General features: G+C 55.3%; 1 protein-coding gene and 1 non-coding gene across 16 annotated transcripts; both read right to left on the bottom strand.

Annotated features, from left to right (window-relative positions):
• Positions 1-2608: 2608 nt before the first annotated feature.
• LOC123851515 (U6 spliceosomal RNA) lies at positions 2609-2712 on the bottom strand. Its single transcript, XR_006792623.1, has one exon. It is a non-coding gene; the product is annotated as a U6 spliceosomal RNA (small nuclear RNA).
• A 14694-nt stretch (positions 2713-17406) lies between these two features.
• On the bottom strand, positions 17407-103431 carry BCOR (BCL6 corepressor). Of its 15 annotated transcripts, none has more exons than XM_064573924.1 (16): positions 103285-103431; positions 44446-44571; positions 43039-43117; positions 39242-42082; positions 38490-38543; positions 37824-38010; positions 31485-31745; positions 30763-31107; positions 29795-30120; positions 29179-29433; positions 24584-24750; positions 23263-23408; positions 22743-22820; positions 22384-22540; positions 20837-21124; positions 17407-18124 (listed from the first exon to the last, which is right to left on the bottom strand). In XM_064573924.1, the coding sequence occupies exons 2-16, from the start codon at positions 44529-44531 to the stop codon at positions 18052-18054; spliced, it is 5343 nt and encodes a 1780-aa protein (XP_064429994.1). In that variant the 5' UTR covers positions 44532-44571; positions 103285-103431; the 3' UTR covers positions 17407-18051. The 15 variants fall into 15 exon arrangements, with proteins under 15 accessions (XP_064429994.1, XP_064429996.1, XP_064429995.1 ...); XM_064573926.1 differs by having other exon boundaries at positions 103262-103400; XM_064573925.1 differs by lacking the exon at positions 103285-103431 and adding an exon at positions 65259-65386.
• Between the last annotated feature and the right edge of the window lie 37485 nt (positions 103432-140916).

Below are 140916 nucleotides of genomic sequence, written 5' to 3' on the forward strand. Positions count from 1 at the left end.
TGTTACAAGATGTTACCTAGACTTACAGTGGTTTCACAATATATACAAGTATGGCATCTTTGTGTTGTACGTCTGAAATGAACATAATGTTATTGTCGATTGCACCTCAACTAAAAAAAAAAAGGGACGCCTGGGTGGCTCAGTCGGTTAAGCGTCTGCCTTCGGCTCAGGTCATGATCCCAGGGTCCTGGGATCCAGCCCCGCATCGGGCTCCCTGCTCCGCGGGGAGCCTGCTTCTCCCTCTGCCTCTGTCTCTCATGAAATAAATAAATAAAATCTTAAAAAAAAAAAAAAAGTTCCAGAATGTCCCTTGGGCCATGTTCTATTGCTCAGGCAAATCTCTTTAAGGTCAGCCTGGTTACAGGCTCTCAATGAGGGAAGCATCAAAGAATTTGTGGTCACACTGACTATATCACAAATTTGTGGGGTTTGGGGGGTTTTTTTTAATCTATTTATTTATTTGAGAGAGAGAACGCAAGTGGGGGAAGGGGCAGAGAGAGAGGGTATCCAAGCAGACTTGTGCTGAGCACAGCCTGACACAGGGCTCCATCTCAGGAGCCGTGAGATCAGGACGTGAGCCGAAACCAGGAGTTGGATGCTTCACCAACTGAGCCAGCCAGGCGCCCCATGTCCCCTTTATTCTATTCACTAGAAGCCAGCTACCAGGTCTAGCCCACAGACAAGGAAAAGAGAATTTGTAGACATATTCTTTAAGCCATCACAATTACCTACATGTACCTAAAAGCACATATTTTTTAAATAATGTATCAGTTGAGATGGTTTTGCCTCTTCAACTGTCACAACCCAAAGCTCTCTTATTCAAACTTCCCACAAATCTTTGACGTTGGTGATTTCGTCTGCACTACACTGCACCCACGACCTGACGCAGCTTCCCAGAGCATGGAGCGCCCCCTGCCCAACTGGGTAGTTTGAGACCCTCCACGTTCTGTGCGGAAATTTTATCCAAAGTTACTAGTACTCATTGCCCGACCATTAGGCTTTGTCTTTCATGCTTTCTTTCTGTGTGCATTTGTGACCCCCACAATCGACCCCCGGACTGCTGCTTTCGAAAGCAAGCTTTAAAGGGCTTATTCACGACAACGTCCGATATTCGTACCTTAACCAGGAATAATGACTAAACCTTGGTTAACCTTCTTTGCCTCTGCAATGGACTAAATGTGTCTCCCTTCCGCCTCCTCCCGCAAATTCCTATGCTGAAACCTGACCCCCACGATGATGCCATTAGGAGCTGGGCCTTTGGGCAGCAATTAGGTCCTGAGGGTGGAGCCCTCTTGAAAGGGATTAGTGCCTTCTTCTTCTTCTTTTTTTTTTTTTTAATTTTTTATTTGACAAAAAGAGACAGCGGGAAAGGGAACACAAGCAGGGAGAGTGGGAGAGGGAGAAGCAGGCTCCCCGCTGAGCAGGGAGCCCGATGCGGGGCTCGATCCCAGGACCCTGGGATCATGACCTGAGCTGAAGGCAGACGCTTAATGACTGAGCCACCCAGGCGCCCTGGATTAGTGCCTTCTAAGAGAAGCCCCCGCGGCGCCCTGTTCCCTTCTGCCATTTGAGGTCGCAGTAAAAACATGACCACCGTCTATGAACCAGGAAGCAGGTTCTCACCAGACTCCGAGTCTGCCAGCACCTTGATCTTGGGCTTCCCAGCCTCCAGAACCGTGAGAAGTGTTTATAAGCCACCCAGGCTATGGTATTCTGTTAGAGCAGCCCGAGTGACTCAATGGGATCCGCCTTTACAAAGAGCTCTCAGGGGCGCCTGGGTGGCTCAGTTGGTTAAGCGACTGCCTTCGGCTCAGGTCATGATCCTGGAGTCCCGGGATCGAGTCCCGCATCGGGCTCCCTGCTCGGCGGGGAGTCTGCTTCTCCCTCTGGCCCTCCTCCCTCTCATGCTCTCTGTCTCTCATTCTCTCTCTCGCAAATAAATAAATAAAATCTTTAAAAAACAAAAAAAACAAAGAGCTCTCAGGAAGCAGGATGGATGGAGAAGGAAGGAAGGAGACGGAGGGAGGGGGGAGCCATACAGGTGGCCGGAGGAGACAGAGTGGGGGCGTTTAGGAGGGCAGGACAGTTGGCCATCAGTTGGACTGATTATTTGTGGGAGAGGACAACCCCCTGGTTTATGATGTGCACGGCTGGGAAGGTGGTGCTGCTCATCAGACAGGGAGCCCCGGCGGAGGAGCCCTCCAGAAGGTACTACCATGAGGTCGCTGTTGACCAGTTGAGAGTTTGAGTTACCTGTGACCATCCTAGCAAGCCTTACAGCAGCTGGCGTGCCTTTAGCACCGAATCCGTTCATCATGCTAAGCATTGTCCTAAGCCATTTACTTACAGGATCCCAATTAATCCTTCAGGCAACCCAGGGCATTATTCTCGTTCTAGTCTACAGAGAAGGCCATTGATTTGAACTCAGATCAGACCCGAGTTGAAATGCAGATTTGACCATATTCTCTTTGCCTTTTTTCCCGCTCCTATTCATTTCTTTTTTTTTTTTTTTTGAGTACTATAACAATGTTACTGTAGTTTCAGGTGTACAACAGTGATTCAACTTCTATATTATGTTACCCTCGCCGCAAGTGTAGCTTCCATGCAAAATAAAATGGGACACTTCACGAATTTGCGTCTCATCCTTGAGCAGGAAACATGCTAGTCTTTGTATTGTGCCAATTTTAGTCCATGTGCGGCCAAAGCGAGCACTCTGCTACTCATTCTTAAGGTAAACTGCTGTATCAGTTAGGATTAGGGTCGGTTATGTGGCACAGAAAGGCTATAATAATAGTTGCCTGATAAGAGAGATGCTTATTTCACATAATCCACGTCAAACTTTGAAAGTTTCCTTGCTTTCTTGTGTAAGATGTTCCAGACTCAGCTTGTATTTTCTGCCCCAGGTCTGGAATCAGTCAGTTCTCCAAAAAGCCCTGATTCTTTTCAGGTGGAAAATGGTATCTAGAGGCCACAGTTTAAGGACACCTGGCTGGCTCAGTCCGTAGAGCATGCGACTCTTGATCTCGAGGTCGTGAGTTCAAGTCCCATGTTGGGTGTAGAGACAACTCAAAAAAAAAAAAAAAAAAAGAATGGAGGCCACAGTTTGCACACTATGTTTTATTTTTTATTTATTTATTTTTTAAGATTTTATTTATTTATTTGAGACAGAATGAGAGAGAGACAGCACATGAGAGGGGGGAGGGTCAGAGGGAGAAGCAGACTCCCTGCCGAGCAGGGAGCCCGATGCGGGACTCGATCCCGGGACTCCAGGATCATGACCTGAGCCGAAGGCAGTCGCTTAACCAACTGAGCCACCCAGGCGCCCGGACACTATGTTTTCTAAAGAGGCACAGAATGCCCAGAATCAGGGCTGTATTTCCAGCCTCCCTTGCACCTAGCTATGAGTGTATGACTGAATTCTCATCCATGGCACATAAATGGAGCTGTTTGCGATGACTTCTGGGCGATATCTTACAAGAGGCAGGTGTGACTTGTCCCTTCCTTCTCCCTGCTATCTGGAATGTGGATATGATGGCCAGCACTCTGGCAGCTTCACAGAACCATGAGGTAAAAGCCGTGTGTGGAGAGAGACAGAGCAAAAGTTGGTATGGTGACACAGCACTTCTATTTTGCGGGCGCCTGGGTGGCTCAGTCGGTTAAGCGACTGCCTTCAGCTCAGGTCATGATCCCGGGGTCCTGGGATCGAGTCCTGCGTCAGGCTCCCTGCTCAACAGGGGGACTGTTTCTCCCTCTTCCTCTGCCGCTCCCATTGCTTGTGCTCTCCTGCTCTCTCTCTGTCAAATAAATAAATAAAATCTTTAAAAATAAATAAAAAATAAAAAAATAAAAATAAACTTATATTTTATTTAAGAAAAAAATACCTTCTACCTTATTTAAGCCACTATTATTTTATTCATGTGTTGTTTTTGTTCACCCTTTTGGTTTTGGCCCTCAAATCCAAAGCTGTTCTTTACTGGTAGAGCAGAATGTTGATTAAATACATCCTAGGACAGGGCGCCTGGGTGGCTCAGTTGGTTAAGCAACTGCCTTCGGCTCAGGTCATGATCCTGGAGTCCCGGGATCGAGTCCCACATCGGGCTCCCTGCTTGGCGGGGAGTCTGCTTCTCCCTCTGACCCCCCCCCATACTCTCTCTCTCTCAGTCTCTCTCTCTCTCAAATAAATAAATAAAATCTTAAAAAAATAAAAATAAAAATAAAAATAAATACATCCTAGGACAATAAAATACCATGTCAACCATCAAAAATATTGACAAAGTATAGTCATTCACATTGAAAGATGTTTGCCATATATTGCTTTAAAAGCTGCTTATAAAGCACATGAAAACAAAACAAAACAGAGAGATGCACAGAAAAAGAAAATTGAAAGCATAATCACCCAAACATTGCCTCCCCCTGTCCCCCCGACCCCGGCGCCATGGGCTTGCAGTTCATTTGTATAATAAAAAATTTAAAATTTTTAAATTAAAAGAATTTTTTAAACTCCTGCCATACACTGGATTCACTTATTTATTTATCAGGAAATTAACCAAGACCCCAGGCTCGCCGGCCTCACTGCACTGTTTCTCTGGGGAACATTTGAGCCAGAGGCTCTTGAAGTGGTCTCTTCGCCCCTACACAGGGGTTGAATCATCCAGACCCGGCACAATTCTGGAAATTCGTGTGCCGTATTTCTGTGCGAGTGAAAAAAATCTCCAGGCCATACACTGGAGTTTGCAAACTGGTGAGCCCCGGAGCCTAACCGGGGTGGTTTTATTTGGCCTACACAGCGTTTTTATCAAAGTCATGAACGGCTGTGAAGGCTCACATAAAACCCGGATTACTGGCTTCTCTTCTGGAAAGTCCGTTTCTGCAGGGCCCTGTTCCGACCGCAGGTCAGCCCAAGACAGGGCACGGATGGGCAGCGGGGCCCGAACTGCCCATGCGGGTTGCTCCGTGAAACATCACAGCCCTCCCCAGGCACTTCAGTGGGGTTCCTTGGTTTCCACGCACTCAAGGATTTCCCGCCTGTAGAGATTTGGAGCATGTGCGGGGCAGAGGAAGCATGATGGCTTTAAAACATGCCTCCAGGGGCGCCTGGGTGGCTCAGTCGGTTAAGTGTCTGCCTTCGGCTCAGGTCATGATCCCAGGGTACTGGGATCGAGCCCCGCATCGGGCTCCCTGCTCCGCGGGAAGCCGGTTTCTCCCTCTGCCTGCCACTTCCCCCGCTTGTGCTCTCTCTTTCTGTCAAATAAATAAATAAATAAATAAATAAATAAATAAATAAAACATGCCTCCAGATTCTTCGACGCTCTTCCCACACAAGATGGAACCTAAACCATCTCTTTTTGAATACAGGCCGGCCTCAGCTACTCGCTGGTAGCAAATAGAACGTGATGAGCAGTGGCATCGTGGGTCATGAAAGGAAACAACTTCTTTGTTTTGTTTTGTTTTTTTAAGATTTATTTATTTATTTGAGAGAGAAAGAGCACAACCAGGGGGAGGGGCAGAGGGAGAGGGACAAGGGGACTCCCCACTGAGGGCAGAACCCAACGTGGGGCTCAACGTGGGGCTCGATCCCGGGACCCTGGGATCATGACCTGAGCCGAAGGCAGACGCTTAACCGACTGAGCCACCCAGGCGCCCCAGGCAATCCCGCTTTTAAGGGATGCTTGCCTTTGGAACCCAGCCAAACCAGAAGTTCCTTTTTGACATCTTTATTGAAATATAATTCACATGCCATAAAATTCACTCACTCAAAGTGTATAATTCAAGGGTTTTAGTGTCATCACAGAGTTGTGCGACCATCACCGTGATCAATTTTAGAGTACTTTCATCACCCACCAAAAAAGCCCCATACTCCCCTCTCCCCACCCTCCCCCAGCCTCTGGCAACCATTAATCTACTTTCTGTCTCTGTAGACATGTCTATTGTGGACCTTTCATACAAATGGAATCGTACAATATATCGTACAATATTCGTACAATATATCATACAATAATCGTACAATAATATTTTGTAAAAACAAATCGCCTTGTGTGTCTGGCTTCTTCGCTCAGCATCATGTTTTCACCGTCCATCCGTGATGTAGCAGGTGCCACTCCTTCCTTCCTTTTAACGGCTGAATCATATTCCATTGTGTGGAGAGACCTCATTTTCACATTTATCCATTCATTAGTTGATGCGCATCTGGTTTCTATCTACTACTTGGCTCTTAGGAATCACACTGCTACGAATGTCTACAAGTTTTTCTCTGGACATATGTCTTCATATCTCTTGGGTACACATCTGGGAATGGAATTGCCAGGGCAGGCTTATGGGAAATTTTCTATTTAACAATTTTTTTTAAAGATGTTATTTATTTATTTGACAGAGAGAGAGAGCACATGCACAAGGGAGTGGCAGGTAGAGGGAGAGGGAGGGGGGAAAGACAGGCTCCCCCCCCCCAGCAGAGAGCCCAACGCGGGGCTCTATCCCAGGACCCCAGGACCATGACCTGAGCTGAAGGCAGATACTCAACCAATTGAGCCACCCAGGCGCCCCTCTATTTAACATTTTGAAGCGCTGCCAAACTGTTCTCCAAAGTGGCCACATCATTTTACATTCCCATCAGTGGTGCACAGTGTCCCAATTTATCCATATCCTCGCCAATACTTGTTATTGTCTGTCTTTTGATTACAGACAGCCATCTTAGTGGGTGTGAAGTGGTAACTCACTGTGGTTTTGATTTGCATCTCCCTGATGACTAATGATGTCGAACATATTTTCTTGTACTTATTGCCCACTTACATATCTTCTTTGCAGAAATGTCTATTCCAATCCCTTACTCATTTTTTTTTTAAGTTTTCATTTATTTGAGTAAGCTCTCTACCCAACATGGGGCTTAAACTTACGACCCCGAGATCGAGAGTCACACGCTCTTCCAACTGAGCCAACCAGGTGCCCCTCCTTTACCCATTTTTTAATTGGGTAATTTAATTCGTCTTTTTATTATTGAGTTGTAAGAGTTCTTTATATATTCTGGATATAAGTCCCTTATCAGACATACGATTTGTGAACATTTTCTCACAGTCTACGGGTTGTCTTTTCACTTTTTTTTTTTTTTTTTAGGATTTTATTTATTTATTCATGACAGAGAGAGAGAGAGAGGCAGAGGGAGAAGCAGGCTCCCCGCAGAGCAGGGAGCCCCATGCGGGACTCGATCCCGGGACCCTAGGATCATGACCTGAGCCAAAGGCAGACGCTTAACCATCTGAGCCACCCAGGCGCCCGTCTTTTCACTTTCTTGATGGTTATCATTTGTAGCACAAAAGTTTTTAATTTTGAAAAAGCTCAATTTCTTTTTTCTTGGATTGCTCGTGCTTTTGCTGTCATCTCTGAAAAAGCATTGCCTACCCAAGATTCACTCCTGTTTTCTCCTTAAAGTTTTACAGTTTTGGTTCTCACACTTAGGTCATTGCTCCATTTTGAGTTAATTTGGGGGTACAGTGTGAGGTAGGGGTCCAACTTCATTCTTTGTGCGTGGATTCAGTTTTCCCAGCATCATTTGTTAAAAAGAGTGTCCTTTCTCCCATTGTATAGTCTCGGCACCCTTGTCAAAAGTTGGTTCACTATCTATGTGAGGGTTTATTTCTGGGCTCTCTATTCTATACTCTTTCATTGTTCTATATGTCCTTATGCCAGTGTAAGCCATAACACTTGGGGGTGACTTTCGTTTTATTCAACCGGTCCCCGATTAAAGGTATGTGGGCTGCTTCCAATCTTTTGCTATTACAAAAACTTCTACAGGGGCACCCGGCATCCTAAAATCTTTAAAAAAAAAAAAAAAAACCTGCTACAAAGTATAGCTTTCTGCATCCATCTTCTCATATATTTTGCAGTAATATATTTGGGATCAATTCCTAGAAGTGTGATTGCCAGACCAAAGGGTAAATTTGCTCAATGTTGCCCAATTTCCCCCTATAATGGCTGTACCATTTTGTATTCCAACCAGCAAGGTATGAAAACGCCTGTTTCCACACCGCCTCCCCCACAGAGTATGTTGTCAAACTTTTGGGCTTATGTCCATGTGACAGGTAAGAAGGGGTAACATAGTAATTCACATTCTTCTTCTTCTTTTTTTTTTTTTTTAAAGATTCTATCTATTTACTTGAGGCAGAGAGAATGAGAGAGAGAGAGCACATGAGAGGGAGGAGGGTCAGAGGGAGAAGCAGACTCCGTGCTGAGCAGGGAGCCCGATGCGGGACTCGATCCCGGGACTCCAGGATCATGACCTGAGCCGAAGGCAGTCGCTTAACCAACTGAGCCACCCAGGCGCCCGCACATTCTTCTTCTTATTAGCAAGATTGAACATCTTTTCACATGTTTAAGGGCCATCTGCATTATTTTCTATGACCCTCCTAGTCACATCATGTATATTTTCCTATCAGGTTGTTGACCTTTTTCTACCCTGCTTTCCAAAAGAATGAGCTAACATTCTAAAGAAGGACAACAGGCACATCAACACAACAGGGAATTACAATTTCAATAAAATGTATTAAGATGGGGTGACTTTATGCAACTGTCACAACTGGAACAGGGGTCAGCAGGAAGGTGAGAATGGATAGAAGGAGTCAAATGAGGGGCGCCTGGCTGGCTCAGTCAGAAGCGCATGCGACTCTTGAACTTGGGGTCGTAAGTTCGAGCCCCACGTTGGGTGTGGAGCCTACTTGAGAAAAAATTTTTTAAAAATACAATATTAGAAGGAATCGAGTGAAAGTTGGGGAAAGACAAAGGCAGCTGAAGGAAGGAGTGCTAGGAACCTTCCTTGCTTCTTTTATTGGAGGATTGAAATCCCGCGGTGTAACACAGCCACCAGGCCAACTCAGAAAGGTCTCGCCCTTTTAGCCCAAAGCCTTTGGTTGGGAACGTTATTAGCACTTGTATAGACCTTGCAAATCCCGCAGAGTTGGGGGTCGCAGAGGCTGAGGCAAAAGTTAAGCCTTGGGCCAATCACCTAGCCTTAAAGTTGCCTCCAAAATGTATTCAGGTCATGCTCCCGCCCGCCAGCAAGATTAATCTGTAGAGAAAAGCCGGGCAGATAAGAGATCATTGCAAACTCTTAGGATTTTCCTTCTGGAACTGTAGACATAGGATGTGCCTGAAGACCAGAAACTGTTTACTTCTGTTATTTTTTTTTAAGATTTTATTTATTTATTTGACAGAGAGAGACAGCGAGAGAGGGAACACAAGCAGGGGGAGTGGGAGAGGGAGAAGCAGGCTTCCCGCCGAGCAGGGAGCCCGATGCGGGGCTCGATCCCAGGACCCTGGGACCACGACCCGAGCCGAAGGCAGACGCTTAACAACTAAGCCACCCAGGCGCCCCTACTTCTGTTATTTTAAGCATCACACAGGTTTCAGTCAGAAGAAACTTCTGCTTCCAAAGTTCATATCCTGAGCCTGCTCCCTTGCTTTCTTCTTTTTCTTTTCTTTTCTTTTTTCTTTTCCTTCTTTCTTTCTTTCTTTCTTTCTTTTTCTTTCTTCTTTCTTTCTTTCTTTCTTTCTTTCTTTCTTTCTTTCTTTCTTTCTTTCTTTCTTCCTTCCTTCCTTCCTTCCTTCCTTCCTTCCTTCCTTCCTTTCGTTTTTCTTTTTCCTTCCTTCCTCCCTCTCTCTCTCTCTCTCTCTCTCTCTTTTTCTTTCTTTCCTTTGTTCCTCTTGCTTGCTTGCTTGCTTGATTTCTCTTTTCTCCCTCCCTCCCTTCCTTTTGTCCTCCTCCTCCTTCCCCTCTTTACCCCCTCCCCCATCTGGTAACCATTTCCCTCCCTCTACTACCCCCCTAGGTGACAACTATCCTGAATTAGGTATGTATCACTCCTCTTCTTGTTTTTATATCTTTACTAACTAGTCAGAAACCCATTAAGACTATAACAGGGGATTGTGCCTGTTTGTAATGTTACATAAATGTGTCATGCCATGCACATTCTTCTGTAAATTACCTTCTAGTTTGATCAGTTACGTCTGGGACATGCATCTGCCTTGGTTGCTGGAGCTCGGGTCTGGTATCTCACTGGCTGACTGGAAGCCGATTCATTTATCCACTCGTCTGCTCCGACACCCCCTCCCCGGAGAGGCCTTCCCTGGCCTGCCCACTCATCTAGAGCCGGCCTTTTCATTCTTTTTCCCTCTCTTCCTCTCTAATATAAGCACACCGAGGAAAAACACCAGCTTCCAAAGCAGATCCGGCCCCTGCTAACCCTGCCCCCAGTCCTTTCTCACAGCACGCGAGGCCCAGGGAAAGCGTGTGCGTGTTTAGGTGTTTGGGTCGGCCAAGAGGCAGAGGCAAGCTGGAAGGGGACAGGAAAGCGAGTCTTGGGGGAGGAAGCAGGAAAAGCTGAAGGGGAGCCTTCACACCCTGGTCAGGTGGGCCACTTGCCAAAGGTGAGGGAAGGAAGGCGGGGTGTGTGGGACTCAGAGGGAGTGCATTCCAGTTCAGCCAGGCGCTTGGGTCCTAAGCCAGGCCGCCCATTGGAGGAGGCCCACGTCTTGCCAGAATGAGCCTGCCTCAGCACGGCTGCTACGCTCAGTCACCGGCTGGGAAGGGCCCACAGGAAGTGTGGCCTTGGCCTGAACGTGGGCCGGATCCAGGAGAGCAGGCGGCCTGGACCGTGGGTAGACTATGCCCCCCAGGGCAGGTGTGAGCCGTGCCTTCTCGTGGCCCGCTCTGGCCCGCGATTTGGCTTTGGCCGCCCGTCGGCAGGGACTTCACGGGGACCTCTCTGCTCGGGTGGAGACCTGGCGGCCCAATCCATCCTCAGAAATCTGTTTGTCTGAGCCAGGGGGCTCTGGGAAGGAGGGCGCTAGGAACTGAACGTGGGTGTCCCCCAGCCCCCACCTAAATTCACCTGTCGGAATCCTACCCCTGATGTGATGGTCTGAGGAGCTGGAGCCTTCGGGAGGTGACTAGGTCATGAGGGTGGAGCCCTCATGAACGGGGTTAGTACCCTTATAAAAGAGGCCATAGGGCTGGCTGGCTACTTTTCTACCCTACGAGGACCCGGTAAGAAAGCAGCCATCCGGGGCGCCTGGGTGGCTCGGTCGTTAAGCGTCTGCCTTTGGCTCAGGTCATGATCCCAGGGTCCTGAGATCGAGTCCCGCATCGGGCTCCCTGCTTAGCGGGGAGTCTGCTTCTCCCTCTCCCACTCCCCCTGCTCACGCTCGCGCTCACACACTCTCTCTCTCTCTAATAAATAAATAAATAAAATATTGAAAAAAAGAGAAATCTCCATTGTTTAGGAGCCACCCACTCTACGGTACTTTGTGATTATAGCAGCCTGAATGAATTAAGACAGGGGGTGACTTCAGCGTGAGAAGGAGAGACACCCCTCCCCCAAAGCCAGATCCACATCCAACCCCCCCAACCTCTGAACCTGGGCTTCAGGAGGGGCCTTGATGGAGAGGGGCACAAAACCTCTTGGGCCTTCTGTTTTTGGCAGCATCCTAATACCTTTTAGAAAAAAGGAGAAGAGTGACAAGGTAATAAATGTTTTAACCTGCCTCTGTCTCATCTTTCTCTCAGGAAACTGCTTTGAGAGGCATTGAAAAAAAGGCTGAGATGAAAATTACAATTTTTTTCCTTCTTTTCCCCTCAACTTATTATTTTGAAAAATTTCAAATCTATAGAAAACTTGAAAGAACAGTTTAATATACGCTTTACCTCGATACACAATTAGTAATATTTTGCCATGTTTTTGTTATCTGTGTGTGTGTGTACTTTTTGCTGAACCATTTGCAAGTAAATTACAGATGTCATGAAAATTCACCCTTAAACACCCTAGCGTACATCGCCCCAGAATAAGAACATTTTCTTACATAACCGCAATGCCATTATCACTAAGGAAATTTACATTTATTCAATAATACCCTCTAATTTATAGCCTTTATTTCTATTTCCCATTTAACTCTATAGTGAGAGAAACCACATCAGTGGTTGCCTGGGGTGAGGGAGTCATTGAAAGCAAAGAGGCACCAGGAAACTTTTGGGGGGGCGATGAACATGTTAGATGCTTGACTGGGAGTGGTGGTTACAGGGGTGTGAAATTGTCAAAACTCATAGAACTGTACATTGAAATGGGCGTCTTTTATTGTATGTAAATTATACCTCATTAAGATTGATTTTTAAAAATTTCTCCAGTAGTCCCCAAAGTGTTTTATTTATTTTTTAAAAGATTTTATTTATTTTTAGAGAGAGCAAGAGGGAGAGTGCAAGGAGCAGAGGGAGAGAGGGAGAGAATCCCAAGCAGACTCTGTGCTGAGTCTTCTCTCCCTAATCTCACGACCCTGAGGTCATGACCTGGGCCGAAACAAGAGTCCGACGCTTAACCGACTGAGCCACCCAGGCTCCCCCTCAAGAGTTTTATAGCGATTTTTTTTCTGTCCTAGAATTCTATCTAGGTTCATGTGTTACATTTGATTGCCTTGTCTCTTCTTCTCTAATATAGAACATTCCCTTCCGCTTTTGTTTTTCATGACATGGATTAAAAAATAAAAATAAAGGAAGGCCAGGCCAGTTGTCTTGCAGAATGTCCCACATTCTGGATTTAGCTGTCTCCTCATGATTGGATTCAGGTTACACATTTTTTTTTTAAATTTATTTATTTGACAGAGAGAGACACAGCGAGAGAGGGAACACAAGCGGCGGGGTGGGGGAGGGAGAAGCGGGCTTCCTGCTGAGCAGGGAGCCCGATGCGGGGCTCGATCCCGGGACCCTGGGATCATGACCCAAGCCAAAGGCAAACGCTTAACGACTGAGCCTCCCAGGCGCCCCTGGGTTACACATTTTTGACAAGAACACTACGGAGGTGATGCCGTGTCCTGACTCAGCCCATGTGCCAGTCTGTCCCTCCACAGGCAAGGCTCACTTTGTAGGCTCCTTGCTAGAGACTCGGGGTCAGCCATTTCTTCAAGCAGTCCCTGGTTCTTGATGGTGGAGAATGGTGTTTAGAAACCAAGAACTTGCTGCTAGATGTGCTCATTGTTACTGGAGTGTCAATGTTTTTTCAGCCTTTTTAGTGGACAGAACTTAAAAATCCACATTGTATTTGTTTTGTTTAAATCTTGAGTTGACAATTCAAATCGACATCACAGGGTACTTTCTCTTCCCTACATTCTATATTCATATTTCCCTTTTTACACGGTGGTTTCCAACATCACCAATATCTTTGCTTTGTCCTATGATGCACGTAAAACACATTCAGAATTATGATACAAATACCACTACAAGAGATCTGCTAAGTAGATTTCAAGATATCTCTGCAGTTATTTTTGTCCTTAGAATATATTCCATATAGTTAGGCTCCATGAACCTACTTAAAAAAAGAAAAAAAAAAGGGCACCTGGGTGGCTCAGTCAGAATATATTCCACTAAGGATGTGTACTCCATGTACTCTGCTTGAAACTTACTTCAGTTAACTTTTTTCTGTGGGGTGATGTTGTCAATGTGATACAAAGTTTAATTTTTCCTGTTGACATTCAAATTCAGCATTTGCCCTCATTCAGTTATTTTTATTTTTGGCTTTTGGATATTTAAACCACTTAAAACTATATATTCGGCATACCCAGGGAAGTCTGGCCCCTTCTGTGACCCCTCTAGCCTTTGCCTTGAGAACTAGCATCTGCCATGGTTTCTCTGCGTTTTCCCAGCAAACAGGTCATCTCACCAGATGGCTGAGATAAAAACACAAGTCTAGCTTGCAGAAATTTACAGATTGTGTGTGAAGGGGCAGGCTCATTTCAGGGTCTATTTTTTTAAAGTATATGACTTTTTAATTTAATTTTATTAATTTTATTTATTTTAAGATTTTGTTTAAAAGATTTTATTTATTTATTTGAGAGAGAGAGAGAGCGCGAGAGAAGACAGCGTGAGTGGGGTGAAGGGCAGAGGGAGAAGCAGACTCCCTGCTGAGCGGGAAACCCAACGCGGGGCTCCATCCCGGGACTCCTGGGATCGTGACCCTGAGCCGAAGGCAGACACTTAACCAACTGAGCCACCCAGGTGCCCCCAAATTTTTTTATTTTTTATTTTTTATTTTATTTTATTTTTATTTATTTATTTGACACAGAGAGACACAGTGAGAGAGGGAACACAAGCAGGGGAAGTGGGAGAGGGAGAAGCAGGCTTCCTGCCCAGCAGGGAGCCCGATGGGGGACTCAATCCCAGGACCCTGGGACCATGACCCGAGCCGAAGGCAGACACTTAATAACTGAGCCACCCAGGTGCCCCAAGATTTTTTTATTTTTAAGTAATCTCTACACCCAATGTGGGGCTCAAATTTAGAACCCCAAGATCAAGGTTCACATGTTTTACCAACTGAGCCAACCCCGGTACCCCAAGTGTTCAGCATTTTTAAACGAAGGAACATAAGCATTTATCTGGTGCCTACTGTCTATTGGGCCTGGTGCTTGGTGTTCTAAATATGTTATCTCATTTAATCCTCACAACAACTCTGAAAGATAGGTATCGATGGTCATTAAAAAAAATTTTTTTTTTAACTTTTTTTTTAAAGATTTTATTTATATGTCAGAGAGAGAGAGAGAGTACAAGCAGGGGGAGCGACAGGCAGAGGGAGAGAGAGAAGCAGGCTTCCCGTGGAGCAGGGAGCCCGATGCGGGGCTCGATCCCAGGACCCTGGGATCACGACCTGAGCCGAAGGCAGCCACTCAACTGACTGAGCCACCCAGGCGCCCCTTAACTTTTTTTTAAGTAGGCTCCACACCCAGGATGGGGCTCAGATTCACAACCGCAAGATCAAGAGTCACTTGTTCTACTGACTGAGCCAGCCAGACGCCCCACACAATTTTATTGTAGAAAATTTCAAATATAACCAAAATGAGAAAGAGTATAATGGAAATAACCCCCCATGTGCCCATCACCAGCTTCAACAATTACCGACCGATGATCAGCCTTGCTTCCTCTATACCTCTGCCTTACCCCTCCGGGATGACTTTGATGCAAATCCCAGATAGCTTGTTATTTCACTCATAAATATTTTAGCATGTATTACTAAAAGGACTCCACCAAAAAATGTTCAGTGCTCCTATTTCCCTGGTTTTCACAAACATATATTTTTTAAATTCTTTTTATTATTATTTTTTAAAGTTGGTTTTTTTTTTTTTTTTTGGACAGAGAGAGACACAGCGAGAGAGGGAACACAAGCAGGGGGAGTGGGAGAGGGAGAAGGAGGCTTCCTGCCGAGCAGGGAGCCTGATGCGGGGCTCGATCCCAGGACCCTGGGATCATGACCTGAGCCGAAGGCAGACACTTAACCAACTGAGCCACCCAGGCGCCCCTCACATTATATTTCTATTGGGGAGCACGGCTTGATCAGTCTTCAGGTTCAAATTTTTGGCAAGACAACTTCATAGGAGGTGAAGTGTTTTCCCATCAGGAGGCTCACAAAGCCTGGTTGTTCCTTTTTGTATTTTCCTTTATTTTTGGTAATGTTGGCATTCATAAACGATCATTGCCTAGATCCACTGGTTCCTGAAGGGTCGTAAACTGGTAACATTCTGGAATTTCTTCAGGTACTGGCTGGGATACTGTCGTAGAGCAAAACATTTCCTTTCATATAGGAAAGGCAGGGGAAATGTTCAATTCTTTCCCTTTGTTTGCTAAATTTTCAAATGATGAGGTTTTCCCCAACACTCCTCCAACGGGGGAATCAAGGGAATTTGGTTTTGCATGCCTTTAAATGAACTCACAATTTGAACATATTCATGCTTATTTATTCATTGCAGCTATCCTCACTGATGCTCAAAGCAGTCCATATTTATCCTATTGGAGGCTTCTCCAAGTTGGCTGCTATGTCTTTTTGACAAAGCCCCACCAGCTTATTGTGTCTGTCCATACTCCCCTCCGTCTCCCTCCCCAAACTGCAATCAACCATTTCTCGAAGGAAGCTCAATTCTTTGTAGTGGGGTAAGGTATTTAGAAACCACAGTGTGGGACCTAGTGGTGTCCATTTCTATAGGTCATTGTTTCTAGGCCTTTTCAGCAGTGGACAGAGCTATGAAATATATATATATATATTTAAAGATTTTATTTATTTGACAGAGAGAGACACAGTGAGAGAGGGAACACAAGCAGGGGGAGTGGGAGAGGGAGCAGAGGGCTTCCCGCTGAGCAGGGAGCCCGATGCGGGACTCGATCCCAGGACCCTGGGACCATGACCTGAGCCGAAGGCAGACGCTTAACGACTGAGCCACCCAGGCACCCCCGAAATATATTTTTAAAAGATTTTATTTTTAAGTAATCTCTGCACCCAACGTGGGGCTCGAACTTCCAACCCTGAGATCGAGAGGCGCGTCGTGCTCTGCTGACTGAGCCAGGCGCCCCGAAATATTTTTTTAAGATAAAATTCATGACTTCATAGTGATACTACTTCTAATTCAGTTTCAGGACTGCGTAATTGGTATTCAACCTCACCAGTCCTACATTTGCATCTCCTTTCTCCTGTGCTGAAAATCTCAGTTCCCAACAACAACAGATACTTTTTGCTTTATCTCACAACACAAACAGGACCGGCTCAGAATAACAATGCGGACACCATCACGAAGGATAGGATTACTGAAAACAAATTTGAAATGTTTTTTGCCCTTTTCTGTCCTCAGGGTAAATCCACAAAGGATTATATAATCAATTGATTGTGTTCTAAAGTCTCTTGAAATGTGTGGCGGTTCGACCAACTGGGTACAAGCCGAGTTTGCTTCATGTTGCTTTTTGATTTGTAGGCATTGCTTACAGTAGAAAACTATGGAAACTCTAAAGTCAAATCTATACAATAAGGAAATTCAGAGATGTATAGCTTCCACCCTCTTTCGATTGCAGCTAGTTCTATTTTCCCCAGATGTAAGCATTCATTCTTTCAAAGGTGTTTCATTTTTAAAATAAAGCAGATATGTGTCTACGCTTAACTCCCCATCCCCATCTTAAATAGCAGGAAACCGTGCGTACTTTTCTTCACCTTGTCTTTTCATTTAATGATCTACGCTGAAGAACATTCTAAAGCCATTCAGAGAGCAGGTCCCCAGTCCCTTGCACGGATGCACTGGTTCATTTACCCAGAACCCGGCTGACAGAGACTCAGATGTCTTCGGTCCTTTACTATGAACAACTAGTAGGCCAATTTGCCAAAAGAGAACAAGGCTAAAAGAGTACCATGCCCAAGTTCACACAGGTGGTAAGCATATGAAGATCAGATTTGGCTGGAGTAGTAGAAAAACTCAAAATTAACAGTGGCCTGCCTCGACATCACTTCCTAGTGTCCCACATAAAAGCCAGGCAGGGCGGGGCTGGGCGGGGGGCTCTGTCACACCAGGGCATCGGGGACCCAGGCCCCGCCCCCCCCCCCCCCCCCCCCGGGAGCGCGTTTCTCGGTCAAGGGCGGCTGCTCTGGCTCTGGGGGTCGCAACCACAGTTCAGCCATGGGAGGGAGGACAGGACACCTTCAGAGACACCTTCAGAAGTGGAAGGAACCGCACGCTGCCCTCCACCCAGGGTGAGCAGGGAGTGACTCACCCTCCCTGTGATCTCACTGCAGCCACGGGGGTCTCCGGGTCACACTGCGTCTTACATGGCATCTTCACGGTCTACACCCAGCGAGGTGTGCTTGACACCCACGTCCCCGCGATTCCCACAGGGGAGCTTCTACACCTGTCCCACCTCCTCTTTACCCGTGGTCAGTGCTTTGGCCCTTCTTCATCCATGTTTCCACACGTGCAATACATGCTCTTTATGCTCTATAACGCTCCTCCAGCTGCAGGAACCACGGCCTCCGATGTTTCCTGAACCAAGCTCATTACGCCCCCGTCCAGCCCGTAAACCTGGGGCTCCCACCTGTCTTCTTGGCTTAATTAATAGAAATGCCCTTCATCCGGGATGGAACCTCAGCTGGCCTCGGGCCCTCCGTTTGCCTCCAGCCCAAATACAAATACAACGAGCTCAACGCCCTGGTGTTCTTCTTCGCTTTATTTTGGGCCCAGGGGAGCCGAGTTTGAGCTCACCAGTTCTTTTTGCTTAAATTACTCCTGAGGGTCTGTGTGACAGGTCTTGCTATCTGCTTTTTCCTTTTTGCCACTCTCACTGTCGTTTTTCCTAAAAAACAAAAATTCAACAAATGATAAAACAGTCATTTTAATACCGGAGTGGGGGATGGGCGGAAAAGGTGGCTGGGGATGGAGAACAGGAACCTGTTATTTCTGAAATGTGTGGATTGTTTTTCCTTTCTTTTCTGGTCAAAACAACATTTATTTATTATCTTTTTAAAAAATTATTTATTTGAGAGAGAGCAAAAGTGGAGTGGGGAGGAGGGACAGAGGCAGAGGGAGAAGGAGGCTCCCTGCTGAGCAAGGAGCCGAAGCGGGACTCAATCCCGGGACTCTGAGATCATGACCTGAGCCGAAGGCAGACGCTTAATCGACTGAGCCACCCAGACGCCTCTACTTTTTTTTTTTTAAACAAAATAACTTTTGGGGGGGCCAGTTTTTTTTTTTTAATTATGTTCAGTTAGCCAACAGCGTGGATTATTTTCTTAACAATGAAAGTGGATTTCTTTTGGGGCGCCTGGGTGGCTCAGTCGGTTAAGTGTCTGCCTTCGGCTCAGGTCATGATCCCAGGGTCCTGGGATCGAGCCCCGCATCGGGCTCCCTGCTCGGCGGGGAGCCTGCTTCTCCCTCTCCCACTCCCCCTGCTTGTGTTCCCTCTCTGGCTGGGTCTCTGTCAAATAAATAAGTAAAATCTTAAAAAAAAAGAAAGAAAGAAAGAAAGAAAGTGGATTTCTTTCTAATTGGAAGAATTAATAGATCAAAACCACTTGTTGGCTGCCTTTTGTCTTCAGGACATATCCCAAATGTCATATGGTACTCCAAGTCTTCCCCAACAAGGGGCTCTGTCATTCCACACGCCAGATTATCCGGGGGTCCTGCATGTCCCCCTTCCCAGCTCCTGCGGAGGCTTGCCGACCCCACCCTTTGCACGCTTCAAGACCCCACCTGAGTACATCATTTCCATGGCCTCCTCCCTGCCCCCATCTGCTCTGCCTTCGTGTCCTCCACGTTCGATGCAGGCCTAGAAAGCACTCGGGGCATTCTGAGCACCAATGGATTTGATACAAGGAATCACATGCTTATAAAATCTTTGGGAGGGACCACTGGGTTCCAGAACAATCTGCCAGGGTTGTCATCCAGGCGTCAGAAAGCAGCCGCCACAGCCCCGACTGCTTCTGAAGACCCGATGTTGGAAGGCTGGTCTAGTCGCTCCAACGGGCCAACATGTCTTGATGAGCTCTCGTCGGCAGCTCCTAGAGCAAGAAGTTGCCTCTCCCTCACTCTGCCTTCCAAACGGAGCTAGTAGCTCTCAGCTTCCCAGGCTCCGCAGTGAAGGAAGGACGTGAAAGGACGTGGGAGAGAAACTGAGTGCTAACCGAGGGAACCCAGCATGGATACTGCTGGAAAAGGAAGATGGATACTGCTGGAAAAGGAAGAGCAGTAGAGTGGCAAGGTGGTCAAAACTACAGGCCTGGACCGTAAAAGGTAACAAAAAAACATGAGGTCTGGAGGGAGAATGGATGCGACCCCTCGGTTTCTGGAAGGATCGCTCCTTAAAGATGTAGGGTTGGCCATGATGGAGTTACCGTAGTCCGTCATGGCCAAAGACAACGTTAAGGGCGTACTTGGGCATCAAGAAAAAACTGGGAAGAGAAGGATCTGAGAGACATCAAGATGTATGCCCACATACTGAGCTTTTAGGATAGGACTCCAAACTGTGTTCGGAGTATCCTCGGTCCGCTTTGGTTTCCAGAGACTATAAATTCCTCTGAAGTCCTCTGTGGGGAACTGACCATCACCACTGCCTAAAAAGCATCTGTGACAACAGTAATGTTGTAGGAAAACATAGGACACAAGATACTTCGGTTTTCTCCTTTCCTCAACAGGTTTATTGCCTTTTAAGAAAATTTTTGTAAAATATAAATACAAAGGCAGAGAATTTACTTACAAAGTTAAAACACAGATTTCAAACATAAACACACAATTCAGAAAATTTTAGTTTTATGTACATTTTCAAGCAACCTCAACATATTATGTTAGTTTTCAATATTTTACAGGGTACAGAAAAAAATAGCTCAAAGTCTTCTTTAAATAAGAGCATAAAATGTTTAAACATATAAACAATCCGGTTTGATGCGTGAAAACTAATTTCACAGCTTTTAAATTAGGATATAAAAGTTTCATACAATTAGTTGTTGTGTGTGGATATGGTTTGAATTTATATTACACGCTACTGGATTACATCCAATAGCATTTACCTGGCCTGAGCAGGTACTCTGTAAACAAAACATAAAGTTACAACAATTACCAAGTGCCTTCACCCAATTCACGTCCCCAAACCAACCACGTGGTTCTGGCCACACTTGAAACAGTTTTGTGTGACACTGAGTCCAAGTGTGCAGCTCCTTTTGCTCATTTTTTTTTTTTTCCTTAAAAAAGAAGTGGAAAGAAACTAATGTTCCAAGTAAAAACGAACAGATCCCAAGGCAGGTGTGCATTTGAAAAGTAAAGAAACATTGGAACAACTTCATAAAGACGGGCTGAGAAGTTTGAAAAGGAAAAAAAAAACCAGAAGAAAAACAAAAACAGAAACAAAAAAACAACATGTTGCTAAGTCCTTCTGACTGGAGTCATTTCTCTTATATAAAGAAGAGATATTTCCATATGTAATAGTGTCCTTTCTTTACAGAAATAGTCGTATTATGACACATATGCACAAAGATTAACACTATGACACACTGTCCATGGCCGGCGAGCTCACCAGTAGTCATCCGATGCCATGTCGCTGGGGTGCAACCATTCCACGGACGAGCCCAGCAGAGTCTGCAGCTCGCTGGTGAACTCCACCAGATCTAAGAGCTCCTTGCTTTCGGGGTTGAAGGCCTCCAGGTCTTTGGAGCAGGAGAACAAGAGACTTGCCGACACTTGCCGGTACAACTCAGCCTCAGCGATGGTGACAATTTCCACGTTTGGGAAGTTGCAGCGGAAGATGCGGGAGGACATTTTCAGCTTCTTGAGCACATCCGAGAGCAGTAGCCAGTTTCGAGGCCTGCGAACGAGACGGGAGAGTGGCTCGAGTTTCTGGGCCAACCTGAAGGCGCTCGGGGCTAGGAACCCCCACGCCGACGGGCCGGCCGGGACGGGGCACGGACACGACACGGTCACTTCTGCTGGGACACCGCCGCCCCGCCCCCGGTTCTCGCCATCCCTAGAAGATCTACTTTCGGAGGCGAGAACGCGGGACGCGACCGGATTTGTTAAGCGACCACCGACAGAGGAGCGGCCGACCTCGGCGGGAGCAGGGACGGCACCTCGGAAGGGGCCTCACCTCGGGGTGCCACGGTGCCGCCCGAGGCTGACAGGCAAACACCTGCTCACTGGGCTCTGGCCACAGCTCGGGTCACCACTGTCCGAGGCGCTCGCCTCGCTACTGTCGCTGTGGGAAGCCTTCTGCGTCCCAGCCCCGGAGCCGCTCGCCGAGGCCCCTTGGGTCGCTCCTGTCCTCTCCCCCGACCCTCCCGAACGGAGCATCATCAACGCGGAAGGCCGGCTGGCTTGGCTTGCCTTCCCTTCCCCGCGCCTCCGCCCCCATCCCTCAGTGCTTTGGGGAGTGACGCCTTTGAGGGGGAAGGTGTTACATTCCTTCCGTACACCCTGCCACACTTTATGATTTCTATTACGCATAAAATGTCCCTGTAGCAGCAGACGTGTTTACAACTTCGGAGCCTGAGGAGGATGTTACTCATTAAGCACCTGTGTCAACCCACAGCCGAAGAGTCGTGCACACGCCCCCAAGGGATTGGTCATCTGCGGCCCAATGGCCCAGCCACGGGGGCAACACTGGGTCTAACCAAATCTGATGACACTCAAGATCCCAGGTACCATATAATGTTCTTTTCGGTCTTACACGAGAAAGGGGTCTATCACCAGAGGCCAATAGACCTAAAGTGCCTTGGAAGGTCCCTACGGTGGCCTGTCGTGGGGGGCTCCTAAAGAAGACCCCTTCCGAAAGAGTTCAGTGGCCTAAGGATCCAAGCTGCCCCAACTCTTCTGTGAAATTCCAGCCACTGAATTCAATGTCCTTTGGGCTTGGCGGGGGCGGTCCCTGATACGGGCAGTTAGATCATGCTGTACTACCCCCCTCCACACCTTATCTAGAAAGGATCTACTGCAGCATGGGGTTCGTGGGATTCATTCACCCACCCACCCTCATCTGCTGAAAGGGGTTTCTAACTCCTGCCCGCCACCCCCCCCCCCCCCCCCCGCAGCAGCCCAGCTCGTTCTCAAGCACGTGATGGCCATGCTCACCCCTGAGCGACGGACACTTGGATGTTATAACATGGTAAGAGGGGGCTCTCCGAAAACTCAAATTCAAACACATCGCTGTAGGCCTCATCGTCGTCATCCTGGTCCTCTGGTCCCGGGGGGTTCGCTAAAACATCATATCCACTTTCATCATCTGGTTCTAATGGAGGGCAAACAAGAGAGAAAGAAATCAGCAAGCTGCCGTGAGAGGTCAACTATCGTCAAGAGAGGACTCTTTAAAAATTCTTGCCCAACTCAGCCCTGCTTACGGCACCCACTGCCCGCCACCCCTCACCCACACCAGAGAGAAATGTTCTGTAACTCATTCACTTGCCACTGAACAAAAAAGGACAACTGCTCACCACACACAGAGCTGCCATAGAACTCCCAAGAGCCATTGGAGTCTTCGTCACTTCGACCCTGTAGGTCGTTTAAATAATCTGGAGAGAGAAAAACAAGATAAAGCCCGCTGGGGGGGATGAAACGCTGACCGCCGTAGGGGCATGTCCCTGTGAGGGCGGGCATGTCACTTCCTGTCTACCCCACAGCTGGGCGCGCTTCCAGTTCCCTGTTCTCAGCCACATGGGACCGGACCTACATACCCGTCCACCTGCCTTCCAGACAGACGGACCACCCTTACTGCCCCTGGCCCACCAAAAAGGCTAGACTGGCAAGCTAAGAATTTTCTCAGCCCTCACAAGACAGCACGTATCTCTGCTCTGAATTATGTATCCGTTCTTTGATAGACTAACTTTCCCCAGCAAGCGTCACTGGGGGCGAAGAAGGGTGGGCCCCGTGAGGGAGGGGTAGTCCCCGCACAGAAGTGTGTGAAGAAACCATCTGAATGGCTGGCCTAAGACTGTTTCTTGAACTTTGTCGTACCTGTTAAGAACTTTTCCATAAGTTCGCTGTGGGTCATTTTCATGATGGTTCTACCTGAGTACGTAGCCAAAGTGGGGTCAGCACCATAGGAGAGGAGCAAGCGGACAATTTCCAGGTGATCGTTCTCAACGGCATCATGAAGAGGTCTAGGAGAGACCCGTCGCAGGATTAAGCCTGTGCCAGCCTCTGACGTCGGGGGAAACCGGATGTGCGCGCGCCAAGCCTCCCAGGCACACCCCTCCCCAACGAGGTGTGCCACTGCCGATCCGGATAGGGAAACGGAGGCACGGCGAGGGGCCTGAGGTCAAGCCACGACTCACTCTACTGTTAGGTCTACACGTAACCCTTTCCAAGGTAGGTGCAAGGGACTATTTCAAGCCCAATTCTCAAATGCAAATCGATTTTAATCCAGGCCCCAAGGAGGAACTCAAGCTAAAAAGAAACCGTTTTCAATGAACTTAAGTAGTGACACAGACTGGGGGAAAAAAGAATTTATGGCGGGGGGGGGCCATAAACGGTGGCGGGAGAGAACCACACCATTGTGGAAGCCAAAAGATCAAGCAATTGTTCTACCGTTAAAAATAAATAAAATCCTACTCCTTTTTAAAAAAGAAACTAGGTACAAAAAAAGCAGAGCCTCTCCAGAAAGCCGCACGTCAGCAAGCTTAGAGATGAACAATCACGCCTCTGGCCCAGGAGCAGAGTCCCTGGGGTGAGGTCTCAGGAGGGTACAGAGTTCTCCGGCCCGTGTCCACTGGGGTCAGAAGACTGCCCGCAGTCCCATCCTGAGGGAATGCTATTTGGAAACCATGAGACACCAAATACCTTGCGGTCTGGCTAATTGTATGCCTGTCAGGAAAGCCCTATGCCCCGCCTCCCGGCTGCATCCCACACACAACCAGGAAAGACGCCTGGGCTGACTCCGACCTGGGCCTCTGACCCGAGGTCAAGGACAGGGTAAGGGACAGGCCCAGGGATGTGGGTGGACACGGCAGCTCCTACGGAGCCAGTGGCCGTTGGCCCTCTGTCTGTATTCCTGAGACTATCAATTCACATGTATTTTAAATACGCCCATTTCCTAGATGCTGACCAAGGGTGCAGGGGTTAAAAAGCAACACTCTCAGTTATTCACACAGGCTCCGACATCTTCAGGGCCTTCTGTCCGGGGGAGCCTTAGTAATTTTTAAAGTTCCATCTACGTTTGCCAGAAAGGTCTGTTCGATTCCATTCTAGAAGACTCCACCATCAATGTGCTTAGGTTATCACTCTCCACTTTTCCTTCTGGGGTTTTCCGCGTGCCCCGAGAACCACCGTCACTGACCTGGTTCCGTCCTGGGCACTGCAGTTGACGTCTGCGCCGTATTCGAGCAGGTGCCGCACGATGTTGAGCCAGCCCCTCGCACAAGCCTCATGCAGGGCGCAGTAACCCGCGTTATCTCGATGGTTCACGTCACAAATCTTGTTCTCCAGGCAGTACAAGACCACCTCCTGTGGGGGGGGCATGCCATCAGACCACTGCACCAGGAGCCCTGCAAGGGCGACCTCGCCATAGCCTGGCAGTGCCTGCTCTCAGAGGGCATGCACCCCCGGGGCCCAGAGCCCACGAGCAGCGTGGGCCGGCGGTGGGGGGGGGGGGCTGGGGGGGAGGCTGGCGTGCTGGTGAAGTGGCAAGAGCACGTGTGATGGAGTCAACGGGTCCATTCAGTAGGTGGTAGTGGAGAGAAACACAAGTCCAGATAAAAGCGTGGATGACCGATGCACAGAGATTAAATCAGCCGAGAACATTCCTTCACGTAGAGAGGGGAGGGATGGTGGGTTAGGTTAGCCGGGTCCTCCCACGCTCCTGCTTACAGGGTAAGTAGCGTACAAGACAGGCACTCTCTTTGCACCACATCGAACATCGAGAAAGGACACCAAGTGCTTCAGATAACCTCACCCTCTGTTTGACCTCGCGCCACCCCCCTGGGAACAGAATCAATATATAATATTTTCATAGTTACTTAAGTTAATGACAGGGATCCGAAAAACCACACGCTGCAACCTACACATCTCGAGAACTAAATAAAACAAGTTCACCGTTCCCCCCACCGTCTCAGAAGGTATTCTGTGTCAACGGTTTGCATTAGAGTCACTGTTATTAATCTGACTTCTTTGGCGTGTTAAAATATTAATATGAACCGCTCCCGGTAAGCAGAGCAGTAATTTATTCAATGTTTTATTACCTTGATTAAGAAAGTTTTCAAACACACAGAACAGCATTTGCCACCAAAAAACACATGACACTGTTTTCCCACCAGTCATGCCCAGCAGAGAGCTGTCAGGTTCCCAGAGCTGGGGGTAGGCGGGGCTGGCCTACACGCGGTCTACTTGCAGAGGGGGAGGTGGACGGGGTCAGAGCAGGCCTCCCTGTGACAACTTTGAAATAACTCATCTGTTAAACCCCAAACAGGGGTCATTCCAGCCACCCGCAGATGTAAGGTGGGCTCTGCAAACCTCCTGGGCCCTTCCTGGGCCCCATCAATCAAAAGTGACCAGTTAGTTGGGAGCTGACTAGAATGTTCCATATGCTCACCCTGTGAACCTAATGTTGCATGCTGGTAAGCCCGGCCACTGGTGTTCTGTTGCCTCAGGTCACCGCGGCAGCTCCCCTCCAAAACAGGAGGCGGAAGAAGGAAGGCATGCCCACACCACAGATGCGTTTCTTCGTTCGGAGCCCAACCTGCCAGAAAGCCCACAATCCTCCGGGCTCCCAGGCCACCTGCCCCGAGCCCTGGTATCCAGGATACCACATGAAGCTGCTGCTCTTTTCGCAGGCCCTCACTAGCCAGACTCGAGTGGACGGCTGCAAGCTAATGAGTTGTGTGCCCCAGCCAGGGAGAGGCCTCGTCACGTGGCTCTGGGAGCAGGTCTGAGCGCCACCGACTGCCGGGCGCAGATCAATTTCCCCGGGCCCCGGCGGCCTGCCTGGGGTCCCAAATAAACCCAGGGTTTATTTGCTCTGACAATTACGGCCTTCACCCGGAAGCCTGCGTCGCTACCGGGCTGCTTTGAGGGTACCTCGAAAGGAAAGGACAGCCAAGCTGGTGGGTGAGTTGACTCTCCTTTCCTGGAGGGCGGCAAGAAAGGCAGCAGGCCCCGGCCGCCCACGGGGCCGCCCTAACTGCCCTGTGCTGTTCATAGCACTTCTCAGTTTCCCCAGATGAGGATGTCGCCTGTTACCCCACAGTAACCTGCGGCACAGCAGGAAGGGAAGGTGGTACTGTTCTCATTCCACACTTGGGGACACTGAGGTCCAGAGAGGTTGAGCCCCAAGTTCAATGAACATTGAGTCCTAGACCTACAGCTCAAGTCTTCCGGCAGCCGGTCTGCGGGGAAGATTCAGAAGGCCCAAGGGGGCCCCTGTGAGAGGGACCAATCCAGCTGCAATGAGCATCCTGCGAGGCCCAGTCTGTTAGGGTCAAGCGGGCTGGCCAAGTACACCCTCCTCGCTGAGGGCCGGGGGGAAGGGGGCAGCGCCCTCTAGACCGGCCACTGCTGTCAGCCACAGAGACACTGGCGAAGGGGCTGGGCACATCTGTCTACCCACCACAGTTCGTGGCTTCTTCTCCACACTAGAAGTGGGAGTGTTTGAAGGGCAGCCCACCCATTTCCAAACAAAATTAAACTGTTTTCATTGGACAATTCTCTGTTAAGCGGCTATAAGCCGAATGCCATTAACCGCAAAATGTAACCATAAAGGCCATAAACCCGACATTGTTAATTAATTAAATGCCTCATTAACTTTTTTAAAAACATGATTTATTCAATTCATAGAAAATTTAACCATCACCACTAAACGCACAAGCATGTGGTTGCACACTGGCGTTTTAGCCTAAGAAACAGAAGCCTTTTTATCGGGAGGGAAAGCTTCGAGTGTCTCCAGCCACGCAGGTGGTCTATTTAACACAGAGGGTGTTTCTGAACCTTAAGGACCAGATAACCACAACACAAAGCTCGGACAGCCTTTTTATGACACACAGTATCTCTAGCTAAGCAGAAAATCACAGTGGTAAAGACTAACTTCTGGAAGACCCTCCCAAATCAGTTCTTTCGTAAAACATGCCTTTCCGGGGTTAAACAAATTGCCCTTCAACTTTCAAAGATTTAGACTTCAAATCTTTAGACTGCGAATCTAACTGACCATCATCCCAACAATTTAAAATTCTGCCCAACGAAATTCTAGAAAGTCGGGAGTTAAAAGTCACTAGTTAAATGTTCGCCGTCAAACCTGGCAATTATGCAACTTACATACTGAACTTCAGGCGTGAAGGGAACCCGCCCCCCGCCCCCCCAGCTGTCCTGACATAAACATGTCCAAGGCTTCAGGTGCCATCAAAGGCCTGGTACGTAGCTTAAAAATTCACGGATCGAGTAAGTGGTCCTTGGTCCAGGCCTCAGACCCACCGGTTCCACAAATCCACAAAAACCAAAATGGAAACTTCCTTAAAGGACCAACAAGCGTCTCCTGAGGTCTCCGGTGCCAAATGGATCAACTGTTGGAAATGCCAAGATCAGAGGCGAAGCAGGGAGCCCCGCCCTCCTGCTCTCCCGCCTCTCCTCCAGTGTTTGCCAGGAGCCCAGGCCCCTCTTCTCAACCACGACCAATCACGAGCGAAGGAGCGATCGCTGGGCACGCAGGGTCTAGCTCAGCAGCGGGTACGGTATCCGCCCCGTCATCCTAGGTGCTGCAGCTCTCAGCTCACGGGAGGCCAACTGGCTGCCATGTGGATTTCACCCCCCCTAACTAAAAATCATTCCAGAGAGTTCTCTCCAGGCAATCCAGAGATCTCCAGAAGAGGCACGTTGGTACAAGCAATAGCACATTTAACCGACCACCGAAACTACCCCCAAACTAAGAAATCGCTACTGCTCCGAACTTCCTATCCAGTCATGCCCGGGGAGGGAGATAATGGCGGGCGGGGGGGGGGGGGGGGGCGGCACCTGGGGGTCAAGGCGGTCACACCAGGAAGGGCTCCCCCACACAGCTGGCCAGGGTGTGGGGGCCGGGACCCCGGGCCAATCCCGTGAGCCCTCAGGCCAGCACAGGCCCTGCCCCGGCAGCCCTCGTCCACACCTCCATACTCAGCCTGCTGAGCCCCCTTTCATTTCCACCATTCAACTCCCAGAGGGCTGATGCCAGCATAAAAAATGCCTCTGCCCCGTGGGCTATTACCTCACAATTTCATCTGACAAGTGTGGTGGGGGAGCGGCGCAGGGCAGAGGGGGTAATCTATCTCTCAGAGGGCAACTCCAGCGAGAGCCGGTCTGGGAGAGGAGCAGGGTGGGGGAGGGGGCGGTGACTGTTAGGCACAGCCGGAGGCCCTCCTCTCCTCTCCTCCGCAGCCCTCAGGCTCCCCCCCTCCATGGCCCAGCCCTCTCAGAAAAAAAGACTCTTCGGGTCTGCCCCCCAAGCCCAAGCCCTACCCAGACATCTCCCGCCCGCTCCCAACAGGGGCACCGCTTTGCCCGAGAAACAGCACAAGCAACCCAAAATAGAGCTAATAACTTCTCTCCCCCTTGCTAATCAGAATCCAAAAGGGCTCATTAAAATTCCCCCAGTCGCCAAGCCCTGGGTTATGTCAGATTTTATATCAGAGATAAGTGAGCGAGACTGGAGGATGCCGAAGCAGCCTACCTGCCTGAACACGAAGTGAACATCAGAGAGGCCTTTCTTTTCACATGGCGACTGAACAAGCCAGCCAAGAGCTGGGAGCGGGGAGCGCGAGTGGGGCGAACACAAACATCCTGCTGGAACACCCAGCCCAGCCCCGGATAAGGAGGGGGGCTGCGCTCTGAGTCCCTGCCCGGACCCCCGCCGGATGGGGCGCCTCCACCCCCCCCAGCCCCGAGGAGCCAGGCCCCCGCAAAGCCCCTCACCTCATAGCCGAGCCTGGCGGCCCGCTGCAGAAGGGTCTCGCCTGCGTTCTTATTGACGATGAGTCTCCGGGCTTCTGGAGGCATCGGGCGCGACTGGGTGGTCTCTGGAGGGGAGCTTGAGCGTGGCAGCTGTGAGGACTGGGAAGCCGGCAGCAATTGTTGCAAACGGTCGAAGGGCTTCTGGTCCTGCTTGGCTGGTGACAGATCGTAGTCGGAGCTGGGCTCGGGCCGCTTCCGGAACCTCCGGACGGTCACCTATCACAAAACCGGGCGGCGCGCACGGTTAAGCCCGGCTTCCCACACCGGCTTCTCTGGCCCTCCTCCCCGAGTGACAGCCCTGAGCGGAGGAAGGAACTTTTCCCTTTGCTTTTGTTTTGGGGGAGAAGAGGGGGTGGTGCGGAGGGGCCCTGGGCGAGGGGGGAAAGGGGTTTCATTCTTACTAGTTTGAAACTTCATCGCCACCCTGGGGATTGCGGGGGGGGGGGGGGGCCCGAGAGTGACATCTGGGGGAGGCACGTGGGTAAAGGGAAGCTCTGTCCCCAGAAGCGAAGAGGCTGCAGGCAGACGGGGTGTGGTGTCCCACAGGCCCAGCGGGGAGCAGGGGGGCAAAAGGTACCTTGCCGTCCGTGTTCTCCACATAGTAGTCTCCCGTCAGCGACAAGCCCTGCCTGGGCTCCTGAGGGATCAGATGCTTGGTTTTGCACAGTCTCTTCCCGGATGGTTTCTCGCTGCTGTCGGTGTATTTCTGCAGCAGGGAGGCCGCCTGGCAATCCTCTTCTTCGTCTGTGCACGGCACATCTGTCTTCTGGCTTTCTTTAATTTTCTGCTGTTTGGCAGGCGGCCTCGAGGCTGGCGTGCAGCTTGGCTGAGTCTGCTTTTTGCCGCTTGCATTGGTGGATGAAAGGCTCTTCATGGGCGGAGAGCCGGAGAACACAGGCAAGCCTAAATCCGGAGGGGGTGGCGGGCGGGAAGGAGGGAGGGCGAGAAGAAGCGGGCGTTACACAGTTGTAGCCGGTGCGGAAAGAAAAGCCCATTGTTAGCACTGATCACTGGAGCGGCTTCAGTTTTTAAAGATATACCAATTATGTTTCCAAAGCATTAATATTTTAATTATCCCACATTCAAACCGGCAAATAGGTTAACCCACAAAACGCCAAACGGCCCCAAGTTTCCTCAAAGGACCGGGACAGGAGGGCAGGAGTCAGCCCTTCCACATCTCCCACCTCCATCCACGGGGTGGGTGGGTGGGTGGAGGTGGGGAGTGGGTGCTCAGGACCCGAGGGAGCGGACACAGGCTCAGGCTGGACCAGGGCGCTGGCCAGCCCCGCGGGGTCGCCCAGACATCCCCTTCCTGCCCAGCCCCGGGCCCCAGGGTGAGCCGGAGCCAGGAAGACAAGCTCCCTGCTGAGCCCCTCACTGTACATTCCCCAGGGCAGGGCAGAGGCTGGAAGGACCTCAAAGGAAAGCACCCCCTGCCTGCCACATCCTGGTCCGTCCATTTCTCTGGTGCTCGGCTCCTCCCGGGGCCCTTCCCCACGGAAGGTGGGTGACCCGCCCTCCAGGAGTGGGGTGGCCTCTGCATACCTTGGTCATTGTCATTGGATTTGAGGGACTCCTCCGACCAGCTTCGGTTGCCTTTGGCCTCAGCCCTTTTTCTGCCAGGTTTCTCTTCGGGGCTGTTAGTGCCCTGGGCGGTGACCTCAGGCTGAACCGCCTGGGTCACTTCCTTCCTGCCCTGGCGGCCAGCTTTGCTCTCTGCGGCCGACACCTGCTGTTCCCAGCGTTCTCTAAGATGCAGCAAGTGCCGTTGCTTTTTAGGATGGAGCCCTGTTAATTCAATGCACACCTTCAGGTTGGTCAGCTCACTATAATGTGGGTCTTCTAAGTGGTTAGAGGAACTGTTTGTCATTTCCCTCTCAGGCCAGTCATCTAATGGAGAAATAACTACAAATTAATCAAAAAGCCCCCTGGGGGGGGGAGAACAAATTGTCTTACGCATCGCTAATAGGGGTGGGGGAGGGGAGGGGGAGTGAGTGGTCCCTGCCTCTGCTTGAGCCGGTCACCAAGTCTCTCGGGAGGGGACTTATTCATCTTTGGCCATCTTTGGGCTCGAGCTCCTGCATCTGGCTTTGGGGACAGGGGAGGCGTGAGCGGCTTCCCCGGGGCTCCAGGGCAGGAACGGGGGACCTCCCCTGCTCCGCACGAGGGACTCCCCCTGGGCGTCCCCGCGGCTAGGGTGGGCAGCACAGCTCGGGTCTGGCCACCTCCGGCCGCATGCGCTGGCCACCGAAGCCGGCCGAGCTCACCTTTGGAGACCCGTCTCCGCTTGGCCTTCAGGAGAGGGTCCTCCGGCAGCTCTTCCACAGTGGTCTCAGTGTGGTTGCTGTCACCTGAGACTTTGCGCTTTCTGTCCAGCCGGAGCGGGGAGCTGTGTGGCATGTCCACGGCCGCCTGGTCAGCGGGTGGCTCGCTCATGGGTTGCCTGTCCATGAAGTATTTCTCCACAGGAAGATCTTTGTCCTCTGGAGCCTCAAAAGGGTCGTGTTTGTTGCCAGCACTGTATTCGCCTGGGGGGCGGGCGGGCGGGGGGGGAGACAGTAGTACAAGGAATGAAGGCCCAAAGGTCACTGTGAGAAGGCAGGACCTCTGTGCCCACGGTAATCTGCCACCAACAGACCCTTCTCTGGAAGACCGGGGGCCTCACACGTTGGAAGCACAAGGCCCGCCGAGACAGAAGGTCCCAGAGGAAGGGCAGCTGAAGAACATCAGCAAGTAAAGCAGAAAGTGGAGACGCCTACGAAGCTCAACTTTCTCCTTCTACCTTTTTGTAGTTGGGGCATGAGGAGAAATCGGAACATGAGGCATCGCCACCAGTTCGATGACACTTAGGTCTCTTCCGGGGCCCTTTCCCACAGGGGGCAGGTGACCCTGCGGCAAGAGCCAACCAAGCCAGGGCTGACCAAGAAATCGCTCGGGAAACATTTGCTGAGGGCGTTATTTTGAAATAAAAGGAAGGCCATGTAATAAAGAGAATAGCTCCTACATGTCATCTGCGGAAGGGACCGCATCCATGTCCCCTTGGGTCAACCGGGAGATAGTGAAGAAAGAGGGCTGGGGCGGGGTGTGTTGGCAGGCAGAGAAGCTGGGGGACCAAGGGCGACGGGAAGAGCACGGAAAAGCCAAAGGAGAGGCTTCCTGGCGTGCACACAAGGGTCGAGGGCAATTTCGAACTCAACCTGATTACCACGCATCCCCCTGTGTCTCACATCCGGGGAGGGGGAAAAAAAGCACACGTTAGCCCCCCAACACCTCGGTGACACCGTGCACACGCATGGGGACACCAGTTACCCCACCTGGCACTCCTTTCATGCCTTCCTTCACGCACAAGCATCCGAGGACATTCCACAACACCAGGCTCCGCCCCCTACGGTGTCAGGTGTGTCTCGTTGTGCTAGGTGGGCCCTTGCAGAGCTGCCCGCTCCAGGGCTCCCTAAGCCACGTGGGCTCCTCCCGCTCTATCTAGCATCGATTCGGGACCTTTCCTTAATCGCCTCAGCTCGACATCACGCGCTGCTGTTGTTCTAGCCCAAGAAATGGCCCATCGATGGTTCGGGTCACCTTCCTTCTAATACACAAGTTAACGCCACAGGCATCCCTGTGACGGTAAAGAGCGGGAGCCGGGTATCTGGGTAACTCTGAGCAGAACTGTGCGAGTCCATCTCGAGACGGAGTCAGAAACACACTCTTCATATGCCGACCCTATTCCTCCTCCGTTTCCCCACCACCACCACCACCCTCCTGGCCAGTTCAAGTATCACTCCCGCTCCTGACCGGCATAGCTGGTTCCCTGACCGGCTTTTTCTTGGGGGGGGCATCACCCCCATTTAGTGGTGGTCAGTTGGGTGTGTGTCTGGGGGCGGGGGTGGGATTTCTCCCTGGCCTTGGCTAGCCTGTGCTCTCAAGGGTGGAAGGACCCAACCATGTGGGTGTTCTGTCACGGCTGCGTCCCGACACAAAGCTCAGGGGCAGCCAGGATGCCCGCCGGCCCGCGGTGGGCCAGGGCAGGCACAGGGGGCAAGCCGTGACTGCTCTGTGACCCTCTTAACTGCGCTGGCAGTAACAGCGCTCCTTTACAGCTCGGCCCCCTTCAGCTGTAAAGCGGGACGATTACTGCAAGCTGCCTCCCGGGGGTGGGCTTCGTAAACACAAGCCGAGCCCAGCGAAGGGAAAGGCTGGGGAAATCACTTCAACGGACAGACGGACGCCAAGGCTGTCAGACTAGCTTGAATGTTAGCCCCACTGCATGCAATTTTAAGATGTGAGCCCTCCTAGTTAACACCATTTGGCGTCTCTGGTCGGCCTTCCCAGAAACCCCCGTGGGAGGCACTGGGGGTCCGTGTACAAATATTAAGAACCACCGTGTGCAATTTTAAAGTTAATGCAGTGTATGCGCCGTCCCCTCCCCCTCAGGTAGGAAAGAGGATCCAAAGCAGGTGATTTGAAAGCAGGGGTAACCGGGAGGTGATGGATGCCTTCTAGGGTCACAATCAGGCAGCAGCTTAGCCGGCGTGGGGCTCTGGCTATCTCTGCCCACACCTGAGATGCGCCCTGATCCATTTACACCTTTCTCCACCCCGATATTCCACTTCCACATTTTACACTTTAACTGCGCCTGGGTGGCTCAGTTGTTAAGCTTCTGCCTTCGGCTCACGTCATGATCCCAGATTCCTGGGATCGAGCCCCGCATCGGGCTCCCTGCTCCGCTGGAAGCCTGCTTCTCCCTCTCCCACTCCCCCTGCTTGTGTTCCCTCTCTCGCTGTGTCTCTCTCTGTCAAATAAATAAATAAAATCTTAAAAAATTAAAAATTAAATTAAGAGGCACGTCTTGCTCCGGGAGAAGGCTTTCCGTGCGTCTTCACCCTGGCTGCAAACGTCAGACCGTGCGGTTCATTTCGAGCCCGCCTGCCTGGCCTTTCGCTGCGTCCCCTCGCTGCACCACAGCACCCCAACAGAAAGACAAGAGCCCTTCCCTTCGGTCTCCTCATCCAGTAAAAGCTGCCCGAGGGCAGAGGGTATCCCCTCCTCACCCACCAAGATAGGGAGCAGAGACCCACACAGGTGCCCGCCGGTCCCGCTCAGCAGGGGAGGGCGCTCCTGGGCCTGACCTTCCAGACGGAGCCCTCCTGCCACCTGCCGCGTCCCCAGGGACCCCACGATGTGATGTCTGTGGCTCAGTACCAGGAACCCTTCCGCCGCTAAAGTCACGGGTCAGTGAAATCACCTGCCCACACAACATAGTTGAGCTGCCTTCTTCCCTGTTTTGCAAGAGGATCTTTCCCCACGCTAGGTGCCTCCCCATCCTTCCCACAACTCCCGAGCGTCTCAGGGCAAAGATCCCAATTTGACTCAGTGAAGGCCCGCCCCGGTCAGAATCCTCAAGAGCACCCACCGTGACTGCCTAAGAGACACATGGCCACCGGCTAAGCGACTCTGTTGTCACACACCTGATCCAGGGCTCAGCGATGAAGCTGTTCTAGCCACAGCTCCCGGGGTTACCCTTAAAAGCAGAGGAGGCAGAGAGCTAGACACACAAGGGTCCTAACCACCAGATCTACCATGGCTGCTACTTTCAGCCCTTCTACGAAGTGGGAAGGCATGTGCTCTCGGTCACTTGATGTAAGCAGATGTGAATGTGCCTGTGTTGTTCGGGGCTTAACACTTGCTCCCTGCAGCGTGGTCCCATGACTCACAATGCCTCCATCCCACGGTCATGGTCGTGCCATAGTGCCACCTCACAGAAACATCACCACAGCAATGTTTATGCCTCAGCAGGGCAGCAAAGCACCCTCCCCGCTGCAGGGGGCCAGCCCCCCTCCGGCCTCCCCCTCCCCCCGTGAGCCCTAAACAAGGCGGGAGGGTTCCCCATGATGGAAATTCCCTCCTCTGCACGTAACTATAGCGCCTTTAGCAAAGGCTAACCTTGTGGAAACTCATGCCCTCTACAAAAGGGGCACAGGGGAACCTCTGGTTCCAAACTCAACGTGGTTTACAAACATGCAGCTGCTTGGCCAGAGAGAAGTTTCCTGAAGTCCTTTGACTGAGGCTTCTTCCAGGTCCTGCCCAGGCACTGCCACGGAGTAGGTCCTGGGTCTGCCCCAGCCAAGTGGCTGCCAAGGGAGACCATCACTCCTGGTTCATGGGGGAAGGGACCGATGTCTCCTTGTCCCTCCCCACCTTCAAAATGCCACTGATGGTTCCTCTTTGGATAAACTTCCAAGTCCAAGAAGCCTCCTAAGGCATTCGTTGGACTTCTAAAATAAAAACTGAATCTGGCCACCCCGACTACCATAAAGAGCAGATGAAAACCCTGACTATTGTGCTTTCGACTTCATTCGCTCTTCTCAGGCCAGCCCCTCCCAACAAGGAGCACCCATGTCTGGGCAGCCCGAGGCCATGCAGGAAGCACCCGCCATCTTAGGAAGCTCCTGGAGTCTGCAGGAGGGGAGGGCTGCCCTGGAAGAGGGAAGGCATCTGGAAGGCATCCTGTATCCTCTTCACAGCCCCTGCCTACCCCCACCCCCACCCCAGCTCCCATGTGCTCACAGCTTGGCTCTCGGCCACATGGACCCCTGTGAGGAGAGAACCAATGTGGAGCAGGGCCCGAGCCCACGTGGGCTCAAGACTCCACGAGGGCCAAAAGGACAAGAAGACCCATTAATTTGCAGCCGAGTGGATCCAGCACCTGCTGTCCCCTAGATGAGGAGGTGACAGCAAGGACAACTGTTCCTCTAGGTTACCCCTCTTGACCAACCACAAACCACAAGCCCCCAGAAGACTGCGGGTGGTGACCCACCTCCTTCATTGCCCCCATCTTCAAAAGTGAGCCCCCACCCCCACTTTCCCCAATCCTTCTCCTGCCCTTGGTGATGACCTATGCCTTGCTGGGCCGTGTCCTGGGTCCTCCAGGAAAAGAGCCCATTGGTCTGAGCCTGAAGGGACTCAGGGGAGGGGAGAAAGGAGGCCTTTCTGAGTCATCTGGGCTCTGCTCTCCATTGACCAGACTGAGTGAGATGGACGAAGAGCAGCTACCTTGGGTCTGGCCATGTTACTGGAAACCCAAAGGGCAAGAAGACTCAAGGCTGGCTAACTTCATGCTCCCTTCCCTCCAGCCTACCTTACCCATTCCCTCTCCTCAGAGAGGCACCTACCCGTTAACTTGGCTTTGCCCACGTCGACCAGGTCTCTCTCAGAGGCTTCCCCAAGAGCTGGCACTATGGGCAAGTCAGAAAAAAGGGGCTGCCCACAGCGAGCATGAGCAAGGAAGAAAGCGTTCGTTGCTGCTTTACGCAAGAGCGGCTTGGACCCTCCATGTCCCCCTATCAATCCCCCTGAGGTGGAAGACAGGAAATCTTTACTCTAGGTACATCAGAGTCCCCTCCACTGACTAGCAACAAAAACTCCCTTCTTTCAAGACTAAAGTAAAACAAATTGGTCCTGGCGTGGCTTACCCAGAAACCTGGCCACAGGCCCTTGTCTGACCCCAAGGCTGGCGGGGGGGGCAGGGGACACGGAGGGAGGAGGGGTCTGTGCCCTAGGCAGCGAGAAGCCAGGACCACAGATTCTCCCAAACTCCATCAGGCGCCAATGAACACCAAACCCATGACGTCCAATAGCACAGAGCTCACAAATGCACCTCCCATCCCTGACTGTCCTGTGTCAGGAGGATTCCTCACCCACTGTCTCCTTGACATCCAGCCAGACGCCCAAATTCACCATCACCAGTGAGGTTTCCAAGGTCTAGAGCGGCTTCAGGTCCCCGAGCGTGCACATTTAAGAAACGCAGAAAAAGACCTTCTCCGCTTGCCACCCACACACCTTTATCGACCAGGATGTCTCGCGAGCAAATCCCACAGTCCACACCACAGTGGGGGACCAGCTGCTGGGCCCGAAGAGTGACTTGAGAAAAGCACTAGCTTTCTCTCCATTTTGCCTCCCCAACAGAATACAAACCCCCGTCTGGTGCGAAAAACCCCCTCTCGTTTATACCACGCCCCTGGATGGTGCTGTCAACATCTAACCACGACCAACAAACCCGCCACCGAAAATAATGATCTCATCTCTAGGGTGCCCTCATCAGCCTCCGTGCCATTTTAACAACACCTGTGCCTTTGGAGGGAGAATACGAGTACTCTCCGTTCCACGGGAGACTGTCACTGTGGTGGGTGGGCAGGTGCCTCTGGCTGGAAGTATCATTCCACTGGCACCAAAAAAGAAGGGCAGGGCAGGGCACCCTATCTGTACCCGCTACAAAACAGAACGCAGTGCACATGGCCACATTTCTGTCTCCTGCTGCCATTCTCCTGCTTAAATCGTATCAGACCGTTACTGACGACAGGACCGGTGTTTCTCTGGAAGAAGAGCGGTATCCCAGGAAATCATCTTTCACGGCTGCCTCATCCCGGGATGCCACCACGTTCGAACGGACGCTCGGCCCTTCCCCACTCGGCCGGCGAGAGCGGCCTGTTTCTCTGGGCTGCCCATGGGCCCTAGGGCCACAGCGGTGAACCGCTTGCCACCCCCTCCCCGAGCTCTGGGACCGGCGGCCCCCCCTGCTCACCACACATGAGCTGCCTGGGTTTACTTACATCTCTCATTGTCATTCTGGTCGGCAATGGCCTCTTCCAGGGCGACCGACTTTGGCTTTTTGTCCTGATTTCCTTTCAACCTGTCCCAGTCGGCGGGGCTGAATTTGCACACCTCGGAGTCTTTGGCTGTTGGGTGGCCACCTTCTCGCTCTTTCATCTCCAGCTCTGAGAAGCGCATCATTGCACGCTAGAAAGAGAATGGAGACGGGAAAAAAAAAAAAACACAACACCTTACCATAAAAGCTATTTCATTTGCCTTACCTTAAAGGAAAGTAGTTTCAAAGAAAAGTTTGCCCAAAACCAACCACAATTTATGATACAACTGAGATATTTTAAAACGTAATAGATAAAAACGTAAGAGTAGCTAAACGTAAGTAATCACACAGTCTTTACTCGTGAAGCCATACGTATATAGATATATATGCGCTGTGTATGCAAAGCCATGCATACACCATGGCACAGAGACAGTCTCTTTGGAAGGTAAGTAAAAACAAAACAAAAACACAACGCAAAGAAAACAAAACAAAAACACAACAGAAAAGAAAACAAAATGCACAATGAATAAAGACGACCATGGCCCACAAACTTCCCTTCGTATATTTGGAAATGAAATTTAACTCAAAAGGTTTATGTAAGATTCTAGTAATAAAAATTTGAAGAACTGACCTCACAGTAAGCAGCGGGTAGACATAAAATACTGTCCTCTTGTAATCCTTCCATCTATGTAATTAAAATGGGCACTCAATGGATCATTTAGATAACTTCATCCATTTTTATAAGCATAAACCAATTTTTTTCTTAACATTGCAACACAATTTGGCTTTATTTATCTTTTAATTAAAAGTAAAATATCTTAAGGAAATTCCTATACAACATCTATCATTCACTAGCAAATTAAATACATAACTCTATCCCTTTAAGCGAGCTCTCTCTCTCTCTTTTTTTTTTTTTGGTGGAAAAAAAAAAATTGCACGAATCCCACAGACATGCGGCTTCTACACACCTCCACCAAGTATCACATAAGGCATTCTAAGCGGCACTGCTAGGCATTATTCATTAACGTACAGTAATGGCAGAGAAATCAAAAGCAACTGATAGGTAAACGTCATGCAGTCTTTAGCTTATCCTTCGCCATCATTAATAGTTCTTTTAGCAGCATCTGCGTGGAGTTCTCTTAGTATCTACAGAATAACGGCAAGTATCCAGACACATGAATCTCCTAGGTGCTACCACTCACGTCCCCTTACTGGACACACGTCAATATATTTACGTGACCATAAGCTTCATTAACCAAATCTGCCCGGTGCCCTGCCCTACCATACTCCCCCAATCCTCTTTCCACATTAACAAAACAGAACTGACAACTGGTAAAGTCACTGAAACTCGGGGGGGCGGGGGGGGGCGGGGGGGCGGCTCACCTGCAAGGCGCGCTGCTCCCGGCTGAGCTGGCTGGAATCTGCGTACAGTTCGGTAGTGACACATTTGAATCGGTCACCCACGTAACCAGCGGAATTCGCGATTCTCTTGGCCAGCTTCGATGGCTTCGGTTTGAGAACTTTGCCATCAGTGGATTCCGCCTCATCGGCTCCATCTTTGGTATAGGTGGGGGTGACATCCACACTCGGTGGGGCACTGCCCACACAAAACGGTTTGGGATCCTCTTGGGTTTTACCAAAAGTTACAGCCGGGCCATCGCTCCCCAGAGTTGGTTCCAGGAAGGGAGTCGAGACTGGCAGCCCCAGGTTCTCCTTGTTGGTTCCGGCCGGAACGTTCTCCTTGCTTAAGCTGAAGACTGACTGGCCCGGGGCCTGTTTGAAAGCATAAGCTTCGTGGAAATCACTGATGCGCCCCAACTCCTCTCTCAGGGCGACGAAATCGCGGTGCGGCTGCAGGGCCGGGTCAGCCGGGGGCTTGGTGGGCTCGGCGCTCGGGCCCACGCTCTCGGCCGCGAAGCCCGGCTTGGCCGCGTTCGCGTCCGCTTTAGCATCTGGCTCCTCCCGGAGCAGGTCGACATAGACAAGCTTGTCGCTCTTGACGACAGTTTTCCCTTGATTCCAGCTGGGGCTGGGCTTTAGGTTCTTGTCGGAGGGGACTTCTGGGTGCAGCTTGGTGCTGCTGGCCTCCAGCATCTCGGAAAACCGGTTCCGGAGGGTTGGGTCCTCGTAGCGTCTCTCGTGGGAGCGGGACCTCCTCTCGGGTTTCTCCTCCTTAGTGATCTCTATGGGCGTGTGAGGTATCAACATGGGATGCACCATGCCCAACCCCAGCGCGTCCTGGTAGGTCACAAACTCCGGCCGGCCCGTGGGCAGCCCGTAGGGCAGTCCGGGCTTTGGGGCAAGGTGCCCAGGGAAGAGACTGCCGTTGGGCAGCAACACGGGGTGAGGGTAGACAGGTCCCTTGCCATGTAAGGAGAGGGGACTTATGGCGATGCCCTCGGGTGCCGGGTAAGGGAGGTAACTCCTGGGGTAGGGGATTGGTGGGGACCTAAACGCCTCGTTTGGAGACAGAAAGATGGAGCTTGGCGGGAGGCCGTTCTCGTTTGCTTTGAAGCTCGGCTCCGGGTTGCTGGCTTTGGCGCCCTTGCTGCTGGTGCTGCCGCCGTGCTTGGCAGGCGTGGCCGGAGGCTGGCCCACGTGCTGAATGACGGATGGCGTGGTGTCCATGGAGCTCCTGCTGGTCTTGCAGCCATCCGCGTTGGCATTGGGGGCCGGCGACGCGGAGGCCGGGCGGCCCGCGCTCGAGCCCGAGCCCGAGACGTTCGTGACCACGGCGTCCGTGCCGCCCATGCGGGGACACGATGAACTCCTCGGCTGCGGGATCGCCCAGTCCAAGGCCTTGTTTTTCAGCGGCAGGCTTTTGCCATTGTTCTCTTCGTTGGGGCTCGGCCCGGGCACCACCCAGGACGACGGAGCCGTGCTAATGATTTCAGATCTATAGATAGCACAGCCGTTTCCGGGAGGAGAGAGTGTTTCTTTCGGAATCTCACTTCCGGAGAGCACTAGGCCGCTGCCGGCCCGGCTGTGAACCAGGACCGTGGGAGCCATCTTTTTCATGTGGTCGGCTTTGGCCGCATCCACGTCCACCACTTTCGCAGACAAGTCCAGCGGCTTATCGGTGACATCTTTGGTGACCGTCTGCTTCTCCAACAGAGGAGGGGAGCCCCCGTCTTTTCTGTCTTGGCCCGCCGCTTTCCGGGCGTGCCCGGGAACCGGCGGGGCGCTCTCGGCCCCTTCCGGGCCCTTAGGGTACTTGCCGTTGGAGAGCCTGGCCGAGGGGAACTCACTGCTGACCGTCAGGTATGGCTTCGACAGGGTGACGGAGGGCGAGGTGGAGATCCTGGCGTAGTGCTTGTGAAATTCGGAGTAGGTGTCCGCGGCGGGCTGGGAGGGAAGGTGGACCCGGGGCGAAGGCCGAGGCGAAGGGGGCAGCAGGAGAGCCGTGTCGCCGGGCAGGCCACTGGTGACCGCCTTGGCAGAGGGCACCCTCGGCTGTTTACTGTTCTGGATGTGGGGATAGGCATGGGAGTCGACGGGGTTCCCGGGACTGACGCCCATCTTCCAGGGCAGGCTTTTGTCGGCGCAGTGGACCAGAGGTGGGATGGCCGGGGAGGCTGAAGGGGTCGAGAGCCTCATGGGCGAAGCCAGGGACGACGGGATGTGGGGACTGACGTAGTGAGGCGGCGGCAGGTAGAGAAAGCGCTCCCCATTGGTGCACACTGGAGAATACAGCGGCTGGGCCAAGCTGTAGGACTGCTGAGGTAGCAAGGCCTTGTACATGTTCAGTGAATACTTATTTGGCGAGTCGAGGAAAGGGTAGATGGCTGGCGTGGCGCCCTCCATGTAAGGATTGACCCAGGGCAGCCGCAGATAACTAGCACCATTGATGTTGAGAGGGCTCTGTTTGTCGCTGGCAGGCCTGTCCAAGCCCAGTGTTTCTGCTGTGGGTACAGCACTTTTTTGTATTCCGGGGGGTGTTTTGTAGATAGCACTGAAGCCATTTGGGGCTTTCCCGGAGACAGCGGAAGCCTCCACCGTCTCGGGGGTGTTCGGTTTGAACTGCATTTCTGGATTTCTCTCGGACGAGAACCCAAGACCACCTAGGGTGCTCGTGGCAGCCTCCCGACCTTTCTCCGAGCCCAGTCCACACAAGCTAGAATAGACGATGTTGCCGGGGACGCGCAGCCCTTCCCGGATCAGGCCAGTGCGGTCCATGCTCAGCGCAGCCAGGCCATCGATCCGATGGGCCGTAGTGGCATCCACCTTCGCAGAAGAAGAACATGGGCGTTACTCGCGGCGCTCCCTCAAAGTGGCAGGGCCCGTCCCGAGGAGAAACCGCCAACTAGTTCAATGTGACGTCAGCCTCAACATGTGAGCAGAAACGGTTAAAAAGAGAGGCTCCACAGGGTCCCCGGTCCCCTGCCCACTTATCCAAAAGCCTTTGCTGCCTGCCTTCTCACCTCGGTTCAACTAGTATCCTGAAAGCCTGTAAAAGGTTGATCCCTTTAGACTTGGGGCCCATACATTAAATTCAGCCATCTATTAACTCTGGAAAATTCACCTTCTCAGCAAAAATTCTCTGCCGCAACAGAGAGGACACCAGCTCTGCTACTCTCAGCACCACTCTCATGGGGTACCGACCTGAACGACCTGGACCTGAACCTCCCAGGCCCTTTAGGTTGGGGGGCGGGGTGGTGCTCACTGGGTTGGTTGGTTGGTTTGTTTTTCCTAGAGGTAGGGGAGCATGCTTATTTAACATAACAAGAAACAATCTTTGGTGGGATGGCAGGGAAGGAGGACTTTAGCGGTCTCATTTCTAAATCAATAAAGAAGGCCATGGGTCAAACTGTGGCTGTGTCTTTTGACTTCCTCTCCCTGCTGTCTGTTTCATATTTTACTGAAAAACGAAACCCTAAAGGTCTACTTGGAGGCTGGAAATTTATCCAGCTCCAGGGAGCATGGAGGTGGCGCGTGGCTTATCAAAGAAAAGGAGGCACCAGTCGCTACGGGACTCGGACATAAATGGCCAACGTGTCAAAAGGAGCGCGGGGGCCAAGGAAAGCTCGGGTGAGGGCCAGGTCCTGCAGAAGAAGCATCCCACTCAGCCCCACCCCGCCACACCCCTGCCCCACCCCCAAAAGGCCCTTTGGTGGCATGCAAATTAATGCACGATGGATTACAGACCATTGATGTTCAGACAGAAGTCATGAGTCTCTTACCACGTTGTGGTTCAAGGGATTTTCTTCCCTCAGTTCCAGTCTGGCCTTTGAAGCGTCACCATCATTTACAGGAATTTTCCTATTTAAAAAGGACACACCAAACTTCGTGAAAGCATTCCCCACTTAATCCATCTTTCACAGATCGCCCCAGAACAAACCAGTTTCTAATAACTCCCATTTCTCAAACCGCCCTCACCAAACCGTTCCTCCCCAATGGCCCCGAGTGAAAGCTGTCCCCAAGCGGTGCTTCAGCTGGGCTGGGAGAAAACAGAGGAAAGGCAGGCCGCCACGGGGACGGGAAATCCCAGATAGGGCCCCAAGCTGGCCGATGCAGGAACGAAGATCCTGCGCCGTTGTTTTCTCTAGAGAGGCCAATCTGAGCTCTGCCGTCCTAGCAGGCCCTCCGAAAGCTCTATGTGAGGACAGACATCAGGGAGGACGATGGCCAAAGGCCGAAGCGGAGACACAAGGCTGGCGTCTCGGCGCCAGCTGCACCAGTCACTTCCGCGCTCCTCACGAGGGCAGGCTTTCAAAACTTTTCCCCAAACAAAGTTAGGTCCCGTGTTCTACAAAACTGGTTTCCATGGTGATGATGAAGCCATATTGGAGTGCCTTTATCAGAATGACGGGGGACACACACGCACACGATACAAAGGTCAGCTGCTCCAGGCTGCAGAGCGAGCCGCACATCTGTGCTGCGCTGCTGCGGCCGCCCTGGGACTCGTTATCAGACAGCACCATAGAGAAAGCGCTCGGTGCCAACTTCCAAATCCCCAGGATCAGGTCGCTGACAAGCAGCGGCGGATACCCCGAAGAGCCGCTTCCATCATCTACTGCTCAGCTGCCACTACCCAACACTCCAAAATTACTGATTAGGGGGCCCGGCGGGGCTGTCGGGGGACTGAAACCGGGAGCCGATGGCCTCGCCCAAGAGGCCGCAGAGGACAGCGAGAAACCCGGGGCTTAAATGAAGTAAGGGGTGGCCATCTCCCCATTTATTACTGAGCAAACTATTTGTTTTAAAAGCACATCGAATGCCGATCCACCTGGGCCCACACTCCTGACATTTAGAGTTAAAGCAGCATATAGACTGGGATTAATTCTCCTTCATAAATATGAAATAATAAATTAAGGACGAAAGTGCACCGAAAGGCCGCTTTAGGGGCTAATCTTTTAAAGGGCGGCAATGCTTCGCTGAGCCGGGTTGCCTGTTAAAACTGTAAATCAAGGGCCGCCAGCTAGGCGGGAGATCGTTCTCCCCCACCCCTTTTGGGCCCACTGTGGCGGTGAGAAGATGAGGGGGGCTTCAGCACGGGCTCTGCTCCGGAGCATGCGGGGGGGGGGGGGGGGCGGGGGGTCAGCACCCACCCTTCGCTCCCCAGGCCTCAGCCAGACAGGCACATTCACCTGTCTTCGTTGATCCCACACATGCGGACCCTCTCGCTGTTCATCCAGCTGTGAACGTTCCCATACAGGGGGGTTGCTGAAAGCATGTCGTCTTCTTGGATGGCAGCTTTTCTTCAAGCGTCTAGTCTGTTTAAAAAAAAAAAAAAAAAAAAATCCCAGGAGGTTGAATAAAGAAGAGCCAAACAGGGAATCAGAGAGGCCCTCTTTCTAGGCAATGCATACAGAATGCAGAGTCCGGAAGGCAGGTTGTGCTCCATGTCCAGGAGTGAGGGAACACACCTGACCCGAAGTGTACAGGGGTGCCCCGCAACTTCCCAGCGGGCGGGGAGGTGGGGGGGGGGTCAAAGGGCCACATGCCACACCATCCACCATCCGAAGTAACCGCACACATCACCACCACCTCTCCTTTCTCAGCCTTTGGGGAACACACTTGGCAGCGTACGGTGCTGCAATCTTGGGGAGCCACGCGCTGATTCTTCTGGGGTCTAAGAGGACCAGGGCTGGTGGAAGGCACAAGAGTCCGGTGTGGCAACCCAAACTACCAGGTGTCCCCGGGGCTGTGGTGTGGGCTTCTTAACAGACGGAGGGTTACAAAGAGTCGGTGGGCTGGTGAGCCACCCCACCCAGCCCGCGATCAGATGAGGCACCGAACCCCGGGTGGTTTGGCCTGGGAGCTGCAGAGGGAGGCGGGTGAGTAATTCCATGACGCCTGCTCGCTGGGGACAAGAAATCATTAGTGAGTGCAGAAGTCTCAGCAGCCCAGGCTGCTGGGCTCCGAGCCACTGGCACGCTGGGAGCGGGCAAAAGCCACCCATTCTCCACCTACGGGGAGGGGGAGGCTGCCAGGGGCAGAGGAGGGGAGAGCACCCCTCCCCGCCCTTCCTTACCTTCTCTGCCCACCACCCCCACCCACATCACATTCTAGTTTGCTGCATGAGTGAAGGGTCAGGACAAGCTGCATTTTATTAACAGGATTATCACGGCGCGTGATTTATCCTCGTGCAGGATTTTAATTGCTCTTTGGAGGTTGAGCCGTTTCTTTTGACTGCGCTTCAGCCCATATCCTGCTGTTAAATGCTGGGTTAATAAGTAGGGGAGCCTTTAATGCCTGGGACCGATGGCCCTGGCCAATTCCCCGCGCACAAACACGTTGTCATTTCCCTGGGCCGGGCCTGGGCCGGGCTGGGCTCTCTTTACACGGGACGCAAGGCAGAGTGTGAAATCAGTGGTGTGCAGATCGTCGGGGGAACTTTTCTTTCTCCTCCCTCACACACCCACCCACACAGTTTCCGAAAGCCCAAATGTTCCCTAAGTCGACACATTTCCTTTGTTAGCAGGGAAAAATATGCAAATGCTTGCTTTTACACTTGAGCACAAGGAGCAGACTGCCAGGTCGGTGGGGCTGGAGGCACCAGGTCCGGGGACTCTTTCTGGGAGTAACTGAGGGTGGGGGTGGGGGAGCACCTGAATCCCAAAGCCAGGCTGGTCTATCCTTCTGCAGTTCTTTGTCCTAACTAGGCCTTTTGTCCACCAGTATCCCCGTCGGCCCCTATACATAGAACACCGTCTGTTAATCAAGAGCCACACACACAGACACGCGGCGCGGAGTTAGAGCCCAACAATGAAGCTGCTGGAGGAGGAGGAGGAGGAGGAGGAGGAGGAGGAGGAGGAGGAGGAGGAGGCAGAAATCTGCAGTTGCAGCAGGCCTGGTGCGATTCCGAGGGAGCGCCTTCTCCAGGAAGCGCCTCCTCCTCTTTCCAATGGGCTAGCCATGGTGCCCCGCAAAGACCAATTGGGGTCTTGAAGAAGGTTCCGTGGGGGCTCACGGGCTTCTCTTCCAAACCTACGAATTGAGTTGGGCGGGGGGAGGCCACCACTAGCAAGGGACAACCACAAGGCACATTCAAGGGACTGTCCCTTCCTTAACTCCTGCTGCCCCTTCTAACAAAGGGAAGACATTCTGGGTGGCCTGACGTGGAAGGTGGGGCAACATTCATTGGTGCAGGCGACCTGGTCATCAGCTTCGGCAGTGGAACTGGGGACCCACCGCACCAGGCCATCCCCGCGCTGCGCGCCATGAGGAAATGCAGAAATCACACCGGGAGCAGAAACGGTCACTCAATCAAATCCCTAAGAAAAGGATGAGGGAAGGAAAAAGTGTGTGTGTGTGCCTCTGAGACCTCAAGCTTCTGCTGTCCCCAAAGTGGCCTCCCCTTCAACAAGCTGCCACCTCCCCACCTCCTTTAGTAGCGGCCTTGTGACAAGGACCTGTGAGCACCTAAGAAACAGGAAGGGTGCGGTCTCCATCATCCTACTTTGCTCCCCCCGCCGCCGCAAAAAGGGCTTTTCTTGAGAAGGGGCAGCCTGGACTTGGAGGAAAGGGGAATGTGATGTAGGGATATCTGGGAGCACTGGGTGCTTTCAAAGCTCTCCCCCCACCCCACCTCTCCAGGGCCCTTCCTGTGGATTTTTCAACATTAATGCCACACACTTAGATGACACCCAGCATCAGAATGAAGTGGCTTGGCATGCGCGGGGGTCAGATGGAGTGTTGGGGAGGGGGCAGAGGGAGGAGGCTGTACACGAAGAAACAAGGGAGGAGGTACATTGTTGGATCCTGCTGACTACACACACACACACACACACACACACAATCTTTAGCTGCCCCATGAACTTTTTGTGAACTGTTTAAAAGTGGAGGTCTGTTGAACAAACAGCGGCGCCACCGCCAGCCATAATTTCATTGCAACAAGCTAAAGACTTTTAACTCTTCAGGTTCCTGGCCAAAGATGGGAGCTGAGCGGGAAGGGCCAGTGAGCCATGGCCCCGCCTGGCAGGAGGCCCTTCTCCAGGGTGACGGCCTGCTCGGGAGGAGGCCGGATGCCCGGGAGGAACCCCCAGCAGGAACATCCTGGGCGGCAGCAGAGGCCCTCTGCCAGGAGGCCCCGAGGACCTGCCCCCCCGCGCCACCCCCCCGGGATGTGGAGCTAAGGGGACACTGGGGTGAGAAACACAAAGAGGCTGAGAGGCGGAGATACAGAGATGCTCATCCCACTCTGCTTCTAGAAGGGGCTGTTGAAACAGTTGGGGTCCTTTTTTTTTTTTTTTAACTAAGAGAAAGTGTTTCAAAACTGACTTCGCTGACCCTGGGGCCGCGGTGGAGAGGACAAATAATGTGATTTAGATGACAAACAGAACAGGCACTTTGCCGCTACGAGAGGCTTGTTTGCCCTTATTTTCCGCGTGCACCAACCTCCCCCTCCCCGCCCCGCCCCGCTCTTCCACATGCAGGCTAGAAGTGCCAAGATGTGTGAAGTCACTCAAGAAAAGCACTTTACAAGCACCAACCTGTTTCCATGTGAGCTGCTAAGCTACATCCTGGCTACGGGGTTTTAACCCTTTTTCCAGTAGTGGACAGAAGGGGGCCAAGGAGGCAGGACAGGGATGGAGGGAAGGGGAAGGTGGCTGAGAGAAGAGGTCAGACGGGGAGACTGAGGAGTGTCTGGTCGCTAAAGAACAGACCAGGAATTGGAGCGGTTGCCCTCTGGAACACCCAGTTCTGGGGAGAGACCTGGCTTACAAAATGCACCCACCCACCCCCACCCCCGGCCCCCAGAGTAGACTCTGGCTCTCGGACTGGCAGTAACCGAAAGCATAAGAGAGCTTGGGTCTCCCTCAACAGACGTGGGCAGTTATCTGCTCTGGAAGCCAAGGGTTATGCTTAGAGTACTAGGCTTGGCTTGGACACCGGCGAAAGGGCCTGACTGGCAGATAGAGGTCAGAGGGACCAAAATTAGGAGCTGTCATCCCTGAGAAGAGGCACTGCCAAGCCTCTGACGGGACAGGAGGGGCACACAGGCCCCCGAGCAGCACCCGCCACCACCATTCCACGAGGACACCATTGTGCACTGAGGCAAAGGAGAGAGCTGTCTGGTTTTTCTTTTAAAGGCGATCTACCCTGGCCGACAACAAACAGCAGGTTGAAAAGGGAAGCGGCAGTGACTGAGAGGCTGGGATGAGCCAGGGGAGCGGAGGCAGCACCAGACCACGCTTGGCACCCCTCCTTTCTCTCCACTGGGCTCCTCCTGGCACCAGGCCACTTTGACTGCCTCTGCCCTTCAGGTGGTGCTCAGTTCAAGTCTGCACATCACACTTGTCAAGTTCACCGACAAAATGGAAAGCACCGCCATCGAACCATCCCAACTCCCACCCACACGCCACGCAAGCAAGAATGGTGCCCCTTCCTAGGGTCTCTCTGACCTGGCGCCCCTTGCGCCCCCATCAGGCGGTTATCCAGTCAGCGGCCAAGAAGGCCTGGGCAGGTGTGGGGGCGGGGGGAGCTTCCGGCTCAGAAGGCTGAGCTGCCATCGGGGAGACCAGACAGTCTGCATGCAGGGCGGGCTGGGGAAGGGGCCCCCCTCACTGCAGAGCTGGCGTGAACATGGTCACCACCACAGCCTCCCAGCTCCCACCCTCATCCACGGCGTGTCTCCGGGCAGGTGGCCGAACCTCGTCAACCTTGGTCCCCTCATCTGTAAATATTTGGCACCGCGTTTTCCAGAGGATTAAACTGCACTACGGACTTGAGTTTTGCTAGCACCCGCCACGCTGAACCCCATTAAACAGCATCTGACTCCACCAAGCATGTTGTGCGACAACCCCAGGTCGCCGCATAGCTTTTGTGTGGCAGTGGGAAGGCTGAGGCAGGGACACAGAGGGGGACAGGCCAGGGAGGAGTGACCTTCAGCAGAGCTGCGCGGATTTCATCAAAGCCCAACGCGAAGCCGGCGGGAGCCCTTCCCGGGGCTGCCCCAAGAGCAGACTGAGTCGCACAGCAGCACTTCTCTCCCGGTGTCAAGGAAGGGAGGGGTGAAGAAGTTCCTATTTTAGGATGGGGGGGAAGGGGAGCTGCGTGGGGGTAGAAGATGCCAGGAAAACGCTCTCCCGGATGTGCACGGTTGGGGGAGGGCCCTCCTGGGCTGCTTCCCCCGGGGTGTGTAGCTGCAGGGCACAGGGCGAGGTGGACCCCAAGACTGCCCCCCAACGGGACAGGGTCATAGGCTTCCAGGGGTGTGGCTGAGGTTGGTGGCTGGCTTGGTCTACCAGCCCTCCAAGGGTGTTGGGGGGGGAGGGTTGGGGAGGAGTGATCCAGCCTGCCCAGGCGCTGTCTCTTGGCACACTCCAAGCCAGGGCCATTGCCTCCGGGGGCGTCCCCACCCACGCCCCAAGTTTTGCATTAGTAACAGACTGAGCTGCGGGGCAGGAGGGGAGAGGGAGCGAGGAGGATGGGAAACTCGCGCGGCCCTGACCTTTCGAGCAACCAGAACCTTCCCTGCCTCCTCCCAGGGCGCCTGGGTCAGAGCAGAGAGCCACTCGGGTCGGTCGGGGGGTGAACTTGGCCCTAGGCGGCCGCGGTGAGGGCGAGCGGAGGAAGGGTGCCCCCTCCCCCGCCTCAGCCCCGAGCGCGATCGGTCGGCAACAAAGGGATTTTCTCTCCCACCACACACACCCGTGCCGCTCCGGGCTCGCCCGCCCCTCCTCGCGGCTCCCCCACACCGAGGTCCCCCGCGGGGCCGCGCCACGGCACACGCCCACACCCTCGCGACGCGCCCCCGCCCGGCCTTCCAAGAACTCGGGCTCTCTCCGGAAGGCGGCCCGACCTCCCTCCCCCCGCAATCCCTAGTCTCCCGACCCCAGTTAACCCCTCGGGCCCTGTGGCCCGCGCGCTCCTCTGGGGTTCCCCCTTCCCGAGCCCCCGCCGCTGAATCTCTGACAAAAAGGAACTTTGGGTGCCCGCACGCAGACCCCTCCTGGCCATCATCCTGGGATCCTTCCGAGTAGACTGGAGTGTTATTCTCCATAGACGTGCCCCCCCCCCGCCCCCCCGCCCCGCAGCAAGCCAAGTGCAGCCAACTGTAAAGTGGGGAGGGATTCAGGGAGGGGAGGCCCCTGCAAGGATCCACGGGGAGAGTGGCTGCCAAACCGGGGTCGTCTGTTGGACCAACATGGGACACTTCCCCTTCTCCCCTGACACCAATGCAAGCCACCGCCTCAGGTTTTTGTTCCTTTCACTTTCTTTCACGGTGGTGCCACACACCACCACGTGGGCGAGAGAGGGCCCATTTGGAGGCTGGTGTCCCTCAACAGGAGGCAGCCCAGGACAGGGAAACCTAGATGGAATGCAATTAATCACCCTTACTCCCCCCCGCCCCCCCCAAACCCCACACCCCCTTGAGGCTAATCCCGACAGAGCGGGGTTGCCACTTGGGAGTCTGCGAAGCCTGGGGGCAAATCCAGAATAAACCATCCATATCACAACTGCAGAGGGGGTGTCCATGCACTGCGATCTCCACCAGGATTTTGTAGGAATAAAAGGCACTTCATGCCCCCCACCTCCCACCCCCGCAACGGAACAAGCTATACCATAAGGCTATTAACATCGGCTATCGGGCGTACACGGGAGGCACAAAGGAACTTTTTACGCATAAAAGATGCATAACACACGGGGTCCTGTGATCTGCACCCAGGTTCCTTGGCTGGGTGTGTGTGCTGTCTGGGAGTTCTGGGAGGGCTGGGGGTGAGGGTCAGAGGAGGAGAGGGGCTCCCACTTTCTTGACGAGGAACAAAAGAAACCCTGTGTCTGCTACTCAATCTTGGAACTCGGAACACCCCAAACAAAGCTGCGGAACAACTACTGTATAGATGGGGGCCCATGAATTTTTGTAGCTGTTCAGAGCTTAATTACTCCTCCTTGATCCGTGGGACTAGACACGACACCGCCAAGGTTAAAATGCCCCGAACAGCGCCGAGCAGATGTGAGCGAGCTGGCAGACGCGCAAATGAGGCCTGCCTCGAAGCACGATAACAAGTGACTAATACATTGCATATCGTTGAAAGAAAATTATTTTTCTCTAATTTGCATTTGCTTGGGGGAAAAAAAAAAAAAGCCAACCAGAGTCCCTCTTACAAGCCCGAGTCTAATCCTGGAAATACAGCCCGGCTGCTTTAAGAGAGCTGGAAGGAGGAGAAAGACTGCCAGTGTTTTGGCGTTGCAGGCTTGTTTATCTTTCCGCCTTTCCTCCAAGGCGAAACTCGTTTTGCAAGCAACATTCCTACAGAAAATGGCACACGTCATAAAAAGAGACCAATTTATAGAACTGGCACCGAAGTTCATGTATCACTCCAGAAGCATCTCCCAGCTCCCCACTGGGGAACCCAACTGGATATAGAAGTCCACGTTAAAACTCCGAGAGGGTAGACCTGGGAGGCTGGGGGCAATGAACTCAATTTGCAGATATCCTGGAGGCTGTACACCCAGGGACCAAAGTCACAGAGAAGGACAAGATACAGAATTAAATCAGCTCTAAATGATCCTCCAAACCGGGGGGGGGGGGGGGGGGGGGGCGCAGCGCAGGGCTGTGAAGGCTCCAGTCTTGGGAGGGGGAGGGGAGCAACTCTGACACCCTTTTGGCCCCAGGACAGCCCAGAAGCAGGCCCAACGTGTCTGGCCATCCTGGCCATCCTGAACCCACCTGCTTGGGCCAGCCCTACATCTCCAGGGCTGGGGGTGGGGTGGGGGGGTGACTGCCGCCACCAACTGCTCTCCCTCCCGCCCTGGCACCTCCCCCCAGTGCCTGGCCGGCGACCAGGACCTCAGAGAAGGCCTGTGGCTGTGGGCATCTAGCTGATCTAAGTCACAGAGTGGGTGGTGCCGTGGGCACACCTCAGGGCCGCACCTTTGCGTCCTACAGCTGAAGGCGAATGTGCTCTTGGAAATGGGAAGGCTTGCCAGGGAAGGTTAAGGGGTGTGGGTAATCAAAAGCCAAAGTGCACCCCTTCGCTCCCCGCCCCCCTTTGGGTCCTGAGCCTACACACCTGTGTTTCCAGCCCGGGGAAAGAGTGGTGAGTGCACAGAACACAGCGCCCGCCTGTCTCTCTAACTTGTCTCAGTAACAGAGCCACTTCAGAGGGGCAACGAGGGCCACCAGAGCCTCTGCGACTTCCAGACAGCCTTCGGTTAATAACACAGTTTCCAACAAGCTTGCTCAGGGCTGCAAGTTACGTTCCCAAATCTTAAAAACCGTGCCTCTGAGCACCTGAGGACCCAGGTGCAGCGATCCTGGCCAAGCCCCTCTGGACAGTGACACGCGGGACCCCGTGGGCCCTCTCCCACCACGTCTGCAGGACTAGACGACACACCACACACCATCCTGCACCTCCGTGCCGATTCTGGGAGCCGCAAAGGTGTGTGTTGGGGCGGGGGGCGGTGCGACGCGCGGCTGACTTTTCCTCTCCTCGGAGGACGAGGACGCCGTGGCCAGAAAGCGGCGGCCACCTCTGCGGCTCTCCGCGGGCCTGCACAGTGCACGCTTTGTGTAAGCGCGGCGCTGCTCGTGCACCAACAGCTGTCACATTATTTGCACTCGCTGTAAACAGCCTTCACATTCCCCCCTTACCACACAGTTAAAGCCAGACTAACAATCCCCAGTTCGAGATCAAACCAACAACAGCAGCATTGTGTCTGCCTCCGCTGCCTTCGCACCAAGCCCAGCAGCTGGCAGGTTTCTCCGGAACAAGGGGACCCCCCCTCCCCCCACCCCCTGCCCCCCGCCCCCCAGGCTCCAGCCAAGGCTAGCCAAGGCAGCGTGCAGTTTGTCGCGGCTGATTGTAAAAGCGAAAGAGCACAGCCCTGTCGCCGGGATTTCTGTGCGGTTTATCAGCCCTCTCCCCGAGTTTGCCCCTCCTGGTGGCTGGGGGGAGGCACCCCTCCCCCACTCCCTCGGCTGGGAAGAGAGGTGGTTCACACTCCCGGGGTCGCTTTCTCTGCTCGGCAAAGCCCCCGGGGCCGGGCATGGGCTTGGGGCTTGGGGTCGGGGCAGGGAGGCCCGCCGCTCCCGGAGCCCTGGGGCGCAGAGGCCAGGCGGCTCCGCACTTTCCGCCGCCCGCCGCCTCTGGCGCCTCGAAAATGGTCCGACTCCCTGAATACTTACTGGCCGCCCCACTGATCAAAATGTCTCCTTTATGATTTTTGGTTAAGTCGAACATTTCCATAATCGTCATTATTAGCGCAAATTACACGCCTAATCGGTCCTTAAATAGATTTTAATTAAATAATCATACAAGGCTCATTTTATGACTTAAGAAAGGCATTACTTTTCGTTACAAACTTTCCACCAGGATACAGACTCAGGACAGCAGACAAATACTTATTCTGTGAAAATTGCCAATAACGGATGGGCAGAGAGGATCCTGAAATGATACTGTTTAAACTTCTGGAATCCCAGCAGAGACCAGACATAACCACATCTGTGCAACTTTCCTCTTGAGAAGGGAGAGGGGATTCTCTTCCTCCAAAGGCTCACTTGCGCTGTCTTCTCTTTCGGGCCAGTAGAAAGAAGCCCCAAATGCTACTTTTCCTTACCCATCTGCAGAGACTCCTCCAGCTAGCCGTCTCCTTTAGAGACCACTCCTCCCCACTGCCATCCATCCAGTTTCCCCCCCTGGTCGGCCGAGAGACGGGGCGCAAAGCAGGCAGGGCTCTGCTTGTTAACTGCTGTGTAAAATGCTGTTAATAAAATAATAAATACAAAGGATGGAGGCTGCTGGTTCCATGGCTGTTTTGACTGGAAATGCCTTGGCACTTGTCATGTGTTTATGGGAGGGCAGACAACTCCAGGATTTGCATAGTTTGGACATTTCTGTACTTCATTTATTCTGTCCTAAATGACGTAGGCCTAGAGCTATTTCAAGTTTGCATTTGTACAGAACTGTTGAGTGCCTAAGAGCTTCTCCAATTAGACCAAGTTTTAAATCAGACCCAAAGCTGGACCGTCCCTTCTCCCTGACTCGGCCCCTTCTCCACCCTCTGCCTCTGTTGCTGGAGAAAAACAAACAGACCCTCAACGACGACCCCCTGTCCTTGCTCTCCCCACCTTCACCCCCTCTGGAGGCATCTGGGGCAAAGGTTAAGGTGTCTTCAGATTACAGGCAAGGCCCTGGCTCCACGGTGTGGAAATCACGGCAGTTAGGCGCATCCTGGCCATACTCTACCTCTAAAATAGTGAGCTAAGATGCGGGGAAAACTGCTGGCCTGGTAAAACCCACTGTTCACAAAACAATGTCAGCAAAGGCTGGGAGGCATTCTTTAGAGAGGGACCAGGGATTCGTGCCTACTGAAGCTCTTTCAGCACAAAGGCTTTTAGGGGAAGAAGGGAAAAAGAGGGAGGAGGAGGGGAGAGAGGAGGAGAGAAAGGGAGGGCTCCTGTTTCAGAGCAGGCATCCCCTGAGAGTCAAGAACCAAGTGTAGCTTCAATCAAACGCTGACTTCCCCTCTGGGAGTCGAGTAGGAAACCTGATCACAGTAGCTTACTACCGGCCTGGATCCATACAGGTCTGGTTTTCTTCTCATGCTGGTAATTTTTTAAAATACATATCGATATAAAAAAAGAAGCAATCCCTGGCAGACTTTATTGAAAACCACACTGAGACCTCGTAACATCCGGACTTAATCCCTATCAAACAAACCACAGCACCTCTGGCCTCTGCAGCAGGCCACCCCCTCACCTCTTCCAACCAGGTCTCACCCCTCCAGCCACTAGGTTCCTCTCTCCCCTGAAAGAAGGACGGGGAGGCTTGCCAAAGAGCACCTAGATGCCCAGTTCTGGAATCAATTCCTAGCCAAATAATGACCCCACTTAGGGGGGGAAAAATCCAAGCCCTTTCATATGGAACCCTTTAGAGCGCAGAATGCAAAGAACTGCAACAAAACAAAGAGGAGCCCACGAAGGCAGACCAGAGAAAGATCGTCGGAGGCGAATTTAACCTGCGTCGCTCCCGGGACACTGGCCTAGGCAGGTCTCAGGAGGGCGGGGGGGGGGGGGGCAGTGGGGAACGGAGGCGCACCTATAGGAACCTGATTAGTTATTCAAAGCAATCCCTAAATCCTCAGGGCCTACTATGTGCCAAGTAGTCTTCTTTGATCCTAAAGGTGGATAATTATTCCCAGTCTTACAAATGAAGAAACTTACTGAGGCTCAGAGGCCATAAATAACTTGCCCCCAAGGTCACACAGCTAGTAAAAATGGGCCACGGTCAAACTCAGTCCTGGAGTTGCGGAGAGGAGCCAATTATTGGTCTAATTGTGCCATCTGAAATCCCCAAGAATTTCGGAAAGCTTCCTTAGCCCTTGTCTTCGGAGACAGGCTAAGAGGAAAGAGTTGATGTAACGTATAACTTAGTCAACAAGGAGACCAGAACCCAGTTTCTCCTACACCCAGTAACCTTAGTCCACGTGAAGTCTTTCCCAATTTCCCGAGACTTCCTACACATCTCCCTACCCTAGAATACCCTGGTGTGAGGTCAGGGCTTCCAACAAAGCTCCACTTTCCCCTCCTTCAGGAGTCCAAAATAGGCAGGGGGTTGGTGGGTCGCTACTCTCAGGGCCCTGTAATAAAGTGCTGACTCCTGGTACTGGGGCTGGGCCTGCCACCCTAGTTTTGCCACATAAAACAATAAATCAAATTACCTAGATAGAGCAAAAGCCCTTTGGAAAGAGTGCGCCTACTCCTTTCGTAGGGTTTTAAAGAAAAACCCCAAGGACCAAAATGGGGTGGGGGAGGAGATTATGAGGGAAGTGGCTCGTAAGACGCCAGGCCCTACTGGACTCGCCCACCCCGGGGAAGGGGTGTCCCCACAAAAGGCCAAGCCTTCTGAGACAAGCTAGGGACTGGATTATCTTTCATTTCTCCAACTTCTCATCCCAGAAGCGCGGGTCGGGGCCTAATATCGCCACCCCGCCCCATCCCCAATTTCCAGATCTGCCCCAGGCTTTCGGATGCTCCGGGAACTCTCCCCACCCGACGACCCAGGCTGCACAGGGCCATCTCCCGCTCGGCTCGGTGGCGACCGGGAAGGGCAGGGGCTCCGGACAGTCGGCTGCCCCTGCGGGCTTCCCGGGGCCGAGCCCGTGGCTCCTCCAAGAGGCGGGGGCTCCGGATGTGCGAAATGGCTCCAGGAGCGACTGGGCCGGCAAGGGCCTCGGCAGCGGGAGGGATCGAGGCAATGGCGGCGCCGGGTCCTCACCCGACTAGCCAGCCGAACACGCCCCCGCCGCCCGGCCGCCCCTGGCTCCCGGCCAGTGCCTTTCTCTCTCTTTTTTAAACTTTCCGGCGTTGGCGATCGGGGCAGGGTTTCCAGCCTCCGCCCGCCCCCGCCGCCCCCGCCCCCCCCCCGCCCCTAGCTCCGAGCAGGCCCTTCCAAACCTCCGGGGAGGCGACCCCCGCCCCGACACCGCGAGACAGCGGGCCCGGCAGACCCCCCCACACACACCTTGAGCCACCTGGAACCACCTGGAGCGGGCGGCTCCCCGAAGCGATCGGCGTCCGGCCGAGCGTGGGGCTGCTGCGTCCGGGGAGGAACTCCGGCAGGCGCCCAACGGTCCCCGCCTGCCCGCGGCGCGCGTGCAGTGCGCCTCACACTCGCGCGCGCTCCTTAAGAACTTACGCAGGGGGGAGGGGTGGGAGTGGGGCGGGCAGGGCCGCGGGCTTTTTTTTTTAAAACTCTTTAGTTGTAAGAGTTTTGGGTGTCCCTGGCACGATTGCGAGCGCTCGGGTAGAACAATAGAAATAGGGGCTTGCCGGAAATGGTGCAGGAAGACCCCTATAACCCTATAAACCTCTCCTCCCCCTCGCCAGTTACTATTAGCATTAAAAGACCCCAGTGCCTTCAATGCAATGGTGCCTGTTTATAACTTTTTCCCGCTGAGTCCCCATACCCTAAACAAGTCCCCCTCCTCACATTATGAAATCACAAGGGCAAAGATCGCTCCCAAATCTGTGACCTCTGGAAGCTCTCTGGGACTTTCACCTGCTCTGGCCCTGGCACCCCGACCTGACTCACCCCCTCCCCCAGTAGTTTCTCTGGTTTGCACCTAGACAATAAATTTAGTTTAATTTAGCTTCCGGTCTTTAATTTTAGCAGGTCTCCTTTTTGCATGCAAATCAATATGGCAATTACCATCTAAAAGCTCGCCCAGCCCCGGGTCAATGTAAATTGATCATTGTCCGCCTTCCACAAAATAACACCGGGAGTCTGTGGTGCATAATGAGATTATACTGGAAACTGTCTTTTAGATCACAAATTATATTTTATGCTGTCAGGATCTTCTAGCGGACTTCCCCGTTAGTCTAATCACAGGGAGCCGAGCCTGTAGGTGCTGGGGGGGGGGGGGGATGGATGGCTTGGGGAGACATAGCTCTAAAAATTAACCAAGTGAGGGACCCCCATTTCCGAGACCCTCGACTGAAGACAGGCACAGATGAGCCTGTGCTGGGAAAGGGGACCTTCTACAGAAATACCGCAGAAAAGCATCGTTCCTTCATTCCCATCCAACACAAAGTCAGATATCCCTCCCAGAGGAACACGTTGGGGGTAACTAGCAAAAAGCCGTCGGGCTGGGCTGGTGGTCGGCGGAAGTCTCGGGCCAAGTGCTCGCGACGAAGGCGGCTGGGCTACCACCCGGGCGGCCCGAGGAGGCTGTCCACTTCTGCCCCAGCAGCTTCTCAACCCCGCCGCCGCCGCCACCTAGGCCCCAGCAGTGCAGCCTGCTTTGCAAACAGACGGAATCCTGTGGGCCATACACACTGGCAAAGCAGCTGGGGCGGGCCTTGGCCGGCCTCGGCCTCCCCTCCCCGAACCGTGTGAGCGGGCGGCTGAGGCCTCCGAGCAAGGATAAGGTCCTTTCTCGCCGAGAGCACCGCTCTCCCGCCCCTCTGCGGCCCCCAGGGCACGGGTGTGACCCTGGGGCCTAACAAAGGGCCTTCTGAGCTCCTTTCGGCCTCGGGCTGGCGGGGGGAGGGGTGGGGCCAGCGGGAGGGAGGGGTTGGGCTCGGAGGCCGAAGTGGACCCTCGAGGTCCCCCACCCCGCCCCGCCGCGCCTGGCTAGCTCGGCCGGGCCCGGTGCCCTCGAGGAAACCACCGAGGTGGTATCGTCAGGGCTGCCTTGCGCTCCTGAGGACCGTCCCGGAGTTCGGGCGGCACTGCGGCCTGCAAGCCTCCCGCCCAGACCGCGCGGCCCAGCCCTGCCCCGCCCGACCCTGCGCGGGCTCCACCCGAGTGCGGTCTTCCCAATAAAAGCTGGAATTCCCGGCTGGGCTCAGACAAAGAGGGACCGCGGCAAATCGACGCCGCGGGCAAACCAAACCCTAGCCTAGTTTACGTGAGCGTCTGGGGTCGCACAGGCGCCTACCAATCCACCCTACACAGACCGTCCCCGCAAGGTCTCCTCCAGAAAAGAAAAAGAAAAAAAAAATTAAAGCATACCAAAATGAAAGCATACCTCCCCTTTATTGCTCCCGGAGGCCGAACTTCGCACTTCTTTCGGTTCTATCTTTATCAGTCCACCAGGCTGACAGCCACATCAGCAAACAGGACTTCAGAGGAGGGCCACCATCTATCTATTCCTCCTGACCTACTCTTCTTTTTCCTCCACCATCCATCCACTCAAGGTCAAGAACTCAGAATCTCTTAGAGATCCTCCTACCAGCTCCACACATACCCTCTCCCCTGCCCCAGAAGGGAAGAAATTATAACCAGAAGTACTACTGGTGAGCGAGGGCCATTCGCCCTTAGCTAGGCCGCTTTGCCCTCAGTTTCCTTCCAGCCTACGACACAGTTTTTCCCTGCCAGTGAGTGCACAAAGGTGGTTAGGCGGCCCACACTTCCGTGCCCACATTGCTCTCCCCCGGCAGGAAAGTCTTCGTCGGCCAAGGAGGAGTTTTTGTCATTCAGCCAGTGTATCTAAGCATGGATGTATGCATATGAATGCTTTTTGTGTTTCCAAGTGACCCTCTTCACACCTTTAAATGGGCTTTTGTCTCTGGAACGCACTTACAGAAATTCTGCCCCAGTTTCCAGCTCAACAAAGTCTGGGATTTTTCTCTTAGAATATCACTATAGGTCCCTGTATTTGCACACCCGTGTTTACATTCTCCTCGGCCAGTTCTTTATCTCTTATGTATCTCTTGTTCCATGTGGGCATCGGAGACCAAGTGTCTTGATTTGTTTCAGCACATGTCATCCAGGCGCACATCTTAATCTGAACATTCCTGTCTAGCTCCTACACCTCCCCCCTACTTACATTCTTGCTTTGCCCGTAATATGTGGCCCATTCCCAGGCTAGACCAACATGGGTTTGCAGTTTAAATATAACTAGAGAATCCCCTGAACCACAAACCCTAAAAGGAAGAGGATGGGGAAGGAGACAGAGGTGTGTTCACTAATGACTTATTTATATATAGGGTAACCCACCCACCAATTTCAACCTCTAGAAAGAACTAGACCACTCTCTGTGAGGTTATGTTTAAATTTTTGGACGGGCTCAATGTCGACCCCACGTTTGTGCATACGGATGCTCGACCTTGTACACATCCCTAACCAACTCCTGTTTAGAGGCTGTCTCCTTGCACATATCTGATTCTAACTCCCCACAAGTTCATGGTTAAAAGTGCCGTCTGTTTATACAGACAACTCAAGGACCTCTTTGCTGTCTCCAACGCATACCTGTACACATTGGCCTGGCATTTCAGTCTCAGGTCTTCCGTCTGCAGCAGTCTTGGTCAGAGGCCCCACCCCACCACAGCTCTGAGCCGACCTTCCCATTACTAGGATCGTCTGCACGAATTCTCTCTGGGAGGTCTAGATCTGCATCTCCTAAACCCGGTTCCTTAAGTGAGGGTGCCTACTGTGTGTTCACGCCTCCCTCCCGTTGAGAGGTCCTGGGTCAAACTAGACCATCTAGCAGCTGCGTTTGGTTTGTCGAAGAATCGAGTCCAATGCATCAGGATGTGAGCGTGCAAGCACAGAAGAGAAAGGAAAACCCTAGGCCCAGACTCCCGCCCCGCCCCCCTCCCTCCGGGGGGGCTACTCTGCCTCCAGGAATTTCTACAAGGATCTTTGCCCCCACTACCGCATCGCACTCCCCCATTGCCTTTAAAGGGTTAAGAGAAATCCTCACAGCCTTCCCTCCACCCTGCTCGCAGGGCCCGCAGGCTTGTTCGCTCACTCGCTGCTCACGGGAGTCTGCCGCCGCCTCCGCGGCCCGCCCCCCCCCCTTTCCCGTCCTTCAGCCGGGAGGGAGCCTGCATGCCTGTCTAGACCGATCTATCACAGGCACACCAACAACACCCGCGAGAGCGCGGAGACCCTGCCCAGGTCCCCCTGTTCGCACGGTTCCCGGCGGACAGAACCCGTGGAGCGTGACCGCGCCTGCAGGGTGGGGGTGGGAGCCTACGGGCGCGGGCCGCCCCGAGCGCACGGCGGGTTCTCGCCGGCCCTGGCCCCGGCCCCCGGCGCTCCCGCCAGCCCGGCTGCCGGGGCAGTCACAGCTCTGCGCGCTGGGCAGTCCTATTTTTATCTTGTCTAATCCCAAACTGGGCGGGGAGCACAGGCGTCGTGCTTAGAGAACAAGAGATAGGCGAGGGAGGCGGGGAGGAGTCGCCAGGCAGCGACGCGAGCAGGAGCGAGTTAAAGACACAGTCGAGGCGACCGAGAGCAGGAAGAAAGAGCGGGTTGCGCGGGCCTCGCGGCGCCACACGCAACGCGCAGCCCGGCGAAGTTACACTCGCCTCTCCACCGCCCCTTGCTGCCGGTCCCTCCCCACTTCCCAGCCGCGCTCTCCGAAGCCCCGGCCGCGGGGCCCCGGCCTGTGTGGGAGGCAGAGGCCCGGCCGGCCCTGCAAAGGGCTGGGGAGAATCGCTAATGAGCTGTGCGGCCCATTGATCCGGAGAACACTTCCTAATTAACTCTCAGTCACCTACTGGTGACAGCGCCTCAAAGGACAGCGCTGGGGCCGTACGAGCCCCAGCCCCAACCTGCCTGCCGAGCGCCTGGCGCCCGAACCCCGCGCGCTCCCCCAACTACCCCAGGCAATCCTGGCGAGGGGCGGCGGATACCCGCACACTGAAGGCCAGCCTCGCATTAAACCTGGACGGCATATTAATCACCGCCAGCTCCCCCGCCCCCCGCCAACGTCCCTCCACGCGGTGAAATCGTGCCCAAAATAAACACGAGAACCAACACTGCAAAGCCCAGACCAGATAACAGGTCGGGGGTGGAGTGGGAAGGGTCGAGAAGAAAACGTATTCTCCAAGTGCCCACGTACAGAAGTCTCCGAGACCGACAATTAAAATGCCTTCCACACAAGCAATTCCGCTGGCAAACCCGAATCCAACACCTCGTAAGGATTGATTTCGGCCCGCGGTGTCCGTTTCCAGTGCCACAGGAAGTGTCAGATGGCTAGAAATACCCAACTCTGTCTGCGTTCGCCACCCACTACCTTCTGGGGTGGGCCATTTCCTCCCTGTTTTCACTTCCAGGCCATTTTTAAGGATTTTTCGACAAGAGGCTACCCCTTGCACCAAATACCACTACCCCTCCCTTCGCCTTCTCCCTCTCAAAAAAAAAAAAAAAAGAAAAGAAAAAAGAAAAAGGAAAGAAAAAAATAAAAAACCAGCTAAAACCCTGAGCTGTCTGGTCTAGACACAGAGAGGCTGTGAGAATACCTATTTGAAGCGCGCTGGTTTCTTTTTAAGGTTTGTTTTTAAATACACATAACCCTCCCCCCTCCTTCCTTCGCTCTTCAATTCCCCCACCCCCACCCTTCAGACGCCGGCGGCGCGCGCCCTCACGCGCAGGCACTCACAGCCTCTAGCTGGAGATCGCGGACTTTCTGGAAAAGATTCATTAACAGCAAATTAAGCCTCGCCCGGCCTCGGCCTAGACGCGGCCAGACTCCGCCGTCTCAGGGACCCAGGGAAGTGCCCACTCGAAAGTGCGAGCGGCGGAAAGCCCGCCGGGACCACGCGTGCCTTGAGCGCCCTGCTCCGCACACGGCGCCCCAGGGCTCGCTTGGTAAACAGCAGGCGCACGTCGCCGCCGCCGTGAGCCCCCGAGTTGGCGGAGGCTCTGCGGCGCCGCGGCCCGCCTGCTCCGAGCGCGGGCCCCGCGGCGCAGCGGCGCCTCGCCCTCCCCGCCTTGGCCGAGGATCGCGCCCGGGTGCGCAAGTTCCTCTTCGCCCTCAGCCTCTGCGCCGCACGCCCTCCGAGTGAGACCAACTTCCTCCGGCCACAGACACGCACACGCCCAAACAGCTTCCCCACCAGACTCCCCGCTGCCCAGTGGAGGGCCCAGGTCTCGCGCCCCCCCCCCGGCGCCCGCGCCCTCCCTTCCCGCCGCCGCCCCCGCCCCCGCACATTCTCCCCCCGCCCCCGGGGGCTCACAACTTAGAACCTACCCCGCAACGTCGGGGAGGGCGTGGGGGGTGGGAGGGAGTCTCGGATTATAATTTCAGAAGAACATTTAAAAAACAAAGCGTCTGACCTGGCTGGCGGGCGGGCGGGCCGAGTCGGAACCCCTCGCTCGGCTCGATTTCCTAGTAGTTTCTTTTCTTTCTTTCTTTTTTTTTTTTTAAATCCACGTGATTCGCGCTTTGGGGCAAGCCAAGAAAAAACCCGGGACTCCCCTCCCGAGTTGCGCGGCGGCAGGTCGAGCTCGGCTCGGCCCGGGGCGCCCGCCACACACCCTCGCGCACGCACACGCCGTCGTTCCACTAGGAGGAACGACCGGCCCCTGGAGAGGCGAGACGAGGCGGCGGCGGCTGGGGGTTTTTACAGTTCTTTCCCGAGTCGAAAAAGAAAGCAGACGGGAACCCGCCGCCCTCCCCTTCCTGCTCGCGAGCTAACGCCGAGCCGAGCTTCCCAGCTTCCAGCCCAGCCGCCCCCCCTCCCCCCGCGCCCGACTCGCGGCGCTCAGCGGCGACCGCGCTCCCGCGCACAGACACACACAGGCTGCAAACTTCCACTCCGCGAACTCCCTGCTCTCCTCCCAGCCCCCGGGGAGGCGGCAGGCCCCTCGCCGCGTCCCTCCCTCCCCGGTGCCCACGCGGGGCCGCTTAGGCTGGCTGCATTTTTAATAACTTACAGCTAGGAGATAAAAACGAAAGCGAGCCAAGCAGCCAAAGGGAAGCGCGAGGCGAAACCTTCGAGCTCCACGGGGTACGCGAGAGACTCGGAGGAGCAACCCGCTGCGGGAGGGGGCCCCGAGGGAGGGGGCCGGCTGCAGCCCGCGACGCGCCCGCCCGCCGCCCGCCGCCCGCCGCCCGCGCGGCCTCCCCGGGGAAAGGTGTTCCGAGCACTGACCTGAAATCCCCGGCCGGGGAGTAAGCAGGGAGCCTGCGATCCGGCGCTTTGAAGTTTTCCTCTCCCCCCCCAACCCCCGAGCAGAGTCGAGGCGGCGAGGAGGAGCGAGGGGCGGATGGCTGGGTGGGGAGAGGTGTGCGGGGTTGGAGGAAAGTGGGGTGGCGACGTTAGCGAGCGGAGAAGGAGCCGGGCCGGGGAAGCGCGGCGAGCAGCAAAGTTTGCCGTCCCCGGCTGCCCGCAGCCCGCTCGCGGTGCCGCGCTCGCTCGTCTCCCTCGCCGTCTGCTGCCAGCCGGCTGCCCTCGGGGTCGGCCCCGCGGAGGGGTGGGCTCTGGGCCGGGTGGGGGCGGGGCGGGGCGGGCTCAAAGCCTCCGGGCAGGTGGCGACGGCCCCGCGCGATCCTCCGGGCTCCCGGGGTTGGGCCGGGCTCGGCCGGGCTCAGCAGCTCCCGCGCCGCCGCTGCTGCCGCCCGCGCTCGGGCAGGAGCCCCAGCGCCATGTTGACGGATCGCCGCGAGCGCCCGCTCGGGCTGGGTGTATGTGAGTGTGTGTGTGTGTGTGTGTGCGCGCGCGCGCGTGTGTGTGAGTGAGTGTGTTGGCCAAGTCGTCCCTGCGCGGCGACAGCGCGGCTTGGGCTCCCCGCCCGGCGGCTCGCGGGCTCCCCCTCCGCCGCCGCCCGCCTCGCTCCCGCTCTCGGTCGCGGTCTGGGCTCCGGCGCGTCTCCCCCGCAGCCGCCGAGCTCGGCCCGCGTTCAACGAGGAGCGTAGCTCTTCCTCACCTTGCCGCTGGGAGCCCGGGCTCCGTCTGCCGCCGCACGCCGCGATCCCAACGCGTCCCCCTCCCCGGTTCCCTCCTCTTCCTCCTCCCCCTCCCTCCGCCCGCCCGCCCTCCCTCCCTCCCTCCCTCCCTCCCAGCAGCCGCCTCCCCTCCCCCCGCAGGCGCTGCGCTCGGGCGACAGCCGCCCGCCCGCCGCCGCCGCCTCCAGCTCTCGCAAGTTTGAGCTCCCCCAGCCTCCGCTCACCCTCCGCTGCGGCGCCTCGGCGGTGGGGTTGCGGAGGGGTGATTCCCCAAGAAAGGTTTGCCCGAGTTTCCCCAGCCGTCATCGATTCCCGGCCGGGCGCGTTTCACCTCTCTGGGTCCGGAGCCCGGACCACTTGGGTGGCTCCCCCCACTCGCCCCTTGCCCTCCCCTCCCCCGCTCGGACCGAGTTGGCTGCGCACACCCGGCCCGGGCGCGCGTCCTGGTTGAGCCAGAGACCGGCTCGGGCGGCGGCGGCGGCGGCGGCTCGGGCGGCCGGCTGATCCCGAGCCGAGGGGATGGGGGGCGGCGGGGGCGGCGGGGGCGGCTCTCCCAGCCGCGCGCCGAGACTCCCCTCGCTACCCAGAAGGCCAGTGGAGGACCGCAATTACCATAAAGCGCCTCGCACTCCGCGCAGCCAAAGCTGTCAAACCCCAGCGGCAGGCGCCGCTGCCTCCTCTCGCCACCAGCGCTGCGCTCTCCCGCTCGCGCGTCCCCTCCGAGACCCGGCAGAGCCTGGCGAGTGCGCGTCGGCGCCCACCCTCGCCCTGCGTCGCCCCTTCCTCCGGGAGGAGCCCTGGCCCATTCTGGTGCCCAGAGAGCTACCTGCAAACACCACGCCTGGCCCCGGTGGCCGTTCCGCCCGAACTCCGCACCCGAGTTCCCCGGACGTTTCGATTGTGTGGGAATTGTTTGGAGAGGCGGGGGCGTGGGGGTGAGGTGGGGAAGGCAGTCAGTGGGGCACAAGGAAGCGGGGGTGGGGGCGGCAGGGGAGCGGAGATCCGCCAGAATTTCTCCCCGTTTACGGGCATTTCGTAGTCTGCACCTCAGACGGTTGGAGGCTCTGTCCTGGCCCCTCGGCCCCCGGCCTCGGGAGATTATCTCCCGCGTTTTATTTTCCTTGGCAGGGAGCAACTTTTGGCTTACACCGTTCGCCCCATAAATTTCCACTCGGTAACGTCGTGCTGATCGGTGCTCGGCGGCGGCGTACAGCCTGCGCCCGCAGCAGTTCAATTCAATTGACACGTATTGAGCTTCTCCAGCGCACCCCGCGCGGTACTGGCCGCGGGGGGAGGGCGGGGGCCGGCGGGCGGGAGGGGGAGGCGGAGAGGCGAGGTTCCGGCCTCCCCGGAGCGCAGAGCCTCTAGGGCGAGCCGTGAAGCCCCAGTTCGTGAAGCTGGCGGGAAGGGGTGGGAGTGGGGGAGGGGTATTCCGGCCTAGCCGCACCCAGACCGCGGGCCCGGACCTCGCCGCAAAAGGTGATCCTACTGGGCTCTTCGCTAGTCTTTTTATGCTGGGGGTGGGGGAAGTCTCTTTCTGCCTTAAGGACAAGATGGTGCAGGCTCGATGAGAACATCAATCCGAAATGGAGGTAGCTTGTAAATCCACACGGAAAGTTTTAAAATATCCTGGAGTGTCTCCATGCCAAAAATAATCAAAAGCATCTCAAGTTGATTACGAAGTCAAGGTCAAGGCCAAAATCAGCTCTAGCTAGCAGAGCCCTTTTAAAAATTAGACTCAATACTGACTGCCGGACTGGTGTTAGGTGCGATGTTATTTATTCTGTTTTAGTTCTCAGTACATAGTTATAAAAAGAGCCCTTTTCAAAGCAGAAGTGAAACATCTCTACCGTTTGAAACCCGAAACTTCTGGCAGAATTAAATCTTCAGGCTCCAGAGCTGCTTATAACAACTGATGTAAAAGACAGGCAGGCAAGTGCCCCCCCCCCCCCCCCCCCCCCGCCTCCCCCGAGAACAGTGCCCAGCCCTGCTGGGCCGTCACCACTTCCAGGACCCGCGCCTGCATAATGGAATGCACGCCTTTTTCTTCCCGGTCTTTCTGGAGGTGGATGTCTCTGAAAGCAAACCCACACATTTTTTTAATCTCCGGTAACAAGCAGAAAGACACCTGGACTATTACGCTGTAAAGCTATTTTTTATAAAGACATTTTAGGGCCAGACATTAAAAGTTATTAGACTGAACGCATGCGAGTTACAGACACAGCTGGAGAAAAGGCCTCTGGTTGTGTGTTGTAGCAACATTTCTTTCTGAAGCGACTCCTTTTATTCAAAACAAGTCTAAAATAACCAGGAAGGCTGAAGTTGGGTATTTGTGGGGAAACTCTCTGAACGTGGTTCCAGGCAAGGAGGCCGCCGTGCCACTGTGGGCCGCGCAGGAGAGCTGGCCTGGCTGAGTGTGGAGCCGTGCCAGGCTCTTCCGGCTCGGTTAGGCCGCCGCAGAGACCCTGGCACCATGCCCGGCCACCTTCTCTCCCCTTCCCATGCCTCCCCAACTCTTCCCCCCAGGCACAGGCTTTTCCCGGAGTTAAGAGTTGCATGTAACCGTCCAGAACTTTTGGAAAATCCAGGAACTAAGCGAGACAGGGAGCCTGCTGCCTCTCAGAATCCTGTGGCCTCCTGGGGCTGCTGACAAAGGGGCCTGTTTGTCTAACTTTAAAAGTCCTAGAGTTAAAATGAATGGGGGGGGGGTGCGGTGCTGTAAATGCGAGGGGGCCGCGAGGAGGGCTGACTGTGGGAGAAATTTGATGCTGGAGACAAACAGGCCAGTAAATTCGCCTTTGACGTAATTTGCAGCATTCACCACCACCACCCCCCCGACTTTTTTAAGGAGCCGGGCCTCCATGGTATCCCCGTGCGGGCTGGTGGGATTAAAGGGTTTCGCTTCCATCTCTGAGGGATACATTTTCCAACTCTGTGGGATTTTAAAAATATCTTATTAAGGGAGTCCTAAGAGGCATGAGTGTGTGTGTGGGGAGGGTGGTTCGTGACTCACTGGGAATTAAAATGTGAGATTTTCCGGAGGTGCTTTAAGGCAGGGGAGGGTTGGGAGTTTACACCTATTGGCCCGGTTAGTTGGAATTGTTCCAGGGAGGAGGAGGAGAAAGCTCACGCAGGGCAGTCCCATTCCGTGTCCCCATTCAGGAAGGGACTCCGGGAGCTGGGGACACCTCGGAGCCTGCAGAGCGTTCATGCAGCCATGGCCTTCCTGGGCTCCCTCCTCCCCTGCCCTCCCAGGAGTCCCCGGGGGGCGGGGGGGGGGGTCAGGCTGCTATACCCAACACTCAGCAAGGGGAGTATTTCAATGAAAGCAGGGGAGGAGGCAGAGAGAGGCAGTGGATGAGCGCAGGGGAGGGGGGCAGCACAGGCAGTGGAGAAAGAAAGAAAGGGGCTCAGAAAGGAGAGGTGCGGGGCCACACCTCTCCCACCCACCTCTTGTCCCCTTGGAAAGGTCTCTCGGTTAGAACATATGGCTGGACCTCAGGCTCTCAGGCACTCTTCTGCTGCAGATTCTATCCCAGCCCCGCAACTAACTAGGCAAGCAGGTTGGTACCTCAGGGAGCAGGCCTGGAGCCTGGCCACACTTTTTGGCCCAGGCTGATGGTGCAAGACCTGCCAGGGCCCCTTCCACACCTTCAACCACCACCCAAGTCTGGGGGAAAGGCCACGCATCCCGTGGTGAGGTCCTTACCTGGTATTTGGTGGACCCTGGGGTTCCAACATTGTGGGTGCAGTTCATTTGTAACGTATGTGTATGATCTAAAGCATAAAGCTCTGTAGGTCCCTGGTGACGCTCTTCAGAGGCTATTCTCACATTTATGCTGCTGATTATTGTGATAGGTGGGATCTGGGTGATCACAGATAGTGTATTTTTACTTCATATGGTATGAGGTAGCCTCTTAATGGTAACTATTTTAAACAACACATACTAACAGTCTTCCCTGGTTACTGCGTAAAAGAACTCTGGGCTTACCTAGTGGCCCGGAAAAGATTTACTAGCCTACCCCCTCCAAGCACGGGGCATCCTTGTTCCTGGGATTTCGGTCATCCGGAAACATCTAAAGGTACCTGCTTTCCACGGCAGAAGTCTCCTAGACTTAGGGGTCGCCAGGTTGAAGATGGCGGCTCTTTCTGTCTGGCCTTTGAGGGGTTATTGGGCGTTTGGAGGAGGAGGAGGGTCCGAGAGGCAGGCCCAACGTGATAGCACCGACTGCCTCTTGGAATTTCTGGTCTGGGCTCTATGAGTGTCAGGCTCTGAGCTCCTCCAACCCAGGCACCCGTGAGTGAGCTGCCCTTTGGTTTACACTGAGGGGCTCGCTGGGTAGATGGGTGTCAGCGTAAAGAGTATAAAAAGGGGGCGGCTTCCAGGAGGCCTTGTCTTGTGCTCCACCTGGCCGCGGCTTAAGAGCCCTGGAAGCTGCCGCGCTGGGCCGGATGCTCCTGCAGATAAACCCGGACGCCACGACCCGCCCTGGCTGCTTACTTAGCAAGGGGCCTCCTATTTTACCCGGCTGGGGGCAGCGAGTGGGAACCACGGGGTGAGGGGGCGGAGAAGCACCAACTCCTCGCTTGCGGACCTGGCCGGCTGGCTTTCCTCCCCAGCCATTTTGTATCCAGCTTCCTTCCTCCACTCCCCGGGGGAGCCCTGCGGATAGCATCACCCGGAGCCCGAGCCCCTTCGCGGGCACCACCCGGGGACTGGAGGGATCTGGAAGGCTCCACCAGCCCCTCCCTCAGGGCAGAAAGGGAGTACGGCCCAGCAGAGGGAAGTGCGGGGCTGATCTGTCTCTAAAAGCCTCTGAGGCCCCCGCAAAGTCGGGCGTAGGCGTGAGTGGCGCCGGGTGGTGGCCTCGGGAAGGTCAGCCGGGAGCAAAGCTTGGGGCCAGCGCCAGGCTGGGGATTCCACACGGCCTAATCCACGGCACTTTTTACCTGCTCCCAGGGTCCCTCAGGCCCACTCTGCTCTGCCTTCGCCCCTAGGGGCCCCCTCCCCATCCCTGCGACCCCGTTGCGTTAGCAGCCGCGCAGGCCCTGGCTGCGAGTGCGGGGGGGGTGGGGGGTGGGGAGGGGGGCTCAGGGTGGTTTGTGTTGCGAGGCCTGACAGAACCTTCTGTGTGCGGCGGAGGGAGGAGGCTAATGCATAATGCACAGCGCCTGGAAGCCCGGCCATTAGCGGCCTGTCGGTGACACAGACAAACGACTGAGAGAGAGGGAGGAGATCCAGCTCGCTCTGGAGTTTAAATATACCAGCGTGGAGGGGAAACGCCATGATTTAAAAGTGTGTGTTTGCAGACACTCGCATATATTTTAATGATTTCCAGCAAGCCATGCGTCCCAGTCTTGCATCCCCCTCCCCAAAAGGGGTATGTGTATGGGGAGGAGGAATGAAAGCAGAGTGAGAGGCCTCATCCCGAGACCCACCACCAGCTTTTGAGACAAGAAGGGAAGGAGAGGTTGGTTATCGCAGCACAGAGAAAACAAGACCTAGGGAAAGCCACACGACCCAAGGCCATCGCCAGAATTTTTTTTCTTTTTTTTTTTTTTTAAATCTGGCCATCGAAGCTTTCCATCCTGGACTGGACCCTCTAGTTGTACTAGAAAGGCCTGGAAGAATAAATCCCGCCACCCTTGCTCCCACACCCCTCCCCCGCCCACATTTTGAATCTTGCTTTTCCACTGACAATCCAGAGACCTCCTTCCTCCCCGTTTAACACACCAGTGTTTTTTAGCAATTAAGGCGAGAAGGGGGTGGGGATAAAGATAAGCCAATTTTTTTTCCGCCATGCAAGTGTGAAAGATAAGATAACGCTAAGCTGGGGCAAAGCGGCTGCTTACAACCTCCCCTCAGCGATTTTGATCGGTCACTTCTTATCTCGCAAAAATGCTCCTTTCGAAAACTGCATCAAAAAAAGGGAAAAGGCCGAAGGAAAGCATTTTCATTTGGAAGTGACATTTAAAACCCACCTCCTCTACACCAGCAACCCCCGTCCCATCCGCGGGGCTCCCCAGGAAAAGTCGCACCTCGACTCCAGGGTTTCAGGCTTTCTTGTGGGGAGGGGAGGTAGGATTACTAGTGTAATTAGGCTGAATAAAACCAGGGATGCGCGATGAGGATTTATCCTGCATCCAACCTCAGGCTCGCAGCCGGGTTTTCTTCTCTTAGTTACTGACCAGTGTTTGTGCTTCTCCATCGCGCTCGCGTGTTGAAACTAAACAGGTAGTTATATTTGGGAGGGTCATAGAACTATGTCAACACGAAGTGGTTGTTAATGCGACATAATAAGAAACTCTGCTGGGTTTTGCAGGCCCCTGCCAAGGAAGGAAAAGGTATCGTGCACCCTAGAACCCGAGAAGTCTCAGCCGAACCGGGCTCTCGGGGAGTTTTGTAAAATCCTCCCCACCCCAACCCACCCCCGCACAAATATTTCACGAAGGGGTTTCCGGAAGACTTTGTATTTGTTTAGGGAGGTTTCGGTATTGAACTCAAGGCCCGCAGGGCGGCCTGTAAACTCCCCCCGGCCCAGGCGCTGGCTCCAGATCGCAAACAACAAGGCTGGCGCCCCAGGCCGAGCTGCTGAGCCACAGTGCCCACCTCCGGCTTAGAGCTCCGAGACGCCCACCACCTCGGCCCGCCGCCCCCCCCCATCCCGGGCTCGAGCCTCGGCGCCGCCGGACGCGCACCGATTCTGCCCCCTCCGGGCCAGGCTGCGCGACCTACAGCCCGGGGCCAGCGCGGCCGGATTGTCCCCCGGGGAGCCGAAACCGCCGAGCGGGGAAACCCCTCCTCTCGCCCTTCCCCGAAAAGCCTGGCCGCGGCGTAGGCGCCGAGCGAGCGGGCATCCGCTGACAGCCGGGCCTCACGTAAGGCCTACACGCGTCCCATTAGTCAGCCTGAGTTCCCCTCGGGCGAGCCGTCTGGCGCGGCCCCAAGGCCGGGCGCGGGCGGGGAGGGGTGCGGGGCCGCAGCGAGCGGGGAGCGGGGCGGGGGCGCGGGCTCTGCGGGACCCGGCCGGGCTCGGTTCCGCGTTCCTGGGTCCGCGGGTAAGCTGAGCCGCGGGGGCTGGCCGGCGCCGAGGCGCCGAGCTGCGCTTCACGTGCCCGCCATATCAGCGGCCGCGGCGGCGGCGGCGGCGGCGAGGAGAGGGGGCAGGGAGGCGCGCCGCAGCTCCCGCGGGGTCTCCGGCTCCCCGCCTCCCCCCTCCGCGCTGGGGGCTGGGCCGGGACCACCCCGCAGCCCCCTCGTCCCCGCTCCAGCCGAGAGCGGCGCTGCCAGACGCCGGGAGGCTCCTACGGCGCTGCTCCGAAAGCTGCGCGGAGGCAACAGCCAGGGGAGGGTGCTCCTCGCGGCCGCCCCGGGAACTTCCCAGCCGCCCCGCCGCCGCCGCCGCCGCCGCCGCCGCAGTCACCGGGACCGGAAGCCCTCGCGCCTCCCCGAACGGCCTCTGCTGGCCCCCAGGGTTGTTCCAGACGAGGGCTGGCCGCGCGTCACTCTCCATCCCTCCTGGCCCCAGGCGGCCGCCCTCGCCCCGGGGCATCCCCCAATTAAGCCCGGAGGACCCTTCTCGCGGTCCAGTGAGACCTCCTTCGTGACCGCCATAAGAGCCCCCACCCCACCCCTCCCCGCCCGCCAGTCCCAGCCCCGCAGCTGGGACGGGAGGGGCTCGGAGCCGCCACTCCGGCCGGGCAGGAACACCTGCTCCCGGGGCCCTGCAGCTGGGCTCGTGGTGCCGGGAGAGGCTGCCTACTGTTGTGTGCGGAGATCGCGGAGGAGAGCACGGGGCTCCGAAGCCCTGGGCCAGGCGCAGCCGCGTCTCGGCCGCCCCCACCTCCCACCCCTTCTGTGCGATCACGCTCGAAGCCTGGGGATTCGGGTCTCCTGGGGGATCGAAGGGCCGCCACCCCTGGGATCCGACTTCTGTCCTTAAGAGGTCGTTCGCAAGACAGATGGGGCAAAACCTGTTTTGGGAGCCTTCCCGGTGTCCGCCCCCGCTCTCCCAAGCAGACACACTCATCTCCCCTCGGCCCCGACTCTAGCCTCTGGCGGGGGACGAGAGTAGGTCATGGCGGCACCGGCACCTCCTCCCCCTCCCCCGAAGGGGCTGGTATGGGGTTCGGACTTTGCCACTCAGCGTGGGGAGGGCGGATGGACCCTCCGCTTCTTCTCCGTGCCCTGAGGAGATCGGGCGGCGGAGATGACCTGCGCTGCTTGCCCTGCCTCACCGCCCCCTCCCCCGTTCCGCCCTCCCCGGCGCTCCTGGCCCAGGGCCCGGCCGGGGAAGGCGTTGTTTTGCCAGCGGGGGCCGAGCGAGTGCGCAGAGAAAAGCCTCCCTGCTCTAATGAGAGTGCACACAGCGCTGCAGCGAGGAGGATGATTACCCGGCGGGCGGGGGGGGGAGGCGCGCAGGCCCGGGCCGCGGGCGGCGTGTGCGGCGGCCCCGCGGACCCGAAGTCCCCGCCTGTCTGGCTGCTAATCGCACGCTTTCTGCTGTTACGGAGGCAGGCGGGAGCCGGCGGCCGAGCCCAGCGCCGGCGACTCGGCGGGTGACACGGAAACATGGCGCAGCGCCCCTCCCCCGCCCGCCTTCCCCGCGCTCCCGCCTCCTGCCTCGCACTTCCTCCCGCCCGCGCGGCTTTTGCAGTTCTAATGCTCTGCTGTCGGCCCGGCACCATTACGCTAGCAGCCGCTTCTCGGCGGCCCCGCGCGTCTCTTTCCCCTTTGTTTTCCCGGTCTATAGAAAACGTTTGCTTTTGTCCCGAGCTCTCGTTAAACCAAACTTGTGGTGGCAACGGAAGGCGGTGCGGGCGGGGAGGGGCCCGGGGATTTTGGCAGCAGCCGACCAGAGCGTGGTGGAAACTTCTCTCGCTGGGTTCCCCGCCACCCCGCCTTTCCCCCCCGTCCCCCCTCCCCTCACACACACAGGCCAGCCGGCCTGCCGACGCTTCCCCCTTCTCCCCCGAGAGGCCTCAGCGCTCCAGGAAGGAGGTCTGGGCCAGAGGGACTGTGACCAGGGGTGAAGAGTCTAGGGTGCGTGTCTGCGAACCCCGAGTTTTGGGGCACTCGGTAACCTCGATCCTTGCAGCCCTGACTGGCCTCTCCCTCCCTTTGGTCATTCGGGGCTTTGTATCAGCCGGTGGAGAAGGAAGGGGAGGGAAGAGAAGAAAGTGGTTTGTGTGTGTGGCTTTTCTATTACGGGTTTGTTGGAATCTCTCACCCCCAACTGTACAGCCTCCTTTATAGGATCTAGGGCGAGAAGGGGGAGGGGGAACGGGGGCTCCACGGGGGGAAGGGTCAGAAACCTAGGCCTGGGAGCTGGATCGTTCTCTACTGGCCGACTCAGCCACATGGCCCGCATGAAGGGTGGGGCGACCCTGCAGAGTCGCGGACGGGAGGGCCAGGTCCCTGGATCCAGGAAACGCCAGACCTCCCTCCCCTGGGCAAGAGCGCAGGTCCCCCCTAGCGCGCTCCCCAGCCCAGCGCGCACGCCTTGGCTGTCCGCACCGGAGCTGCTCAGGCGGCAATTTTTTAAGCCTGCAATTAAGCGAGGCGTCGCCGTGTCCTCTGCTAGTGTCGATCCTGTCAGTCGCACATGGCCTTGGTGCTCCGGTCCGAGGCCCCGCGATTAGTCACAGGCTCGCTTCGCTCCTTCCCTAATCCGCCTCTGCAGGCAGCCTGGGGACGCGGCCGACTTGGCGGCGCTGGCAGGGAGCCACCGCGCGCGGGGCGGGCCGCCTGGCCACTACCAGCCCCGCTGCGCCCGAGCCGGCGCGGGCCCCAGGGTGCGGGCTTGGGACTCCCTCCCCCTTCGCAGCCCCCAGGCTGGGGCGGCGGCGCCCCTCCTCCTCTCGCCCCACTCCCGGGCCTGCGAGATCTATTTGTGTGGTGTCATTTGCATAAAAATAGGACAAGTGTTTCAGTGCGTTCGAACGCGGGAGGCGAAATCCTTATTGATGTGTCTGTGTGGAGCCCTCGGTTGTCGGAGCGGTTTGATTTAGGGTGTTTGTGTTGCCTTCTGCGAGAAATGAGAGGAAATCCTGCGCAACGCCTTCGGCGGCCCAGGCCCCCCAGAGCATCATCCCTCCTCTGCGCGGCCCAGAACGGCCCACCGCCTGGACCCCAGCGCGCCGAGTCCACAGCGAGCAGGTTGAGGGCCAGGCGGGCGGCCCAGTATGACTCATAAAACCGGGCGGCCTAATCACCAGCTGCCAACCCGTTTACGTGGGGCGCTTCCCAATGCTCCCTTCGCCTGGCCGGGGCCTCCAGCGGGCTCGCCCCGGACACGGATAGAGCCGCTCAGTAGGGTCTAATCAAGTGGCCGCTCCTTCCCGGCGGCAGCGCGGCTTCCCATCCCCGGCGACCCCCGCTCGCCCGGCCTTCGCGCCGCTCGCCAGCAACTCCTCAGCTTGGACAAATAGCTGGGAGGGCGCCGGCCGCGCGGAGCCAGTAAATCAATCATTAACTCCCCGGCGAGGCCTGGCCAGCGGAGGGAGGGAGCAGGGGACAGAGCCGAGTGCGCGGGGCGAGCGCAAGGCCCCCCACCCCGGGCTGGGAGCCGTCCACGCGCCGGCGAGCAGGGTGCGTGAAGGCGGGTCTCCCCCACCTCCCGGAGGGGGCCTCTCGGTCCCCTCCAGAAGCCTCCGCCTGCCCGGCCTCTCACGCCCGCACCTTGCCTCGCCCGGCAGGTCGGGTTACTGTGCGGCCCCGGGGCGGGCTTGAACATTAACGAGGCGCCCGGGGCCTCGCGGCCTGCTCTCCCCAAGAGAGCCTGCCGCGCTTGGGCGAGCTCCTCAAATCCGGTTGGGCTCCTCCACACTCGGACTTGCCAAACCAAACTGATCGCCCCCGTGCCGCGCAGCCTCCCCGCGGCGCCCTCCCCACGGAGGCCACGGTGGGGCGGCACGCAGGGGGTTAAAAGCTCCGGTTCGCCCTGGCTCCTCGGCGGCGCTGAGGAAACGCTGATCAAAGTGCTTACGGGGAAGGAAACACACGCACACTCGCGCCTGGGTCGAAGAAGGCCGACTGGAGAGACGGCTCGGAGCCGCCCGCCTCGACCCGCTTCCCACACTCTCGGGAACGCAGTGGCGGCGGCGGCGGCGGCGCTGGCCCGCGCGATCCTCCTGGCGGAGCTCGACGCGGCGGGGCCGGGCGGACGGCGGCGGCGGGGGGGGGGGGGGCGGGACGAGGGAGCGGGAGGCGAGCCCGGGCTGCGCGCCAAGAGGCCCGGAGCCGCAGATTAGTCACCGCTCGGCTCGGCACTCACGGGTGCGCCCGGGAACCGGGAGGGCAGGCGTCGGCCCCGCTGAGCGGGGCTCCCGGGGCCCTCGGCGCCACGGCGCGGGTGCCCCCGCCCCCACCCCCGAGCGCGCCCGGCGCGGCTGGATGGACTCTCGGGGGCTGGCGCTGCCGAGATCCACTTGTCAGTTCAAGGGCAGGACAGAAACTCTGCAAGCGGAGTCTTGCGAACAGGAAATTTCTCATTGACAAGGTGCTGCCCCTCCCCCACGCCCGGCTTCAAAACAAAACAAAAACCCGGCGCGAGCGGCCGACTTTGCCCGCCGCGGCCTGCACCCCTCTGCCGCCTTGGCGACCCACCCACCCCCACTTCTCGGCCCCGGCCCGGGAAGCGGAGAGCTCGCCGAGCCCCAGGCCCCGAGCGCAGGCGGCGGCCAACAAACAGGCCCAGCGGGCGGCTTCGGCTCGGGCCCCGCCGAGGGCGCCCAGCTGCCACCTTCCGGGGCTCGGGCAGGGGCGGGCCGGGGGCGCTGAGCCCGGGAGGCTCCGCGCCTTCTCGGGTTCTGAAGCCGGCGGAGCGGTTCCGCGGGGCTGGAGACGGCCGGGGCAGCGGCTCCCCGAGGGCGTGGGGGGCGGGGAGGCGGCGCCGCCGACAGAGCGAATCCCGCGGCGGGGACCCGGGAGGGCCGCGAGCTCGGCCTGGCAAAGTTCCTGCTCAAACTCCATGTTTAGAAACTCCAGCGGCGTTGCGGGAGGAGGGGGGAGAGCCAGGGCGCGCGGAGCGTGCGGGGGCGGCCGGCACCCGCCTTTCACTCCCGGGCACGGGTGGGGGGGAAATCCGCGCTCCCCGCTCCCCCCCCCGCCTCCGGCCGAATGGGAAGTCTGTCGGGTCCCCGGGCTCATTCTTTTGTGTATGCCCCTCTCCTTCCTACACACACTAAAGGAAATTTCTAAACCCTTGTCATTTATTGAATTCAGCCAGGAGAGGAAGCCCTTTTTAGGGACCCTGATATTCAGGATAATTTCGTATTTGACACATGTAAATACTTAGTACTCTCAGGTAAGGTCAAATTATTTATCATCTTAATTTATATTTCAATAGGCCTACAATTTGGAGGCGCGAAATGCCTCCTTATGAATCATTATGGTCTATTAGGGGAGGTAATGTATAAACAGCACTATTTGGGAGGGAATCACTTATGTTGACATTTAAATGGCTCTTCAATAGTTAAAAAAAGACATTCGAGTGCCTTTGATTAAATATACAATTTACAAGACCATCAGCAAAGCCATCAGGAATATAAATTCTTGGGATTTTTATTTATTTATTTCTGATTTTTTTTTTTTTTTTAAGCCTTCCAGGGCACGCATGCCATTTAATCCCTATGGGAAAATCTACAAATTTCACGCAAAGTATCATTCTCCTCTCCCCAGCTAATGTCTTATCGGGAACCCAGGGAACCACCGGAAATGTGAGCAAACTCCACCAGCAGGCACCCCAGTGGGAAGTTTGTAGATCTTTGTACCTCGCAAACAGAATCAACCACTTGCTAACAATATTGCAACTGATTTGTGAAACATACTAGCTTCCCTGCTGGAGTAGTTTCCCTTCCTTAAGGCCTGTGTCGGTCTGTCCATCCATCCGTCCTGGTGCTTCCACAGCACCCAGGACGAGGACTCATACCATTTTAAGTCATCCTTCTACACCTGCTAAAATATCACAACAGAGGCTCTTCCTGACTGTCCCCTCCCCCAACCCTATGCACTCTTTATTGAATTACCCTGTTGTATTCATTCCCTCGAAGCATCTCCCATCTCCAGAATGCCCTTCCTTGACCCCACATCTCCTTCCCCGGCTCCCTATTTATCTGTTCCCTTGCACAGCTGTACTTCTTGAAAGAGGTGTCTACAGCCAGGTGGCATTTCTATTTCCCTTACCTCCGGTGCACTCAAGATCAGCTAGTTTTGAAGCCATTCTATGATTTGGGGGAAATTGTAGCTTTGTTAGTAATAGTGTTAGATTAGAAACAACCTAAGTGTCCAGTGATGACATTGAGGGTACTCAATTATTCTACTCAAATATTCTGTGACTATTTTAAAAATTAAGCTCCACTCTGTGGACTGATGCAGAATGACCCCTAAGGTCTATTGTTAAGAGAAAAACATAAGGTGGCAGAAGGAAGTGATGTGTATAGTATGTTACAATTTGGGTATGTTACAGTGTATAAAAACAAAGTAGGGGGGAATATAGACATACCTCTATGTGCAGGAAACATCTTCGACACTGCTGGGAGCACCCCCACCACCACTTTCTTTGTACATACGCATGTCCTCCTCCGTTTTATTTTTAGAAATGTGTATACATCGCACAAACTGTTTTGTATCTTACCTATGAAACTTATCACTACATCTTACAGATCATTTTCTACCAGCACAGGGAGATGGGCCTTGTCTGTCCAAGGTTCCCGGAGTTTCACTGTATGTAGGTACATCATTTATCACATTCGTCAACCTACACCTCACCCTACACCAGCTTTCCTGGCCATTCTGCAGAGAGCACTCAAGATCACTGTTGCCAGTGATGACTTCCTTGTTGCCAGGAGTGGGGGGCATTTTCCCAGTCCTTCCTTTGGCCTTGGAAGCACTGAACACCCCTGACTACACCCCATCGAACTGCTCTTAGCCTCCCAGATGCCATACACGCACACACACATAGTTTTCATCCTCCCTCTGAGCCTCTTTCTAGGTTCCTCTCTCTGCTTTAACTAGTTGCTTTGGGCCTGGATCCTCTCCCCCTCCCCCCCTCCCCCAATCTCATTCTGGGACCTGGCTTTAAATACCACCTATTAGCTGATGATTCTTACACCACCGCTGCCGCCCCCCACACCCTTCCACACCACTATATCAAGCTGCAGACCTGACTTCTCAACTTGGCAATCTCTGCCCGGTTTAATAATGACAATAGCTAACATTTGCATAGTGCGGACAGCACTCTCGGAAGCACTTTATGTAAATTGACTATTAATCCTTATCCACATTTTGCAGATGCGGAAACTGAGAGGGGCCATAGAACATTCCCAAGGTCACTCAGAAAATGCTGGAGGTAGGATTCAAACCCATGCAGTTCTATCTCCAGAGCCATCCTGCCTCACTTGCCTCCTAGCATGCCTAGAACTGAATTCTTAAAATCACGAATTAATCTACAGATACGTGGGGGTAGTTACTAAATTCCAGGCCCTGTGACTGGGTGCTGGGGAAAGAGTGGTAGGCTGGACAAACTCCCTTAAAAAAGGGAATGTGCTCTTTGCTTGGAACCTGCCCTTCGTCCCAGTTCCCTCCCCTGTTGCAGAAAATGTCTCAGCCACCCAAGTACTTAAAGCAGAATCCTGGGGGGTGGGGTGTGGGGGGGAGAGGCAGTCATTCTTGACCTATCTCCCACTTCACCTTCCCGTGGCAGGGCTGTTTCTACTTCCCAATGTCCTGTCCAATAAGCCTACTTCCCATTCTCCCACATCCACCTTAGGCCAGGCCACCGTCTTCACTTGCCTGGATAATAACCAAGGATTATGGGGCACCTGGCTGGCTCAGTCGGTAGAGCTTGGACTCTTGATCTCGGGGTTGTGAGTTCAAGCCCCACGCTGGGTGTAAAGATTACTTACAAATAACATCTTAAAGGAAAAAATAACCAAAGATTTGGGGCGCCTGGGTGGCTCAGTTGGTTAAGTGACTGCCTTCGGCTCAGGTCGTGATCCTGGAGTCCCGGGATCGAGTCCCACATCGGGCTCCCTGCTCAGCGGGGGGTCTGCTTCTCCCTCTGACCCGCTTCCCTCTCGTGCTCTCTGTCTCTCATTCTCTCTCAAATAAATAAATAAAATCTTTAAAAAAAAATAAAATAAAAAAATAAAAATAACCAAAGATTATTATTCCAGCTGGTCTCTGTGCTGCCACTCTCAGCCCCCCTTCTGACCCAGCCTCCATAGCAAGACGGTATTGAGTCAATATTCTATATCACAGCAAAAGAAGAAACCAAGTTTAAGAGAGCAAGATAACTGTGGGTGTGTGCTAAAGGAAAAGGGGGGTGCCTGGGCTTGCAGGGAGTGGCTCTGTAGTTACGGTGAGGATTGAGGCCAAAGAATTTGAGAAAGGGCAGGATGAACCCAGAGGAGTCATTATCGTCTGGGGAGGTCCAAGGGAGGCCCATGGGAGCACGGGATACAGGGATGCACGGATACAGGTCTTTGTCAGAGAAGCCAAGGTTCCTGGGTGGGCCCATTGGGGGAAAGGCCTTGGACATCCTTAGTATCCTTGCTAAGTGCCACAGAATATCATCCTCAGGAGATAAGCGAGAGACAGCCAAGAGCAAGCCAGAAACCCAGAGCCCAAACCAGAACCTCTTTAGAGTACCTTGCCCATTGCCAATCATTTGGTCCTTACTTGGTGGCAAAAGATTGCGACTGTCTATCTTGAGACCCTCAGAGACCTTAAGAGTGGGCTCTGGCCACACTTGACCTTAGGCAACTGGAGTTCTTCTCAATTCCATGCCATTTGACTTTTAATAGTAACTGTTCCACGACGATGCATTTGGTAGCAAAGCAAGTCTTTTTTAACGATGAATAATTCCTACATGCTAAAAATAGCTACTGTTTATTGAGGGCCTTTGCTCTTTGCAGTTACTTTTTTAGGTGCATTTCCAATATGTTTGTTTATGTACCTCCCATGAGCCCCCCAAATAACCCAATGGGTAAGGTATTACTATTCACATTTTATAGTTGAGGAAACAGAAGTTCTTACAATTGCCCTCCAAAAATACATAGCTAATCTAGCCGAGTTTGGCTTCAGGGATTCTACCTGACTCCAAATCTGGGCTCTTTCCAGCGAAGTATACTGTTCGCTACCCACACACAGGCACTATTCCCCCAAACCTTAAACTATTTCTGGGATCAGATCCTACATAGCTTCTCTAATCGTGTCCTTCTGGGGTCGTCCTGGCAACTCGCCAACTGCAGTAACTATCACAAAAGGAGTTTGTTTCTTTCTGGAATCAGCAGGTCTCAGTTGTTCTGTTGTGCTCACCATGGGAACCTAAGAGTTTATCATCTGAATGAAGAGTTGCCTTCTTCCCAGCTAAGCTTTGAAAAAGTGTGGGACCAAGTTCAAGGGAAGGCCTTCCTCCCCAGAACAAGCAGATTCTCTAGCTCTGTTTGGAAAGCTTCTGCCCTCCACCAATACTAAATTATGGCTCAGCGTTCGTCCAGATTATAAACCACCTTGCCCTTTCATACTTCTGGGCAACGTGTTTTTTTGTTGTTTTTTGTTTTTTTGTTTTCCCTCCTGCTTTGAGCTTTGATAAACATTACTCTGCTCTTAGCATGGGGAGAGCTAGAGCAGGGGAAAAGATGATCCAGAAAGAACCCACCACACAGCCCTTCTGAAGCTGGACAGCTCTTGAGATTTGGGGGAGAAGAGGGTCACTGGTTTTTCCAGCTCTTAGAAAAACGATAGCTAGGATTTATTAAGACCTTAGTGTCCGCCAGGCACAGTTCTAAACACTTTATATGCATTAGTAATCTCATTTCATATAGAAAACCACCCTATAATAAAGGTGCTATTATTATCCCCATTTCACAGATGAAGAAACGGAGACTTTAGAGGATAATTAACTAGCCTGCTTGCCTGGACACTCATCGCCTGATTCCTAGAGCCCAAACTTCTATCCACGCAGTCTTTCAGACTTTCCAGGCCCCTGTGGTCAGCTTCATTACTGTGTGAATTGCTCAGGTTCATCATAATTGGGTGCTTTATGCAGATCCGTGCAGAAATGGCCTTCACTGCATCCTGGCATGCCAACGATGTCCCCTGAGGACATGACGGCCGTGAATTTGTCCCGCAGGTCCCTTTGAGGTAGGTGCCTCTTCTCTTCCGTAGCTTTCCAAGCCAAGACCCCGTTCAGGGCGAGCGGAAGCTCTGGTGGGACCCCCACGACGGAGCATGGTCATCCCCGCCCTGCTCTTTGACAAAGCACACCGGTCAGTCCGTGGGAGCCCTGGCCGGTTCAATACCAGCAGCTGTGCGGGGACCTTTCTGACCTGCTTGCTGGCACAGGGAGCGCAGAGGAGGGAAGATCAATCTCCAAGATAATTTAGGTTCTGTCTTTGCTCGATCCAGCCTCTGTCCTCTGCTCTAGGGCTGACGACTATGATTAATGTGCCACCAAGTATTTCCTCTCTTCGGCTTCTTCCCTGCTTTGGGGTTTATTTTATAGCCATTGCCAGAGTTTCTCCTCTGAAGAGAGTAAATACTCAGAGACTGGAGCACAGCCCTTGGTGTTACTCGGAGAGCGTCGCAGGCGGCAGGTAGCATCGGGCCACTTCTGGAGTAGGTGACGTGACTGTTTGGGGTTCAGTGCGACGTGACTGTTTGGGGTTCAGTGCTAACCCACTACCTCCACTGATGTTAGCCTAATCTTTTAATTATTCCAAAAATACCAAGAATAAGGATTGCAGGGAAGGCAATTAATAGGATCACACAGCCTATTCCTCATTTGTAATTATATATTATTATTTTTCGCCCTACTTTGTTCCAATAACGATTTAAGGCTGCTTCCAAAGACACACAAAACCCAGCAAAGATAAATAGAAGAAGTGGGACATGAATTATAATGTCATGCCTGCTCCCAGCATCTTTGCCCCGGTCCACAAAATAGAACTGAATTCATAACGCCTTTCGAAAATGAGGTAATTCAGCTCTTTTGGTGGCAACACTAGGCTCTTTGTAAAGTGAGGGGGTGGTACGCAGGAATGGAAAGAACCATGGAGGGGACAAGAGATCTGGTTTCTAAAGTTGGCTCCCTTGGTGTGTGACCTTGGGCGAGTCACTCGCTCTCTCTGGACTTTGGATTCTGGGCTTCTCAAGTGTCTCTGCCAATCTCAATCTCTGGGGCGCCCTCCTCCCTCTGTCTTGCCTCTTACCCCTGCCATCGTCATGCAGGTGGAAGCCAGCACTGCCCATCTGGCAGGAGGCCCCCTAGGAATGAAGCACGCTTTCTCTCTCTCTCTCTCTCACACACACACACAAAATGAAAAATCTTCGCAGACACTGTGACAATGAAACTTCAATTGTCTCTTCCCTCAAGGCAAGGACCCCACCTCCTCCTAATCTTTAGCTAAAAGAGAGACTCCCAGGAGAGCCCGGGTAGCCTGGAGGACATCCTTTAGGGAGGCAGGAGTCACGCGGGTCCAGACCTTCGGTCTCTCCCTCCTTCGGGGTGGGCATGAGCTACTTTCTTTTCTCCTTTCACTGTGCAAGACCCTCTTACGTATAACCTGGCCCAGTCACATCTTCCCTTCGTTCCCTCCTGATCCCGTCTTCCACTCTGTCACCCCTTGCAGCACCTAACACAACGCTTAGCATATTATTTGTGCCAAACATCCATGTAGTCCTCTCTCTCCCCCACCTCGCGTCTCCGTGGGCCCCTCTACTGCCTCTACTCGGGATTCTCCAAGATTTACTCGAAAGATTCCACAGGGCCGAGGGATCTCTGCAAACTCAGCCTTCATGACCTGCCTCAAGCGGGAGGCTGCCTGGGAAGATTCCTTTTACAAAGCAGACGTGGGCAACGGGGACGAACCCCATGAAAGAAATGCTGCCCGCTAGGATTCCGTGTTCGTCAAGTTTTCAAGGGGGGCGGGGGGCGAAGCCAATCGAACGTGGAAGCCGATCTAAGGTGTCAGAGAAGTCAGCGGAAGGGCTATCGTGGAGGGGACGAGCACGGGGACTTCCGGGCGGGGGGCGCGCAGGGACTACTCTGCACCTCGATCTGGAGGCTGGCCACACGGGTGTGTTCGGCTTGTAAAAAATTCATCAAGCTGTACGCTTAGGATGGCTACACTCTTCTGTCGGGGCGCTGCCCTTCAATGAAATGTTCACAAAATTAGCAAAAAAATACAATAAAGCAAAACGCACGGAAACAAACTGGGGAAGAATAAGGCTCGTAATGGTCCTGGAGCTCTGGGCGGGAGACCCGGCTGCAGGAGGGTGGGGACGGCGGGGCCGCTCCGGCTGCGAGGGCAGGGCAGGAGGTTGTTCTCGAGGCGGCCAGGAGGCACAGGGCAAAATCACATGACCAGAAGCAAACTTTCAGGCGGAAAGTAGGCCGCGCTGGCCGCTGGCCAGGCCCCCACCCTGGCTTTCCTCTTATCTTCCTCTCCTCTACAGGAACTTCCTTCCACTCCAGCCAAGTTGGACTTGTCACTACCCCCCCATACAGGCACAGCTGCTCCCCACGGTTGCACACGCGCGGCCCCCCTCAGCGAGCCCCCTTCTCCCACCCTTCCTCCTGCTCTGCTTCCCTTCGGCCGGGCCCGCTCACCACCTGCTCACGACATGCCGTGAGGCATGAACTGGGGTCCCGGCACCTGGGAGTCCCCTTTGCCCATGAAACGTCTCTGGACCTGAGCCAAACCCCTGGCTTTGCAGATGCAGAAACGCAGGGCCGGAGGAAGGCCGGTGTATCCTGGGCTCCCTGGCAGGCCACCAGCTGCCAGGCCACAGATCCACCCATCTGGCTGTGGGAAGCCACGGCGGGCTCTCTCCTTTGCACGAGGAACCTCCTGTCCCCTCTGTATGGTTGTCCTTGCTTTTATCTGGAACATCCAGTGGGTCCCTGTGGGAGGTCAATGTCCTCCCTCCTCAGAGGATATATTCCTTGAGGGCAGGGTGGGCTTATTGGTGGGGGTTTTTTGTGTGTGTGTTTTTCTTTTACTTTATTCTTTACTTCCGTGCCTGCATACTCCCAGTTGAGGGCTTCCAAGAGCACCGGCTGCCCAGTAAGCTCCTAGCTCCCATGCCTGGAGGGCCACGGAAGCTGCGGGGCATTAACTGCCTGTGGTCAGATCTGTGGCTGGATATTCTTAGCAGCCTTCGCCTGCTGGTCGGGAGAATTTCAGCTTCCCTGTCACCAGGGCTTAGATCCCTCACCACCCAGGCAGAGATGTTTTCCAAGCAGGCAATTCAGAGTAGAGAGCGAAGCAGAACCTGCTGGTTTAAAAAGGCCCAGAGTTTGGGGCCAAGCCCAGCGTCACGCTTAGCCTGTTGCTACCCACGGCTGCCCCAAGCCTGACCGACCAGCCAGACTGTTTGGAAAACACATTCTGTGGCGCGGCGGGAGCTTTGGGCCACAGCATGGCGGTTAGCACGTCTGACCTCGTTCCTGGGCCCTGGGGCAACTCTCAGGCCTGGGAGTCTCAGACACTTGCAGACCTGCCTTTTAGAGGTTTCAAGACCTCCACTGTGGGTCAAACAGCGACTTTTACAAAATGGGCCACAGGGACCAGAAATCCCCGTTCTGCCTCTTTCCTGAAATCCCTGCGTGAATTCCTCTTCTGGATGCACATGCTTCTCCCCCTCTCAAGGGGATGTCACATTTGGCCTGCCACCAAGCTGTGCGTGCAGCAGTGGGGCGGGACGGGGGTTGCGAAAGGGTCTCAGGGACCCTCCACCAGAGCACTGTGGGCCTGGGAGGGCTGTGTCGGGTCAGGAGGGATGCTGCGGTCACTTACGCATGTTTTTTGGTGAAGCCTTCTGCAAATTCACCATCAGCTCACGACGGTGTTCATCACGGACAGAACTAAAATCCTCTGCCCCTACTGAGCTGCAGCTCTGGCAACCAGTGTGGGCCCTGTGGGCCTTCTCTGTTAGGTGCCCCCATCCCTGTGTCTCTGAGCTGCACTGTGCACCCATCAGGGCTGCAAGTAATATGGCACTTGACCTCCCCCAACTGCATACCATTTTTTCTCCTTGTCTTTTTCCCCATGTTCTCATGTCTCTCGGCCTGGCTGCATCCGTAGCTGTGTGTCACTTTCCTTCATTGATCTTGCTCTGGAAATGCAGGGGAGCAGCATGGGAGGAGATATAGCCTGGGGTGCAGGATAGCTCCCCAAGGGTGTGTGTGTGTGTGTGTGCATGAGTGTGTAAGGAGGTTCGGGGGAGCAGAAATGCTTCCTCTCTCCCTGCACCACTGTCCTATCAATCCACAGCATGTACAAGTCAGGTTCAATGTCAAACCCCGCATCTTCGGAAGGTGCACCCCGGTGAGGATGGGCAGACGTGGAACGGGTTCCGGTAAGGGGCAGGAGGGGAGGAATGAGCATCAGAGAAGCTGTGATCGAAGAAACCTGCCCAAGTCCCACTGGGTTCTTTGCGACTTTGGGATTTGAGCTAGGGCCTTAAGGGGACCATGAAGACTCTGAAATCAATCCTAGTCTACAAATGCTTACTAAACACCCCCTATGTATAAGTCAGGTGCTGTGGGAATGAGTCTCCGTGCTCTCAAGGGAGAATGCCCTGGAAAAGACACTCCAGGCACCCTGGGGGAGGCGACCAGTCAGGCGTAGGGTGGAGGGGTATGTTGGGGGGAGGGCGTGGGGGTGATAAAGGCTGTTGGGGCCAGCCCGGCTTGTCCACTCAAGGCCAGCTGAGCGAGTGGGAAGATTGGTGGCCAAGACGGCTGAGGTCCCTGCAGCCTGCTGTCAGGAGTTAGGGGCAGCCACCCTGGGGAAGGCGTGTGATTGCGGGAGACGGTGAGTCGGGGGGTTTCGGGCCTCTGGTGGAAGGCCTCACTGACCTCACAATGCAAAGGTAATAAAATACTAATACTAGCAGCTGGTGTGCATGAGCATTTGCTACGGCTGGGTACTATATAATCTCCCGTCATAGATTACACATGGCCACCACTCTCTGTAGCTCCTCCCACCAAGGGGTTGCGTCAGGGGCTGAACTGTGTCCCCCCAAATCCACATGCTGAAGTCTTAACCCCTAGTACCTCAGAATAAGGCTATATTTGGAATTAGGGTCTTTAAAGAGGAAATTAAATTAAAATGTGGTCATGAGGGTAGGCCCAAATCCAATTTGACTGGGGTCCTGATAAAAAGAAGAAATATGGACACAGCCCCACCCAGAGGGAAGATCATGTGAGGACTTGGCGAGAAGGGGGCCGTCTACAAGCCCAGGAGAGAGGCCTCAGAAGCCAACCCTGCCGACACCTTGATCTAGGACTTCTAGCTTCCAGAACGGTGAGGCGGTACATTTCTGTCATTTCAGCCCCCCCGGCGTGTGGTACTTTGTTACGGCGGCCCGGGCAAACTAAGACAGGGTGGAATCTACGTCCCCTCCCCTAGAATCTGGCCTGGCCTGGAGACTTGCTCTAGCCAAACAGGACGCAGCGGAAATGATGCTGTCTGACTTCAGAAGCAAGGTCTTGAGAGACCTTGCACCCATCTGCTTCACTCTCTCAGGCAGTTCTGAAAAACGCCCTGGAAAGAAGCGAGTCTCGGGTACCAAAGGATGTGAGGTGACAGGGAGGAGAGCCACTTTTCACGCGAAGCGGGAGCCGGTGCCAACCACCAGACTGTGCAGGAGGCCACGGTGTCCTCTGGCCGACTGCCCCAGTGCACCTGTTCCAGCAAACAGCTGTGTGCAGGAGCTGCCCAAGAGTGAGGAAGAATACATTGTGGTTTTCAGCCACTCCGTATTAGGGTACTTTGTTACACAGCAACAACCAACTGATACATCGCATTGAAACAGTAGAGTCCAAAAGTTTTGGAAGAAGGTATGTTTCATGTATATTGGGCAGAGCCCTCAAGGAAATGAGAAAATCCTTTATCCAGAACTGTTTCTTCCCTCAGAGTTTCCCAGCTCCCTCTGGGTTGCCCCCCACCCCACCCCACTGCGTCTGTACCCGCTGTTTCCAATCCTGGGGAATAATAGCACAGGGTACCTCTCAGGAGGTGAAGGAGCAGACAGGTAAAGGGGTGCTCTCCCTGAAGCATCAAGAGAGGAGGACCTCCGTTTCTTTATCCACCCTCTAACAATAAGTGGCCCCCTATGCCAGTCAAATCCCTGAACGTGGATGAATCAAACACCTTCTGGATACACAGTCATAACACCATTATGAAAAGAGCCGCCATTTATTAAGCATCTACTAAGTACCAGGCGCATAGTGACAGCCTTCCCCTATTTAATCCTCATGGGAGTACGGTCAAAACCAGTCTGTAGTCACAATTATTATCCTTTTTTGTAGATGAGGAAACCGACTCAGAGAGGTTAAGTAGCTCTCCCGAGGTCACAAAGCTGCTGGGCCCTCACTCCCAAATGGATGGTCTTTCCTCTCCCTCAAGGCCTGACGCTTAAGGAGAATGGGGATTTGGGCCCGGGGAGCGGAAACAAGAGGAGCAGGTCGTCTACTGGGGTAGGGAGGGGCAGGCCTCAGTGGTGGGGCTGGGGCCAGGCCAGGTCTGCCAGGAGGCAGAAGGGTGGGTGGAGCCGCCGGGAAATGCCTCAGGGAGAAGGTGAACCCGTCTGGAGGGAGGGAAGGAGGAGCTGAGAGGCCCTGGGGAGCTGGGGGTAGGGGTGGGGGCAGAAGTTCCTCCACTGTCCTTATGTGGAGGCAGGAACCGAGAGCAGCATACCCGGTCTCGGCTCCATACCGAGCCCACCCCGGGACCAGACTGCCCTCCATCGCCCTCGGGCCTCGGGCTGGCTTCTCCATCTCAACGACCCCGCCATCCCTCACTACCCCTCCCTTCTTCCCCGGCTCCTGCTGAGGCAAATCCCTACCTGAAGCCCAACCCGATTAAGAGCTGACAGTGCTTAGCCTGCACTTCTCTGCATGCCCACATTTCAGCCTCATGACACTTGAGCTAGGCACCTCATGACCCCATTTCACAGACGGGGCACCTGAGGCACGAAGCTGCGAGCGGATGGCGAGCCTGCAGCATGGCCTAGCCGACTTACTCTGTGCGGGGGGGGGGGGGGGGTCCCCTCCAGGCCTCCTCAGTCCTCCGAGCCCTTCCGCGCCCACCATTGTTTCCTGAGGTGCTTATGTGTGTATCACCCCCTGGGGCAAGTGGTGTGTACTCATCAGCCAGCGTCCTGGAGGCCTGGGGACCATGTCTTGCCCTCAGCTCAGTGTGTGTGTGTAGAAAGGGCCCAACAACGTGAGCTCCAGTGGTTAAACTGTCGCGTCACGGTGTAGTTCCGAGCATCACACGCCCCCTGCTCTGAACGACAGTCGGCCGACGTGAGGCTAGTGGTGGTGATGGGGGGAGGGGAAGGAGCCCCAGAAGGACAAGCAGGAGGACCCCACAGAGCAGCTTCCTCACGCTGCCAAACACAGGCTCCATTGCCTTTTTCCAGAATAAGAGTGTGAGCCAGAGGGGTGAACGGGACCCTTCCTCAGCGACGGCTCTCAACCAGCCCCTGCCCAAATGACAGCAGATTGTAGCCCACACATAATGGCTTTCCCTCCTCTGTCCTGCCGTCCCAGTCTCCCTTTTAATGCTGCCTCATCCGGAGTTACCCTGGAAGGCAGCTCCAGAAGGCAGTCCATCGCCCACCTCCCTCTGGGAGCCTGCGAGCTGGCCCAAATGGTCTCCCGTTGACTTCCTCAGCTCCCCGACTCTCTCCAGACCTGGGGTGAGGAAAGCAAAGCCAGGGAAGGGACCCATTCTTGAACATGAGGTACAGGAACCATGCCCACAAAAGCTTCTCTCCAGCTGCCACTCAGTTCTCCATCCCAACACACGTGGGCCTCCTGCGGGCCCCACACCAGGGTGTCTGTCCTGAAGACATGGTGTCCTCAGCCCGCGCTCCCATTTGGAGCCCGAGAAGCTTCTAGTTGAGACCAGGCACATGGGCAGGGCCGATATGGGGTCACAGGGAACCGCGGGACACCTCATGCAGCCAGTAACCCCCATCAGGGAATCAGAAGGTGCCCCACTGCTGCTCTGTACCAACTCTCCAAAGGGACTGGAAATGACTAGAACCCAAGAACAACTGTCCCATCACCCGGTCCCTACAGCCCAGTAGATATGGACAACTGCAACTGTGAACCTGGCCCCCGGCACTGACATTGACCCGTGAGCTCCCGGGCCTCAGTCTAGAAGGGGAATCCACCCGGGCCCAGCACTTCAAAGAGATCGCCTCATTTTATCTTGAAAACAATGCCACAAGATACCCGGCTGCAAGTTATTGACACTCTTCCCACCGGGGAGTCGATGCCCCCAGTCCCAGAAATCTGGGTGGGCTCATGACTGCTTTGAACACAACAGAAGTGATGCCGTGAGACTTGTTAGGCTAGGTCTGAAAAATAGCTATGCAGCTTCCTCCTGGCTCTTTTGGGGCACCCACTCCGGGAGAAGTCAGAAGGAAGTCGACCACCATGCTGGGGAGTCACAGGTAGGTGCCGCAGTCGACAGCCCCACCAAACGTCCAGACAATGGACCCCATCAATTAGTTGCCATGTGAGCGCACCATCTTGGACGTCTTCCAGATGGCTGCCGCCCCCGTTGATATCTGACTACAACCTCACAAGATACCCCAGGTGAGAGCCACCCAGGGAATCCCCTTCCTGGAAATCCTCTTGGCAAATTACCAACAAATCCCGGGGAACTCGTTGCACTGAAACAGCCCCATGGTGTTTGTTCCCACTTCCCAGAAGAGAAAACTGAGGCTCAGAGGGGTTGAGGAACTTGCCCGTGGTCACACCTGTGGGAAGCGGAAGAGACGAGACTCAAACACCATCTCTCTAAGCCCAAAACCTTCCATCACAGCCCCTTCTCCCCACACCCTCTGACATTTTCTCGTTTTCTAGAAGAGACCATTCTTTTTTTTTTTTTTAAGATTTTATTTATTTATTTGACAGAGAGATAGCGAGAGCAGGAACACAAGCAGGGGGAGTGGGAGAGGGAGAAGCAGACTCCCCGCCGAGCAGGGAGCCGGATGCGGGGCTCGATCCCAGGACCTGGGATCATGGCCTGAGCCGAAGGCAGACGCCCAACGACTGAGCCACCCAGGCGCCCTAGAAGAGAACATTCTTTTCAGACTCAACTAGTTTTGAGTCAACCTGGCTGTGGTCAGCTGCGGTGAGTGTTAAAGGGAGAGAACGTCAGGGGCGCCTGGGTGGCTCCATCCGTTAAGCGTCCGACTATTGGTTTCGGCTCAGGTCCTGAGATCGAGTCCCATGTCAGGCTCCATGCTCAGCGGGGCGTCTGCTTGGGATTCTTCTCCTTCCCTCTCCTTCTGCCCCTCCCCCATTCTCTCTCTCTCAAATAAAACTAAATAAATCTTAAAAAAAAAAAAAAAAAAAAAAAGTAGAGAATGCCAGGCCCCCTACCCCAGGCTTACTCAGTCCGACTTTTCAGGCACGGGGCCAGGACTCTGGAGTCTATGCTGACAGCCGAGGTGACACGGAAGCGGAGTGTGAACCAGCCCGTGAGCTCTGAAGCTCAGCCAGGCTATTATAGACAATCAGAGGAGACGACAAGCTTTTCCGCAAAATACACCCGGTGTTAGGAAATCACTCATGATATGTGCTCATGTGATTATATTCAGACTTTCTGGACCCTAATGTCACGGACAACTCGTGTGTGCTGGTCCCTGCCCTCTGTGGTCCCTGACAACTGAATCAAGGAGCTAAAGATATAACAGAGAGGCCAGATGACGAGTTTTGTGGCTGAGACAATGAGCACAAGGACACCTGGGGCGATCAAACTGAAGCCAGTAGTTTGCGCGGGGCTCTGTGGAGGAGGTACGGCTGGAACCGGGCGTCACGGAGAGGAGGGAGATCGCTCCGGCCGGGGGCCCAGGAGCTGAGGCTCCCTCGAAGGGCAGAGCAGGCAGAAGGGCGTGGGTGGGCACGGGGAAGCCTCGGGCCGCCTGGTAGAGGGGGGCCAGACTGGGGAGGGGGCCCAGGAGCTGGAAGTTTGATCCAGATTTTTTATTTTCTCTGTTTCCAAAAGCTACCGTCTTTAAAGATCAAGGACCACATTGCAGATTTTCCTGAAAAGTACAAGAAAACCACAGGCGCTTATGTCCCAGGGCATCAGCTAACATTTTCCCCATGATGGTTTTATGGGCGACGCTCGGGAGAATTTTCAAGAAAGGAAATTACTTTGAAATCTAATCGGGTCCACCGGAATGCCTAAAAGGAAAAAGAGAAAATCCCAAGTGCTGGCAAGGAGGACTCTCATACTCGGTTGTAGGAGTATGGATCGGCATGAGTGCTTTGGAAAACTCTGGCACTGTCAAAGCTGAACGGAGGCCCACGTTATAGCCCGGCAAGACAACTTGTGGGTATACAGCCCGCAGAAACGTGTCCATCTCTTCACCAGAAAGCAGGTGCACAACCATTCATGGTGGCACGATTAGCAAAAGCTCCAAAGCAGAGCTGCACAGATGCCCATCAACGATGGGACAGGAGACAAATAACGAAAATGCGGTGGGTCTTCACACAGTGGGATGCTACACAACATAGACAATGAACGAACCGCACTAGACACACTATGGATGGAATTCACAAGCGTAATGTGGAACAGAAGACACAGGACACAAAAAGTTCACGTTGTAGATTCTGTTTCTATCAAGTACCAAATCAGACAACGCTAATCAATGCTGTTAGAAGTTAGGACAGGGCGCCTGGGTGGCTCAGTTGGTTAAGCGACTGCCTTCGGCTCAGGTCATGATCCTGGAGTCCCAAGATCGAGTCCCGCATTGGGCTTCCTGCTCGGCAGGGAGTCTGCTTCTCCCTCTGACCCTCCCCCCTCTCATGCTCTCTCTCTCATTCTCTCTCTCAAATAAATAAATAAAATCTTTAAAAAAAAAAAAAAAAAAAAAAAAGAAGTTAGGACAACAGGAGCGCCCGGCTGGCCCAGTCCGTGGAGCATGCGACTCTTGGAACGTGCGACTCTTGATCTCGGGGTTGTGAGTTCGAGCCCCACGTTGGGGGTAGAGATTACTTTAAAAAAAAAAACAAAATAGTAAAAAAAAAAAAAAGAAGAAGTTAGGACAACAGTTATCTTTGGGGCCACAGTACCTGGAAGGGGGCACGAACTGATTTCTGGGGTGCTGGTGATGTTCTGCTTCCTGATCTGGGTGCTCGTTAAATGGTATGCGTGCTTTTCCGTGTAGCTAGTTTGCTTCAACGAAAAGTGAAGCATCACCATCGTCATTATCATCAGCTAATGGGGAATGAAGGCTGAAAGCACAGAAGGGCCTCTGGGATAGAGTTGCAGAGAGATTAACACTGAGAGTGACAAAGAAACAAAGCCAAGGGAGCTTCAGACACGGATAAGTCCAAGATAGACCCAGTTAAATCGAGCAACGTTGCCAGTGGAATCGGAGACCGAGCTGTAGGGTCAGGAATGGCCAGCTCACTCCACAATGGCGGCGGGTCTGAGAGGTGATTACATCCAGCTGGTCCCCCTCCCAGTTCTAGGCTAGGATTAGTTACAGAAGATGGATCACCTCGCACACCTTTGGAGACAGGAGCCAGAATTCTCCCAAATAAGAATGGTCTGAATCCCTATGGGGCCCCACCATTAAACATCTGCCTCTGGGCTCCATTATCCTTGCTTACGAGATGTAAATCTTGAGGTGGTTTATTATGGGACCAGAGGCTTCTGGGTCATGGCCACAGACCTATAAAAATTCCACCTGGAATTTTTATACAGTGGATTCCTTTGATTGGAATCACTTTGGCCAAAGGCGATTAGATTCCATTAGCCATCGGAATCAATTGAACAGCAAGCTTTCCTTCCTAAAGGGAAGGGCCAGGTTCCAGTACTTGGCTGACTGCAGAGCCCTGGAGGAATTCATCGAAGAGAGGCCCGATTTTAAAGATCATCACTTTCTGGGGCGCCTGGGTGGCTCAGTCGGTTAAGCAACTGCCTTCGGCTCAGGTCATGATCCTGGAGTCCCGGGATCAAGTCCCACATCGGGCTCCCTGCTCAGCAGGGAGTCTGCTTCTTCCTCTGACCCTCTTCCCTCTCGTGCTCTCTGTCTCTCATTCTCTCTCTCGCAAATAAATAAAATCTTTAAAAAAATAAAATAAATAAATAAAGATCATCACTTTCTGAAGAGACACTTAGGGATCCCTTTCACATTATTCAAGGATGGCATGAGAAAGGGAAGACCGGGCTAGGAGGAAAGGAGCCGCAAGAAAGTTCTGCGATCTTTGACCTATGCCCTTATACAACGAACGCATGAATATGTCCTAGACAGCCAATGAGACTAGCTAAAAGTCTAGTTGGTAGTACAGTGAGGCCCTGTGCGACCCCTCCTAGGACCTATTCCAGATTTGTGTCACTCCAAGACATGCTCAGAGGCCAGCAAGGACACTTGCTGGATCTAGGGGTCTCCTCTGGTCTTTCCCACCTGCACCAGCCCTGCAAGGGAAGCCCAGGCAGGAAGAAAGCTCTCTATCATGGCTTTCTCTCTGAGCAATGGGATGGTCTGTGGTCCATCTTCCCAGGTTTCCTGAGGTCTGTGGCCATGACCCAGAAGCCTCTGGTCCCATAATAAACCACCTCAGGGATGCTAATGTATAATTATTGCATGGATTTATTTAAATTTAATCTAAAACAGAAGATTCCAGCAAAGGCGGTTATATCATTTGATATATGTATTTGTATATATAAATGCCCTAGCTAGAGATACATAGTTTGGGTTTGAACCATCTGTTTCAGATTGCATTACTGTTCCCAATTTTTCACCCCACCCCGTGTCCACGCCCTTTTGTCATGTGACTTTGCAATTCATCCAGCTGGAGGTGGAGTGTACCTCCCATCCATCCCATCGATGTCAGGCCGCAGACCGTCTTTTGGTCAATGGAATGTAAGCAGAAGTAACAGAGTGCAAAGTTCTGAGCCTAGGACTCACCAGGCACGGCCCTGGTCGTCCATTCGTCCATGGAGGATGAGAGACACATGTAGGAGACTGGACCCAACCCACACTTGGAGTCAAGCCCAATTGAACACAGTCTAGAAGAGCTAACCACAGGTGACTCACAGACACATATGTGAGAAACAATTGCTTGTTGATGTAAACTACTGAGTTCTAAGGTGGTTTGTTATACAGCATTATTGTGGCAAGCACTGACTGATACACCACCTAAGCACGTGATTCTGTCAACCCCAGGCTCCTAATGCAGCCTATCATCTAGAAGAACATTCCAGGGCGCCTGGGTGGCTCAGTCGGTAAGTGTCTGCCTTCGGCTCAGGTCATGATCCCAGGGTCCTGGGATCGAGTCCCGCATCGGGCTCCCTGCTCAGCAGGAAGCCTGCTTCTCCCTCTCCCACTCCCCCTGCTTGTGTTCCCTCTCTCGCTGTCTCTCTCTCTGTCAGATAAATAAATAAAATCTTTTTAAAAAATAAAAATAAAAAAAAGAACACTCCACCTCTTTCTATCCCCTTAATTTTTAATTCTTTTTTTAAAAAGATTTTATTTATTTATTTGAGATAGTGAGCGAGCAGGGAGAGGAGCAGAGGGAGAGGAACAAGCAGACTCCACGCTGAGCATGGAGCCTGACTCAGGACTTGATCTCATGACCCCGAGATAGTGACCTGAGCAGAAATCACTTAACCGACTGAGCCACCCAGGCTCTCCACCCTTCTTAAATTCTTCATAACACTTATTGCAACCGAAAATATTACATACATATTTGTGCTCATTTATTTATTCTCTTTCTCTCTCCAGTGAAATGAAGTTTTATGAATGGCCAAGATACTGTTTTGTTCCCTGCTATAAAAGCCCAAAGACTTGGTAGGTGCATATTGTAACTGTTAATTTGTGCAGAGTGGATGTATATAGTCCTTTTCGTCCTTAGTTAATACACCCCTTATCTAATTTATGTTCCTCTATGAAGCTCGATGATTTGGTGATAGGCAAAGTGGAGGGAGAAGAAAACATCTTGGGGAGAAATATCTGCAAAGAGGAGGCCTCCTCACGTTGTTCCTGATGAGGGATGTGTTATTCATCCTCAAGGAGCCACTCACGGGGTTGGCACCCTCAGAAACCACAGCAGGCCTCTAGAACCGTAAAAACTCGGCAGGTAGCTTGGCCAGTGCCATCCAATGTAACCGCGACGCAGCTAAATTTCTGTACCCCATAAGGGGGGGCCGTCTGCAACCTTAGGAGGTTTCTCCACGTGCTGCTTCACTGGGGGGAACTTCAAAGGGACTTATGTGGCTTCCAAGAGCTGTCATACGTTTGACTCTCTGGCATCGTGCCAGCATCACACGTTAATTAAATTATATGGCAGAAACACTACAATGTCAAGGTCAGATATTACAGCCGCCAAAGCCTAACATTAGGCACAGTATTTTATAGCACGGAGCAAAGTATACCCTTAAACAAATTTCTTTATCTTTCCCGCGTCCTCTTTTGCCTCTGGCTGTTAAGACATCCACCACTCAACCATTCCTATGTGAGGAGCATCCGGACAACTTTGTCTGAGGGTCCATAAGACCTTCTCTGGCTTATCAGACAGGGTGACTCCTGGGATCGCACCCACTGGCCTGTCTGACCCTCGCCTTGGGCCCAAAGAGGGCCTTTTGTGAGCTTGAAACTCTCAGAGAGAGAGAGAGAGAGAGAGAGAGAGAGAGAGAGAGAGAGAGGCATGCTCTTCCTGGCTCTGTCCCTGAAGTAAATGCTAGTTCTTTCTCTGAATGTGTTTCTATCAGCAGGGCAGCAACTAGCTAGACCAGAAAATGGGGGTTGGGGGGAGATCTCCCTCCAAATGCCTTTTTAATAAGCCCGGCTAGAAACTCTCCATGAGTGTGGAAACTGTCCACGGGAAAGACTTTGCCACGTACAGCCCACTCTGTCTCAGCTCCCAGCACAGCTGAGCCGGGGCAATTCTCTCAGGGGGAGGATTATGCGGCCGCGGTCCGGGTTTCCTCAGGCATCCCTCGCCCTCACCAATGAACTTGGGGCCAAATGACTCACCGGCAATCACCAAAGCAAAGTTGATACCAAATGTGTTTCAGTGTCTAGCCTCCCCCGTACCTATTAAGCACCTTCTGTATATATGTACATGCCAAGCACTATTTTAAGCGCTTTCTTGCCATCCACCAATTGAATTCTCCCAACATTCTGAAATCTGTCCTATTACTACCTCCATTTTACAGAGGGGCAAAGTGAGGCCCCAAGAGTAACTGTCTAAAGCCACGCAGTAGTCAGGTGACAGAGCCAGGTTTCCAAGCCGGCAGTCTTGGCTCCACCCTGTCAACTACTATGTGGTCTTTGCTGTTTGAACCCCACAAGATTTATTAAAGGCCCACCATGAACAAGGCACACTGAGAAGGTGTTAGGGGCTGGGGGCGGGGGGTGGGGGGGAGGGCAGGGAGGAAGGGTGGACAAGTCATGTATCTACGAGGACAAAGTATTCCTAACTAACATTTGAAGATAAAGTTAAATTAATTCAGATCTTTGAAGGGGTTTTGAATTCTTTCCAAGGGTAGGCGTGTTGAATAAATATAGCGCTTTTGAAAATCTGCCTTCCTATATGGGTGTTCATTGTACTGTTCCTTCGATTTTTCTGTGGGTTTGGGGTTTTTAAAAATAAAATAAAATAATTGTTTTGGAAAGAATTAGCCTTAATAAACGATCTCGGGGAGGGTAAGCAAGAATTCGGGGAGCAGTGACGCCCATAGAGAGACGAACTGGATGACTGAGGAAGGGGGGTGGGAGGGGCTTACTTTCCCTCTACACACCCTTGATATCTATCCTTAGAATTCTGGGGCACTATGCAGGTGTTCCCCCTAACATCTGCTGCTAACGTGACCTTGTCTAGATGGAACCTCAGGAAAGAGAGCACAGAACTCCCCATGCCCAACTACCCGTTGAGCAGGTCGGCAGCTCGGAGTTGGGGGGAAATCTTTGGTTATCCAGCTGGAAGTGGAAAGTGGGCAGAAGCACGCCATCCGCCCTTTGGCTTGAACAATACATGCCCGAGGAGGACAACCAAGGGAGGAAAACCAAAGGACTGCGGGTCCCCTGTGCATTCCTTGGAGGGCTCACGGCACTGGGGCCTCATACGCCCAGAGTAGTGCTTTGCACACAGCAAGTGCTTAATACATGCTCAATGACTAAAATACTGGTTTCAATTAGTGTGAGCACAGTGAGGTTTTCGGCTACGTGGAGCTTATCTCTCTTGGGGGGATTGTAAGTTCTCTAAGGAGGGGCCCAGGGCCTGGGGTCTCCCCCAGCCACCCCCAACGGCCACAAACGCAATGCCCAACAACCAAGAGGGGCTAGGTGTTGAATGAACGCTCATCTCCCGTAAAGGGCCACGGGCCTGATGCTTTCCCTGTCATATGTGCGGGTACCTCTTGGAGCCTTGAGTGTCACGCTTCTCACAGGTCAGCACACACAATGTGCTATTTTCATGGCGCACCAGGGCCAACAGCGACCAAGGGTCCGCAGCTGCCCAAGATGGCTGCCCAAGGCCGGAAGCTAACCCGTCAGGGGCCCTGGGCCACCCCCAGACCCACCGGGCCGCCCTGAGGGGCTGGCTCCCTGGCAACCCACTCACTCTTGGGAAGTTCTGGGCTAAGGGGCCGCAGCGACCGCTGACTGGGCCTGGAACTAGCACCCTAAGCAGCGAGAGGGCGGGCCGAGAGGGCCACGGGGGGATGGCAGGGCTTCCCGGGGCTTGGGCTGGGTGCGAGGCTGTGCCCAGGTCTGGGGGCCAACGCAGGCCTGAGTGGTGGGCTGGAAAGGGCACACTGCCAGCTCGGGCTGGCCCACAGCCAGGAAGTCTGACTGAACTTGGGCCAGCCCTGTTGGCCCACAGACTCTGTAAGCTGAACTGCTCCGGCGCTCCTTGGCCTCTTTGTTTTCACTTCCCCGCAGATCTCCCTTAGTGTTTAGGAATGTGCTTTGAAGGTTCCAGCATGTTTCGCCTCTGCTTAGGGAAACCAAGAGCGGAGGCTGGGCCGAGGCCAGATGGCTGCAGGGAGGGCACCTGTGATCACACTGTGAGTGCCCCAAGGGGCAGGTGGAATCCGGGGGGTACAGAGTGGGGGGCACTTAAGCCGGCTCCCCTTCTCTGCTGGGAGATTCCGTTTCCAGTGCTAAACCTTGGAGAGTCTCGGGTTTGTTTTGTTAAGGGAGGCAGTATTCCCTTACCGGCTCCCCCAGAGAGCCTACATTTGTCCAGGAGCTTTTGGGGATAAGCTACACTCTTCTATTTGTCCAGGGCAACCGAGAGAACTGCAAGGAACGCTCCAGCAGGGAAAGTTGCCTCCCCGATTTGCATTAGACTCAGGCTCCCGGCAGGCCCTGCAAGGAAAGTGAAGTGAAGGGGCCTGATCCCTCTCTCACACCTCCACCCCTGGGAGAACAGTCGCTCATCCAGGCTGCCCCGCTGTAAACCTCGTTGTGGGCTGCGAATAAAAGCGGACCCCTGCGAGTGGCCGGCTTCTTTCTTCCCTTCTCCAGCCCCTTCGCCCCTTGTCTTTTAAGGCTTTGTTACCAGGCACAGAAAAAGGACTGCGGGTCCCCTGTGCATTCCTTGGAGGGCTCACGGCACTGGGGCCTCATACGCCCAGAGTAGTGCTTTGCACACAGCAAGTGCTTAATACATGCTCACTGACTAAAATACTGGGCCTCTGCAGTGACCAAGAGCACCCTGGATCTCCCTCTAACCACCAGTCACCCTCCTCCTCAGATTCGGTTTCCCTGAGCAGGGAGCTCTGGGTTCCGGTCTTACTTTTGCCAGTAATGGGTCACCTTGAGCTAGTGGTGGTGGTGTTGTTTTTACCCTCTGAACCGATTTTTTCAGCCGGGTCAAAGGGGAGCTCAGTTAAAGCCCTGGTAGCTTGGCTATTCTATGAGAACGTGCATCCACTCCCATTCACCAGCCCTGGGGTAAAGTGACCGTGACCCGGGTCAGGCCATTTTGATCCTGCCTGGGCCCAGGTCTTTCGTGGGGTCCCTGGCCTTCAGCTAAGGATTCTCCCCCTGCTTTTCCACGGTCCGTTTAGCTTCACAGCACACACCTGGGCTCCTGACACATTTGTTCCTTTCCGTCCTCACAGCCATTTATATATACAGCTGCAGCTCCTGCATGCGACGGGGCCGAGGTACATGAGCAGGAACTCCAATGCCACAAGGACTCCCGAGTCATTTTTCTGCAGCCAGCATTGTCTGTTTGGAGCTACGGTAGACCTCCCTCCTGCCTGGTGGTGACATAGGCCCTGTTTCGTTATCTGCGGGCTCTGGATCCCCCCCCTTCCTGATTTCCATTTCTCCTTGATTTCAGCAAGACAGTTAATGTGCACTCAGAGGCTCTGCTGAGGGTAAACAGAAAGTGTGATCAGAGGGATCCCGTCCTCCTGTCTCTCAGAAGATTCACTCTCTCGGCCCAGGTAATGACCCCCTTTTCCTCCCAGCTTCCTCTCAGCCTCCGTATATTTAGCGCACGTTGCCCTGGATAGAGTTTAATTAGGCACCAATGCACCCAGGGGCAAGAACCAAGGACCCCTCTTGGGTTGAGCAAATGGGGCCCAGCCCCGGCACAGGAGCCTGCAGCCAGCCTCCCCCCACCCGCCCGCTGGTAAGTGATGGGCTGCCAGCAGGTAGAGGTTGTCCATTCTCAGCTAATGATCGCCTTAGGCGCCAAGTGATGGAAAATCCAGGCGGGCTGGCGAGCCGCAGGGCGCAGCGAGGGACAATTGTATGGACCAGTTTAACACGGCTGGGGGAGGGATGGCAGAAGGAATACTGTGTGTGTGTGTGTGTGTGTGTGTGTTTCCTCGTCTCTTTTCTCTCCCTTCCCCACTGCCTTTCCTTCGTTCTTGCTCTCGATTTCGGTTTTCTGTTCTGTTTCTAGCCCACGAGAGTTGAAATTAGAAAGGTCTTTGCATTCATTTATTTGTTTTAATAAAGACAGCATTTTTAAGCAGCATATTTGCAGCAATTGAGTGTTAAACTAAGCACCAAGCCAACTAAATGTGTTAGGGGGAAATGAAAAGTCGGTTTACAAGAAACATATAATTAACACGTTCTCTGACTTTCCCTAAACCTTTGTCTGGCTGAGAACAAGGCAGAGGAACCATAATCAACTTTAATAAAATGAAAGATGGTATCGAGGCAAAAGGGGAACAAAAAAGTTTGGAGTGGGAAACAATTCTCAAGAGGGAATTCCTGAGTGGTAATAAATGTTTAAAAAATGAATCTCGTGTTGCCTTATTTTAGTCAACAGCCATGTTCTCCTTACCACGACAAAGGCTCCAGAAGGCTCTAATTTGTACTGTACCTGTTAACCTCTGAAGCTGAGACCTGGAGGGGGGAGGGGGGAAGTGGGGAGGGGGGTGGGTACGAGCAACCGGCAGGAGATGCATGGGAGTTTCCGGAGGCTGATCTACCCAGGCTAATGGAAATTACTATTGCACAAACACCAGAGTCTTCACGTGGCCTGACTTCCAATAAACTGTTCCCCTCCTCACCCCTTGGAGAAAGTGAAATAAGACATTAGACTTTCAATAATCTCATATGGTGATGATCAATCAAAACCCAGAGGAGAAGGCCAATTTATAGAAATTGTATCTGCTTCACTGGGCGGCTGCAGCCAGGGAGCGGCAAAGAACACTGTGCTTGCCTTTGATGTGTGAAGTTGCCTAAAAATGACAAATGCCAAAAAATAACCCCCGTGCACCCGGGGCTTTTCAAAAGGGAGAAGGTGCTCGGGCTGAGGCCTGTCGGAGGAGGCTGGCTGCAGGGACCTGCCTGGCGAAAGGCACAAGCGCATGATAAGGCCATATCCAACTATTTTTACTGTCTTTTGGCCATTTTCAGCTGGCGGTTCCATCTTTCTTGTTTGTTTTATCGCCAATAAAGTTTATTTACTGAATTAACTTTTAAATGGATCCTCTACTTTGTTCTTCAAAGTTGGCTTCTGGGACTTGAGCCTTTTTAGCCAGGACCTCTCTTGCCTTTGTGACCAGCTCTCACCGCCCCCCCCCCCCCCCGCCCCCGCCCCACCCCGTTCCCAATCCTGGAGGTGAAGGGCTCAGCCTGTTTAACTCCTTGCCTGCCGGTGTCTTTTCTCTGTAGCTACTAATCACCTCCTTTTGATCACTGCCAAGTTCTCAGGTTGAAGGAAGGAGAAGACCTCTTGACCATTCTGGCTGGCTTTCCACGTGAGCCTGAAAATGTCGACAAATTTGAAACATCTGCCTGGCTGCTTTGGTCTGATTGCTAAAATATGCCGACCTCAAGCCCCCTCCCCCCCCAGCCCCTTTTAATCTGTTTCATATTCACAAATTAAGCATTTAGTCTGGGTAATAAATCAGGGCGGTTTACGAGGCTCACACGAGACAAACAAGGGAGCAGGGCACAACACGAGCCCCTGGTAGCGGAGTGCGCGCGGAGCTGCCAGGAGTCGGGAGCTCCACGCGCTCGAACGCCGAGAGCAGCCCTGGCGCGCCCTGACACGCCGCCAGCACCCACACTCTGGCCGGTCCCCGAGCGGGCGGAGCGGAGGAGTGCAGGGGGGGCCGCCCCAGCCTGGGCGCACAGCCCTCCAACCCTCCCCGAGAACCCGCGGCGCCCGGCCCGCCCCAGCCCAGGGCAATTCGGCGCCCCCGCCCCGCCAGGGAGGGGCTGCTGGCAAAGGCGGCAGCCTCACCCGGCACACACCCTGTGGTGGGCCCATTAAGCCTCTCCCGGCCGGGAAGACTGGATGCCCCCTCCCCCACGCCTTCCATCCGGCCGGGCTCGGCCCTAAAGATCCCAGGCCCACTCTCGCCAGAGAAGCAAATGATCCCCCTCCACATCCACGTGTGACCTCCACTCAGCCTGGGCGCTAGGCACCGCCCCCCACCCCATCTCTCCGCGTCGCCTCCTCCCAGGTTTTCTGTCCCAGCAGCCACAAAGCTACTTTCAGATTCAGAAAGGGGGGGGGGGCGGGGGGCGGGGCAGGGCTCTCCTTTAGAGTGGATCGAGGCTTAAGAGAGGCATGCGGAGGGGAGCAAAGGCACAAACAGGGCCCAGGCCCCCGCTGCAGAAACCCCGGCCCAGGCTTTAGCGACCGCCCAAACTCAGGCGGGGGGTTCTAACCTGTGCGTTTTCCGCCCTCCCCCGCGCACCAGCGAGAAGCGGACCTGGACGGGGGTGGGGTGGGGCAGGAAATCTCTGGCCAGTCCCAGCCTAGGACCCTGGGAGACCCCGAAGGGAATAGTGGCTCCGGGTCACCTCGTCCGGGCCTGCGTCGCCCTTCCATGCTCAAGTTCCCTATCGACTGGCGTTCTCGACGCTACCGTGAGACGCGGCGGTGGAGAGGCGGAGGGCGGGAAATCGGGCAGCTGGAACCTGCAGCCCACCCCGGACTCGGTGGGGGAGGCATAGGAACGATTCCCCCACCTCGCAACACTGTACACACATCGCCCTTCCTCTCTTCTCCTAGCCCACATTCCGACTGCGAAAGCCATTACCGCCGGCGCGCGAGAGACTTTTTAAATATTTACAGCCCGCTCTCCGCACGGTAGCCTGATCCATCTTGTGGGCGCGGAGGCGGGGCGCGGGGCTTCGCTCCGGGGGAGGTGCGGACCCGGGGCGGGGGGCGCCAGCCGCCTCCCCCGCGGCCCCCGGGTGCTCCCGCAGCTCCCCACCTTGTCCCCCCGCTCCAGGTGGGGAGGGGGCTAGAGACTGCGCGCAGCGCGCTCGGGGCCCTGCCGGGGCCTGAGCAGGCGGGGGGCAGCGTCGGGGAGGAGGGAGGGCCGGGAGGCTGATTTAAAGGTTCTCACCGGGAAGCGAGCGAGGCACAGACCTGAGAGCCGCCGCGCGGTGAAATCCGAGGAGCTCTCTTGGCGAGGAGGGGCTGTCAGAGGCCATTTATCTCTCGCCAGAGTGGAGGCTCGGCTCCCACACCGCCCGCGAGTAACAATGGCAGCGATCAGCAGCTCTGCACGCGCTTCAGTGCATGAATGGATTGCGGAAGATGCCTGCGCTCCGCTCCGCTCAGGCGGCTCTCGGAGCGCCCCCTTCCCGCCCGCCGCCCCCGCCCCCCGGCCTCCTCCGGCCCGAGAGCGCGCGGTGCGCCTCGGGGTTCGCGGGTCCGGCCCCGCGGCGCGGCCACTCTCACCCCGACCCCGGCCGCCCTTCCCCCTGCCGCCGTTCCCAGGGCCTTGGCACCTTGCCACCGAGTGTCATTAGGGGCTGAAACTTGACACAGCCTTCCCGACGCAGGCACCCCCGCCAGCCCCCTCCCTCCTTCGCTCCCCTCGCGGCAAGTTTACTTTCAAGGAGTTCGACGCTGTTTCCACCTCCGAGACCGACCGTGTGCGGGTCCCGGAGGTGGGGGCGGGCTCGGAGGGGTGTCTTCACCTGTCCCGTGGCCTAGGGTGTTCTCAGGCCCCTGGCTGGCCCCCCCCAGCCCGAGCGCCCAAGGCCAGTGCCCCCTCCCCCGCTTTGTAGCGGCTAATCCACCGAGAGTCCCTGCGATCCACACAGGCACACGCACTCAGGGCACCCCTACCCGGACCCACACGTCTGACCAACTTTCGGGTCAAAGGCAGAACCCTGTGGTCAAATTCTTCTCGGCGGCTTACAGTCTCGAGAGTTCGGAAAACGCTACAGAAGGCGCGAGGTCGGCCGCTGAAGAGTTCCCCCTTAACTCTGCAAAGTAGGTCTCATAAAAGCCCCCCTTCAGTTGCTGCCCCGGGCTGGGAGCATCAGGGAACGCAGTGAGGCATACTCTGACCCTCTCGGGTTTGCTTTGGTGGAGCTAAACCAGAACCTCGGGATGTTTCAGTCCCGGAGGAGGTCGCAGAGCCCCGGACACGTCGTCCTGGCCCCGGGGAGGGGGCGTGAGGGGTGGACACTCCAGCGATTCCCAAGGCAGTGCCAACTAGCCCGCGGGAAGAGGCCGAGCTGAGCCCCGGTCGAGGGAAGGGGGCCACACGCGCGCAAAGAGCAAGGCAGCGTAAATGCCAAGATGCAGTCGGAGAGGCAGAGCGCGACCAGCCGACCCAGGAGAGCGGCGAGGGCAGGCGAAGAGCTGGCAGCGAGACAAAGCGGGAGGAGAGAGCCGGGGAGGCTCAGCCGCAGACCCGGAAACGCAGGCAGCAGCAGACGCCCGAGCCCCGACGCGGAGGCGTGCGCAGCCAGGCCCGGCCTGGCATACCCCCGTTCGCGCGCCCTGGGGACAACGACGCGGACTCCCGGCGGGGCCTACTGCCAGAGCTGGTCTCTGTTGGGCCTGAGCCGGCTTGGCGAGTCAGCCTGGGCCTTCCTCGGCCCCGGGAGGGGGGGGGGGTGTCTTAACTAATAGGGACCCCTCTGGTCTCTGCCCCTCCCCGAGCCCCAGACAAAGATCTGGGTTAGTTAGAGGGGGTCGGCCCTTTCTCAGGGCTCTCGGAGGACCCGTGTCTCCGCCCGGGGGGCCTCGGGTAACTGTTTATCTGACTTGGAGGTCGCTGCAGGGCCGCCGCCCTCCACCGAAGTAACATTTGGGCTTCCCAATCTTAAGACTTTTTTTTTTTTTAAGATTTTATTTATTCATTTGAGACAGAGAGAATGAGAGAGAGCACATGAGAGGGGGGAGGGTCAGAGGCAGAAGCAGGCTCCCTGCCGAGCAGGGAGCCCAATGCGGGACTCGATCCAGGGACTCCAGGATCATGACCTGAGCCGAAGGCAGTAGCTTAACCAACTGAGCCACCCAGGCGCCCGATCTTAAGACTCTTATGGCAAAGCCCACGCCCTCACTTTCCAACAAGCGGGAATCCAGACTGGACTTCCTGAGATGAGTGTAATGTGGCGAAAAGGTCCCCAGCCTCAGGTTCTCTGCCACTCCCTCCCACTGCCCGCCCAGTGAGCCCAGCAGCCCGTGCACTGGGCCAGCAGCGGCCCCAACCCCCTGCTTCCCCCAATCCCGCCAGCCCCGGGCTCCGCAGCCCCGGGCAGCTGCCGCGGACCGTGCCTGTCCTCCCTCCAACGGAGAAGAGCTCTTCCCCGCGGCTGTTGGCCTTGTACGCACTAGCTACACCCACCCCCACCACACACACACACGCGCGCACACACACAGTTCTCGCCCTTCCTGTCTCCTGCTGGACGGCCTCGAAACCTGACTGCCCAGTCTGAGTGCAGAGCCACGCCGAGCCCTGAGCCAGGGAGACCAAGTGGAGGTGGCCAAGGGAGAGGAGGCGAGGAGCTGATAATGGAGGAGGGGGCTCATGCCTGAGAGAAAGAAGCCAGCCGGGAGACACAGCCTGCAGGAGAGGGGGAGTATAAAGGGAAAACCAACACTAATCCCTCAGCCTGCCTACGGTGGGGCCTGACAGTCTACAAAAGCCTTTCCCCTGAATATTATATCATTTGCACCAGTCTTACTGCCGCCCGGTGAGGGAGGTAAGGCAGATAGCATTACCCCCCCCCCCACCGGCAGAGGAGGAAAATGGGGCCCAGAGAGGTTAAGAGAGTCTGTACCAAGGTCATAGAGCTAAGAGTGGTGGAGGAGGCCCAAGGCCTGAGTTTCCTGCCCCCAAGTTCATTTTCCTGTTCAACAGCTCTGTGTGTGTGTGTGTGTGTGTGTGTGTCTGGGGGAAGATCCGTGTGGAGGGGAAGGGGGATGGCCGGACAGGAATGCACAGTCCAGTCAGGGAAGTCCAGGAAGGAAGGACACAGCCCCACACCTCTTCCTCTACCCAGGTCTCATGGAGAGGGCCACTCTTTCCATAGCAGCCTGAGAGCTGGCCTCCAGCCCACCTGCCCAGGGGTGAGCTGTCGTGCCTGGCTGTGCCTTCCGCAGTGGCTACTCCAGAGGTCTTGTAGCTTTGGGAGGCCTGGCTCTGCTTGTCTGCTCAGCTCTCCTCTCTGCCTGTCATCCCCTCCCCCAGCCTCGGCTGCAGGATGCCTTGCGTCCAACTGTGGTTTCCGGGCAATAAAACAACTATTAAAGTCTCAGGCACGGCTGGTGATTTGCATCACATCCTCTCGTGCATGGATTCAATATTTAATACACAATATTGAATACGGATATTAAAAATCAATAGCTGAGGACCCCTGGGGAGGCGGCACAGTGCGATCCTGCTTCGGGAACACCACCAGCTCCTCTAAAAAGACAGGAACGGCAAGTTCAGCCAAGCCGAGCCCAGCGCCAGGGGAAGTAAGGAGTAGTGGATGCCTCTTGGCTTCCTGGTATGCTTAACTGTACGGAACGTAAGTCGAGCTAAAGGGAGGCCAAAGGAATGGTTTGTCCCCGGGCTTTACTAGTTGTGGGGTGGGGTGGGTAGGATTTGTTTCCGAGCCAGCTACCAGGTGGATGGAGCTGCTTTTGGGGGTTGCTGTTTGCATTTCGGTTTGGGTCAGGTCTGAGTCCTGCAGGCAAGCACTCAACTCTTCCCACCATGATGGCTCCTTCCCCTGGCCCTCCTGACATCCATCACCATAGGCCCCATGGGGAGCTCTTGGCATAAGCTTTCAGGGAGATGGAAAAGGAATTCCAATGGCTCAGAATATTCTTTGCCCGGGGAAAAGAAACGTGAATGCCTGCTACCAGACTCAGGGTCACAAGGCCTTCTGAGGCGCCTCCAGCCTTCAAGACAGAAACCCTCGTGCCATGTGGCCCACCCAAGGACCTGGGGATGGCTGGGTGGCGACAGAGGGAAGGGGACAACGAGGAGGAGGCTGGGACACCCAAACCCAAGCACTCCTGCTCCAGAACAAGAATCCAGATTGTCTGTTAAACAGCCAGGAGAAGAGCAAGCTCCCAGGACACATAATTATCTTTTCAGGCCCGAAAAAGAACACAAATTACTCTCTTCTTTATCAAAACACAGGAATACACTTTACCCTACCCAGAAACAAGGTTCTTGCAGACTGATAGGATATGGGTGAAGGAGAAGAAACAAACGTCTTTGAGCAGATTCATTTTCTTCCGCTACAGAAAGAGAAGAGAAACTAGCAGTGGGGAAATACACTTCCACCATCTGATTGGAAGGGCCTGGAGGCTCTTAGATGCCAAAGACCTAGGTGAACTTGACCTGCTGAAGTGTCATCCTGGACACCAGGTTACAGTATTGATCTTACAGACCCCCCCCCCCTTTTTTTTTTCATAGCTCAAATCAATATGGACTGACTCGGAAATCTTGCTCTGGTTATAAATAGAGAGGACACCTCGGGGAAACCCCAAGGAGGGGATTTGGGTAAAAGTTAGAAGGGAAGGAAAGAGGTGTTGGAAAATGAGCCAGGGGCCTTGCCTCTTTGTTCCCTAACAGTTGTCAGAGAACCATCAAAGGGAAGGGAACGGGTGTCCTTCTCAGAACCGTCACAGGAAAAGCTGCCGCTCTCTGGCTGCTACAGATCCCCTCGGCGGTGGTTTGCAGACCCAGCCCCCTGGATGTTTGCCTCTGTGTATTTAGGCGTTTCCGGGCTGGGGGTGCAGCCACTTTTACAACATCGGCCCTGGGCCTGTGCAACCCACTAGCAAAAAGTTCTACTCAGAGGACACGTCATTCTAAGGTGGATGTTGGATATCGGGCAACGCTGCGGCATCACCAACAGTGTTTTCTTGAGTCCCTCACTTCTTCCCCCCTCCCCTGGCCATCAGGCCAGGCTCTGGGCCCGCTATAGACTCACACAGAGCTGACAATTTGCAGACCCCATAGTCTGCACCAAGTGGGGACATGTAGCTAGGCCCCGGAGGGAGGCCAAGGGAAGCCAAGCAAGAAGGGAGGGCTGGGGGGGACCCAAGGCCCAGGAGGGCCTGCTGGCACAGGCTTAGAGCTGACCCAGCTTGGGGGAGGTGCACCTCCAGAACCCACTGAGGCTGACAAGTGCCCCCTGGACCCACCCGGTACTTCAAACCAAGAGGGAAAATGGCCCTGTCCCGCTGAGGTGGGCTAGGCCGGGGTTTAGGGGAGCTCTGCTGTAGCAAATCCCAAATGCTGAGAAGGATTGGAGGGCCGGGCAGGAGGGAGGTGCCTCCCAACACCCCCACCCCTCGGTAACGTCTTCCTGGAATGAACTGCAGTACCTACTGGAGTTGCTCCCGAAGCCTCTCGGGGACTGTCACTACTCCCGGTGCAAGACGGCGAGCACGATGGCTTTCTGCCGAGAGGATCCCCTGGATAGTATTCGTGCTCACCAAAACGAGCCTCCGATGCTGGCGCAAAGCCTCACTCTTCGATAAGGACTCTACCTCCCTTCCCACGCCCCGCAGAAAAACACCCCTGAACTGCCGGTGTGAACGGAGTCTGAGGCCAGGGTCAGCGGAGGGGCGTCCCCACCACCAACAAGTTGCCGGCCGAGATAACAGCTGTGGGAGGGGGAGGGGAGCCGGAGGCAGCCACGACTGAACGGTTGCGATCTAGAAAATTCAACAAGAGGCTGCCGCGGTGGCGACGGCGGCGGTTCCAATTAGCTGAGCCAACTGGGAAGGCAGAGAGCGAGGCGGCGGCCCCGCCGATCGTGCCCGGGGCGAGCAGGGCGGGCGAGGGCGCGGGGCCTCGGCGCTGCCCGGGCGGCCCTCGCCCGGCCCCTCCCGCGGGCTCTCGGAGCGCGCCTGGTGTTTACACACTGTCCTTCCGACACGGGATCAAGTTTCAGGACGCGCTGGAGGCGCCGGGGGCCGGCCACAGGCCCGGGAGAGGGGAAGCGCCGGAGCGGGATCTAAGGCAGCAATGCGCGGACAAGGCCCGGCTCGCGTGGGCACCGCTAGTGCAGCGGGGGTGGGGTGAGGGGAAGTCCACCGGGCAGGGTGGGGCTGCGGGGCGCAATCTGCAGCCAGAGGCATCTCCGAGTCGCTGGAGTGGAGGGCTTCGCTCACGCTGGCCAGAGAACTTAGCCCTGGGAGGGGAAGGGCTGCTGAGAACCCTGGCGCAAGGACTGCTCTGGGCGCCCCTCGCGAGCTCTTCACCCCTTCCCCCCAGGCCCTTTGATGTACTACCCGATTCAGGCCATTGTTGGGGAGGAGGGGGCGGTCTGCGGGCTAGACGAGGCTCGCGCGATTGGAGACCTCGAGCTTCCCAGCGCGCCCTGGCCCCAGGGCTGCGGAGGCCTCGGGCCGAGTGCCGGAGGGCTCGCCGCTCGGCGCCTCCTCTGAGCTGGCAGCGCGCGGGGGCCCCACGCTGTCAGGCGGCGGTGGGTGAGCTTCCAGCAGCACAGGCACACCGTAAACAGCTGCGTGCGCGCCCTCCCAGCCCGGGCTGGGAACCTCACCCAAACACCATGTCGCCCTCTCTCCGGCTCCCGGCGGAGGCTAGGGGAGGCTGGGGCGCGGGGGCGGGGGGGGCGCGCCGCTTTTGTAGTCGAGCCTGGGGAAAGAGGGCCCCCACCCCATCCCCAGGCCGCCGGGGCCCGGGAGCGAGCGTTCTGAACCTGCAGGGGTGCGGGGTGCTGCGGGGAGGGGAAGGAGTCAGCGCCTGCCCCCTCCCCACTGAATGTCTGCTTTGTTCCGGAAAACAAGGGAAGCATTAGGCTGCTGCCCCCGGGGAAACACAAAACTTCTTTTTGAATCTCGGGAAGGGCGGTTGACTGCGCTACGGGGCTCCCGAGACAGACCGAGGAGGGGAAAAGCTGAGAGGGCGGGCGGAGACAGGGAGACTCCGGAGAGGGGACGACGGACAGAGCGGGGGGCGGGGGGGAGTGGGGGAGCCGCTCAGGGTGACTGGGCGGGAGACCCGGGAACCCGACTCGGCGCGAAGGTGCCGCGCGAGTTCCAGCGAGCAGCCGGCCCGGCCAAGTGGCGCCGGCCCAGCCGTCGGCCGTGCCAGCTTCCTGCCCTGCCCAGGACCGCGGAGCAGTCGGGGACGCCGCCGCAGGCTGGCCCGGAATCGCAGGAGGACAGCGGGGGTGGGGGTGGGGGCGCGAAGCCACAAGTAAACCCTGGCTAGAACTTTCTGCACCCCCCCCCCCCCAGAGCGGGGCCGGACCCCGGGCCCTGTGGGGCGTCAGCTCCAGGCTTTACACCTTGGAGGAGGGAGGGGGCAAAGGCCCAGGGAACTCCCCCGCGGAAGCGGGGGGGGGTGGACGGTCTGAGGTGTCTTCGGTCTCATTTGATGACCGCTAATCCGATCGGCTCCCAGGCCCGCTGTGCTGTTCCGAGGGGGCGGGTCAGTTCTGCCCTGGCCCGTAGGATCGGGCCGGGGGCCGGGCCAAAGCAAACCTGGAGCTCACTCACTCCCCAGCTCCCTGTCCTCCTCCGGCCGCCACCCCTCACCTCACCTTCCCGCATCTAAGGAAGGGGAGGGCACCCAGACTCTGCCCCACCCCCCGCGGGGCGCTCCCCTCCGCCTGGGAAGCTCAGTCTGAGAGCGAGGGTTTTCCCCCTTTCCCCTGGGCTCGCTGGGTTTCTAACTTCCTCTGAACCTCCCTCCTCGCTCCGAAAAGCCCCGAGGAGAGGAGTCGAGAGGAAGCACGCCGCGAGTGTGCGAAATGAAGACCATGTGTGGGGACGGCGGCATCAGAGTGCAGCCGCCGGGGGGTGAGGGGTGGCGAAGGGCCCCGCGCAGCCGGAGGCTCGGGGCGGCAGCCGCCAGCGCCTCTGCTCGGCGTTGGGGACGCGGAGCCGCAGCGAGAAGCAGCGAAGAGGCAGGGCTGGCCTCGTGGCGGGCGGCAGGGAGCTGGGGGTGCGGGGTGCGGGGGCTGCCGCGCCGTGGGGGGTGGGGGGCGGGGACGCAGCCCCGGCTTCCTGGGCCGCAGCTGCGACCGAGGGCGCAAGAGCAGATCGTGCGCGGCGGCGGCGGCGGCGGCGGCGGCGGCGGCGGCGGCGACGGCGGCTCGGGCCCGCCGCGCTCGCAGCTGAGAATCAACAAAGGGAGGCGGCAGGCGAGCGGGGGAGGGGCGCCGCCGAGCGTTCGCTGGCTGCTGTGGAATACTAAAAAATAATTAATAATGATAATAAGAGAAAAATCCCCGGGCTTTCATGGCTCCAGGTTTCCGTGTGGCTGCAGCGGGAAGCGCGCTGTCCTTGAGGCGGCCTCTCTCGCCTGGTCTGCCCGCCCCTCCCCCTCCCTCGCCCCCTCCCCTCCCCGGGAACCGGGAAGAGAAAGGTCTGCAGCTGACAAATATTATCCATTCTCCCCATCGATCGCGGAGTGTACAGATGTGAGCGCTTGATGTGCCCGCGGAGCGGCGGATCCTCCCTGCTCGCTCGCTCTCGCCCAGGCTCCGCTCACCGCCCCCCTCCTCCCCCTTTGTTCTCCTCCCCTTTCCCTCTCTTTAAATAGATTTCAGGGCGCTGCCTGTTGGAGAGCAGCTGGCGATCTCTCCCGAGAGAGGGAGCGAGCGCAGCCCGAGGTGCCCTGTCACCAGCCTCCCCTCCCCCACCTCGCCTTCCGGGTGCGGGCCCACCGCCCCCCAACCTTTCTCCAGTTTCCAAAACAGAAAACACCGGGAACACCCACGTCCACTGCACCGCGAGTCTCTCGGAGCCTTTAGACCCCTCGCGCTGTCCCTGAGCTGTTCCTGTGTCGGCGTCTTTCTGTGCGGGGAAGGGAGGGGACCTGGGGACGTGCCGGAAGAGCTGAGGGTCGGGATCTTTCCCTGGCAGCAGCGGGGACGCAGCCCCGGTCACGCTGAGGGGGGACAGTTTGTCCATTAGGGAAAGTCGGCGGAGGCGGCCCTTTTATTCCTCTTTTGCAGATGGCAGATTAAGCCGACAGCGTCCGGCCTCAAAGGGGCCGGCCGCTCGGCGAAGGGTTAACCCGTCAACCGGTAATCGCGGGCGGGCGCGCACACACACACACACACAGACACATACACTCACACACACACACGCACGCGCGCGCACACGGCGCGCCCTCCCCGCCCGCCCGGGCGCCCGCCACAGCCCGCAGTGCGCCCGGGGCTGGGGGGGGGGGCACTCAGGGGGGAGGGGCGGGGCGGGCTTAACCAGGCCGCTCGACTGAGCCGAGGCCACCTCGCCGTCTGTCACTTAAATGATTGTCCTCCGCTCTGCTCGGTGCGGTCAGTACGGGCTGTTAACAGGCAGTTGCAATCAGTTTCCGAAAGGTCAGCCAAGGTCCTCCGGCTCTCGCAGACGGAAGGCATTACGAAACCGCTTTTGTATCTGCAGGCACTTTAGAAAAAGAGGCGAGGAGGGGCGCACCGCAGCGCCGCGGTGCTGCGAGCCCCGAGAGCGGGGCGGGGGCCGCAGGGCGGCAGGGGGGACCTCGCCCCCCGCCCCCGGGGCCTGCATCCGCGGCGGGGAAACCACCCGGCGAGTGACCCAGGCCCTTCCGATTTCGATGGGGAAGCAGGAAAGAATGGGGGGTGGGTGGGCAGGCGGCGAGGGAAGGAGGAATGGGAGGAAGTGGGAGAGGCGTCCTGGCTCCCCTCCTCGCCCGGCCTGCGGCCCACACGAGGACCCGAACCAGGGCCGGCGGCCTTGGGGGCTGCAAGACCCCGCTCGGACTCTTAAGTCCTCCTGACGCCCGCAAGTGTGCGAGGGGTGGGGGGGCGGGGTAAAGGAGACCCTCGCAGAACAAGCGAGTCCCCGCACCGTGTCTGAAGACGCTGCTGCCGCCGCCGCTAGAAGTCGTCCATCAGCAACCAGTCCAACCTGCCAGTGATAATGTGCGATCAACACCAAATCACCCCCGCCAGGCGCGATCCATCATCGCGGCGCGCCGCGGGCCCGCGAGAGGCTGACTTGGGGCTGGGGGCGGGGGGGTGCGGAGCAGGAAGCGGTCGCCCAGCGTACTGGGACTCCCGGCGCACCTAGCTGCCCCTCTCGGAGGCCTGCCTAACTCTCCAAGTTCCCCAGCCGCAAAGCGCAGACCGAGTTCCCGGCGCAGGTCACTTAGGAGCCCGCGCACCCCCGGCAACCTACTACCCGGGTCACAACCTACAAAGCCATCCCTTCCTCGGAACTGCCCTGCCGGTCCCTTCCCCCTCCTCCGAGAAAGCCTGGCTGGCGGGAAATTAATATTTAATATCGTGAAATTGATTAAAGGGCTGGGAGCCGGCGATGGGGTGGGGGGAAGGGTAGGGGCGTAATTAAAGATCTGAGAGTCGTGGCCGTTCCTCGTCTGCCCCAGCCGCACGCGGCCTTTGTGAGGCTGAGGCGGGGTCGCATGGGGCTGAGTCTGGCGGTCGCAGGGCGGCGGCACGCGCAGCCCAGGTTCCGGCCGGTGCCCGAGGGCAGAGGGCAGGGGCCGCGCGGCAGGGTCTGACTGTCCCAGAGATGGTGAGTAACCTTAGCGCATCTGGAGCTGCACCGAGAGCCGCGCCTCCTTTGCCTGCCCGCATCGTGGGCTCATCTCGGCCGCAGGAGCCTGAGGGTGGGGTGCTACAGCTCCTCGTTTCTAGTTCGGCGCACAAGCGCCTTACACCCCCGGGGGGTACCTTGAGGGTGCGTGCCCCACCCCACCTCCGCGACTCCAAGGTCCCCAGCGCAGCTTCACACTGGGCGGGGCTCCGAGGCCTCCTCCCCAACCCCTGACGGGGGTCTTCCGGGCCTCTCACGCAGCCCTTGGAAGAAGAGAGCCAGGCTCACCCAGTTCTGTAACTGGGGGATCCTGAGACCGAAGCTGCCCGAGCTGCCGCTGGTTCTTTCTCATCCAGGCCCCACCCCAGTCCGCTCACGCTTGGGGCAGCTTAACTCGTTCAGCTGCACTGCAGATGGGGCCTGGCGCTCGAGGCGGCGGTCTCCAGGGAGTCGTCACTAAACCTGCTCGGTGGGCCGCCTGTCGTGCCTTTTATGGTTACTGCGCCTCCCGGGAGGGGCATGGGGCTGGACAGAGCTGGAGGTGGGTGCGCCTACGCCACCCGAGCTGGTGTTACTAGAGGAATTCCGTGGGCGTGTGGTCAGCGGTAAACCCGCTGGCGCTGGCTGCCGTTTAGAAAGCGGAGGGTTGGCTCCCTGGCAGGATCGACCCCCAGCTCCTGGAGGCCTGGCTTCAAAGGGCCGCTTTGAACTCTTTCTTGCACACGATTCTGTTTTGCTAAAGCATCGCGTCTGAAAAGTACCAACAAGTGTGCAGAGGGGAGAAAACGCACAGAAACACAACATGCACAGCCCTTGGCCCTCATCGGTTGGGGAGGCCGATCCCTCCAGGCTCCAGGCCCGCTAGAGGGAAGGTCAGGACTAGAGAGGGTTAGGTCCAGTCTTGGGTTTATTGCTGTCCTTGAACAAAGCACCCGCAGCCGCCTAAACTGGGGCACGAGAGAGGTAATTACAAGAGGGGCTGCAGGAGGAAGGCCGGTGTGGCTGTTGCTTAGGTGGGTGGAGGAAGTGTTCTCCATAAGAATAACAAGTCTGTGCAAACCTTACGCAGAACGAGTTTTTTTCACCAAAACAAAACAAAAGAAAAAGTTCACATTCAGCCTCTCACACTGAACTGATAAGCCAGAAGCAAACTTTGGATGGAGCCTTGAACTGATGGGAGGTGCCAGCCTGAAGTTTACATAGGACAATGGCCAGCTTTTCCAGGTACATCTCTGTTCTTACCATTGTGATTCTACCTGCATCAGCTGCTCCCTCGGGGGCGGGGTAGGGGGGAGGGGCCTTCTGACCTCCCAACCTGAGCCCGAGGCGAGATCACTCAGAATGCACCGCATTCATCAATGCCATTTCTGGTAAATTGGACCTCAGGTTTTGGAGTGTCCTAGGAGGAAGGCAGCCCACACTGTGCGCATACCGATGTCAGAGCCAATGTGGCGAGCGGCACACGTTCTGTAGCCTTTACTGGATGATATTACGGATTTCACAACCGGATGTACCAGATTTTCCAAGAGAATTCTGATTTCAGGAGCTCTGGGCCCTGTGTCTTCACCGGGCATGACCCCCCCTCCCTGCGGTCACTGGCATTGCGTAATTGTGCACCAAAGGTGTTCCAAGGCTTACTGGCCGAGCTCCCAAGGCGGGAGGAAATGGCTTGGGAGGTGAGGCCTGCACCCAAGTGGTACCCGCCGCTGGTCCTCCCGTCCGCCATGTCTACCCCGGCTGCCATCCTCACAGTCCTTCTTTCAGCCAGGGCCTAGCCCTACCTCCTCGGAACCCGAGTCTGGGGGAGTTGGGTGATAAAATGTCCCTTTAGGGCCCGTCCAGGTAGAGCGCCTGGCAGGGTGCCTGTCTGGGGAAGTCGCAGGACCGAGTCCTCGGGGGTCCCTGCGGGCCAAGGAAGAGCGGCCTTCTCCCCCCACCCCGGGTGTGTGGGGGGGCGGGAACACAGCCGCCCGCCCCGGCTCCCGGGGGACGCCGCCCGCCTCCCCCGCCACCCCGGGCGCCCGCGGCCCGCGCGGCTGCTCGCCGGCCGCCATCTTAGCCCGGGCGGCGCGGGCGGCGCTGCCCCCGGCGGTGGGACTGCAGAGCCGCAGGCCGGGCCGAGGCGGCCGCGCGGACGTTCCCGGGCAGCCGGGGGCGGGGGGGGGGGGGGGAGGTGCGCGGGGCGCCGCGCCCTCTCCGTCCCGAGCCCCCTCCGCGCCGCGGGGCACGGCTGACCCCTGGCCCGGGGCGGCCGCTCCTCCTTAGAGCGCGGTCTGGAGTCGCCCCTCGCCGCACCGCCCGAGTGGATTTCACTCCCGAGAAACGACCTCTCGTTCCCGGAGTCCTGCAACGGGCAACACGTTGTCACCTCTCCTGCCGAACTTGGGCTGCCGTTCCCGGCTGCAGCGTGCGGTGGCGGCTCCCGGGGTGGGGTTGGGGGGGGGGAGAGGGGGAGCGGGGAGCGAGGCCTGCAGCGCAGTGCCCACCGTTCGGGAGATTTCGCAGTCGCTTTCGGGGCAAGAGAAGGCTGGAAAGTTACCTCTCTTTAGGGGATCTTGATTGGAGAAGACTGCCACTCTGACCACTTTTTTGACCTGCGTTTATGGAGAGCTTGCTAAGGGCAAGGCACTGTGTTAGGTCCTAGGGGAATCCAAAAGTACGAAAGTGAATTGTTTAAAAAGGCACCCCTGGCCCTCAAGTGATTTACAATCTAGGTGGGAAGGCAGTCTTGTAAATGACTAACTAAACACAAATAAAAGCCTACGTGAAATGAATGTAAACAAAGGGCATGAATCCTGCAGCAAATGGCCTGGGGAAGGGCCGATTAATTATTTTAAAAATAACCTTTACTTTCTAAAAATGTAGACTCCATTCTGGGAAGGGAGGAGAGGAGAGGATAAAAATTTACTAACCTGGCTAGTTCCAGGGTTCGGGGGAATAACAGTCATCACTTCTGAAAGGTTGATGTTTAGGAAAAATGGTGAAAGTTTATTTAAACTAAGCAAAATACCAAGAATCAGAAACTTTGGATTCATTTCTCAGCTCCCGACATTAGTTGGGTGGTAGAGATGCAATTTTCTATCAAAACACAATACCCCCGTTTGAAATCGGTAAAACTCCCACCACACTTCATACGAAGAAAAGTTTTTAAAAATAAAACTAAATGGAGGATTAGAAACTTGTAGAAAGAGTTCAGACTTAAAGATAATGGAAATTAAAAGAAAACACACAAAACAAAATAGGTCAGCCTATTTATTTGCAGATGGTCTCCAGGATGTGAACGTGCAGAAAACTGTCCCAAGATGATTTGTACAGAGGTTGGGGAGTGTGGGAAAGTTAGTCATAGGTCAAAGAAAATTAAGCAAATTAAAAACTGAGGCAATTATTAACCCCAGGAAAAAAATGATGTACAAGAAAAGAAATGCAATCACTGACTCTCATTTGCCCCGGCAGTAAACAATATATATGTGGTCACAAAGTAAACACTGGCTATGAATTTCTTAAGAAATTATGATATAGCGGGCCGCCTGGGTGGCTCAGTCGTTAAGCGTCTGCCTTCGGCTCAGGTCATGATCCCGGGGTCCTGGGATCGAGCCCCGCATCGGGCTCCCTGCTCAGCGGGAAAGCCTGCTTCTCACTCTCCCTCCTCCTGCTTGTGTTCCCTCTCTTGCTGTCTCTCTCTCTCAAATAAATGAATAAAATCTTAAAAAAAAAAAAAAAGACATTATGATACAGCTCTATTGTAAGAGTGGGAGAGGGGAAGTATGATGCAGAGAACTAAAATCCTCCTCTCCTATACTAGGAGGTCAACAGATGATAGTTAGCATGGATTATTTAAGAGAAGGCCACATCTAGGGGCACCTGGGTGCCTCCGCGGCTAAGTGTCTGCCTTCGGCTCAGGTCGTGATCCCAGGGTCCTGGGATCGAGCCCCGAGTCAGGCTCCCTGCTCCGCGGGAAGCCTGCTTCTCCCTCTCCCACTCCCCCTGCTAGTGTTCCCTCTCTTGCTGTGTCTCTCTCTGTCAAATAAATAAATAAAATCTTTAAAAAAAAAAAAAAGAGAAGGCCACATCTACATATTACTTACAAATATGATGGTATCTACCAGAAGAAACAGGCAGAACAAGGAAGGGGTCTTGCTTTTTTGTACCAAGACTTTACATACTATTTGGCTTCATAAACTTTGGGCAAATAGTCTTTTGTGAAAAACTCCGATTTTTTTAAAAATTAAAAACACACATTCTGGGGCACCTTGGTGGTGCAGTGGTTGGGCTACTGACTCTTGGTTTCAGCTGGGTCATGACTTCTGGCCTAAGATCCAAGATCCAGCCCCTGGATGAACTGCAGTCAGCGGGGAGTCTGCTTGAGATTCTCTCTCCCTCTCCCTCTGCCCCTCACCCACCCCCACGCATGCACTCTCTCTCTCTCTTTCTCACTCAAATAAATAAATCTTTAAAAATTAAAAACAACAACAAACAGGGGCTCCTGGATGGCTCAGTCTGTTAAATGTCTGCCTTTGGATCAGGTCATGAGCCCAGAGTCCTGGGATCAAGCCCCGCATGGGGCTGCCGCTCAGCGGGGAGTCTGCTTCTCCCTTTCACTCTGCCCCTCTCCCTAGCTCGTGTTCTATCTCTCGCTTGTTCTCTCTCTCTCTCTCTCTCTCTCTCTCGTTCTCTCTCTCTCTCAAGTAAATAAATAAAATCTTTTTAAAAAAATTAAAAAAACCAGATGAATTATTATTATTTTTTTAAAGATTTTATTTATTTGACAGAGAGAGTGAGAGAGGGAACACAAGCAGGGGGAGCAGCAGAGGGAGAGGGAGAAGCAGGCTCCCCTCAGAGCAGGGAGCCCGATGTGGGGCTCAATCCCAGAACCCTGGGATTGTGACCTGAGCCGAAGGCAGACGCTTAACAACTGAGCCACCCAGGCACCCCATGAATTATTTTTTTTAAAGATTTTATTTATTTATTTATTTAGAGAGTGAGAGCAGGGGGAGGGGCAAAGAGAGAGGGAGAGAAAGAATCTCCAGCAAACTCATTGATGAGTGCCAGCCATGGTAGGCCTCAGTCCCACGACCCTGAGATCATGACCTGAGCTGAACCAACTGAGCCACCCACGCAGCCCCCCCTCCCGACCACACTTAGCGGAATAAAACTCTGAGAACTCTCAGTCACAAGGATGTAACTAATATCCTTCAAAACTGTATTTCTTCAACATACCCAATTCAAATTACCGAAAGTGTGGGGGAAAAAATGGGGAAGGAGGTGAATGGATTTGGGGCTCCCAGGCTATACATTCCTGGTTAAAGGGGAAAAAAAGTCCTCCAAATTTGTCCTTCTCAAGAGAGACCGCGTTTATGGCTTTATTGTGAAAATACCTTTCCAAGTATTAATGGAATTCCGAATACCAATACCATCCACTATAGAAAGGAACAGGAGTAGGCTTTACAGGGCCAATTTAGAAGGCTTCCAAAGGCCTTCCCTAGCAGCCTGTTGCTGACACCATAAAAGTCCCTCTCTGGAGTTGTTTAATTTTGATTAGGAATTGCTTTATCTGGATGATCTTCCACTTTTTTTTTTTTTTAAGTAGGCTCTGTGCCCCCTCTGTGCCAACATGGGGTTTGAACTCATGACCCCGAGATCAAGAGTTGCGGGCTGTACTGAACCAGCCAGACGCCCTGATCTTCCACTTTTATTTATTTTAGATATTTTATGTTTTTATCTTTGTATTTTTTAAAGTAATCTCTACACCCAAGTGGGGCTTGAACTCACGACCCCAAGATCTAGAGTGGTGTGCTCTAGGACTGAGCCAGCCAGGTGTCTTCCACTTTTAAATGTAAATTATCTCCATCCATTACACAGGAGTGTGAATTTTCTTTCACAGGTAACTTGTTAGGGTGTCAAACTCCATTGCACCACCTGTTAGGGTCTTACCTTCAAAGGCCTACACCCAGCCCATAAAGGCCTACAGCTAACAACATCCCTTAAAGTCTTCACATTCAAAACCAAAGAAAACGTGGCGCCCTCCCCCCCAAAATGCCACCTTGTTTGCTAAACAAGACAAAGTGACACCCTTGCCTTTTTTTTTTTTTTTTAAACTCCAAATAAAGCCTAGGAGGGACCCAGTAATTTACGAACACTGGACCCTGCAGATGAGAGTTGACAGAGCAAAGAGTGAGTCAGAAAATGGGCCTACTGTTCCAACCTGCTGGGTCAACACTGGCTTGGTCTGCAGCCTTAGGCGGGCCCACTCTGCTCCCAAGATGCCCTTTTGACCCCTGTCCTGCCCTGTGTCACCATTTCTCTTAGACAGAGAATCTATTTCTCCTCTGCCCTGAGAGGAGAACTGCCACTAGCCTCCTCGGTGACTTTGTAAGAATGGGGGAAAGGTGCCCTGGGCCTGAATTCCAGCCCTCGCTCCCTGTCTTGGCTGGGGACCTTTGTGCAGGGCACAGCCTACAGTAGAAGTCCAGGTAGCGGCCCCTCCTGAGAAGCCAGCTGACTTTAGGAGCCACCCTGACTGCTGCTTGGTTCTGACCTGCCGGGTTCCTGCTGAATCTGGGTTTCTTTGGCTTTCCAGAAGAGAAGCGGCCAGCCCCACAGACCAAGATCACCTGAAGGGAGGCCCGGGTCTGCCAGGTACATCCTGGCAAGTCGACGTGAGGTCAGGGAAGGGGCAGGTGGGTCAGAGTTCACCCAGCAGTTCTCTGCTAACCCCGGGGACTTCGTTTTCATGGAGATCTAAAACATGAGCATCCTGCCCCCAAAGCCTTGCTGAAAATGAAATCTTCGTGAGCAAAAAGGAACGCATGCCAGAGGGGGCACATGCCTTTTGGATTCTCAAAAACGGGAAAATGATTAAATTTCAGATTTAGGGAAGGTGTGTCGCGTTAAGGGACCCAGAGAAAAGAATAACTGCCAATTCCAAAGGAAAACAAAAATCATGTTTTTCCACCACGTTTCCATCTCTGTCTCCTAGTGGAGCCACAATGAAACAGCGGATCAAGTAGCAGATCAAAGGCAGAGGCAAATACAATTATGTTGCCTGTGAAACCCCTAGCATGAAATTAGAAGTCAAACTCTCCATTCAGGGGTTAGAGACAAAGATAATGAGAACCTGGGCCCCTGGAGATGTACACAGCCCCAACACTCTCTGTGCTGGATATTTAAAACCACACCTGAGGGTAGGGGGCAAACATTAAGTATTAGAGTAATTTATTATTAGACTAATATATTATTTTTTCCACACTTACTTTCGGAAATGCATTGACTACATCTCCAGCTTTGTACCAACACAGAGATGCCCCTTATGCTGGAAAAAACAAAAGGCGATTTGTAAGCAGATAGTACAAATCCTGTTGTCTGAAGCAAGGAAGGGCTGCCACAGAGCCCCCAAAGATGGAGGGCGAAGGATGGGGGCAGCTAAGTCCTGTCCCCTACCTGCCTTCCCTTTCAGTGCTGCAGGGTCTAGAACCCATCTGATCCCAGCACACAATTCTTCCCAAGAAGAATTCTTCCCAGGCTTCCCAAGCTCACAGACAGAGCTGTCCTCTGATATTGTCTATTTTTCATAAACTCCGTATTTGCTTTACGGATCTGTTTCTTTTACCCTGGCCCAATTTTAACTCTCTGCCCCTTGTATAATATTTTTTAAAGGATTTATTTATTTATTTTGAGAGAGAGAGAGAGCAGGGGGAAGGGGCAGAGGGAGAGAGAGAAACGCAAGCAGACTCTGCGCTGAGCATGGAGCCTGACCTGGGGCTCCATCTCACGAGCCTGAGATCAGACCTGAGCAGAAACCAAGAGTCCTGACCCTCAACCAACTGCGCCACCCAGTTCTCACCCAGTGAGAGTACCAGTTCCTATTATAATGTAGACTATTCTGTTTAGAGCCACTGTTCATTAAGCTTAGCTCTCAAGAGTGTCGGGCATGCCCTCCCCTGCCACCACCATGGCCACAAGTTGTTTGACACTCCTCCTAATGAGAAGTAGGGTCTAAATCCTTTTCCCTTGACTCTGAATGGGCTTGTCCTTCCTTGCAGCTAGTACTAGAGAGTAGGAATGACACCACGTGACTTCTGAGGCTGGGGCAGAAGAGGTGATGCAGCTTTCATCCCGTTTGCTGGCAGGCTTGGTTTGGGAGCCCCGAGCTGCCGCTGTGTGACTTCTCAAGGCCCACCACCCCGAGGCCAGCACACCATGTGGAAGCCCAGGCCACATGGAGAGCCCTGTGCTGGGGGGCAGGACAGAGCTGAGGTCCCAGGCAGCAGCCAGACGTGTAGGTGAAGCCTCCCCCAGACGAGTCTAGCTCCCAGCTGTTGAGTCTTTCCACCAAATTCTGGACCCACAGAACTCACGAGCAAAAGTCAATTGCTTCTGAGCAAGCTCCCCTGCAGCGGACACACGATAACCCTCATTCTTGTGATAGCAAGTAGGAGCGATCAGTTTTATAACGTGTTGTTAAATCCATGGAAGAAGGTGAGCTGGATTAAATACAGAAGTGTGGAGGGCAGGACATTTTTTTATCACGACCCAAATCCTCCACCTTCGATGACACAACTAATCTCTTGTTCTTTATGGAATTCCTTAGGACAGTGACCTGTCTCCTCTTCACATCTGATCTCATGCTTCCCTAAAGGACCTGGTTCAAAGAACCCTATTTATTGTCCCCTCCTGACCTACATTGGCTGCACGAGGGAGCCAGTTCACTGGGTAGGAGACTGGGACCAAGCATCTCCACCTGGCTAGCTTTGCTCTCCCATCTGTTCTCTTCTCTCCCCACATTCTTCTTGCCTCTTCTCGAAGGTTCTATCGGGGATGGGGAGGGATGGAAATATGGAAGGAGTGTCAGCATCAGTTCCTTCCCCCACAAACTCCGCATCTCTCATTCCCTGTCCCCAATCCTCCACCCGTGTCACCCTCCAGACATGCGCATTTTCATTCCCGATACTCAAAGTCACAGTGGCTAGATCATACATCTACAGAATCACCCAGCAGGGCCCTCTGGCCTCTACCTCTCCCTCCGTCCTCCTGCATGGACCTGAATTCATAGCCGCCCTCCTGAGGAAGCGCTGAGCTCAGAGGATGAGTCCTGGGGAGGGGCTGCAAGAACCTAGCCTGTGGAAGACGGAGGAGGGGGATGTGGGGAGCCCAAGTGGTACCCCCCTCACCCCCCACGAGCAAGGAGGCCAGGGAGCAGGAGAAAAGAGCCTGTGATGTGAAGTTGCCAGACTCTGCGTGCGGTGGGGTGGGGTGCTGCCAAACAGGCCAGAATAAAACAAGCAGCAAAGAGAGGCAGGCAATGCTCCCTCCCTGCCCTGCCAAAGGCCGGAGGATGAACCTGTCGAAGGTAAAATACAGCCATGAAACAGGAGCAGAGGTGAGGTGGAAGGGACAGTTCCCCTGACCATGGAAAGCCAGCACCAACTGGGATTATCTGCCAGTCACTCATCCCAGGAGGCCTGACCCTCAGAGCACAACCAGGGCTCAGTCCCAAGTCAGCCCTGCAGAGGAGAGCCCAAGGGCCTGGGACTTGCCCCTTCCCCAGAGCCTGAGTCCAAAGGCTGGCATGGCTCCCAGAGCTCATGGTGGGGCTGCCTGCCCCTTCTGGACAGTGAGGTCCCACGGCTCCAGTTCACAGGGCTACTGGAACACACGTTTTTTAAAAAAGATTTTATTTATTTATTTGAGAGAGAGAGAGAGAACACGCGAGCAGAGGGAGGGGCAGAGGGAGAGAGAAGCAGACTCCCTGCCGAGCGGGGAGCCAGACGTGGGGCTCCATCCCAGGACCCTGGGATCATGACCTGAGCCAAAGGCAGCCGCTTAACCGACTGAGCCATCCAGGCGCCCCTGGAACACACATTTTAGAACCAACTGTCTCTTCTGACCCAAATCCCAGGCCAGTGAGACCTGTGCCCAGCTAGGGCCTTGCAAGAACCTTCCTTCCTATACTCCAAATAACTATCAGCCCAAACCCTCCCTCACTCCTTCAAGAATAAGGGCACAACATTTATTAAAATCTTATTATTGGGGCGCCTGGGTGGCTCAGCGGTTAAGCATCTGCCTTTGGCTCAGGTCATGATCCCAGGGTCCTCGGATCCAGCCCACATCGGGCTCCGCGCTCAGCAGGAAGCCTGCTTCTCCCTCTCCCACTCCCCCGTTTGTGTTCCCTCTCTCGCTGTGTCTGTCTCTGTCAAATAAATAAAATCTCTAAAAATATATATAAAATCTTATTATTATCTTCCTGTTGTTTTACATGCAATTATTTCATCTAATCTTGCCCCAATCTTGGGATGTAGGCATTCTCATACCGGTTTCACAGATAAGGAAACTGAGGCTCAGATAGGTTATACAACCATGGGGGGGGGGGCAGAAGTTCCCACCTTAAGCCCAGATGTGTCTTGTCCCAGAAGTTTCCACCACACCTGTGATCCCCCATTTTTTTTTTAAGATTTTATTTATTTATTTATTCACCAGAGAGAGAGAGAGCGTGCACGAGAAAGCCAAAGAGCCCAAGCAGGGGGAGCTGCAGGCAGAGGGAGAAGCAGGCTCCCCGCTGAGCAAGGAACTGGACACGGGACTTGATCCCAGGACCCTGGGATCATGACCTGAGCCGAAGGCAGCCGCTTAACCAACTGAGCCACCCAGGCGTCCCCCAAACTTTTTTTTTAAGTAAATTTAACACCCCAATATGTGGGCTGGAACTCACTATCTCACTACTGGGAGATCAAGAGTCACATGCTTTAGGGACTGAGCCAGCCAGGCACCCCAATCTCCCAAACGTTTTGATCATGTATTTTGTGCCACGCCCAGAGGTGGGCTTGCAAAGATAAAGACAATCTCTGCCCTCGGGGAGTTTGTAGTCTAGTGAGGGAGACAGAAACACCGCATTACAGTGGCACAAGGGGGCCGAGTGGGAGATGGTCCAAGTACCATGGAGCCCTTCTGAATATTCTGATCATCACCACCTTTCCAGGCCACCTCTACTTTCTTAGCTCCTTTGCTTCCTTCTCATAGGCCACTCTTCTTGTCCTTTCTTAGGCATTAGCTGCTGGCTTCCCTCCCATGTCTGTTTTCTCCTGTCCACAGGGTCTGCACCCGCATACCTGGCAGGGATCCTGGTACCCTACTTGCCGTGGAGGGGCCACAGCGGTTGAGTAGTTGTCTTTGGCTTCTGGGGTCCCAGAGAAGGAGCTGGCCCCAGGCTGCAGCCCCAGGCTTCCGCAGCTGGGAAATGGGCACAGGGGCCCAGACACTGAGCAGGCTGGTAGGCCCTAGTAAGGCTTTTATTGAAGCCTGTTAAAGGGCTTTGGGCTTCCTCTGATGAAAGGCGCTTAAGTGCATCTGGTTTTGATTACAGGGGAGGAGAAAGCCAGGCAGTCTCTCGGGGGTTGGACCAGTCATCTGGCTCTGCCTTCCTCTGGGCAGAGCTGGCTGCTGGGGAGGCCAGGAGGCCAGGTGTGGGGGGTAGCAGGCAGGAAGCAGAGCCATACAAGAGCCCCCAACTCTCCAAGGCTCCTGACCCCAGCCCCTGGCTGCACCAGGCAGGACTCCCAGAAACAGCATGGTGGCTCAGAGGCGCCAGGATCCTTTGAGAAAGTCAAGTTCAGAGTGGTTGCTGCCCACTCCTGACCATATAGCTCTTTACTGATCACCGACACCTCAACTCCAAAATATCCTCCCAAGAACCCCAGACGGTCCAACAACCTTCCCGACTGTTCTTCTCCCTCTGATGAAGTTAAAATAGACTTCTGCCTCAAGAGTTTGAGCAAGTGAGGAAAACTAAGGAAATGGAGACTTTTAAAAAAGTTAAAAACCCCTCAAGGTTTTCCTTCTCGTTTTTGGCTGGCCCGTTACCATTTCCCATCAAACTGACATCGTTAAGGATTCCACGTGCCTTTAACTGACAACATGCTGAGCTAAAGGAAGAGGTTAATATTAAAATAATGTGGCTGTCCCAGAACGTCATCAGGCAGTCCCGAGTTGCTCCCGAGTGCCCAGCACCTGTCTCTGCCCGGGACTCCACGTGGGATCGGATGGGTTAAACGCAGTCCGCGGTTCTAGAAACGAAAATGCATTTTCTTATTCCCGCCCTGATTTAATCCTGCTGCGTGTTATTATTGTCAAGTCTCTCCGCACCACCGTTTCTAAAAAGAAAACCCGTGGGTCTGCGCGGCCCTTCGCCGCCTGCTCGGCTTTTATTGTGCACGCAGCCGGGTCTGTCTGCGTGGATTCAGCACGTCGTGACCGCTTCGCAGGCGCGCACGGACACCCTCGGATTGGCATTTCGAGAAGAGCTGGGTGCATTGTCTCAGTGGCGACACGCATACACAGACACACACGCACACACACAAAGATAATAAAGGGCTACAGACCTCTGGCCAACCCTCCTCGCAACCCATAATTAGAGATGACCTTTGCGAAAGGCAATTAAAATATGGTAATGATCGATGCGCTCCCCCCCTTCCCCAAAAGGGAAATACACAGGTGTTGGCTTCGGGAGGCTCCACCTGGCCCGGCCCGGAGGCCTCCGCCAGCTCATGAATGAACTCTTTCTCTGGGGAAGCTTCGATTCCCCGCTACCTACGCGAGCGCGGGCCCCCCTCCTCCCCCTCCCCTCCCCCACCAGTGCTCCGGCAGCCAGGAGCTGGCTGGCGGCGGCGGGGCTTTGTCATCCGAACGCACACACAGACACGCACACGCGCGCACCCGGCCACCACGGGACCGCGGCGGCCGCTGCGCTGTGTCCTTCCTCCCTGCGCTCCCCTCCCCGCCCCCCCCTTTTTAAGAGCTCCACCGAACCCTTTCTTCCTTCCTTTATGTATGCGGTCCTTTTAACCGAGGAACTCGGGAAGCATTTTAGGAGGGCCTCCCGCGGGGCGCGGGACGGCAGGACTCAGGACGCGCGCGGAGACGACGCGTGGGCAGCCGGGCTTTGTTCTGTCCCTTATCCGGGTCCGGAGGGCGGAAAAGTCTCTGCCGCGCTGGGACCCACCGGCGAATTGGCGGCGCCTAACACCAGCACCCCCGCCCCCCACCGCCACCAAACTGCAACGTGAAATCCCCTCCGGAGTTCACTTCGGATTTGGGCCGGATGGGGAGCATCGCCTCGGGGAGGGTCTCCTGGTCCACAAGTGGCTCTCCCCATACAGGCAAATATGCAGTGTCATTATGGTGGCTCCTGTTGCTCGGGCCCCGGGGTGCTCCGGCGGCGCGCGCACCCCATCCCTGCACTGCGTGGAGAGCGGGGGGGGCCCTCTGGGGCGAGGGCTCCCGGGGGGCTGCATGGAGGAGACGCCGCGTCGGGCCCTCCCGCACCTCCCGGCGGCCTTCTGAGACCGCGAGCACCGAGCCAGGGCGGCCTCTCGCCTTTCATTACCGGGCCTACGAAAGCAGCAGCCCAGGCAAATATGTAGCTATTAAAATTAATCGCCCTGCGTTGTCAGCTGAACATAATGCAAATTATTTATGGGCTGTCTGCGCAATATTTATCATCGTGCAGGCTCCAGGCGCTTCGTGCCTCCCGGCCTCCCCCGCCCGCCCGGCCGGCGCAGGGTGAAGCGCGCACAGGCTGCGGCGACCTGGGGGCTCGGGGCACCAGAAGGCGAGGCCGCGCACCAGGCTGCCTTCCAGGCCGAGAGCCTCATGTCTAGTTGTGACATTCAATCTACATGTGTTGGAGGCCTACTACGTGCAGAATTGGGAGGTCTGCGAAATTGGGGGCGGGGGGGGGGCGGTAAAGACCAATTTGGAGAAATCGCAGCTAAACAGACAAGCTCAGGCCCGAGGGGCGATGCAGGCGGAGGCTCCTCGGCTGCCGAAGTGGATTTCCTGTGGCTCAAATCTGTCCTCCAACCCGGGCAACATGTTTGTGGCAGCTGGAGTCCCAGCTAGAGAAACCGAGAGCATCAGAGGTGCCCAGCAGATCGGAGCACCTCCAATCCTGTGGACGGGAACAGGAATTCGGTGTCCTTCGAGCCTCAAAACTTGTTTGCAGATCGCAGATAACAGATTAACTGCTAATTGGCGGAATCGGCCAACCATTTAGTTTATCACTGCCGGGGGCCCCTTGGTATTCGCTGCACTTTTTATATGTAAAAACAGCCTTGGTACCTCCTAAACGGCTTTTGTGTGGCTTTTGTTTCTCTTTCAAATACGGTGTTTTAAAAAACAGCAGCAACACGCCACCCCACCCCCTCTCCAACCCAGCCTTCTCGTTACAAAAAAAAAAAAAAAAAAAACCACCCCAGGAGGAGAAATAATCTATAGGACAATCCCCCCCTACTGGTCGGCGCTGGAGTTAGGGCTTTTTAAGCAGATCAAGTCGCCCTGGGCTGCAGAGGTAAACAGGCTTTCTGCACCGCTGCTAAATGAATCACGAGGGGGAAGAACGGGGACTACAGGGCGGAGGAGGCCTCGGGATCCAGGCTGGGTGCCAGGGAGGGGAGGGCGCAGCACAAGGGGCAGTGGGGTGGAGGCGAGTTGACCCTGCCCAGAGGCCTCAGGGCCGGGGAGGGAAGAGGAAGGTCGGTGGGCGGTCCAGCCAGAGGCCCCCGCCTGCAATCTGCTAGGCTGGGCCTCTATCCTCTCAGCGTGCCTGGGTGCCACCTGGGGCCGGTCACGCTGCGTGAGTCCATCTGTGGGGAAGGAGGTCAGGGGGCGCTCCCTCCCACACACAGTTTTAGCAGCTCTGGGCCTTCAGGACGCTGAGACAGGCCTAGGTCTTTCTTCTTATGTTCATTTTAAGCATATTATTACCCTTCGTCACTGTCCCCACCCTGAACTCCAACGTCACCTCGTACTTAGATGACCCAGCCAGAGTCAGGGCCTGCTTCCGGGGTCCTGAGGGGTGGAGTGGCTGTCTATGGCATCTGCTCTCCAGACGAACTGAAGGAGCTAGAAAGCTACTTTGAATTTCTATTCTTCATCCGGGTTTCTTCTCCTCACAATACGGTCTGAGCCACTTCGAAGGTCCTTGTTCTTTCCGTTTAACCCCCCATTTTTGACAAAGCCTTTTCTTACAACATTCCAAAGGTTCTCCCATCACTTCAGAAAACTTAATTTGAAGCGATGTCAAAGAAAAAGAGCTTCCAAATACTAAGCTGCATTTGGATTCCCTTGATCTGGGACATTCCCGCCTGGATTTGAGGAATGGCAGCTTTTTACTCTGTTTTGTTTTCTAATGATCAAGGCACTGTGTTTTCTCCGGTAAGAGAGGCTGAACATTGATCCCAGTGAAGTGGAGGGGTCATGCCCCTTTAACAAAGTGCTTTGACACTTTGGGCCTCAGAATCCCACCTGAGCTGGGCCGGGTCATCGTTCTCGTTCCCATTTGCCAGCTGAGGAGCCTGAGCTTCCCCCCTCCCCACAAAGTTTTAGGGATCCAATCTTCCTCACCGAACTAGGGCCAGAAGCCAGTTGATGCCTGCCTACTCCTGCCTGCGCCCAACCTCCTCCAGGTCAATGTCCTGTAGTAAATGCTGCATCCTTTTCTGAGCTCTATCTGCTGGGTGGGGGGCCACCCTCCGGGCTGAGACAGCCCCCACCGCCCCCATCTGGGGCACCTCCTCCCCAGCCTGCAGACCGCTGGGATGGGCCCTTACAGCCTCCTGTTTACTCACTTGCCTCCACCAAGTCAATTCTGACTGCAGACCCGGGAGGACAATTTTAAAGTGTTTCTGCAGACAGACCCTCTGGCCGCGCCGGAAGTGTTTTATGGACCTGTGAGCCGAGTTAATCCCAGGAGGGGCGGCAGGATTAGTCCCTGGTGTGGGTGGGGGATTCCTGTGTTAAGGTTTAATCCCCATGGGAGGAGAACAGATGGGGAGGGGGGTATCTTTGGTAACCTGTGTCCCCTCCCCATTCGACTCTCTGATTTGGGCCGAGGCCGATGGAAACTGAGGCACGTGGCCCTGGACCTCGATCCTTGGCGAGGCGAGGTGGAGGGAGGCCAGCAGGGACGTGGAGTGCGAGTGGAGAGCGCAGTTGTGTTTTCCCCCGGGTTTTATTCTCCCAGCCCTGTGGAAAGGAGGAGAGCCGCAACCCGGGGAGGGAGCGGAAAGAAACACTTAATCACCGGCGTCTCGCTGCTCGTCACGCGAAGATGGCAGCTGCTCCCCTGGGTTTCAAGGTTCCGGGAAAGGCGTGTGTTCTGCCTCGAGGCGCGCGGGCTGCTGCGCGCCCTCCCTCGGCTCGGCGGCCGGCCCGGGCTCTCGGAGCCGCTCTCCACGCCCGCGAGTGCGGCCAGGCCGGCCAGCCTGCCCTTTTGCGGGGACCCGGCGGTGGCGAGGGCGGCGGGGCCAGGAGTCCTCGCGTGCTAAAAGTCAAGGCTCGAGCGGGTGGGGAGCTGATCGCCCAGCGCCGGCTCTGACCCCAACCCCCAACACACACACCCACGCGCCGGCCCAGGCACGCAGGGGCGTCAAGCTGCGGCCAGTACAAGACGTGCAGGGTAGACTCCTTCTAGCGGTGGCGGGAGGCCGAGCCAGCCTTCGCGGGAGGGAGGATTTATCGCCACCCCCATCCACGCGCTCGCCCCACGGCCTGGCCCTCCCCTTTGGATCCCCCCCCCCCTCCCCAGCCATCAGGAAACACAGCGCACAGGTCCCCGCCAGCCACCGCCACTTGCCGGGAGAGGGTGGGGTGGAGGGGAGATCCACAGGCCCGGCTGCGGGGCCCCAGGGGTGCAGCGTGCGCACTGACGCTGGGGAAGAGGAGGGCAGCGGGGCCCCTCCACCCTGACTCCTCCACAGCCCGCGCAGCACACAACCGCCGAGGGCTTCCGAAGCGCCCTAGCGCCAAGGAGGAAGGGAAGGCGGAGGCCCGGGTGGCCGGCTGTGCGCTTGGAACCCGCGCGCGCTCGCAACCCGCGCGCGCTCGCGTGTGTGTATGTGCTTGCGCGCGCGCGCTCTCGCCCGGAAAGGGTGTCCCGTGTTTACGCGAGGCAGGGTGGGTGTGAGCAACCCAGAACCAGCCGTCCCCACCGGGAATGACTGGCTGGCCTCTCCAGCTCCCCCCGCCATGGGGCTCCATGCCCAGAACTGGCGGTTCAAGAGGAGAGGAGCCAGGAGCTGCGGGCGGCGCTATGACATCGGTCCAGTTCTGCGGGAGGAGCCCAGGGACACACCCGGAGCCCAGGGACCCGTGTGGCCCAGCCGCCCCCCCCCCAACGCAAGCGTCCGTTTAGCTCCGCCTCCCGGGACCACTGACACTTGGTGATAAGGAGTTCCTCCGCAATCGGCTGTCCCCAGCCCCCAGTCACCTCCGGTGGACGTGACCACAGGATGCTCTGCGGCAAGGTGGGGCATGGGGCCTTTGCACTGCCTTCTCTGACCCCTTCTCGGACGCGGAGCCACAATAACGTGCTTCTGTATGGAGCCCTGAAACTTTCTTTTGCAAAATAAGGGCCAGATGTTGGGCCTTCTCGGCTCTTCCCATAACTTCTTCCTTTGGAAGGTAGGGGTTCAGGCGGCCCACCCTGAAACATCCCCCAAAAGGGCTCGCCTTCACTACACAACACTGGAGAGGAGCACAGCTCGGCCTCCCCGGCTCAGGGCAATCCCTGCCCTATCCAAACTGGGTTTTGCTTTGGGCCAGCTGCTGAACAGTTCTGGGCTTCAGTGACCTCATCTGTAAAAGGAGGCCAACAATAGTGTCTAATTCATAGGGTTGTCTTGAGGATGGTATGAGTTACTATGTAAAACACCTAGACGGCTGCCTCTCCTACAGGGCTACAATGTGTGTGTTGTTATGACCTGGTATTCTCTTACCTTTGGTTAGGGAGAGGGTAAGAAAAAACGGCCAGGTTAAAGTTCCCAAAGGCCCATATGGAGGCAGGGCTTGGGGCAGGGGGAAAAGGGCACTAATGCCCACCAAAAAAGGGCCAGAAGGCAAAATGGGCTCCAACTGTCTGGACTACACTTTGCCTTAAAGGCCTGTGTGTGTGGTGGTGATGTAGGGAGGAACGGGGCGCTTTAATGGTGCTCATTTAGACTGGATTAATGGGAAGCTTCTGCCAGGGCTCAGGCACCATTACCCACCACCCTCTCCCTGAGGCCTTGGGTAAACAGCACTGGTGGAGAGAGGACCTCCAGTAGACTCTCCCAGGCCACCCTTTTTTGATGGCTCAAAGCCACCTCCTATAAATCAGTTCTTGGAGGTGCTGGGCAAAAGCCACATCCTCTGGGGATGTACTTTGGCCAGAGTTTAACGCTGGTCTAGGGCTGGAATGTGGCAGGCCTCGTTCCTGGGCCTCATTTTAGGGACACATAAATGCACTACTATTTATGTCAATCGAATTGGCCAGATTTCCAATTTCAAGTAGCTTCCTATTTCCTTTGAAATAGGGTCTCCTGTGCGATGGAGAGGAGCTGGGGCGAAGAAGGGCCTGAGGAGGTCTGAGGAGGCCCCAGCGCCACTGGCTCCGGGGCCTGGCCTCTCCCGGGTCACCCATAATTCATTAGGTGGGACAGTCTTTTCCTTTTCAAAGACAACGCAAATGGCCTTTCCCTGACGTGGCTGCAGGCATTCGCCTAATCACTGAAATGTGCTGGCGGTGCGCTCTCGCTCTTGGTTGATCCTTATCGGAACTGTGCGTGCCAGGCTGCCAGCCCTGCGGAAAACAAAGACGCAGCTGCCTCCAGGTTTGCTCCCGAAGCCTCAGGGTCGCCTACGGGGCTTCCCCTTTACAGCCTCCGGCCCCCACGCCGCCGCCCGGGACACAGCCGCAGCCCTAAATCAGAATTCCTGTTCTCGAGCGCCACCCGGAGAGTTCACATTTCCTCTCTTTCGAGGCCGCGTGGTGCGCAAGCGAGAGGCTGAAGGTGGTGGCAGCACAGGGCTGGCTGCTGGGGGGGCGGGGGGGGGGCGGCTTCCCTGCACCCAGCTGCACGTACGCAGGAAAAGAAAAAAGCCAAGCGAAAAAACGTGGGCTTTAAAAGCCAAAACCCAGGGCAATCTACTACTCAGTACAAACAATCCCAGATAGGAGTTTGCAAGGAGTAAGCAACCTCCAAATAGAAACTACAACTAAAATAAATGCCCTTTTAGAGTTATATTAAAAGTCCTCCAAGGTGGAGTGCAAGGGGGACCGCGCCTTCTTAGGACACACAAGATACCTCGTGCTCAGCCCAGCACCTCCTGCGCATACGTTTAATACCAGGCAAAAAAAAGCGAGGTTCTCATTCCCATCTACTGATTAACCAGTTCTCGTAGCATTTATAACTGACTCAACGTGTACTCGATTAAAAAAAAAAAATCATCTTGCTTGAAAGATACATGGAAGACCTGTTTTTAGATAGGCTAAGTTCCCGCAGCTGTCTGACCACATTTGTCTAGTCTAAAAATCCACGTTTTCTAGCCCGGGAAGGGGCAGGCGGCCCTCGTGGCTCCCCCTTCGGCGGTTTCCTGGCGAGGCGCCCATCCTCCCTAAGCACCGGGAACAGAGGCGGCCGCATTAATACTCGCGGGCAGCCTGCTCTGGCCTATACTGTCATTTTTTCCGTCGGTCAGAATCGGGCTTTGGCGGGGGGCGGTGGGTTCTCCTCCGAGGGGCTCTGCACGGATCAGTGGGTTTTCCCCGGCGAACTTAACACGGAGGCAAAAGGGGCAGATGGAAACCAGGCCTCCGCGGGCCCGGCGCGCGTAAGCGCCGCACTCTACAGCTCGACGCAAAGCCAGGGCTGGATTTTCGCGGCCCGGGCCCGGCGGCCTGCCCGCGCCGGCGCGATCCTCTCTCCCTCGGGCTGAGCAAACGTGCTCGCCTAATTCCGCCCTGGAGACAACAGCTGTGCGGCGAGAGCAAGGGCGGCGGGGGGGGTGCGGGGGGGAACAGCAACTTTTCCAACGGAAAGTGTACGCGCACAGGAGAGGTGAAGGCCCACCCCGATTCTGTGCACGTACCGACACAGCATCTAATCAGTGTCACTGCCAGGAATACGCTTCCGCGGCGGGCGACACCCCCGCCCCCGCCAACCTGCAGGAGGGAGGGGGGAATGCAAATGGCGTCTCACGTCGTCCCAGACTCTGCACGGCTCCCGCTGCCCCGCGACCCCGAGCAGACGTCGCAGCGGGCCAAGCGCCGCCACTCTGGGGACGCGAACGCGCTGGCGATCCGCGCCTCTCTCCTGCGCCTCGGTCTCGGGAAAAGGAGCGAGCACCACTCCCTGTTCCGAGGCCATTCCCCGGCCCCCAAGTCCGGAAAAGCCGCCCTTCCCCGACTGGGGGTGGGGTGGGTGAGGGGACGCGGGAAACTTTGCGAGACAACTGTTCCGCGTCTTCCTCGCGTGGCGCCGGAGAGGAACGTGGGTGGGTTTCCCGTCCGAGGCCTGACCACGCTCGCCCGCTCTTCCAGGCCTCGGACCTGAACCTCGTGGGCCACGGCGGTGGTGGGAGGGGTATATTTCAGGCCACGGGGTGGGGAGGAAGACACCAGAGTCAGGCGTCTTCACGGGCTCTGGCGGGTGGCCAAGTTTGTGTCCTCCCCCCCCCCCCCCCCATGCTGGAGTAGCGCGCGCCGCTTTGGGGAAGCGTGACACTCCTCACCCCTGGCCATGAGGCCACTCCTGTCTTCAAGGTGGGGCCGATGGTTTCTCTACAGCACCCTCTCCCGCTCTGCGGCCGCCGCACGGCTCGCACGCCCCCGGGGAGTCCCCAGAGAGCCCCCAGAGACGGCCCGCGCCTTCGCTCGCCGGCTCTACCGGGGGAGGGGAGGCGTGTGTGTCGTGTGCACCACGGCTCCGGCTCGCACCCCCCGCGGAGCCACCTCGGCAGCCCTCCCGGGCCACGGCCTCAGCCGATCCCCGCCCGCGGTCGCCCAGCGGGGATGCAGCCTCCTCCACGCGGAATGGGGCGCCCCTGGGACGCAGGCAGGGATGGCTGTTCCGGGCGTTCCGGGATTTGCGTGCGAGAAGAAAACAAGGCCGGCGACTACGAGAGCGGCGCCTCCATTCTCGGGGTTCAGACGCCCGCGCGGTCTCCGCGTCGGTCCTGCTACCGCCACTCCGGCCTCGGGGGCCCGCTCCCGCCCCCGCCCCCCCCAGCAATTCCTGGTCCCGCCCGTGCCGCACCACGCGGAGCTCCGAGCTCCCCGGCTCCCACACCAGCCTCCCCCCAACCTCCCCGTAACTCGCGCGCCTGCCTCGCCCGGGGCTCGGGGCGCCGCTCGCTCTCAGCGCCGGGAGCACGCCGGCTCTACCCTCGGCTGCGAAAACCGCCACCCCCGCCCGGCCGGGCCCTTGTCCCAGCCAGGCTCTCCCCCGCCAGCTGCGCCGCCACCGCCGCACGTGACCCGCCCCCGTCGCGGCTTCCGCTGAGCTGCCTGTTCCGGAGCACAAACAATTTCTGCTCTGACGCGGGGTCTCTCGGGCCCTGGCGTCCTCTCCTCCCTGCCCCCCCTTCCGGGTACGAGAACTCAAAACAACTCGCTGACCTTCGCGCCGACCAGCTCCGGCTTCCACCGACTCCGGCATTCCGTTCAAACCCAGCCGCGGCGGCTTCTAAGATTTCACTCCGCGCTGGGCTGGGGGGAGGGGGTGATTTCTCCAGGAGGGGGTGTCTCAGATCGAAAGAGCCACTTCACGCTCCTTCCTCTCCTCCGAAGTGAGTTTTTAGACTATCCGGAGGCCCTGGGGAGACGCTTGCCGCCGCGCGCAAAGAAAGCACCCCCACCCCCACCCCCACCACGCATCTGCCGCCTTGACTAGCGTCTGACCCGATTTCCAGGGTCACGGCCCAGCGGCAGAGGGCCTGGCCAGCCTCAGAAATACCACCCAGCGGTGGGCTGTGGCACCGAGCAGAGCTGGGGTGGGGTGCGGAGAGTGCGTTAAATAATTAATAGTAGCTCCCACTTCCGCTTTGTGCTGAGTATTTCAGAAGCCCTCCAACTTTGCAGATCAAGAAACTGAGGCACAGAGAACGATCAGTTACATAACTAGCTCAGGGTCACCCAGCTTAGTTAAAGGACTTAGCGAGAATTTGAACCCCGGTCACTCAGAGTCCAGGGTGGTTAAACATTATGCTGTGGTGCTCACCTTGGAATCAAAAGTACAGGGGCGCCTGGGTGGCTCAGTCGTTAAGCGTCTGCCTTCGGCTCAGGTCATGATCCCAGGGTCCTGGGATCGAGCCCCACATGGGGCTCCCCGCGCTGCGGGAAGCCTGCTTCTCCCTCTCCCACTCCCCCTGCTTGTGTTTCTTCTCTCGCTATCTCTGTCAAATAAATAAATCTTAAAAAAAAAAAAAAAAGTACAGACCCGTCTGCAAAACCTAGTGTTCGCCTGAGGGCTCTATTTTTTTTGCCCGAGGCATTGTGGTTGGCACATAGTAGGCACTCAAATACCGGTGGACTGAACGGGTGCCTGAATGAATGATTGACAGAATCCGTGATGGCAAGTGACTTTCAAGAAAGCAGCCTCAACTACTGTTTCTTCTAAGAGGATTGTCCTACCTTAATAAAACCTCTGGTTTTGGAGTGTTTCCAGATAACAGGAAACTCTTATTCAAAAAAAAAAATATATATATATATATTTTAAGATTTATTTATTTATTTATTTGACAGAGACAGACACAGCGAGAGAGGGAACACAAGCAGGGGGAGTGGGAGAGGGAGGAGCAGGCTTCCCGCTGAGCAGGGAGCCCGATGCGGGACTCGATCTCAGGACCCTGGGATCATGACCTGAGCTGAAGGCAGTCGCTCAACCAACTGAGCCACCCAGGCGCCCATATTCAAAAACATATTAATCTCCCTCCCAGCCAATTAGCCTGGCAGCATTTGAACTTGCCGGTGCACATACCCAAAGCGGCTTTTACTTGGTGTCCGCCATTTCTCCCCCACCCTGTTCTTTCTCTGGAGGCTTCTGCTCAGGGTCAGGCAGCCTGGAACTGCGTTTGAGGTGATTCGGAACATATAGCAAGAAGGAAGGAGTGTACGCCCCCCCAAAACATGGCTCATTGGCTTTCCTTCCATAGATGGGGCATGGGGGTGTGTGGGGGGGAGGCATGGTTTGCAGCTCAGTGGTTCTTTTTTAAATTCACGGACCACATCAGGACCACCACCATCCTGCAGCCAGCTTCAGTCACAGCCCTCACCAGCTGTGAGGTCACGTCTGTCCGAAGGCAGTCGTCCACCTTAGCCAATAGCTCTGAGACGCTGATCAGTGGGACCACATCTGCCATTTGGAGAGCTGCCACTGGATCTCTGTGCTGTCCCCCTCCTTCCGGTGGCCCCTAAGAGAGGATGCGATTAAAAAAAGAAGAAGAAATTCCACTATTTAGATAATCCGATAGAATGTACTTTTATACCGTATTGTTATTTTTTCCCCTCTTCATTTTCTGAACCTACCCAGTTGTCCCTTCTATGTCACTAATTGGGCAGTTTGAAACGAGGACAAATTTCACTTCCGGTTACCTGAAAGCAAACTTTCCTTTCCAGTTTGATTCCTCCAACATCTGTTGCACGCCTCTGTGGTGTAAGCGACTATATTAGGCAGAACCTGGAGGAGGAAAATGCCTGGTCTCTGTTTCTGATTATTGATATAGTCTGTTCTCCCTCCCTCTCTCCCCCGGTCCTTTCCTCCCTCCCGCCCGCCCTTTCTGACAGTTGTCTATTTTGGCTCACGTTCCCAGGATTATTAACCAAGAAATGAAAACGTTTATTTTCTCTCGAAGTAACAACCCAGCCTCAACTCTAAGGCTGGGGTTTCAGCGGCCTCTTTAACAATCTGGTCTGGAGTGACCAGCAGGACCCCGTGACCTCAGCCTGTGGCCAGCCCAGGTTGGAAGCATCAGATGATTTCCAAAGAGGCCACAGGCCTCCTCCACCCCACGTGGCCTGATTGTAGCTCAGAAGCGCCTTGCCGAAACTCACTTACCCCTTGTGCAGGGGGGACGGGTGACAAGTGATGCTGAACGGGAGGTTCAGGATGCTAATTTGATTTATTATCTGTGTACAGCCTGGGGAGGAGAAAAGGCTCATAAAAGTGTTCTAGGCTGGTCATTCTGAATGTGAGCATTTATTTCTCTGCAGAGCTGCCGAATGTCCCTGCAGGAAGTCTCCAGCGCAGCAACCCCTGACCGCACAGACAAAAGTCTCCCCTTTACACAGGGCTGCCCTCATTGTTTCCAACAGCTTTGTGCTTTCCCTGGGGGAAGAGGAGAGTCACATAGCGAGTTTTCTTCCTCTTTTCTCACGCTGCAGAGGAAGTGATGTTGTGGAAACAGTCGCATTAACGGGGCCTGCAAACCGCGTCGGAGCCGGCAGCCTTGGGAATAGCGCGATGCAGGGTGGCATTCCTTGGGCTTGTCTCCCCCAGGCCCCAAGCATCCCGGCCTGGGTCTGAGCGTGGGGATGGCAGGCAATCACAGTTGGCATGAAGCAAGAGAAGCCATACTGGAGAATCATTTCCTCCCAGGGCATGGACGCTCCTGACCCCTCGAGCCCGCTTCCTTCTGGAGCACTTTTCATGTATTCGCTATTCATTTCTTGGACAACATTTCAGGATCGCCCGCTTTGTGCCGGGCATCCTGCTAGGTCTGGGTATGCAAAGGTAAGCCCTGCCCTCACACAGCTTACATTCTACTTTGCTTGGCGCGCCAAAGGTGCAGGATGTGGTCCCCGCCATCAAATCGTGTGGGTCCTCCGCCCATAACATCTATCCTGTGCTCTTACTCACCTGACTGCCTTAATTCAGATCCTCTAGGACTCTGCAAGGCAATTGAACCCACCGTCCCCAAACTTCTCTCCTCCATCTGATCATTCCACTCACTGCTTTAAAATCCTTCAAGCAGCAAGAAGGGGAGGGACAAGGGGCGCAAGGGACACCCCCTTCCATTTGAGTCAGCCTCCCTTAAAAAGATTTCTCAGAAGTCTCGCCCAGTGATTCCCATGACTGTTTCATTGGCCCCCCTCTTGCTGCAAGGGAGGCTGAGAAGTGTTACCTTGTAGCTTGGGTGCCTTGCCGCCTCACATTACTAAAGGAGGAAGCAGGATGGCCATTGGGGTGGGCAGCTGGCCTTCTCTGCTCATCTACTCACCAAGAGTATGTGGCAGATAGTAGGAAAACACTTAGTAGGTGGTAGGAGAGGGTTCAGGAGGGACCTTTGGGGGCCTGTTCCCAGTTCGCGTCCCGGTTCTCTGGGAAGTGGCCCTTCATCTCCTCCCTGGGGTCGGGTTGCCAGCCAGCTCAGTGTTGCTGTAGCTGCAGGGGGAGCCTGCCCCTGGCCTAGTCCCTTCTGTTCTTTTTGCTAGGAAGGGCAGATCGGGAGAGAAAGCTGGTCCTTCGGGCCAGGGCTGGCTCCACGGTATGTGAGCACTGCAATCACGCAGCCCCCTGCTCAGAAGGGCCCCACGCTCAGGGTTCAGTGCTCTGCAGTTATCGTCTTGACGTTCTGAAGACTACGATTTCTTTCTTTCTTTTTTTTTTTTTTATTTTGAGAGAGAGAATGAGAGACAGAGAGCACGAGAGGGAGGAGGGTCAGAGGGAGAAGCAGACTCCCTGCCGAGCAGGGAGCCCGATGCGGGACTCGATCCCGGGACTCCAGGATCATGACCTGAGCAGAAGGCAGTCACTTAACCAACTGAGCCACCCAGGCGCCCCTGAAGACTACGATTTCTAATTCGGGTTTGGTAGGTGAAGCCTAATGGGACAATGGAGCATGAACCAGGGACTTGGAGCCTTGGCTCCTGTATGGTCTCACCTCCTGGTTTACCTCCCTGAGATGGGTTCTCAGATGCCCGCTTCCCAACTCCCGGTGCCTCCGGCCCCGCCCGGCCTCCCACCCTCTGCCCCTGGTAGGGACCTGGGTGCTAACATGGGGGTGGGGCAAGGGGGCAGCCTTCCCTGCCCGGGCTGGGAGGGCCACAGCACGGTTGGCTGGCAACTCGGCGGGGGGCCTCCCACCCACCCCCTGCGGATCCAGGCACCGAGTGCGTCCCAGTGTGGTGGCTGTGATCCCTTGGAGGCCACCACCTGCCGGGGGTGGAGACGGTAAACATGTGGGAGAAAGAGATTGACTTCCCGCCCCTCCGACTGGGGCCCTGCAAATTCTGTGGTCAGCCCTGCCTGACGGCGGGGCCATTGTGTTCCAGCCTGTGTATGCCAGGCCAGGGAAAGCCGGTCCGCAGAAAGGTGGAGAATAATAAAGAAGTACAGTAAGTAACAGAGTGCCTTCAGAGACATGGGGCCCCAGAGAGGGCAAAGATGGGTTCCTGGAGGGGATTCAGTACCCAGGTCCTGCCCCCGGGGAGGCCCGGCTGTGCTTTTGGGCCTCTGTTCTTCTTACCAATTCTCTTCTGTTCCTTGTGCTACTATGAATGCATTTCCCTGATTGCCAACTACAAGTTCCCCAACCAAGATAAAAAAAAAAAAAGACTGGGTTTGTAGTTCATAGTACTGGGCTCCAGTCCCAAGTTGGCCATTTAACTAACTGTGCTATACTGGGCCAGTTAGTTATTCTCTTTGAGCCTTCATTTTCTCAACCTTCAAAAACAACCGGACATCATGGGACCCACATTGTAGGTTGCTATGAGGATTATCTGTTTGTGCCCCTCCTTGTTAATAGAGGGACTCAAGGCACAAAGCCTGCAGGAAATTTAGAGCGAAATGACTTCCTTCTTTCACTGTTTTCTCAGTACTTAAAAGTTGCTTATTTGAATCTGGTTGACTCAAGTGGTTAGAACAGGCTCAGACAAGAGGGCTGTCATAGGTTTGAGGATGAGACAGGTTTGCTTGATGCATTTCCATGATGGAGAACTGACCGCGTAAGGTAGGTGTCCCAGTTATCTATTGCTGCGCGGTGAACAGCCCCCAAACTTAGTGGTTCAAAATAACAGCCCCGTGCGTGTTACTCTATCTCAGGATCTGGTGAGCCAGGAATTGGGGCAAGACTAGGATGGGTGCTGGGGCGCCTGGGTGGCTCAGTTAGTTGGGTGTCTGCCTTCGGCTGGGGTCGTGATCCCGGGGTCCTGGGATGGAGCCCCTGCATCTGGCTCCGTGCTCAGCGGGCAGTCTGCTTCTCCCTCTCCCTCTGTGCTCTCTCTCCCTGTCTCTCAAAGAAATAAATAAAATCTTAAAAAAAAAAAAAAAAACTAGGATGAACGAGTCTTTGATTTTTTTTGATTGATTAAAGTCTTTGATTGATTAAGGTCTCTCAGTGGCACCAGATGGTGGATGTACCAGTCTGGAGAATCCAAGTTGGCTTCATGTATATGAGTGGTGCTTTGGTAGGGATGGCCGGAAGGCTGGACTTAGCTGGGACTGTAGA

Source organism: Mirounga angustirostris, unplaced genomic scaffold (assembly GCF_029215605.1).
Source record: "Mirounga angustirostris isolate CCGP_5_RB_7025 unplaced genomic scaffold, mMirAng1.0.hap1 SCAF_11, whole genome shotgun sequence".
Taxonomy (NCBI): Eukaryota; Metazoa; Chordata; class Mammalia; order Carnivora; family Phocidae; genus Mirounga; species Mirounga angustirostris.

Excerpts from the sequence above, each read along its gene's own strand:
- BCOR (XM_064573924.1), bottom strand. The coding sequence starts at position 44,531 with ATGCTTTCAGCAACCCCCCTGTATGGGAACGTTCACAGCTGGATGAAC. Across the intron at positions 29,434-29,794 it reads TGGAGAACACGGACGGCAAG|GTGACCGTCCGGAGGTTCCG; the intron begins GTACCTTTTGCC and ends GTTTTGTGATAG. Across the intron at positions 22,821-23,262 it reads TATGGAAAAGTTCTTAACAG|ATTATTTAAACGACCTACAG; the intron begins GTACGACAAAGT and ends TTCTCTCTCCAG.